The sequence below is a fragment of the Vanessa tameamea genome, chromosome 31, assembly GCF_037043105.1.
Source record: "Vanessa tameamea isolate UH-Manoa-2023 chromosome 31, ilVanTame1 primary haplotype, whole genome shotgun sequence".
Classification (NCBI taxonomy): Eukaryota; Metazoa; Arthropoda; class Insecta; order Lepidoptera; family Nymphalidae; genus Vanessa; species Vanessa tameamea.
In genome coordinates this window covers 4,593,433-4,714,784 of record NC_087339.1, presented here as the reverse complement: position 1 = coordinate 4,714,784, position 121,352 = coordinate 4,593,433, and the positions used below count along the sequence as shown (strand labels likewise).

The following is a 121,352-nucleotide window of genomic DNA, read 5'->3' as shown; positions in this document are numbered from 1 at the left end:
TATTTCTCTACGACATGTTCGAGGAAAAGTGATTCCTATTATTTGTTTATTCTAGAAATATGCAGTCAAATGCATTATTTATTTTGTGACAACCATAAACTTCAAATTAAGTCATTTAAGTAAGTTTAAAGGAATCTGCCCACTACAGTGTAATGACTACACCGTCTATGCGATAACATTATCTATGGTCACATTCCAATTACTGGGGGATTAAAACAAAATAAACAACATTTCACTCAAATCAAATCAAATATATTTATTGTTAATAAATCAAATTACATACATCAAAGTGGCCCTGTACCCCTAAACTAGGAGAACCCGTATCTTGGGGCCAGTGACTTCCCAACCAGTGTTTACATTTATTAGACTTATTATTAAATTTATGCTAAAATATATTAAGAAAGTAAAAAGAAAGAGAACAAAAAGAATACAATACGAAAATAATTCTACAGTAATCTATAATATTCATTATGGTTTCACGAAAAAATGCCTTTTTGAACGTCGTCGAATCTGTTATTGGAACGTTAAATTGAAGTGGTTATATACAGTTACTTGGAATAGTTTTGTTTTAAAAATGAAGATATATTAATCAAGAACAGTCAATAGAGCACAATAGTTTAGCTATTAGCAAATTGCATGACAAACGTAAATCTAAGGTTGTTTATTTCCTTTTCGATTGGAATAGACTATACACACATTCGTAGCGCGGTCATATGAGAAGGTGTAGTAACTTCGCCATGTATGCAGCTAAGGCTTAAGTTTTGTACGATTCCCTATTATTTTAAATATCCAGTAATTTTCGAAGGAAACCGTACGTTCACAACAGCAAATAAAAATTTAATTTTAATAAAGTATATAATATGTTGACACGATATTACTACGTATACACACACTATTCTAACGATAACAGGAAAAAAGCCAAATAAACAACATTTGATTAATCCATGATTTTAAACATGGATTTGCGAAAAAATGGCGTTTCGAACGTTGAAGAAACAGTTATCGAAATGATGGAAGTAAAATTAAAGTGGAAATAAGTGGTTAAGTGTAATAGTGTTGCGCTAAACTCTTCGCATGAAATGCGTAAATCTAAGGTTTCTTTATATTTTTCCTATTTCCATTGGAATATACTTATACATGGTTTATTGTAATTTCGTAGTTCACTCTTCCGATATTACCTTATATATAACCCATAAATAATCATTTACCAATTTCGCCGGCAGTATTTTTCAATAGTAACACTGTTGTTGACAAATTAAAATGACAATTAGTTCGGCACTAAATGTAAACAGAACGGGTTATTTATTTGTTATTTTAAAACATAAATGGAAGAAAGTGATAAAATACTTTTACCACATCATGAGCAGCAGTCGCTGTGCGAAACAAGACTGCCGTACAGGCAGGGAAGGAAATTAACAGCTGTTAAGGTAAACTAATTGAGAAATACTGTTTATAACCTTCGTGATTGTTATTCTTTAATTTAAAAAAAAAAGTGTTTAACTGAATTCAATTTTTATTTCACCCCAAAATATTTATAATCAATATTTCATACAATTCTATTGAAACAAATTCGTATACCAAAGTTATATATTTTAATAACAATATTATTTTAATCTGGTTAGAAAAATATTCTGTTAGCTTAACATGTAATGCAACTGTAATGTCACGATTCAAAACTGCTTTTATGAGAATACTTGAATAAAGAATATTTTGATTTAGTTCATTATGTTAATTTTTTTTCTTCGAAATTAAATGACTATAATATATAAAAAATAAAATTAAAAAGACTGTACGCACATAGTGTATTTGCAGGTGCCTTTTGCGGAAAATTTTATGGACCGACGTAAGAAAAATACATAACGAAATTAATCTTTGTTTGTTGTAAATATTAAATGTGATTTCTATTGTTACAGGTATATTCAATAACCAAAGAATCAAACCATCTGCTCATATTTGGTGTACCATCACTTAATCTACGACAAGAAACAAAAGCACTATTCATAAAATTTGGAAAATTGTTACAATTCAATATATCGACACAACACACTTCCGAACCATTCACTGAAACATATCATGCTCAATACGAGAAGACACAACCTGCAAGAATAGCCAAGAAAATGCTGGATACTAAAAACTTTTATGGTGGTATATTACATGTTTGTTATGCACCAGAATTCGAAACGGTTGAAGAAACTCGACAGAAGCTTATACAACGTCAACGTGATGTCGTTTTTAGGTTGAAGAATCTAGAAAAAGACAAGAATGAACCTCCTAAGCCACAAATGTTAATTTCAAATGTCGTAGTAAATGAACCAAAAAAATTAAACATGGGAAATATTAATACAATAAGCTTAGGGAAAGAAATAAAAGAAGTTAAGAAGAAAAGAAATAAAAAATTTAAGCCGAATCATGAAGAAATTCATACAACAAAGAATAAAACAATCATAGAATGTGTACGTACCAACGATGAATCCGTTAGCAATGTCAGTAACACAGAAAGTATTGAAATTGTAGACTGTACGAATATTGATACAGAAGTAATTACAAATATAAATGAAAGTTTAAATTACAACAAGTTTGGTACAGAAATTATAAGAAAGATTCCAGAAAAACCATTAAATAAAATACAATTTCATATAAACAAAAAGTCATAGAATATCTAGTAACAGCCTATTATGTCACTGTAGGACTAATCCATGAAATTTTTAAAAGACTCGGAGCTTACCACACACATATCTATCTATCAAACAAAGAGGAAGATATCAAATATATTGTCCATGCTAATTTTATATCTAGTTAGACTGTCAAAGCTGAGGAACCATAAAAAAAATACATCCCAACAGCTGCCCACTAAATACACACACACTTGTAAAGTAGTATGACATTTGATGAGTGTCAAGCATTACACACACCAAGGTAATAAAGTTGGCTCGTTCGTTTTAATTATTTTTAGTGAGACACTATTTAGATATGTATGAATAATCTAAAAGATATTTCACATCATCACCGAGCATGAGATAAATTTAATAAATACAACTAAATCAAACGAAAATTCAGTGACTAATAATATAGATAAATTAAAATGAATGTTTGTACTGTGTTCGTAAATCAGTCATACATAAAGATGAGACTTTTAGGTACTTCTGTGTATGCCCAAGACGGTTCCTTGCTCAATAAATCAAGATTTTTCGTCGTACGGTTGTAATTTAATACAAATTTTCTGTGGTTAGTATTAAATAATAAAAATTGCATATTAAAGCGTTTTATTTTTAAATAAAGGTTAACAAAACATAACATAGTTTATAATAAGTATAAAATAAATTGGAATTTTCTAAAAACTAATTCAAATAATATATCAAGTATAATAAAAAAGGCGTTTTCTTTAACTCGTGATAAATTCTCTTAAAATTAAATAAATCAAAAAGTATTAATTTAATTTTTTTTTTAAACCGCCTCGGCCAAAGGGTCAATTGCGTCCTACTAAAACAGTATAACTACAATGTACTATATGATACTAATATTAGTTAACGAACTTTAATTGACACTAATTTATATAATTCTAATTAAAATGTGGTTACCAAAACAATCCTAACCTCATCTATGTATTGATCATAAGGTCTGAAATAGATTTTTTTTTCAATCCTGAAAGTGTCTCTTTCCGTAGGACGAAAAAGTCCCCAAGTACGAGTACCTGTGTATTAAATACTGTAAATATGTCGACTGGTTGCCATGATTTTATCTCAAAGTACACTGCGACAATAATATAATAAATGATTATATTCTACATTTCGATATGTAACACTTTTGTGTTGTGCTATACTGAATAAAATTATTTTTAAATTATATTAGAATGATTGAAATAAATTTCGCGCCATTTTTACGGTGCAGATAATAAATAGAAAATTGAGAATTTCAAGACTAGAATTAAAGTATTTTTTAATTATTCTTCGGGATATTCTTCTTCAGCCTGCACCTCTTGTTCATCGAACTCGTCATCAACACCTACTTCCTGTTAAGAAAATATAAAATTCATTAAAAAACAATATATATACGCAATTTTTTATACATTATTTGGGCTTGGCAGCGACTACAGAAACCTTTTAATTATTATTTTTTCCGTTATTAGTGCATTTGATGTTATATCAAACGGTTTGTTTTTTAATTTGTTACATTTCCGATTGTGATAGCTTTTGACAGAAGGTCAAGTTAAGTTCATGTTACAGCATCGTAAAATATTTGGTCGTTAAAAATAAAGTCTAGTTATTTTTTTCTTTACACATAAATATTAAAAATCACATTTAGGCAATCCTATTACATAACGTTACCAAAACTCCTTTCGATTTTCATACTTCATTTTTTACATTTTAACGTAGATATTATTGTAATTAAATACAAAATCGACTAACCTCATACTGCTGATATTCTGAAACTAGGTCATTCATATTACTTTCGGCTTCCGTGAATTCCATTTCATCCATACCCTCACCCGTGTACCAATGTAGAAATGCCTGTTAAAATTATAATCACCAATTAAGATACATATCCGATATGAAAGATCTTTATAGAAGGGAATATATTGCCAACAAACAGAAACTTCCTGCTGTCTTGGTATGGGCATGTTATGCGGAGGAATGAGGACCATGTTGTGAGAAAGGTTTTGAAAATGGATGTGGATGGATATAGAGGTAGGGGACGACCCAAGAAACGATGGATGGATTGTGTGAAAGACGATATGGTTAGAAAGAATGTTACTAGTGAGATGACGTCCTACAGAGAAGTATGGAAGAAGAAGACATGCTGCGCCGACCCCAAGTAAAATTGGGATAAGGGCAGGAGGATGATGAAACAGAAACTTCAAATATTTTCCTAGATAAGTTTCCACCATTAAGCCCAGGTATTAACGTTATTTTTAATAATAAATTAATTCATGTATTTTTTCAAGAACATTTGCAAATTTGTGATTTATGTAGACAGAAACATAAATCCTTACCTTCCTCCTGAACATCAATGTGAACTGTTCAGATATGCGCTTAAATATCTCCTGTATGGCGGTTGAGTTGCCCACGAAAGTGGCGGCCATCTTGAGTCCCCGAGGGGGAACGTCGCACACAGCTACTTTTACATTATTGGGTATCCACTCTACGAAGTAACTGGTAAAAGAAAATTGTATGATATATAATAATAAACATAACATAATCAGCCTGTAAATTTCCCACTGCTGGGCTAAGGCCTCCTCTCCCGTTGAGGAGAAGGTATGGAGCATATTCCACCACGCTGCTCCAATGCGGGTTGGTGGAATACATATGTGGCAGAATTTCGTTGAAATTAGACACATGCAGGTTTCCTCACGATGTTTTCCTTCACCGCCGAGCACGAGATGAATTATAAACACAAATTAAGCACATGAAAATTCAGTGGTGCCTGCCTGGATTTGAACCCGAAATCATCGGTTAAGATACACGCGTTCTAACCACTGGGCCATCTCGGCTCTTTGTATGATATAATTGTATCATATAAAGGCTATAATACAAACTCTTTGTTTGACTTTATTTTGTTCAAACTTTTCAGTCATTTTTCGGCGGAGAATAGCTAATTGCACTGGAAATGTTATTCAGTCGTAGGCAGGTCTAATGGTTTCGAATATTCCCTAGACACGGCTGTAATAAAGCTGCTCCCAAACGGACATGCTACTAATAATTTTCGAATGGAAAAAATCCCTAAGCTTCTTCCTGGCCTGATAAAACATAACATCGTAGTTAAGTTATGTTTGTCGCATTGTAAAGAAATGGTGTTTCTCAAAAAATTACAAAGTTACGCTTTAGTCGCAAGAGAAATAGAAAATTTTCAACTAGCGTAAAGATGAATCGCTGTCTTCAAAGTCTAAGCCAAACCTGCTGTTTTTATCCTGCACACTGAGCATCTGTTCGTCGACATCCTTCATAGACATGCGTCCTCTGAAGATGGCGGCTACAGTGAGGTACCGGCCGTGACGCGGATCACATGCCGCCATCATGTTCACGGGACTGAACATCTGAAATAATGAATTTTTATTTTATTTCTTCTTTTATTAGTTCTAAGATCCCGCATCTTGACATATTTTCTGATGCCTTGCCCAGATTTAAGAATAAAATCTATCAATAAAAAAATTCGTCTGTAGTCACATTTTATCACTGTACTGTTACTAAGACATAATTGTTTTATTTTTGATTTGTGGATTTTTATTTATGGTTTTATATATTAGTTTTGTATATTAGGTCTTATGATTTCTCTTTAATATATATATATTTTTAATTATTACTTAAATTCAACAGGTAGACAATAAGTTTAATTTTTTTTTTTCTTTTTGTGAATGTTGTGTACATCTGTAATTGACACTCATATCAGGTCCTAATTTTTTTTTCTTGTTTTATCTGTTATTTATAAGTGCTGAATATGTGTGATGTTGATGTACCTTTTAAATAAACAAAAAAAAAAAAAATCTTCCTTAAGGGTAAGGTTTCTGAAGAATATATCATACAAGTACTGTATGTTGAATTACATATGTATAATTTTGTTATTTCTTCTTGGTTCTTACTATAGGACTCTATTCCACAATATAATAGATTTATTCTTCAAATTTCTTAATAGCATTACGTAAATGGTATTAATTTACCTGCTGCGTTAATTCCGCTACAGTTAGAGCTCTGTAACTTTGACTGTTTCGCGCAGTTAGAGGCGCGAATCCTGTAAAAAGTTTTGTTCTATATAAACAGGTAAAGAGAGATATTTATGTTTATTATTACACCTTGCTAGCTAATTGCCACATTGGGCTATTGGCTAACTATTGAAGCTGCAACCGTCCCTATATCGCGGGCTTAAGACCCTGACTGGGCCTATAAAATTCAATATCTTACATAGAAGTCTCTAAATCGGCACAGAGCTCGGGTGTTTTCAATCGTATTCCTAGCTCTCGAAAAGCGCCTTGTTCCTAATTCAACTGATCACTAACAAGTCATGTCCTGTTAGACAGAAGTTAGTCTCCAGGTGAACTGCTTGGCCGACGTCAGGAGGATCTCGTAACACATTCACAACAACCCGCAAAATTCTTAAATAGTAGTGCCAAAACAATTGTTTCATTGATTTATTACAATAAATTGAACGCATGTTTGCTATATTGCAAAAGTTTCAATGAAGTTTAAAAATATATATATCTATGAATATATACTATTGTTGTAAATGCGAAAGTAACTCTGTCTGTTTGTTGCTCTTTCTCAGCCAAACCGCTGAACCAAATTTGATGAAAATTGGTACTAAATAAGCTTCAACTCCAATGATCCAATTTATCACACCTGACGAAAAACTCCTAAACGCGAGCGAAGCCGCGGGCGACAACTAGTTTTCTTATAAATTTGTACGTATACTATTTTGGTTGGGGAGTGAGCATTACAGATACCTCATATGGGCAAGACTGACACCATTTTTTGTGGAAAAACTTACCAGGCATAAAGAAGTGTAAACGCGGGAAGGGCACCATATTGACAGCAAGTTTTCTCAAGTCAGCGTTAAGTTGTCCCGGAAAACGCAGACAAGTCGTCACACCGGACATCGTGAGCTAAAGACGAAATCATTTAAAAAGATTTTCCACCGACTTTAACAACAAGTAAGAAAGGAACTCATTTAGCTAGAGCGACTAATCAATAACTAACCAACTATTTTACCGTCATATAAGCATTATGTAAAAGCCATTGTAACTACAATCACAAGACATAAACATAACATAAAAACATAATCAGCCTGTAAATTTCCCACTGCTGGGCTAAGGCCTCCTCTCCCGTTGAGGAGAAGGTATGGAGCATATTCCACCACGCTGCTCCAATGCGGGTTGGTGGAATACACATGTGGCAGAATTTCGTTGAAATTAGACACATGCAGCTTTCCTCACGATGTTTTCCTTCACCGCCGAGCACGAGATGAATTATAAACACAAATTAAGCACATGAAAATTCAGTGGAGCCTGCCTGGGTTTGAACCCGAAATCATCGATTAAGATGCACGCGTTCTAACCACTGGGCCATCTCGGCTCATAATCACAAGACACAACATCTTAATTTCTATGTTTGTCGTAAATCGGCGTATGCTTTGATTAGTGTATCTTACACGGGCACAATTATTGGAATCAAATGACTATCTTACAGGTTGCCTTCTATTTCATCCCACAAATGACAAAGAGTGGGCAACATTTGCAGTAGTTGAAAATGTTGCAATTGTCAATATCTAATTAAAACTTAATATCGTCGGCAGGTCCGTTATAACGTAACATGTGACAATATTATTGACAATAGACAAGATAGCGAAGTTGCACACTTGGATCTTAACCGAAAATCTATTTTATTTTTTGTATTTATAATTTATCTCATGCTCGGAAACAAAGTAAAAATCGTGAGAAAACCTATATTTGTAAACAATTGTTTTAATTACTAATTGGAACAGCGTTGTTATATAAGGTTCAAACTTTCTCCTCTAGAGAGGAAACCTTTGCTTAGAACTTAGACGTGAGCGGCTGTTACTATAATGACGTCCTCCGTGGTCGAGTAGTGTGTACACCGGTTTTCATGGGTACGCCACTCCGAGGTCTCGGGTTCGATTCCCGGCCGAGTCGATGTAGAAAAAGTTCATTAGTTTTCTATGTTGTCTCGGGTCTGGGTGTATGTGGTGCCGTCGTTACTTCTGATTTTCCATAACACAAGTGCTTTAGCTACTTACATTGGGGTCAGAGTAATGTATGTGATGTTGTCCAATATTTATTTATATTTATTTATAAATACTTACGGATACTAAGTGATTCAAATCTCCATAGGTCGGCGATGAGAGTCGGAGGGTCCTGAAGCAGATGTCGTACAGCGCTTCGTTGTCTATGCAGAAGGTCTCGTCAGTGTTCTCAACCAACTGGTGGACGGACAGCGTAGCATTGTACGGCTCCACCACAGTATCTGATACCTGGTGGAAAGTTTATTTTTTATTTATTTAGTTTCGTATTACGTACACGATACGTAGCTGTGTACGAGTATGTGGAAAACATGCTTATAAGGCTGTTACAAATTAATATTTTTAAACAAAAATATTAGATTTGCCTTAAAATGCGATACATTTTAATAGAGATTTGGGAAAAATTATGTATTTTTATCGAAATCGGCTTTGAAATTTCAATTTTTTATAGTAATTCAGCTTATTTTAATGCTCATTTCATGTTCGCCCACTATACGTTAACCCCAGGTCAATTTATTTGACACACTTTTGGCACACAGACTTCGAACAGTTTCTTATACATCTGAAACCTTGACAAAGAAACCCAATTGAGTTGTATCTGAATTTTTAGATGCATTCCATTACTTTAAGGTATTTATTTGATTTTAATTATTTGTATATTTCTTGGTAATGTTTTCTCTTCTGTTTTTGTGTACAACGTTTTTACTTCGATGTTCCAGCTAACTCATACAACTGCAGGTCCCAAGGTCTGAGATCGAACTTTGGCCCATACAGTTATTGGTGATCTCGCTCTAAAAGTGCGCAGCAGCTACTGTCAAGATGATGTGGCTTCGAAAAGCACTTTAAGTTATATTAGCATACATATTTATGTACACGTATGTAATCATTTGAGTACTTTGAGAAATTCGGTTAGATGGAATTTATTTCTATATAATAATTAAATAAATGTGAATTTTAAGGTACACATGTGGCGCAACAAGAACGGGAATGATAAGGAACGAGTAGTTACTTAAGGCCCATTAATCATAGACGAGTTTTTATGAAACTATTTATTGTGGTTCGAACATGGAATGACAATGGATAAGTGCGTATCAGTGTTGGTGGATGTGAAGGGTGAAACATAATCAGCCTGTAAATTTCCCACTGCTGGGCTAAGGCCTCCTCTCCCGTTGAGGAGAAGGTATGGAGCATATTCCACCACGCTGCTCCAATGCGGGTTGGTGGAATACACATGTGGCAGAATTTCGTTGAAATTAGACACATGCAGGTTTCCTCACGATGTTTTCCTTCACCGCCGAGCACGAGATGAATTATAAACACAAATTAAGCACGTGAAAACTCAGTGGTGCCTGCCTGGGTTTGAACCCGAAATCATCGGTTAAGATGCACGCGTTCTAACCACTGGGCCATCTCGGCTCGGAAGGGTGAAAAGGCTGAGGAAAAGACTAGATAGATAACGTGGACTGTGTGTGGAGATGATACGTATAAATTATGGGTTCATGTGTGCTTGAAGGTCATGGCTGACTGGGACGAGTGGAGGTTTATGTCTATTAAATAACGTTTATCAGATTTTAAGCAATTCGGTATCCCTACTAATATAAATGCGAAAGTAACTCTGCCTGAAATCCTCCGATTGAGATGAAATTTGCTAGAGATAGATTGAGTTCCGGGGAAGGTTTTTTGAATCACAGATATTATCAACAGCTTGGAAGTTTGTATGGGAAATCGATAATTTTATTTTAAGTAAGGACTTCAAAACTCGTTATAGTTTAACTTTACGTGAACTTAAATAGTCTATGTGCATTTTTGACCAATTTCGGTTAATGTACTAGAAAGTTAAATAAATTTCGCGCTGGTAAAGCCATGCGGAGTTCAGCTAGTTCTATATAAATATAAATATTAATATCAATTACAAAATTCTCATTTATTTTTAAGCCAATTTGTAAATCACTTACTTTAGGCGAAGGTGTAACACTGAATGTATTAACAATTCTGTCGGGGTACTCTTCACGTAGCTTACTCAGCAACAGTGTACCTAAACCGGATCCCGTTCCACCCCCAAGCGAATGGGTCAGTTGGAAACCTATTAAAACAGAAAGTTTCAAGCGTAAGTCATCAAGCATCACGTAAGTTAGTCTTACAAAAACTTCTATTGTAGTTTTAATTATATTATGGCATTTTATAATCAATCTTAATTAAAAACAAGACTAAAGAATTGTTTCTTAAGAAGTTACTGAATTAAATTAATTAATGTAGAAATAAATGTCTGTTTAAATAAAACGCCAAAGTGCTATTTTCAAATATTTAACAAAAAAATACTCATTGAGGTTAAAAATATTTTTTTCCTTAGTTGTAGGCTAGGTGGTTTTGTACCAGCCTATCTGGGCAGGTACCACCATCTAAAAACATCTCGGGTGACCCACGAAACTTTGTTTATTATTATAAATATTAAAATCACCTTGTAAACAATCACACGGTTCAGCTTCTTTTCTGACGACATCCATCACAGAGTCTACCAACTCTGCTCCTTCAGTGTAGTGTCCCTTCGCCCAGTTGTTACCTGTATGAAAATATAACGTTAGAAATAGTCTGTACAATATACTATATTCAAAAAAGACTTATGTTGTAGTCTAAATTTAATTGTGATATTGTATAAATAGTCTACATTAAAAGACTGTTTGAAAACACTGTTGTCGAGTATGTACACGATCTATCATTTGGATTGGGAATTAAAATTATTTAACAGACATCGGTACAAAAAATATATATTTCTCATGTGTGTTACAACCGTTACCAAGTGTTTTAGTCTTGCAAAATTATGCCATAAAATAATTAATCATTACAATAAACTCGGTCGCAGGTCTTTGACACAAATTGACAAAAAAACACTTTATCTTGCCCCGGTTCATCTAAGGTCAAGGTAACCTCTTTTTCGAACGGGTGGTAGTATTTAATGTCAAAATAATAAATAAAAAAATAAGCATAGTGCATATATTTTGATTTGATTAGTAATTAGAAACAATAGTGATATAACATTTTAGTTGCCAAAGTTTTTGTCAAATTGGCTTTGTTAGGAATGGTTAGTATTTCTTACAGCACCAATGCCTATGCGATTGGGGAATCACTTACCGGTTTGAAATAAAAAAGAGTCAAAAGTGTATACAGGCTTTCTTTTCTTATAACCCTTAGAGTACTTTAACATAACATGAGATGTACTCATTAATTTATTTAAGATACTACAAAAGAACTCGGCTTACCAGCACCGCTTTGCCCAAACACGTAGTTATCAGGTCTAAACAGCTGCCCATAAGTCGAAGACCTGATGGCATCCATCGTCCCCGGTTCAAGGTCGATGAGCACCGCCCTTGGGACGAACCTCTTGCCTATTTAGTAGTAATAAAATTATATGCAATGAGTCAGAACACGTTCCGAATATTGCACTATTAAGTTACATTTTTTTAATAACACACACCTTGGACTTGGTTTGGAGTTAATGCCATGGATTTTATGGATTTATTGATGATGATTGATACACATGTGCAAAATTTTCTTTCGTCGCATGCATGTTTTCTCACAATGATTTCGTACATCGCAGAGCAAGATGAATTATAAACACGATTTAAGCACATGAAGATTCAATTGTACTAACCCGGGCTTAGAACCCGCAATCAACAGTGGAGATTTACGTATTTTAACTACTGGGCCATCTGAACTTATGCATATCAACAAACTTCATAATAATTAAAGAAAATCAAGTGTTTGTAGTTGTATACAACTTAACAAATCTAAGGTACGGTGATTACAAATAATCTTATATTCAAAGGAATATGTTTTAGATGAATAGACTTCGAGACCGTGTGACCGATCATTATGAAAGTTTGCAAAGTATGTGTTCTTTCTAAGAGAACGTAATTGTAATATTCACTTTCTCGTAAGTCACCACTGGATGGCGCTGTATCACATCAAGTTCTATAACATTCAACTGATCGCCACGACAACGTCTGGCAGGTGTATTTCTATTCTTGCAACTATTTTTATAATAACAGTATTAAGCGCTTTTTATGTTGTAAAGTCGATGTTGTACGAACGCACAACTATAAGGTTGTACGTTTCTTAACAAAACTTTTCATTGAAAAATAATAACTAACTACACCGACGGTATGGTGGCTCTCTATCCTATAAGGCTAGAGTATCTGAAAATAATTGGGTTTCTCTAGGAAAAAAATTCTGTCAGGTAGAGCAATAACGCGTATACGGGGATAAGTTATTTAAATACTTATACCATCAGATGCCTCATTGTAGTAGACTTGTATTCTCTCCAACTGCAAGTCGCTGTCCCCGTGATAGTGACCCGTTGTATCAATACCATGTTCGTCTGATATTATCTCCCAGAACTGTTGAATACAATGGGTTTCACCTATATTTTTATGTTATATCTTTTATTTATTTAACATTTATTTACAGGCATCATAATCATAACATAACATAATCAGCCTGTAAATTTCCCACTGCTGGGCTAAGGCCTCCTCTACCGTTGAGGATAAGGTATGGAGCATATTCCACCACGCTGCTCCAATGCGGGTTGGTGGAATATACATGTGGCAGAATTTCGTTGAAATTAGACACATGCAGGTTTCCTCACGATGTTTTCCTTCACCGCCGAGCACGAGATGAATTATAAACACAAATTAAGCACATGAAAATTCAGTGGAGCCTGCCTGGGTTTGAACCCGAAATCATCGGTTAAGATGCACGCGTTCTAACCACTGGGCCATCTCGGCTCTTGGTCCATAATTAGCTATTAAATTAATTGCCTAGTCTTAATATGTCAATTTGCTTGTGACTATACTGAAAATGGACATAGAGATACAATTTCATTTAAGAAAATAATTACGTTAACCTAACCTGTATAATTTTTAGGAGTGTAAATTTATTTTCTTTTTCTAAATTATTGATTTCATTTAGCCTTTGGTTGAACGACGCTCGCTATTATAAAAGGTTTTGCTCTTAACTAAAATGCCAATTAAACTAGTTAGTTGCGATATTTAAACCCTATCAACTATGACATCCATATTAAAAATAAAAAGGCGTATCGTTGGCACATTTGTTTTCGGTCCGGTCGTTAAATTGTGTCGAGGGCTAGTTATAAATACAAAATATTGACAAATAACTAGATGACTACAACAAAGAACCCAAATGAACCTACGACCGTCGGTCACAAGCGAAGCTACAATGACCACAGCACTAGCTGCAAGTCGAATTGTTTGTCTATCTATCTATACGTCGTATATAGGGTATATACGACGGACCTCAGACAGACATTTCAAGATTATTTTATTCTAATAAATGTATCCTAAATGATGATCTAATATATTAAAGTTTACATTATACTCAAATGTAAAGGTTGAGGTTTATAGTTTCCGAGATATATATACAGACCGACATACATTATCTATAGAGTACTTGTTATTAGGTAACAAAAAATAAAGAAATTATTTATTAATCGTACCGTAAGAATCGTAATCGTTTAAAATACAGCGTCACTAAAATTTTTTTATAAATCTACTAATAATCTAAGGTCCAAAAAAAGGTTCGTCTATTTTTGACTTTTATAATTGCACACTGATAATTAAGCGTAGGTTACGCTTCATTATATATATAATAATTTCCACACAATCATATAAAAACAGATGCTAATACTCTACAAACTACTCTATTACAGTTTTTTTCTAGTACCTATGTACAGAAATTTGAGCTTGCGGTAAAGTTGCGGTTTGTCAGACAATGAATTAACGCATTTCTGCTCGCTCTTGGGTTATCGCCCTATATAACCTTTCCATGATATTAATAATATAAAATTAAATTTAAACATGTATATTATTATTATTAAGTTAAAAGGAAAAAAAGTACTTATTGCCAGACATTAGTTGATTTACAAAAAGAACGTATTTTTTGGTTTTACTACAACTTATTTTATTTATTTATTTGACGTCAGAGATCGAGTACGACGAACAGAAGTATTAAAAATGATTAATAATAGTTAATTATTGTTTTATTAGAACCACTTTATCGCAACACAGTCTTTAATTATAAAAATAACACTTAACGCAATGATTTCCTAAATAAAAGAAAAAAACTTTAAATAATATGTTATTATTGCAAACAAAATATATATATTCTGAATTTAAATACATTACGTCTTTTGTGTTATTTAATTTGACACACTAAAACGAAATTATGTAACGTCGACATAAATTCTACTTGTTTTTATTTATGTATGTAAATAAGTAGGTAAGAGTAGAAAATTTTGTTACAAGTTTTTGTTATAATAATTTAAGTGAGAGTTAATGATTATTGCATCTTCAAGACGAGCAATGGACCGTGATCTCATCAACTAAGATATTTAGAGCATAACAAAATTATAAATAGACTTTATACTTTTCTATTTACGTCTTACTATAAAGTATTTTACAAAAAAAAACATATTTTTCAGTATCACCTTCGAGCCAATCTGGTTGCCGCACTGCCCCGCCTGCAAATGCACTATTTCACGCATTTTTAACAATTTTTACTACTAAGCACTTCGATGTTTTTAAAACGGTAGGGGAAATTTTCAACTATTATAAGCGTGGATTCACACGTGTGTCGATGGGAAATAGTTGCTATTTATTTTTATAATGTTCATTGAAGATTATTCAAAACCGTATTGAAATAAGATATATAATTAGCTCTAAATAATTATATACATATATAATTATTTTTCAAATAAATCTTGTCATTTATTTTATTAAATAAAAATATAATTACCAGCTTATATCATATAAATACTATTAAAAATGTAAAAGGAATTCTTAGTACTGTAAAATATAGTTCTGTAATTTTTTTTATTCACTTACTTAATTTTTTTATTATTAAAAAAATATTAATTTCATTGATTTTGCATCTGTGAGCTTTCGTAATGTCAATTGTCAAACAACAATTTTTCGTGGTCTAATTTGCCGTGAATTTTTATTAAAATAATATAATTATAAATCATATATTTTAAAAATAAGTAACAGTATTGTGTTTTCTTTTATTCTAATGTTATTTTATTATTGTTTATAAGCTTACATTGACGCCATGTTGACTAAAAATCGCTTGAGGCGTAATGGCACTTTAACTATCTTAAAGCATAAATTCTATTGTTGAGTAAGGATTTTTACGGAGTTATGACGTGTATCAGTGTTTAATAAGTTAGCTGGAAACCGCTGTCGGTTAAAAGTGAGTACGGTAAATATTTATTAAACCCGTTAAAACTTTTACGAGAAATATTTTCTGTAATTTTCAATATTTTTGATGTTTAAAGTTAGCCCATGTCATAGGTAACTTCATAGCAATGAAAGGAACACCCAGTTATGTTTCTTACGGATTATTTTCCTCGTATAATGAGTAGATATGACATTTAAAACTCATAAGTTTTGTTTTAAAAAAAAAAATCAAATACTACAATTTTATTCTGCCAAGTGCATTGTTTATCATCAAGAGCTTTTTGTTTACATACATTCAAAGCATTTTGGTGCGATTTTAAAATACAATTGATATTTTTAATATCTTATTTCTGTGTTTAGAGTTTTGTGTACTTACCAAGGATAATTTTATATAAATGTTATCAGTGCAAAATTAATACCTGAATTTCTTAGTCATACATGATGGTATTTCCACTCTAAGCTCAGTTGCAAGTAACATTCATTGTTAACAAATAGCCTACATGACCCCCTCAAAATATATAAAAATATTTATTATTTACCTTTGTTCATGTGGGTGGTGGTAGCTTCACTTAATATAGTTTGTTAAATGACGATTCAAAAGTGCTTGTAAAAGCCTACTTGAACAAAGTATATTTTGATTTTTTGATCAATATTACATTACACTTGCTTATATATAGTCAAAGTTAAAATTGGTAACCCCAAGTAGCTCTACCTGCTAGTTTGGGTGCGTTTGAATTTAACAAAAAGTTATTGTTGTAGCTTATGTTGCTCCTTATTACATCAGCTATCTCCCAGTGAAAGTCAAGTCAAAATCGGTCCAGCCGTTCCAGAGATAAATCGGAACAGACAGACAGACAAAAATTGAAAAAAAAAAAATGTTATTTAGGTATATGTACCGTGTATACATACATATGCATTTAGTAAAATGTGGTTATTTTAATATTACAAATGGACACTCCAATTTTTTTTGGCTTTGTGTAAGTCCATCTGTGAAGGTACCACCCACTTATCAGATATTCTATCGGCTACAGCAGTACTCGGTATTGTTGTGTTCCAGTATGAGCCATTATAACTATGGGGACAAGGGACATAATATCTTAGTTTCCAAGCTTGGTGGCACATTGGTGATGTAAGGAATGGTTCATATTTCTTACAGCGCTGTTGTCTATAGTTGGTGATGATGCCCCAAAAATACATTCAAATGGTTTCTCACTTTATTAATGTAAATTGTTAAAAACGATCTCAGCATAGCCCAATTTAAATATTTGTTTTGTCAGTATGTCAGGTGTGTAAAAAAATATTAATGAAACTTCTGTTGTGTTTTTCCAGATTATACACAATGGAGGAGCCAATGTTCCAACAACCAAAAATGGAAGATGTGTATCCTTCGAAAATAGAGGGACACTTCCTTGATGCGAAGCCCCAGGATCAATACCCCCCAGCTATGCCTGAAGATTATGCAATGCCTAAAGAAGAACTCGCGTACCCACCTCCGAAGGTCGAAGATCAAATCATACCAAGACCCGGCCCTATGCCCAATCGGCCCCCCACGAAATTCATAAGCGTCACCAGCTCAGCATTAACCGAAGAACAGAGAGCCATGTATGAGTCTGTTCTATCGACTTGGAAACCAGTTATGTTTCCAAAACGGACCAAGCGATACATATGCCAGAAGTGCAACAAGGAATTCAAGAACTACCAAAACCTATACCTCCATACGACAAGGGTGCATTCTTCTGAGGAGTCGGCGGTTATTTGTGACATATGTGATAAAACATTTAAGAATAAACACTATTTATACATGCACCGGATGAACAAACACTACTCCGACTCGGAGAAGTGCTATTGCCAGTTCTGTCTCCAGGAGTTCCGGACGAGGCGAGCCCTACACATGCATGTTAAGCGTATACACCCGAACACATTGCCAGAAATAAAATGTCCGGAGTGCGGTAAAGAGTTCACCGTGCCGTACAAGTTGAGATATCACATGGACAATTGCCACAGACCCGACAAAGACAAATACAAGTGTCATATCTGTCAAAAGTTGTACAAAAGTCACCTAAATCTGAACAGACATCTCCATTTCCAGCACTCGCAAGTGGAGAGACATCCGTGCGTGTTTTGCCCGATGACGTTTAAATCTCGACACCATATGAAACGGCACATCCTAAACATACATCCGCCTCTCGAGTCCAAGGTGACCTGTCCCGAATGCTTGAAGGAGTTCAAGAACGATCAGTACTTAAAGGAGCACATGCAAGTTCACACGTCCTTCGAGAAGAAGGTCAAATGTGACTTGTGTGATAAGTTCTTTCATTCAGCGGTACGTTTGAAGAAGCACAAGAAAATCGTGCACCCGAATAAACCGAAGATACGCTGCGAGAAATGCGACAAGGAGTTCGCGCATGCGCACTACCTGCGCCGCCATAACAACTCGGTACACGTTGAAGTCGATGAAAGCAACTACCAGCACGAATGCGATCAGTGCGGAAAGAAATTCAAGATCAAGAGATACCTGAACAACCACTTGCAAAGACACGAGCAGCAGCACCTGAAACGCATATCGCAGATGGTGAAAACGGTTATGGACGACGGGGAAGCCCCACCAAAGACGGCGAAGAAACGGGGAAGGCCCCGAAACGCCAGGAAGGAAATCGAGTTCATAAAATGCGAGCCGGTTTCCAGTTCCGAATCGGAATCCGGCGAAACGGATTCCGAATCAGAATAATTGTTTTCTTTAAACCAATTTACTTAAAATTTAGCTTAGAATACGAGCATTTTAAATAAGATACGTTAAGATATACCATTCTTCAGAGGAACCTCAGTCGGGGTGCTAATTGCAAGGTCAAAGCAATAACTCAGAAATAATTAACCAATTTTTTCAACTAGTTAATGCTAGCTCATTTTGAACGGATAAAAGTTAGGGTATAATATTTTTAAATGGTAATTATCGATGTTTAGCTAAGTATCAGAGAGTTTGAGAAATATTTCCAGGGATAAATAATGAATTTGAGATGGGGTAGGGGTGGAGTTTTCGAAGATCGTTTCGACGTTCACTGAAATGCAAGAAGGTTTTTGAGTTGTTTTCAGAGAGTCGTATTTGTCGTTAAGCTTAAAACTAGTACTAATTTCGCCATTAAATATGTCTTTTAAAGTCTTAAATAACGGTGACGAAATGTCTGGAACTCTTATTGAACCAATTTTTTATAACATTTTATGTAGTAACGGACGTTTAAATATTCTGATGGCATTAAAATTCTGGAACAATACGCGTTATCGAACAGCTTAGTCTTCGTAACAGTAATCATTTTACATGGCTTTACGAATAGACGAAGAACATCACAAACTTTCAGCTCCTGATCCACCCATTTGGGGTGTAAAAAGATATGTACATGTAAAATTCCTAACCTTAAGGGTTGTTTTTTTCAAAAATATCGGGAGCATGACCTTCAGATATGACTTTTTAGGGTATGATGTCCGAAAATCTTTATTTTATAAGTGGAAACATCCTAATTTTATATTCAGTCAACGTGATCGAAGATATAAATATATGTTAACGACAGGAATTATATTTTTCGTTGACATTAAAGCTAAGATGAATTCGAGAGCTGGAATAATCTATTATATCGATTATGGATTTGCAAATATATGGCGTTTTTAACGTCGACGCAGCATTTATCGAAACTTTGGAAATCAAATTAAAGTGGATATAAGTGGTCAAGTGAAATAGTGTTGTATTATAAATAAAGACGTACTAGTTCTAATTTACGTCACGATACAAGCAAATGGCACAGGATACGTCGCTATTGTTAATGGGGAGGTGGCGACCACTGTGGTGGTATCCACCAGGTGGCCCATTTGCCTATCCATCTCAGTATAATAATAAAGCCCTTTTTATTTCCTTAACATACATAGAAAAGCAAAAAAAAGTACATCAGAATGCATACATTTCTTCTGTTAAGGTCCCTAGCGGGTATAGGCCTCCTCTAACAGTTTCCAGGTTTTCCTTACCTGTGCTTTCTTCATCCAGTTTATCCCAGCATTTTTTTTTATTTCATCTACCCATCTTTCTTTGGGGCGTCCTCTGACTCTCATGCCACTAGGACCGGACCAGTTTGTGACCAATTTTGTCCACTTTCCATCAGTCGATCTTGCTAAGTCTCAGTATACCAAAAAGATTAATCAAAAGGCGGTGATCTTCGATTACGATCACTGAGGGAACATCAGTTTAAAAATGATTATATTGTCTGAGACAGTTTCCAATATAATACGAGCAGGCATCGTCGTAGTATTCGTTATTATAGAATACCTTGAAACTTTAACGGATCATTTTTACAATTCGGAATATGATTTTCATATAACAGCCGAAGCAAGTCGCTTGTACATATTTTCAACGGAAATTACCCTTTTTTTTATACAAAATGGCTGTACGAATTTTTAATTGAAACCAATTAATTAAAAAAAAAATTAAGTTCGATAGTTTTCTTTCTAAAAAGCGATGAAATACAATGAAATATTTTTTTAACTTATAAGTGCTTAGGGCTAATGCGTGCAAAGGTTTTAAATATGTTTAATGCTATCAGAAATCTTTTAAATTTAACGTTCCGTCGCTGTGAGGATGCGTGCTTGACGTCTGTCAAAGTGACATAAGAATAAGGAGTTAACGAAACTGTTACAATTCGATGAAATATCGTTCATAGTGAAGGTTTCGATCAGCGCTGCAGAACTGTCGATAGTGGACTATCGATATGCAACACTAGTTTCGATATTATTCGTGAGTAGGGCAAATAAATTATTTCTATATTTGTACCGTAAATTCGATGACTGATCTCTCGGGATCGTATTCTCTCCGCGACCGGATCTCACCCGTGTATTTTTTGTTTTAAATGCATCCGCATAGATCCATTTAAATGTGGTGCATATGATTTTTAAGAAGGAACTATCTCAGTTTTTGAATGGAATATTAAATATGAGTTAACAAGTGATATGTCTTGAATGGCGTGGTCAGTTGGCGCGTTTGTCTTTTATTTTATGTCACGTGATCACTTCAACGGTCAAGATTTATTATGAACGTGATGGCGTGTTATATTAATTTGTAAATAGGTTTTATATGTAATATTAATAATCTATGTACCGTTAGATTATATTATTTGTAAAGTTAATTTGGTATATAACAAAATTAGACGTATGTTTCGTTTATTATTAGCGATAAAATGTGTTTATAAAAGTGTTGTATATTATTAGGGTGGCTATATGTTCTATTTCCGTTAGTTAAGGGGGGGGGGGGTGAATAAGTTCTGAGGTAGTTCCGCGTTGAATGTTTTTAAATCTGTAAATAATTTACTTAAAAATTGTCTATTTGTAAAGATGTATTTCATTTTAAAACAAATCTTTATCGTAAGATAGAATATTATAAATTTTTCCTATTATGCACTAAATATTTACTTTGTTATTACAAATAAATGGTTTAACATAATTTTTTATGTTCTTTTCTGGACGTTCATTTACTTATTTTATTTTAAGAAAAATCTGTATATATTTTATTCGAGTAGACTTTTACAAGCACTTTTGAATCGTCATTTAACAGACTATATTAAGTGAAGCTACCACCGGTTCGGAATGTAGATTCTACCGAGAATAACCGGCAAGACTCAGTAGTTACTCTTTTTCAGCATTTCTTTTATTGTTAATCGAAACCCTATTCTGAGTCATTATAATAGCACAACCGGTAGAACTTGAATGAGAAGGGCCGAAGATCGGACTCAGTGGCGCGCCTTGGGGGAATAGACTATTCGACAAGGCGAAAAAAAAAGAGTCAATTATTGTAATCAGTATATATTATGAGATTAAAAATGGTTATTTATTAACGAAAGTTGAAAATAACAATTAATTTATTCAAAAAGCCATAAATAAAAATGTATTTTTTAAACGTTTGCCACGTGAAACAAAACGCTCCCGATTGGTCGGGTTTAGGATGACGTCATTTGCTGGTTAACCTCGTTTGCCTACCGTATGTGGGTTACACGTGCCACGGATTACAATACAGGCAAGCGACGTCACCGACCCGATCGCAGCGCCATATTGTCAAAGTAGCGTTTTCGCGCGCTATTTAAATATGGAATTTTTAATTTGATATTTTTCAGCGAATATGTACTAGAATAGTAGTCTTCAAAATTTAATTGAGTTTGTTTCCTCGACCGTACCGATCAATCTCTTTCGTGTCTTCTAGATCCTACGCGACATTGGCGTAATAATCTGTGCCCTGTCGGCACAACTAAAAGCCCTTAAACTAAGAATTGAATTGAATTTATATTATCGAAATATTTCGATTAAACGAATTACGTTGCGGATTTACGTTGTCGACTAAAAATAATTATTTTTAATAATAATCGTGCATAGGTTTCGATCTGAACGAAATGATTAATATAAAACTTCGTACCACAGTTGACCATTATTTATTAAAGGTTCGTTCAAATAAAAGAAAACTATTATGAAAGTCGATAATTTATTCGTTATTCGGTAAAACAGTGTTCAAGGCCCCGCTGTGACGGTGAAGTACTCGCACTGGGCGTTCTGTCGGCCCCACTCGAACATGAGGGGCGATTCATTCTTATATATCTCGGACTTCGGTGCTGTTTCCGGCGGAGGTAACTTCGGTTTGATCTGAAAATTCAAGATTTACAATTAAAAATGGATGCTTCTTTTATTTTTGCTGTGGATGAAAACTTGATTTCAATCACATTTTAATTCCAAACTAATAAGTTAATTTTATTTTTTAAATATTGGACAACATCACATACATTACTCTGATCCCAATGTGAGCAGCTAAAGCACTTGTGTTATGGAAGATCAGAAGAAGTACGACGGCACCACAAACACCCAGACCCGAGACAACATAGAAAACTAATGTACTCTTTCTACATCGACTCGGCCGGGAATCGAACCCGGGACCTCGGAGTGGAATAGTGGCTCACAATCGACGGTGAATACTTAAGTCTTAAATAATGAATGATCACAGTAACACGCAGACATTATTAAAGTGGATTCGTTTTATTTAGATTAGTTTCGGTGAACAATAGACTATTTGACAAGGTGAAAAATAAATTGCAAAATATTGTAATCAGTATATATTATGAGATTAAAATGGTTATTTATTAACGAAAGTTGAAAATAATAATTAATTTATATAAAAATGCATTTTCTTTAAACGTTTGTCACGTGACACAAAACGCTCCCGATCGGTCGGGCTTATGATGACGTCACTTGCTGGTTAACCTCGTTTGCTTACTTGCATATGGATTACATATGCCACAGATTACAATACAGGTACGTGACGTCACCGACCCGATCGCAGCGCCATATTGTCAAAGTAGCGTTTTCGCGCGCTATCTAAATATGGAATTTTTAATTTCACATTTTTCAGCAAATATGTACTAGAATTAAAAAAAAAAAAAACACTTTTACCGGGTTCCTTGACCACTACCAAATAGCATGAAATGGATTTTAGGAACCAGTCAAATAGCGTATTGTATTAGCATTGGAGTCAACTCACCCGCGCGCTGCGGTGTATCTTGAGATGCACGAGCTTGATGTGCGTGCGCATGGCCGTGCGCTGCGCGAAGCGGCGCCCGCACACGCCGCACTCGTACGGCTTCTCGCCCGTGTGCGTGCGCACGTGGTTCACTAGCGTCGACTTCGCCTACGATCAGCATAAGAAACGGCTCGTGAACGTCCCACGATCGGAGACCAGTTTCGTAACGAGAACTTAAAGATTTAATACAATATTTATACATGAACTCTCGCCTCGAAGGTCAAACGAGTCCAATTGGATTTGCTAAAGGATATTACAACACCGACGACTCCTCGGCCGACCGCGCGCTGGGTCGAAACGATCGCCCCCGGGCTGCTTCCGATATCGAAAATATCTTTATTGTGATCGTATGAAATCAATGGTTGACATTTAAAAAAGGGTCCGAGGCGTTCGAGCTCATCCCGAAGGCCCTCGGGGCAGACTCACGCGGAACATCTTCCCGCAGGTGTGGCAGACGTGCGCGGGCGGCGCGCGCAGGCCGGCGTGCACGGCGCGCGCGTGCTTGTTGAGCGAAGCGCGCGAGGCCAGCGCGGCGCCGCACGCGCCGCAGCGGTGCTCGCGCACGCCCTCGTGCTGCACGCGCGTGTGCGCCGCCAGCTGCGCCGCCGTCTCGAAGCGCTTGGCGCACGCGCCGCACTCGAACCTGCGCACAGCGCGAGGGTTGGCGGCGGTGACCGGTCCCGTCGCAGTCGGTTCAGCGTTGGCCGAATCGGCACAGTTGGCATATTTGATACGATTCATAACACGATTCAAAAAATAAATAATAACCTCAAATATTACGTTAATTTAAACCTCTTTGTATACCATCGGTATGCATTTCATCCCCCAGGGTAGAATATCCAGAAACGCTTAAATACGTATCCACTCATATTTAATCAAAATTCCAATGATAAAATTTCATGTTTCTAACTTTAAAAAATGACGGACTTCCATACAAACTTTCAACTCCTACTCCACCCCCTAAGGGGTAGAATTTCTAACACATCTTCCTTAGTCGCTGTCTACCCAATAGAACGATCCTACTCACCAAATTAGACCCTGACTTTCATAGTTTACGCTCGGCGATGACGAGCCAGTCAGTCGTTCCGTTATTTACAACAGTCGCTGGTACCACACGCGTGCCTAAAAGATACTCACTTTAAGCTTTTTTTGTCCTTATGCTTAGAACTCCTCTTCAAATGCTGTCGGAGCGTGTGCGCCGACTTAAACCTGAAATCGATCATTATTTAACAGATTAAGAAAACACCGCGCACACCAGTGCGTCGGAACAAGTTCGTATTCGAAACAGAAGAAACCTTATCCTGTCTAATCTTTATGACCGAATCAAATCCATCTATATTAATTTATCTATTGAAATATTTACACCATTTGTTACTAAAGATTTAAAATTAAACACTGCTATAAGTAACTCGCGAAGTTAAACGCGTTGAAAATCAAATCCAAGTTAACTTTACAGTAAAGGCTAATCGTCCAGCGAGAGACGGCAAGAAACTAACACAGTTTCTCATTTAAATAATCAGTTTTACAATAATGTTAGCTTCCTTGTTCATTGTGTAATCAGTATATATTTGGAATACGTTAGACGTGTCAACATTAAATAAAAATAATACATGAAACTTATATCAAAAGATACAGTTCTCACTCAGCAGCTTAAAGCGCTTTAAATTTAGACTATTGAAGAGACAAGCGTCAATTTTATGTTTTGTTTTAATAATATTATAAACGCGAATGTTTGTGCTCGATTACTAACGGAGCCAATTGCACAGAAGACATTTCAGTGCACAATGTGCACTCCCTGTTCCCTCAGCATATTCTATACTTATATTATAAAGAAGTAAATTTTGTCTGTTTATGAAATCAAAATATACTTTATTCAAGTAGGCTTTTACGAGCACTTGAATCCTCTTTTAACAAACTATTTAAAGTAAAGCTATCACCGGTTCGGAATGTAGATTCTACCGAGAGGAACCGGCGAGAAACTCACTAGTTACTCTTTTTCGACATCTAAAAATACAGTCATGTTAGTTAAATACAATTATATATGTATGTCACGTCTCCCGCCTGGAAGTCAACGAGCGTTAACTCCACGCTTTTTTATCATCTGTATGATCTTGTAGCCAAATATTCCAATATGTGAACATTTTGTCGCTGGTAGAAATTGTATTTTTATCTGCCTCGTTAGTCTACTGACCAGACATGAGGCAACAGATTCAGTCCTAGCTTCAAGTCCCAAGCTGCGCCAATAAAATGTTATTGAATATTTCTATAAAAAATCAGTCAGACACTTGAAATTGTTGACCCTCTCGCGTCTGAACTCTGTCGGTCGTATCGGATTTGCGTGCGGGAATAGAGAGTGCACCTGTGCACCTGTGCACTATATTATGTCCTGCGTATTTGGCTGACGAAATATTATTATATCGTAGAATTATTCTTTATTGATAGTAGTTTAGGCGTACGACCCCCACTCGACCTGAGGACATAAAGAACTCACCTCACGTCACATTCGACGCAGTAGAAATCTTTGGCGTCGCTGTGTTTGACCATGTGGTGTCGGATTTGATTCCGCGTTCGGAACTTCTTGCCGCATTCCTCACATTCGTAGTTTTTGATGCCTTGATGTATTCTGGGTAAACATTATTACGAATGAGAAAATTTTAATGTTTGGATGAAATTCGGTATGACAGACAGCCTCTAAACTTTGTTTAACCTTGCTGAAAAACGTAATTAGGCGTTTTCCTCTCATGAAGTGGGAGGGATGTAAGACTCGCCGGAATACCTACTAAACATACAGAGTTACACGATTATCACAATCTCGGAGACGAGATAATTTATATTCTGACATACCACATAGGTTATATACGATAGGATGACAGATACCAATCAATTGATTTATTCACAAAAACAATTATTATAATGTATTTAAACTTAACTTTACCAGTAATTATCTATTTGTTAATAAATGTTATTATTATTATATTACAACTCACAGCTGATGCTCCACGAGCGAGTCCCGGTTCACGAAGCTCTTCCCGCACTCGTCGCACTTGACGCGATTCCCCGAGTGGTGGTTGCGCATGTGACCGCGATGGGTTTTGTCGTTGCTGTTGAGTGTACAATTTTTTTTTTATTTCACAAATGACAAGTCAAAAAAACCAATTTCTTAAATGTGCCCAAAGTTTTGGAAAAAGTGACAGATAATTGTGATGAATAAGTATTTCTTTTGTGAGATATGGCAAGGCATATTACGATTCTGGTATAGAAGTTATTCTAATTTAATTATAAATCAATAGTCTCAGTAATTTAAAAAGACAGCTTTGTATACAACCATCTCCCTTCCGCTAACGTAATTTGCACACACACACACGAGACACTGGAGAATGGCATAAGAGACCTTTATACTGTTCACCGTCACGGCAATAAGTATTATATATCAATACTTGATATCGTGGTATAAACTATGAAGTACTGTTTAAGTTAAAAAAAAAAAACAAACAAATTATTCTATCCGTCAAGCTTAAAAATAAACATCAATATGAGATTCTTACTTGGAAATCTTCCCGCAGATATCACAAGTGAACACAGAAAGTACGCCTTCGTGTTGAGATCTAGAACAACGCACAGGTTTTGAACTTGGCACTGCACTACCGTACTAACTATATGCACTATGTAGATATACATATATAATATAGTGACGCACAAAGAAAGGATTGTAAAATATGATTTTACATACGAAAACGTATTTGAATGTCAAGTTAGACTGGTTCTGAACTGATCACATGATGGTGGACAGATTTGTATGGAAGTTTTGTTTATTTATCAATGTTTTTTTGACATGAGCTTTAAATTTTGGGCCGAGTTGGGTGGAATGTTATCATAGCAACGAATACCGCACCAAAGGATGGACGTGTCGACTCATTCTCACCTGTAGTGGTTGATCATAGCGAGCCTGTCGGCCATGCGGCGGCCGCACGTGACGCACTCGAAGCGCCGCGTGTGCGTCAGCGCGTGCACGGACGACGAGTACGCGCTCGGGAAGTGCATCGTGCACAGCTCGCACTTGTACGGGCCGCGGGCCTGGCCGACAATACCATACACTCCGGTGTAATAGACAACAAAAATAGTGGTTCGTTTACAATAATTAACTTTGAGCTGTTCATTGGTACAGTTCGTAAGTATACTATAAGTCGAACTTACTAGACTGCAAGTCACTCCCTTCGTAGGGAACGGGGCGGAAACGAGGTCCCGGACTTGTGACGTCACGAAAACGGTCGTGACGTCAATTAATCAGTGCTACGGGCAGAAGCGCTCCCCACCCCACCGACTAGGTTCTATGCTGAGGTGCGATCTCATAGGAGACACCCGCAAGACGAACGTCACTCGGAGCCCGAGAGAATTTAAACCTAGAGGCTGATCACCAGCGCACCCACGCAAAAAGAAACACGTATCTTTCGTACTCACCGGACTATGTTTGAACATGTGATTCTTGAGTTTAACCTCGAAATTGAACCCTTTGAAACACAGCTGACACTGGAAGGGGAACTTGAGCGTCGCTTTACTTTCTTCCTGAAATAATAATACATTTTATAATTACTACTACAATGCTATGATCGATTTCGTTAGCCGCCACTCTTAAGAACAGCTGACTCAAAATTGTTTGTCATTATTGAAACTTTTATAATAACGCCATTCGGAAATATGACAATCGCCCCCTGGCTTATAATTAAACGATATTGTCGTCCTTGTCGGTCATTCCCAAGGTCACGATGGCCATTCTCAAGGGAAGGCTATTTATAGTACACTTTCATTGGTCTTCCGTGAGGTTTTAACTCAGACTTATAAGGCTAGGACAATCATTAATCCAATAAAAGACGACATCCGTACTAATATTATAAATGCGAAAGTAACTCTGTCTGTCTGTTGTTCTTTCACGGCCGAATTACTGAATCAAATTTGGCATGAAGCTTGAAGTCCAAGGGAGCAACATAGGTAACTTTTTTATACCTAACACCTGACTACCGATCCCTAAAACGCGAACGACACCGCGGGCAACAACTAGTCAATATATAAATCGAAGACCACGGAAATGATGTCGCAGACATTAAATTAAATATAGATTAATAACCAACAATAACACAAAAACGCCTCTTAGTCTGTGTTCTGCAGCCTGTACTTCGTAGAGTCAGCACAAGAATTTCATGAGCTTATCCACATCTACCTTCTATGATGCACATTCGGAAACAGACGTACCATGGCGGTAGAAGAGGAGGAAAATTTGCTGTGGAAGATCAGAAGAAACGGTTCTTAGCCGATTCCGTGGCTTTAATAGATACGACAATATACCCTATATCGAGAAAGACTTTTTATTCAATACAAGTAACATCTGACATTCTATTTATTTAATTTTCAATTGTCCGAAACATATTGACAAATCCATAACAGGTAGTATATCTCTTTGGTAATACCTAAGATCAGTAAGCGCTCTTGGGAACAGCTTCGTAGTGAAACAACCCTCATTAGATATGCTATACAGCAATACTTAGTATTTTTGTGTTCTGATTCAAATGGTGAGTTAACATTTTATTTCCCAAGCATGATAGTGCAGGGGTGTTGTAAGAAATGGTTAATATTTTCTATCAGTGCCATTGTCTATGGGCGTTGGTGACCACTTACCATCAGGCCCATTTGCCCGTTCCATACCTGTATTATAGAAAAAAAAATAGCCAATCTCACCTCTCGCTGCTTCAACTGCTCTGTCGGATCCAATTTAATAATTCTAATTTTCGTTTCGTCTATTTCTATCGGTTTTCTGAGAACACTTCTCTTTGGTTCTGAAGCCTCTAAATTTACACTGAAATCATAAAAGTATAGTTGAGTAACGGCTTATAAACGTCCCACTGCTGGCACACAGTCTATTAACCCCTATCTTGACAAGAATAGTAACAGACTGAAGGTGTCCTACTGCTTAGGTTTGCTCTCATTTTGTCAGGTTCAAGGAAAACGTCGTAAGGAAACCTGCCCGTGTCTAATTTAAATGAAATTCTGCCACATGTGTATCCGCTGGCGGAATAAATTAAACTATAAACACTGTAACATGACGATTCAAAAGTGGTCTTATGAGCTTACTTGAATAAAGGAGATTTTGATTTGAAGCTCGAAAAGGAGGTTTGGATCTAATACCAGAGTAAAACTGTTACAAGAAATTCGGCAATTGATAGAGAAGCTAGGCGGAAATCAATGAAAGATTTGGACTCATACAATTTTACTGTGTTTACAATATATTGATACGAGAAGCAAAACTCCGTACAACTTTTTAAGAAAATCACGCGGACAGAAGAGCATTAAATTTGGCATAAAACCTAATACACTTATATAATACGCATTGGGCATACATAAAATTATATTTAAAAGAAAAAAACACACAATACCATTCGTTTTACACACACACACACACGCACACACACACACACACACACACAAACACATCTAAATAACTACACAGGAAAACATTCATAGTTTACGTTCATACTGCCAACGACAACACACGTCTGTCGTTTCATTGTAATAATGACAAGGTATCGTTTAGTACGGCCTCTTTTATATTCCAATCTACGCACCTTAAATTCATTTAGCAACAAACGACAGTCGAGTTCGAACTGTTATTTAAAAAAACAAACCCTAGACTTATTAAAGTAGAGAAATATATTAATTATAAACCACTCACTTTGTATCTAAATTATCTTCAACGGCTCTAAGTGACTTCGATTTCATTTTTTTCTTGACTTTCTTCTTCTTTTCTTTTTTCTCTTCTTTAATATCAGTTGCGATTAGATCTTCGAGATTCTTATCCCTATTTGTTCTGTTATTATTGAAATGTAACGTTAGACAGCTACCATTATTTATTCGCCCAAACCGAGCCTAGAAATCGTGACCTAAGGATCTACATATTCCTATGCAGTTTGAATTATTAAATTTAATAATGTTCTTGGAGAGCCGAGATGGCTCAGTGGTTAGAACGCGTGCATCTTAACCGATGATTTCGGGTACCCAGGCAGGCACCACTGAATTTTCACGTGCTTAATTTGTGTTTATAATTCATCTCGTGCTCGGCGGTGAAGGAAAACATCGTGAGGAAACCTGCATGTGTCTAATTTCAACGAAATTCTGCCACATGTGTATTCCACCAACCCGCATTGGAGCAGCGTGGTGGAATATGCTCCATATCTTCTCCTCAACGGGAGAGGAGGCCTTAGCCCAGCAGTGGGAAATTTACAGGCTGATTATGTATGTTATGTTTTAATGTTCTTGGAAAATGGACACGTCACAACTGTCCAGCCATCCCTTACATCATTCGCCACCGATCTTGGTTACCAAAATGTTATGTCCCTTGTGCCTAGTTACACTGGCTTACCGAATGGCAACCTTAAAACCGTCCAATGAAACCTCAACGATACTAAGTATTGCTTGGCGGTAGAATATATACAAAGTACACAAACCTTGGAAAAAGCTCTACGAGCAAATCATACCTTATCACGAGTAACGGTTGGTCGTCATCCCCTTCCGAAAAAATATACTCATCCTTTATAGATATATTGTCGTCTAATATTTCAGCGTCAACCGGTACATTTATATCTATTAAATTTGATAGATAATTCGGTTTGTCGTGCTGAAAGAATTTGAAATGTATTGAACTTGGCCTTTGCACTGTTGTACGCGTATGTATAGAAATAAATTGATTTATATCAAACTAGTTTTGGGGTTCATCGTCTGGTTATACGCATAAAAATGTAGATGATAAAAAAAAAAAACTATTTTTCCTTGAGTTTCAAGCTTACTGCATATAAAAATTTCATCAAATTCGGCTCAGTAGTTTAGTTGTAAATGAGCAACGGACAGACAGAGTTACTTTCTCATTTAAAATACTTTTAATTCATCGATCATACTTAAAACAATATTTGAAGATAGAAAAGTTTTCTTTTATAGACCTTTTTTATAATTTAAACTTGAAGTACTTCAGAGCAAGTGCGTATCTTGTATCGAATACATTTCAATGGCAGGAGGAGTAAGATAATCAAACCTTTAGATTTACATATTCTATGGGATTTGTTTGTAAATCTGCTATATCGTTTACTACAATTATTTCTTGATTAATATATCTTTTTAACTTCACAGGAATACAATTAAATGTATATAGATTTAAGAACAAACAAAAAGGAAAATTCTTGTTTTTTTCTTCAAATCCTCGGCTTTTCTCAACTATAATATGCATTTATTATACATATAAACCAATCTCTTGAATCACTGTTTCTTACGTTGTGTATTTCAAAAGATCCAAGCGTACAGACAGCGGTATGCGATTTTGTTTTGTACTATGCATAAATACAAAATTATTTCACTTAACTATTAATATATACTTAAATTTAACTTCGAAAATTTCAATAACATTCACTGCCATTCGAATCGCATTTCCAAGAATCCACAACGAATATTTTACCTCGACCAATGATGTAATGCCAATTCAAGGACATAGTTGTTCATCTTAACTCGACCTCCCATTGAAATGGACTACAGTCTCAGGTTAAGCACTCGGAGCATGTCAATGTGACAAAGTTACAACGAGCCAGAAATTCAATATAGAATATATATTTACCTCTAGAACCTTGTGGTAGCCATTTTTACTTCTACTCGTATCAAAAACAAGTACGTTTGATTTACTTAAATACGGACTCGCATATTTCGTTAATTCAGGATCTTGAACGTCCACAGGAAACTGAAAAAGAAATTGATGTATTAGGGGCTGTGATTATTAGCAATACACCCCGTATTGTAGAACATATTATAGTGAGCAGGTATGTGCGGAAACACAGGTGCACTCTCTATTCCGTCACTATTACAATCGGACATGCCGTCTAATATGGGGGGGGGGGGGGGCGCAAGGTATGGAGTTTCCGTCTCTCGTGCTGGATACCCTCAAAACTGTAGTGCCCTACACATATCGTTACAGTCAGCCACTGAAAGGTCAAAGACCGTGTCCTTGCGGTCCCGTCTGATCCTGTTCGAATATAAAAAGACGCCGTATGCTTGCCCGGGGCGCTTAGACCGTTAAAGCCGGTCCTGATTATAACTAATATACTCAGCCACAAGTGTATCCACCAACAAGTATTGGACCAGCGTGTTGGAGTAACCTCCCAACCTTGTCACAACTAAACAGAGCCGGATTTAAGGGCAACCGGGGCAACTGCCCTGGGGCCTCCACGTGCGTTAACAAATATCTAGATATAGTGAAATTATAATAATATTACTAATTACTCCACGCCTCAGTTGTTCTAGCGCCTCCACTCCTTTGGTCGGAGATGCGCTTCTTCTGCGAAAGTGTCATGTCGCAGAAGGAAGGCCGACTAGGAGGCCGACCGTCAGGGCGTCACGGTAGCACGCGAAAGCGATCCCGTGGCGCCCGCCGAAAAGACGGAGAGGGTACCGCTGGTTTTTAGTGGGTATTCCGTTGACCGGGGCGCACTCGACGTCCTGTACATCGGCGAGTCCCACATATAGTCCCCACCTCCATCATGTGGGGAGAGCGAAAATCATTATTCCAGCGAGAAAAAAAAAACAAAAAACTGGCCTCCATTCCTTTGCGTCCCCAGGGCCTCCAGACCTTTAAATCCGACTCTACAACTAAGGCAGGCTAGTAAAATATAATTTAATATATAATTCTCACCGGCGCGCATCGACTATGATAATCGTATAACATTGTATGGGCGTTGATAACTTTTTGTTTGAAACGAACGCTTTTGAGCAGTAGAGCGCAGCATTCGTAACAGAGCCATTGCGGTAAACCATCTGACTCTGACACCTGGAATATATATATTATTTATTTTTATGGGGCTTATGCAGTATTTTTATTTTTAATTTATTTATTTATTTATTTAAGCACGCTAACAATATATATATTTAACACACTTACATAATTTCAGTCATGTTCAATTTCAGACAATCATGTTCTTAATATATACATCAATAACTAGCGTACATGACTTTCACAAACAACTCGACACGGAACAATTATACATATATATTAAATTTATTGAATATAAAATTAGAAAAATTAAAACCTAATAGAAAATACCTAAATAGAAGTTTAACAAGCTAAAACTATTTAAATAAAATGATTGAAAAGTTTTCTTTTAAAAGCATTCAAGGTATCACTAAATATGTCAATGCCAGGTATATATTTTTTAATGGTGTTGTAACTTATGCATAACCTTGCGATAGGTGCTTGTTTGCAATTGTATGCAAATGTTCCACTTGATGGTGAGTAGATTATCCGAACGCCGATTAACCGAAACGCCTATTATCCGAATCGGTCCTTAGCTTAATATAAAAAATTAAAACCAAGTGGTTTTGTTGCAACTAGTTGGAACTCACTGGAGTCCAGATTAATATCGGACAACATCACATACATTACTCTGATCCCAATGTAAGTAGCTAAAGCACTTGTGTTATGGAAATCAGAAGTAACGACGGTACCACAAACACCCAGACCCAAGACAACATAGAAAACTAATGAACTTTTTCTACATCGACTCGGCCGGGAATCGAACCCGAGATCTCGGAGTGGCGTACCCATGAAAACCGGTGTACACACTACTCGACCACGGAGGTCGTCAAATATATTTCCAGATATATTTCAACTGTTACGGTTGTAGAGCTATGTTCGTTAAACTTGATAGTGTTTATTGTATGTGTGACAGTTCGGTTTTCCTTTTACCGGTCTATGTCCGATTATCCGAATCGACCGCGGGCCCGATTAATTCGGATAATCGGCATTTTAATGTACTTACAAGATAACATAACCTGACAGACTGTTTCAACATCGCCGAGTGTAAAATATTAAAGTTAGGACCGTGAAATTTGGTGAGCAGGATCGTTTCATTGAGTAGACACCCACTAAGTAAGTGAATTGAAACAGGTTTGGAAAGTTTGTATGATAATCCGTCATATTTAAGTTAGAAACATGAAACTTTAATTTTGGGATACTGATTAAAAATTAGTACATACATATTTAAGCGTTTCTGGATATTCTACCCTTAAGGGTTGAAATAGGATTTTAAATTTCGTATATATATATAGGTTAGTATTGAAGTCCGTCATTTCTAGTTAGAAGATTGGCGGTCCAATAATCTTATGATTATTATAACCAATGCACCAGCAACCTTCGAAATAAGCTATTTGACTGGTTTTTAAAATCCATTTTATATTATTTAGTAGAGGTTAAGGAACCCAGTAAAAGTTATTTTTTTTAATTCTAGTATATATTTGCTGAAAAATATCAAATTAAAAATACCATATTTAAATAACGCGCGAAAACGCTACTTCGACAATACGGCGCTGCAATGGGGTCGGTGACGTCACTTGCCTGTATTGTAATCTGTGGCACATATAATCCACAATCAGTAGGCAAACGAGGTTAACAAGCAAGTGACGTCATCATAAACCCGACCAATCGGGCGCGTTTTGTGTCACGTGACAAACGTTTAAAGAAATGCATTTTTATTTATGGATTTTTGAATAAATTAATTATTATTTTCAACTTTCTTTAACATATAACCATTCTTAAACCCATAATATATACTGATTACAATAATTGACACTTTATTTTTCGCATTGTCAAATAGCCTATTCAGATGTTATGTCTCCTGTGCCTATAAGCATGTGGCCCCTCGCTCTTTAAACAACATACTAAAATACTACAGATTGCAACTATGTGTGCGAATATAAAAATAGTGCATGGTCGACTTGGCGACTATAGTTGGGTTTACAGAAAACTCTACCGCAGTGTTTCTGATTAATATTGTAAACACATATTGAGACAAAGCCATGAGATGATAATAACCTTTTTTAACATAAGCATTCCATTACAATATTTGGTATACAGTTATATAAGTCAAAGTCTTCAATGTCCAACACTCTCCTATATCCTATTCCAATGGAAGTAGGAAAAAAGATGAGCGAACCTAAGATTAACATACATATTTCGTGTGATTCGCTAATAACTCAGCTATATTGTGCACTACTGAGAGTTTACGATTAACATATCTCTATTTATAATACAACACTGTTGCACTTAACTACTTGTATCCACTTTAATTTTATTTCCAAAGTTAATAACAGTTTTGTCGACGTTCAAAATGTAATTTTTTTGCAAATCTAGATAATAGCAAAATGAATCCATTGATATCGTATCAATTTGCTGTCAAATGTTCTTCATTTGTCTTTTCCCCTCTTATAGTTCTAATTGAGTATAAGTATTTTAATTAATATAGTAGAGAATTTTTAAATATATTTGATTTGTTTTTGTATGAATGAGTAATTACTATCTCGCTTCACTCAACGAGTTCATCCCTGTACAAGGTTCACTGGTAGGACATGCTTTAGTATTAAGATTTTTTTAAGAAACGGTGACAATCATTTTATAGATAGAAGGAGGAAAGGTAAACTAATAACACCTAGTTCTGACTTTACTAAGTTATTATAACATTCCTTGCAAACGGATATCGTGTGGTACTCGATTCTATAATAAGATGCCACATTTATTGGCCTATAAAAATTTAAAACTCGTGTCAAAAAAACTTTGATAAATATTACTCAATACAAGGTTATATTAAAGGTAAAAAAGTGTGGACTTTGTATTTATTGACTTCATGGTTGGATATATAAAAAATTATTTGTACTTTACTGAATGAGTTTCTTGCCGGTTCTTCTCGGTAGCATCTACTTTCAACCGGTGGTACCTTTACGTTTGATTCAACACTAACATGACGATTCAAAAGTGCTTTTATGAGCCTACTTAAATAAACAATATTTAGATTTTTACTCAAGCTTTTATAATTGATATGTTGTGTGGAGTGTGAAAGTGGCACCGGTAACCGAGAAGCTATCCGGAAACCGGCTGTCTTGGTATGGGCATGTTATGCGGAGGAATGAGGACCATGTTGTGAGAAAGGTTTTGAAAATGGATGTGGATGGATATAGAGGTAGGGGAAGACCCAAGAAACGATGGATGGATTGTGTGAAAGACGATATGGTTAGAAAGAATGTTACTAGTGAGATGACGTCCGACAGAGAAGTATGGAAGAAGAAGACATGCTGCGCCGACCCCGAGTAGAGTTGGGATAAGGGCAGGAGGATGATGATGTTGTGTGGAGTGTGTGTATGTGTAGAAACAATATTTGGAAGACTTGTATATAGGGTAAAAATTTGTACAGGAATTATTTTGGAACTTAGGAGCTAAGTAATAGGGGGATTGAAAGTTTTCATGGAAATTTGATATTCTTGTTGTTAGAAATTGTTACCACATTTTTAAATATCCATTTCACAAAACAGTAGTACAGGGGATAAGTGTATTGGCAATGCAGGTTATCATAAACTATAATTTAGGGAGATTCTGACGGGCTATGCCATCAAATAAACAATTAGATATTTAATTAAAAATAAAAGTTAGTATGATATGATAATTATTATAATATTTGTTACATTTGCATGAATTACTAATAAACTGATATCATGGTATTCATTTGAGTTCGATGTATCAAGATAAATGTTTTGATTTACTTAAATATCTGTTAAGTTGATAAGTATGTCGTTAAAAATTTGTTTATGTTAAGAAAATATACAATTATCAATATGTCGCGGTTGGAAGACGAAACTACATTAAACCAACCGTACAAATAGTATTATTGAAGTAATAAAATATCGTTACTTACAATAATATCTGCTAAATCGATGAAATACCCACGGTATGATTCAATTTTATTCATTCTTTTGTCTGTTGATAAACAACACCGACATAGGTTTTTCGCCGTCTCAAATTCCAGTTTGAATTCACTGTCGTTCGGCTCCATGTTTTAATATTTATTAAAGTTAAATGCATTAAATATTTATTTAAAATTAATCTTTCAATCATGTAAACAGAAATAATGGCGTCAGTGATTTGACACGATGTTTTGACAGCTGTCTAAGTTTTAGAGACCTGGTTATTTTTTTTTCGTAGGGAAGCAAACGTATTGTCGCATACAGCCATGCCATGCAATATAATAACCATTGTATATTTAGTAATAAAAAAATCTTTTACAACATGCAACACTTAATTGAACCAATTAATCTCAAATTATATTTATTGGCTAATTTTATATTCCATATTTTACAACGTGCCTGTGATATCAACGCATTATTTTTTTTTGTGTTTGGTCTTAAAACGCGATATATAGTTAGAAGCCCTATACTTAATGCGTTGCCTTTTTTACAGGTTATTAAACTAATTTTGCAAACAGTATGCTTTAATTTCTGTGTGAATAATTTTGTTCGAAATTTTCACTTTTTTATTATTGGTGTCTATTTTATTTACGATAGTTTATTAGCTTTATAACATTGAGTACTAATTTCAATAAATGTGATGAGGTCTGCGCTACTGTGCAAAACATGGTTTAATCGCTTTACTTTACTCCTTAAACTTGTCTCGAAATAAAACAAAATGCATTTTGCTTGTATTCAATATATACAGTACATAGATATTATAAAAATAAAAAGTTTTCCGCAGCGCAATTCAAATTAACAGAGTTTATTGACTATGTTCACATGTCAGTACATAAATCGGCGGAGCTGATAGCAGGAATACCGGTGGTTCTGGAATAAAGAAAATTTCAATTAAAAATAATTCCAGATAGGTTCACTTATTATGAATTTACAAATAATAATCTAGTAATACTTATAGTCACTTTCAATGGGCAGATGCAAGCGTTTCGATTCGTATATTGTACGAGGTATATGTTCGCGTATAGCATATTCCAATGGAAATAGGAAAAAAGATAAACAAACCTTAGATTTACGTATTTCATGCGATTTGTTAATAACTCAGCTATATTGTGCACTACTGGGAGTTTACGATTAATATATCTCTATTTATAATACAACACTGTTACACTTAACTACTTATATCCACTTTAATTTTACTTCCAAAATTCCGACAACAGTTTTGTCGCCGTTCATAACTCAATTTTGTCGCAAATCCATAGTGAATATCATAGATTAATGAAACTCTCGTAAGCGCTCTAACCAGTGATGTCGCGTCAATTTGTCAAATGTTTTTTTTTTTAGTTTTTTTCCTCTTTTGGTTGGAACAGAGTATATATACATATAGATTGAAATATTTACCTGCATTTTTTAAGTTATCCATAGAACTACTATGTTGACCATTATTATTCCTAAAAAGATAAGAAAACGGTTAATGTGGTTGCGGGTTAACAATGACAGAATAAATAACAATAACACGAGGTAGATTTTCGTCCAAAACATGCAGATGCCCTTTATCACCGAGCAGGATATGTTAATAAGCAAATTCGGTGGTGCTTATCTGGGTTGAACTCGTATTCATCGGTTAATCTTGGACTTTAGACAACGTGTTTTTTTTTTTTAATATAGGCGGAAGTGTTTATGGGCGAGCCGATGGTGAGTAGTCACCACGAGCCATTGAAATCGGTGCCGTTAAAAAATTGAATTCTTTATCGCTAATGCGTTACTACTATTGGTAACTTAGTCCCTTGTGCCTCTAGTTACACTGGCTCACTCACCTCTCAAACCAGAACAAATACCAAGTATTGCCGCTTGGCGGCCGAATCTATAATGAGTTTCTGTTTCCTACACAGACGGGCAAAGACAAAGTCTTACCACCAACTAAAATTCTTTCGACATTTAAAAAAAAAAAGTACGTGTAATATTAAAATTGTGTATACTCACTTCTGTTCATTCAAAGGAATGTTATTCAAAGATTTCGACAAGCTAGAACTGTTCGCGGCGACGTTTTGTAAATCAGCCAACGAGCATGCCTGTCGCAATCTAGCGACTAATCTATGCTGTAATTGACAATTACAAGGACAGTTGTGGTTCGTATCTTCGATATTAATCATCGGTACTTTCAATTCGTTTTTCATATGAGATTCGTTAATGTCACCTGTTTGATTTTGACAGCATTTCCCGCCATTATCATTAATATTGCTAGTGTGAAAATTTCCTGTCACTTTAGTGGTTGACGTACACGTGTGACAATTTTCTAACGGTTTAGTGTTGCGCGACGTTTGAGGATCTAGATGTCGATTAATATTCGGATCGGATGCGAATTTCTCGTTCGTTTGGATGTTTTTACGATTTCTCTGCATCATTGATAGTTGGTACTGTCCTTTGCGACTCGTCGTGGGTGAAATATTCGGAGATCGGCTCGGAGACGTGTGTGCTGATTTCGTTTGAATACTTTTTATAGCATGCTTTATTTCGTACTCTGTTGCTATCGCTTCGAATACCTGGAAATAATATATTAACTAAAAGATCATGATCATCCAGGATTCATATATTTTCGATACGAATGTGATATTGCCAAATAAAAATTTGAAATATTCTGTTGGAACTTAATGGATGGACCAAGGTTGGTGATGTATTTACTAAAATAATGTATTAGTATATATATATTTGATTTGTTATAAATAATTTGTAGGTACTTTTTATTCCAAATTTAAAATTTGAATTTTATCGTATGGTCCAATCCTTGTACTTCATTGGTCAATGTGTTCAAGTAAATGAATATTCGCACTTCATTGGTCAATGCGCTCGGCTAGCGTTAAGCGAGATGAAGGACAATGAAAAGAAATGATTTGGCCAATGAAATTCACGTGCATTTAACCAATGAGAACACAATTACTCTAGGATATTTTTTCGTGGAATGACTAACTTAAAGATTTGGCAATATAGCTTAGGCTATGTTTGGTTTTATTTATTTATTATATATGAAAATAAAATAACACCTAGCCTAGTCTATTTTGGAGCATATGCAGTTTTTATTGCTGTGGTGTCATTAATACGTACGAAAGTTTGACTCAAAATTATTTTCATTATTTAAATAAAGTAATAATAAGATGTTAAGTCATGTAATAACCTGTTCAGCAATCAAGTTCCTCGCGAAGGGCGAATCTTTTGCGGGCAGCGTCTCTCGACACAACGCACACCTTTCTAATCTGTTCCAACAACCTGTAAGTTAAGGTTACATGACATAATCTTCTTCAAAAATTAAAAGATTGATCTCTTTGCGTCAGATATGTTTTTTTAAATAATGTATGAATCGATACACGGACAATCGAAGTCAATAAACATTGGGCCCTTAGTCATTGGCGCCATAAGAAAATTGACCATTCCTTACTTCGCCAATGCGCCACCAACTTCTAGAACTGAGATGTTAAACCCTTTGTGCTAGAGTTAAATTGTTTCACTCACCCTTGAATCAGACTTACTCAGACTTTGTACAAGCAAAGCCCTACCAACAAGTGAACTTTACATTAAAGTTATAGATCATATTAAACCTAAGGAAGTTGTACTTTAAACATACTCTGCTATGTGAAAACGCCAATAAGATAAATTATAAGGTCAAGATATCAAAACGGCAGCCAACCTTCACAATACAAATGTGATCGTGCACAGTTAAGAGCTTTGGTCGCGGTCGCGGCGCACACGCAGCACGACAGAGCCTTCACGACTCCAGCGAGTGCACGACGAGACTTTTCGCCCCGGGAACCCCCGCCGCAGCTCCACAGCAACTGAAAGTCGAACCATTTTTTGTAACTAATTGTCGAAAATCGAATGTTTTTTAAAAGTAGCGTTTTTTTATTGTTAGCACTAAAGCTTGCCAAAGACCGAAGACGGCAAATCGGACACGACTCGAAACAGTTCAGGACCGCAGAAACGCAGGACTAACGACCTTACGGCCTCTTAGAGGCACGGGGATGGGCACACTTGTACAGGACCTCGGTATTCGCACGGGTTCAATGCAGTCACTACTAGAGAGTGTCTTAAAATGTTTACAGCTTTTTCGTCATTAGACAATACAAACCGCTATGTTCCTGCATTTTAAATCTGTAATAACTTCGAAAATATTCATGTAAAGGGCCATATTGTTTAAAGGGAAGGATAAAAATGGTTATTGTGGGCTATCCCTAAGAGATAGACATATACTATTACGGACTTTTTTAAAGACCGTTTTAAGGTGTACAATACTGTAGTACATTATTTTCATCTATCTAGTAGGGTTCGTCCAGCGTTTGCAATGTAAGCGCAAAAAAATGTGTTTATTTACGACATCACTTTAGAAATCTCTAAAATTATCAGTGTTTCTCTACTATATTGTGCATGTATTATACATATAAACCTTCCTCTTGAATCAATCTATCTATTAAAATCTGTTGTGTAATTTTAAAGATCTAAGCATACACAGGGACAGACAGCGGTAAGCGACGATGACAGGGAATTTTTAAAATACGCGCGCAGGGTGACACGACGCACACAACTAGACAGTGAAGTTGCTCGCTGAACCGCAAATGAATTGTCAAGTCGCTCGAAATAGGCAACTTCACACCCAATCTTATTTCACAATGTTTATTTCATTACAAATTGAAATAGGGAATATTAAAATTTGTGAAAAAGATTAATATTAATAGTGAAAAAGTAGAAAATTATTTTATTTGATTAATTAATTATTCATGTGCAATTAAAAACTATGTTTTTTATTGGTTGGTATTCATTAGAGTACGTCGTGTCCTGCCAAACTAAAAAAAAAAAAACATAACTTCGGTTGACAAGCTGAGAGGAGAATATACTGAACTGTATTGTCTTTGCGAGATATATAACATATTGGTTTACCTCGGGATCATCTTTGGGGTCAACGCCACAGTTCCAGACTAACAGAGAAACGCCATGCCCCTCACCGTCGCCACGTATATGACCAGCTACTTTACCGATCTGCAAAATAATACAAAGTTATATATATATATATTATATATATTCATATATATATATATATATATATACTGGTTGATAGGACTTTTTGCAAACTAGTTTTTAAAATCCATTTCATATTATTTAGTAGAGGTTAAGGAACCCGGTAAAAGTTGTTTTTTTTTTTTAATTCTAGTACATATTTGCTGAAAAATATCAAATTAAAAATTCCATATTTAAATAGCGCGCGAAAACGCTACTTTGACAATATGGCGCTGCAATGGGGTCGGTGACGTCACTTTCCTGTATTGTAGTCTATGGCACATATAATCTACATACAGTAGGCAAACGAGGTTAACCAGCAAGTAACGTCATCATAAGCCCGACCAATCAGGAGCGTTTTGTGTCACGTAACAAACGTTTAAAAAAATATATTTTTATTTATGGATTTTTGAATAAATTAATTATTATTTTCAACTTTTGTTAATAAATAACTATTTTTAATCTCATAATATATACTGATTACAATAATTGACACTTTATTTTTCGCATTGTCAAATAGCCTGTTCTGCAAAGTAACAATTTTTAGTATATCTTAGTTCCTGTTTGGAGGGTTAGTGAACCAGTATATATACAGGCATAAGGCGTATATACATATCATTGCGTTACGAAGTATTTTTTATGTAAAAGTTGTTTGCGTATTGGCGATGCAAAGGAAATTTCTTTCATAAATTTCTTACGGAGCAAATTTCTGGGTTATGGCCACATATAATCAGGTACTCTTAAACACCAAATACCAGGTTTATAAGTTAAGACTTCCATACAAAATATGCCCAATTTTACCTGAGATGAACTTTCGTAAGCGCTAGAACATTACATATCCCATATTCAAAAACTAAATAAAGACGATCTTCGATACGAACATTCATTCCCAATTCAATTCTCTTGGATGATTAGTTTTCTAGAAACGCTTCAACAACCATCTGCTTCTCGTAAAAATAAAGCTTAATAACGATTTATATATTTTTACCTTTATCTTTAACTTTTATCTTTAATTTCCCCCTACCACGTATTTCTAAAAGATAATGGCGAACGGGCCACCTGATAGTAAGTGGTCACCACCGCTCATAGACAATGACGCTATTAAACATTAACCATTCCTTGCATCACCAATGCGCCGACCTCGGGAACTAAGATGTTATGTCCCTTGTGCCTGTAGTTGCACTGGCTCACTCATCCTTCAAACCGGAACACAACAATACAGAGTACCGCTGTTTGGCGGTAGAATATCTGATGAGTGGGTGGTGCCTACCCAGACGGGCTTGCACAAAGTCCTACCACCTAAAATCTTTATCACCCGTCTTTCCCTCATTAACAGAATCCTAAACCATTTCATATTTCTTACATCAGTAAGTACGATTTCATCTCCTATGTATGTATCTACATCCCCTTAGGAGATGAACTTTGAATTATCCTCTTTTAGTGTTCATTTACGTTCCATGAGAAAAATCTGCAAAATTTAACCCTGTTAGACCGACAGGCGGTGCATTGTGTGCCAGTCAGTTATTTTAAAGTTTTACTAAATTGATACGTAGGTTATATTACCGGTAGACCAAGCAAATCCTTGCCATCTGCTTGAAGTAAGCAATCCCCTCTCTTCAAACCAGCGTTATCGGCTCTGGAGTCTGCAGTCACTTCATGGATCTATTGAGAGAAATTGTAATCAGTGTGATGTACGAAAAAGTCCAGAGGTAAGCTAAAACAGACAAACGCAGCTGAATTTTCATGCTCTAATGTATCAAGGTCAACATATATGATGACACGTCAACAAATTAACTTTTAATGAAATAAACAAACACTTTAATTTGATTGGTTGTCTCACGCACACTAAGACATCTCAGTGTGCGTGACGCACACATCGGGATACGGCAAATTTTTAAATTTAAGCTTAAAGCAGCGGTTCCTTTTTCGTTCAGTTCGCATTTTTTTTTTTTTTACTTTATCACTCAAAGTCTAAACAAAAAGCCAAGCTTTATAATAATTGAATATGATATGAAATATATCACTTTCGTAATAAGCAATATTGACGTATCCTTTTGGAGAATTGGTTCGTACTAGACGACCGATACAGCGCGCTCATTGGTCAAAACAAATGGCGCGCTTCCCAATGACGTCACAGATACCGTCCTTTCGAAAATCAATCGCACGAATTACGTCGTTCGCAAGCCGAAGGACTTAGAAAAACCGAGAGTAGGTACTTTAAAAGTGAATTTATTTTAATTCACAAACTTATTTTACAAATATTAATACTAATTTAATTAGACTACTATGTCGTATGGCATCCTACTCTGGGGTAATGCAGCTGACATTAATACTATTTTTGTACTGTAGAAGAGGGCTATTCGTGCAATTTATAACCTGGGCCTAAAAGATTCGTTAAGAGATAAATTTAAAGAAATTAAAATAATGACTGTCGCTTCTCAATTTGTTTTTGATAATGTTATGTATGTACGCAAAACCATAAACGATTTTCCCAGAAATTGTGACGTACATTCTATTAACACTAGGAACAAGAATAACCATGTTACTCCAAGTACCCGATTACACAGGGCTAGTAACTCTGTTTTGGGGCAATGTATACGTTTTTACAACAGGATCCCAGAAAACGTTCAAAATGATTCAATTATAAAATTCAAAAGAATCGTTAAAGAGCGTTTGTGTGCTAAAGGATATTACAACACTAATGACTTTTTAGTTGACTGCACACCTTGGGAATGAAATGATCGCCTCCAGGCTGCTTCAAATAGCTAAAATATAATTATTATTGTACATGCAATATGGAAAAAAAAAAATATCCCAGTGAGTTTCTTTCGCCGGTTCTTCTCAGGTCCGAGGTGTTGAATTCCGAACCGGTGGTAGATTTTTGCCTATCAATAAGCAAGTGTAAACACTTCTATATTGAATAAAGATTTTTGACTTTGACTTTGACTTTACTTCATGTGTTGAGGTTGTAACACAGAATGCCCTCAGAACCAATTATTATCGAATAATATTAATACTTTTCTTAATTCTAAGAGACACAGAAATTATAAAGGAAGATCGGTGTGGTCCGTTGTTGGGCGGCGTGATGTTGCGCAAGAGTTGCTAGTGCCGGGCCGTCGTCGATGGTCTCGGCGAAAGCGATGTCCTAATTGTACCTCCATAGGGTGGTCGCATACATAACACACGTAAAAACAAACCGATTCAACAATGTTGTTATTTAGGTATAATGTTGTTGTGTTTGTACGACATAGGTGTATTTGATTGGTGGACAATGGATTGATTAAACACAAAGATTAGATTTATGTTTGGAATCTTAAAAAGTACTGAAACTTTACTTACCCAAGGATACGGGTCCCACAAAGTCCTTGTGAGCCGGAAACCAAGACCCTCACCTTCATCTTCGGGTAGATTGAGCTACGAAAATAATTTAATAACAATATTTATATATCAATGTTAAAACAAAAGAAAACAATTTTGCCGTTAAAGACATACTATTTAAATATGTACACGAATCTGTATACATTAAAATGAATGTTAGTATTTATGTGAGCCGAGATGGCCCAGCGGTTACAACGCGTGCATCTTAACCGATGATTTCGAGTTCAAACCCAGGCAAGCACCACTGAATTTTCATGTGCTTAATTTGTGTTTATAATTCATCTCGTGCTCGGTGAACGAAAACATCGTTAGGTAATCTGTGTGTCTAATTTCAAAATTAGGCCACATGTATATCCGGAATGGAGTAGCTGGATGGAATAAGTTCCAAAACTTTTCCTCAAATGGAGAGGACGCCTTAGCCCAGCAGTGGGAAACTTACTTTACAACAATTAATGAAAATGAAGTACTTCACATAGAGTTTTCATCCCTTCCATCCCGGGGATGAATTCCGAAATATAACTTACCACGACTAGACGAACTCCGGCTGTATACTCCTGTTCGGGATCTCCGTTCAATATTTGTGATTCCATATCTGAAATATTATAATTTCAATGTAATTAAAATAAGTATACATTTATAATTATATTTATATTTAAATTATTGTAATTTTATATCATACTTGCTAAATATACTACAGAATGTTTATATACAACCTCTTTGTTATTATACAACACTAACCACTATGTCATATTTAATCTGTAATATCTTCGAAAATATTTATTTACGTGCTGTAAAATATAGTATAGATCTATATTAAATGTACAATGTATTTAAGGTATTTAATTGGATAAGGATTAATGCTGTATTGTTGGAAATCGCTTCGAAAATAAGTCATTATTTCTCGTAAAAATAATCGAATTAGAACTGGCTATTGTGGGTTACCCCTACGAGATATACCATCGAGGACTTTTATGTAGCCCTTTTTAAGGTGTACAATACTGTACACAATTATTTTGATCTATTTCGTAGCGTTCAACCAGCGTTTGCAATGTAGGTAAGCGAAAAAATTGTGTTTATTTACGACATCACATTAGAAACTTCTAAAATTATCCACGTTTCTCTAATACATTATGGATATAAAACTTCCTCTTGAATCACTCTATCTATTAAAGGAAAATACATCAAAATCCGTTGCGTAGTTTTAAAGATCTATACATACATAAGGACGGACAGTGTATGTATTGAATAATAATGTTGCAATCGTACAACAAAACTCATTAAAAATAATCTATTTAACAGCTTGTAAATTTCCCACGTCTGAGCTAAGGATTCCTCTCCATTTTGAGATGCAACTTGGCGGATAAAATACTCAATATCTGTAATGTAAACAGATTAATCGACATTGTAGTCTTTTAACTAAAATTTTAACGACCTCAGCACAGCAGCTGACCGAATATGTTATTAAATTATTTACGGGACCTTCATATTTTTTTCCACTATCTAAATCGGTTACTTACAGCGGGAAGTTGTTGAGTGAATAAATTCTAGGCAATATTTCAAATATCAATGTTTAAATTGAATATTTATCAAATAAAAAAATTAGTTTAGACTCTAGGTCGTAACGTACATACTTAGGTAAATCTCGATAATATTCAATTCTATCTATATATAAATAATATATATATTTTTAATCAGTAAAATTAATAATAATGTATTTAGTACAACTTACATACAAATTTTATTATATAACACAAATAAACACAAAAGCTGAGCTTACAACGAAACAAACTCAATCGAACTGCTAAATTCGATAGGAGAGCGACACAATGTAGTGCTGAGACACGGTACATCGATATCGATAAATATTTTTACAGCAAGTCCTTACCAAACGATAGATACTGGGTCACATTAGCGCTGATTTCATTGTGTTGTTCTAATCAAGTCTAAGCTAGTAACCCTAGCCTCCAATAGGATGTTATGTTATTTGTTTTGTTCGATATCATTAATTATATCACATAATTATTACAATATGTAATTAATTAATATAACGGAAACTATTAAATTTACTTTATTATTATTAATAATTTGTAAAACTTTAATTAATATTACTTTATGTGGCATAACATTTCATACTGGCATATAACACTATTTCTTAGTTTAAAAAAGGTTGAGCTGTCACAAAAAAAAAAAACACTTGGATGATTGCGGGGCATTGTAAAAAAATATATAGAGATTTGAGCATTGTTGTAAAACGTGATTTTATTTTGTCAACCTAACTACTGAAATTACACTAGGTTTTATGTAACACCTTTGGCAGAATTTTATTCTGGAAGTGATTAATGATAATTACAAATTATGATAATGAAAAATCTCTTTGTTGCTCGGGTTTGTTGTGATGTTAAGTTTATTATGTGTGTTTTTTTTTTTTATTTTTAATAGTATCTCGAAGTCGCTTCATAGATTCCATAATATCATTCAAAGCTTTTAAATTTTGTTAAAGATCATAAGTAATATATAACATTTTTTTTTAATTTTTCGTAATGTAAAACCTGCGGTCTCGTATTATAAATACAATTTTATCGATACTTTCACTTCACTATTAAAACCAGCCGACCTCAAAGCACGGTCGCGCTGACCTACAACATGTCGTAACGCCCAGCATCATCGGTATGCACCATTCATCTTAACATTCATAAGATCATATGTTTAACCAAATAGAAAATATGATCTGGGTTTTATTTATTCAGCCACAATCATTCATTTGAAACGTATTTTTTTTTTTTTTTAAATTAATTGTCTCATGAAATAAAAAAAAGATTTCTTGCTTTGAATTAAAAAAAGACATCTTAACCGACGATTTCGGGTTCAAACCCAGGCGAGCACCGCTGAATTTTCACGTGCTTAATTTGTGTTTATAATTCATCTCGTGCTCGGCGGTGAAGGAAAACATCGTGAGGAAACTTGCATAATTATCTAAATTGTCTAATTTCAACGAAATTCTGTCACCAACCCGCATTGGAGCAGCGTAGTGCTACATACCTTCTCCTCAAAGGGAGAGGAGGCCTTAGCCCAGCAGTAGGAAATTTACAGGCTGTTAACGTATATAAGTCAGATATGAAAAGGCAAGATATACGATGGTTATTCAAAAAACCTTGTGAATTAAAACAATAACAAAGACAGTTTAAATAAAAATTGACAAAGGTCGCCTAGGGGTGGGGGGGTGTCGTAATGCTTTGTCCTTACGTGACGATTTGTACTAGTTCATTCTACTGTAAGCCGCGTTAAAGAACGTAAATAATCACTTCGTATTTGACTTATGAGTGTTGTCAACCGACAATGGTGATATACCTTTCTGATACGTGTCTGCATTTGACACATGCAGGTTTCTTCACGATGTTTTCCTCCGCCGGTAGCCTAGTTTGAACTCGTAATCATCGGTTATGATACACGCGGTCTAACCACTCTGCCATCTCGACTTCTTTAGGTAACTTAAATTGCTATTGTTGTGTCAATATGAGCCGTGTTATCTTTTATAGACTTTTAAAAGGTGAGAAACGCCAAATTTCGTTAACGTCAATCAATCTGTACCCTGTCGGCACAACTAAAAGCCATTAAACTGAGAATTGAATTGAAATAATTATAAAACTACATTAACTTCAGTATTTATAACTTCAATGAAGTTAGCGCACAAACGGACAGACTCCGAAAGCTGCTTTCCCTTATATATTATTCAAAGATGAAACTGTAACCTATGAAAATATCAAAATTAAAAATCAATCGAAATAGGTACATTTTTGTATCAAATCTAAAGCTAAATTTTCATTATTTGGGAAGCATGTAACAGTCCAATGACAAATAAAAAAATATATTATATATGTTATATTAAAACTCTGCCAAAAAATGCAAAAGGAAATCTTATTATCGTTTTTGTAAAATGTTTTGCATTACTTTTTGATACGTTCATTTCAAAAACAATTTTTGTTTCTAATTTGGTACCTACTAAACTCTAAATGAAACATTTTTAGCTGCGTTCATTTTATGACAATTACAATACTGGCAAGTAGTACGCTTTTCTTATGAAATGAAAAAAAATATACAATATTATTATATATAATAATAAATAAATAATGTATTATATTGCATATAATATTATACTGTGTATTAAAATTAATCGAGCTTATCGCGGGAGCACAGATTACATACTACATATGCGGATAAATAAACTGTCTCCAAAGCGTTTACCAAAATTTATTTTAATGTATATTTTTCATAACAAATTAAATCATATGAATAACCACTACCAAAAATATTTTATCATTTAAATATTTATACTCGAAGTATAATATTTTTTAATTAATTTTATAAAAATATGGGCGTGGTCTTCAAAATTCACTATCGATTTGTGAAGTGTTGGCTTAACTAGAGTAATGAAGACAAAGGCGAGAAATTGTACAGAGACGCTTGTGTATACTATTTACTCTATAAACTTTTGCTCTGTATAAAATTCTGTCAAATTCGTTGAAAACTTTGTTTTTAAATAGTTTTTGAATAAGTTTTTTTAATAAATAAGTAAATTCCTATATGAAAAATGTGTGATTTACTCGTGTGTCGAGTTTGTCTCGCTACGGATGACGTTAAATTGTACAATATATACAAGTATAATCTAATAGAAGCTTATAAAAACATAACTGGAGATCAGGTTAGAATTATTTTGTTTTTATTTACTTTAATTTGTTTTATTTAATCAATGTGTTAGTCATTTGTTTAATATTTATTATTTGATTATTACATTATTTGATTAAGGTATTTTATGTTTGTATTTAAAATAAGACGATTGTTGTAAAATGAATATGTTACTACTAAACTAAATGTTTGCGATAAAATATCCTCGTCTTTTCCTTTCCTTACAATTATGAGCGGATATATATATATAATTATATGGACATAGTATTATTTATTATTTTACATAAATAATGAATTATTTTTTATATAAGTTGCTTAAAAGTCCAATTTTTGTCGCTCTTTTAGTGTTTGTTATTATAATTTAAACATTTAAAAATATCCTTAAGTCTTTAATCATAATCCTAATATCCATAATCATAATTTTTAATAAAGGATGTCTGAGGGTACTCTAAGGCCTACTTGGGTATTTACTGCCCATTTATACCAAATTATTTTGTCTAACAGCAATACTTAGTATTCTTGTGTGCCAATTGTTAGCGTGAGTGTGCCAGGATAACTACAGGCACAAGGGACATAACATCTTAGTTCTCAAGGTAGCATTGTCATTGTCTAAGGGGCGGTAATGACCACATCAATGATAAATTATACTCTATTATTTGTCGAAATAATTATAAATTTTGCTAATATATATTTATGTTGCAGTTATTAAAAGCTGAAGATGGTCTACCAGAGTTCATTTGCAGCTATTGCAGTACACTGTTGCTCAAATATGTGGCATTCAAGGAGAAATGTTGCGACACTCGATCAATTCTTACGTATGCATCTCAAAGACAGGTGAGTTTACTAAGCTGGTAATATTTATAGCCTATTCCAATGGACGTAGGAATAAAGAGAAACAAACCTTGATTTACATATTTCAAGAGTTTTGTTAATAACTCAGCTATATCCTAAACTGTCTGGTTACAAACATTTCTCAATGTTTTGGAATGAAGTTTTTAACATGGCTTACAGTAGTCTCTATTTCTCTTTCAACTGTACGTGGTTTGATATTAAATAAATTAAACTTATTTATTAATTTTTTTTTATGGCATATATTCGTAGACGAGCCAATGGACCACCTGATGGTTAATGGTCATCACCGCCATACAAAGGTTCTGTAATAAATATTAACCATTCCTATCATCGCCAATGCGCTATCAAACATGGGAACTAAGATATTATGTCCCTTGTGCATGTATTTACACAAACAACAATATTAAGTACTGCTGTTTGGCGGTATATCTGACGAGTGGGTGGTACCTACTCAGGCGATCTTGCACAAAGCCCTACCACCAAGTGTCATTCAATAATTCTCAAATGTTTTTAATATTTAATTCTGTATTATTGAATACAGAATATACAGCAAAGACAGCTTTATCAACCAGGTGTCCCATGACGCCTCTGTTTCTTCTAATTTATCATGTCTATCTTGAATTTAATGAACTCATTTCCAGCTAACAACAAATGACATACGCTCTATCAACCAACAGTATAAACTACCTTACACGATATCAACAAACTACCCAACGATAAACATGGAAAACACAGAATACTCTGAACCGGTTATAAAAGAGGAGAGCATCGTCATCGAATCCCCCCTGATAATGGAGTATGAAACAGAAACAAAGAAGAAGAAAGTTAAGAAGAAAAAAGAGAAAATCAATACTGATTTGATAAAATTTGAAGATGAGGTCTTCAATGATGTCAGTTTTGAAGGTCACGACATCGATGTCAATGATGATGCAGAGTTGAAGGACATAGAAGTCAATATATTGACTAAGGAGGAACAGCTCCTGGAGATTGAGGAGAGGAAAACGTCATCGAATTACGTTAATTCGTTCTATAAGTGCGATTTTTGTTATAAAGGTTTTATAATGGCCTCGACTTACAGGAATCACATGACCAAACATGATCCGGTGAGTTTTTTTTTTTTCTTAAATTAATAATAGGTTTTGAATGACCCAGTCTACAGGCACAAGGGACATAACACCGCATGCTGATGTAAGGAATGGTTAATGTATGGGCGGTGATGACTACTTAGCATCTGATGCCTCATTTGCTCGTCCGCCTACCTATAATATAAAAAAGGCCTTAGACATTGAAATTGTAGCAAATATTAATCAGACGCGTCAGAAACCTTGGGAAATAAGATTCTATGTCCTTTGTGCAAAACATCAATATTAGATATTGGTTTAGTCATAGACACAAAATCTATTAATCAATTATAGAACGATTTAATTTAATTAATTATTATCTTATTGAAATTCACTAGTGATATGTACTTCCGCGTGACGGGGGAGGGGGTTTGGGGTACACTGAAAAATCAGTAAACCCCCCGTTCCTTTCGGAGCGTCATAGGATCGCTTGAGTGTGTTACACCATGCAAGCCGTGAACATTCCATATGTGCCTTCAATGTCTTGGGGGATTCCCGGGGTATAGAGAAATCCCCCATCGATGCCAACGGTGGGAAGACGGTGCGCATAGCGATTTAATTTCGGTCTTCGACGGAATAGCGCTGAGGGCTTCTTGAATAAAGTGTATCTTGACTGAAGGAGCGAGGAGACTTTGTCTGCGAGGTGTGCAAGTCCCGCTGGGCGGACGCGCGCTCGCTCCGCGCGCACGTTCTCAACACGCACGAAAAGAAATACGTGTGCAAGCTGTGCGAGTACGTGTCCAGAAACATGTAAGTTTATTATGATGTCCACTTACCGATTTCAGTCTTCCGACCGTATTCCGTCACGGCGAACAATATCCTGGGAGACCAGTCCACGCAGGACCTATAGTGCACGAATGTGTCCGCAAATACAGGGATACTCTATTTCCCTGTTCTCATAATCCGATGGAACGGCAAATCCGATACGATCAGAAAGACTTCAGTGTTCAATGAAATACAGTTACGAAAAAACTCGAAAAGAATCCAGAAATCTCAGGATATCCTTACTTTCCTTTAGTGTATCCAGTTATTAGACCTAAGAGGCCGTCGAGGAGAATAATTACCTTTTGAATAAATGCTATATAATCATAAAAATCGATTTGGTGATGACGGGTAACCGTCTTCACCGCATCTAAAAAACTACGAATATCGTTTTGGTCGAAGCATTCGAAGTACGATAACATTAAAAACATGAAATATTCGCCCTGTCTCTCTTTAACTTAACACTAACCCGTCTGTGAGAAAGAGATGAAGCGAATGTTAAACCGATCTCGATAGGACATCTCTTTCTCGCATATCGTACAATGTTAAGTTAAACAAAGACAGGGCGATATCTGAAATCGGGTGTCCACACGGACATTTAATCAGAATATCCATTACTCAACCGGATATCGCCCACGCCTACTTTGTATGTAAGCTCTTTGTCACTTCGAAGCTCATGACTGACTGAGCCGTTCTCGCAGCGACCGAATGTGTTAAGACATTTTTTTTTTCAGTCACAGGGCAAAGGAACATTTGAAGTGGCACAAAGGTTTTATGTTTGAATGCAAAATCTGTGGAGCTCTATTCGCGTAAGTCCAAAAGTTCTTTATTTTGCACGCGGCTTACAGAGTGAACTGGCAGGTTCACGTAAGAAAGCGCTATGCCCCCCTATGTGACCTATCCCTCTCTTTCTCACAATATTATTTAAAGTCATTTTTGGTTGTTGTTATAATTCACATTGTTGATTTATTTTATTGTGTCTGTTATTAAATGTATAAATACTTTGTTCCAACCGAGAGTCCTACGAAACCTCGCCTTTTTTACAATAGACCGACATCCTTACATCGTCACGGGAACTAAGATGTTATGTCTCTAGTGCCTGTAGTTACTATGTTACACTGGCTCTCTCCATCGAACCGGAACACAATACTAAGGATTGCTGATTGCCAGTAGAAAATATGTTCGTAGTAGATACCTATGGACTTACACAAAACTTAAAAAAAATGTATAAATGGGAGGTATTTATATCATATCAGATTAGGTATTTCATACTTTTCTCTGCCCCTGTGATTAGTCAGTTTTGACCTGCCGTCTTTGGTGGTATGTGGTGGTAGGCCAAAGTTTTTACTACGGACAAAATCGACAGAGTCTTGCCAGTTCTTCTCATAAACGATATACAGTCAGTGAGTCAGAACTGTTCGTAAGATTCGACAACGTCCACAGCAAGTCGACGAGTCATCTAACGCACATTCGTCTCCAGCATCCTTCGAGCCACGCCTGTGAGCTCTGCGGCGAATCGTTCATTGGTGAATTTGGATTGAGAATGCACAAGAAAAAAGTTCACGTAAGCATCATTGTTATATCTATACTAATGAATGAACTCTGTCTGTCTGTACATGACAATTGCAGGAATTTGGTGAAATTTGCTCATACGTAAGCTTGAACTCAAACATTAGGTGGGGGTTGCGAGGTTTATGGCTGGCTGCATCGCGAGTACGCCTCTCTGTGCCCCCTCTCACAGTACCCCGTTGATCCCAGGACCTCGAAGTCTGAAGCTTGATAAGCTACCCATAACTAGAAGACCAATAAAATTAACACAGCTGATGACCAATCCCTTAAACATTAGCGAATCCGCGGATGAGAACTAATTCTATACATTACATAGTTAGGCTTCACGCGGGTACAATGAAGGGTCTATGTACAAATTTTAGATTGAAGAAAATTCTTATATTTTTTCCAGCTAGGGAAGTTTAAATGCTCGGCTGTTCTCTGCTATAACATGCATGTATTATACACGTAAACGTTCCTCTCGAATCGCTCTGTTCATTGATTAAAACCGCATCGAAATGCCTTGCGTAGTTTAAAAGGTCCAAGCGAACAGACGAGAAGCGACTTTGTTTTATACTACGTGACGATACATGAAGCCAAGTCTGTCGTATCGAGTCGATAGTCTGCCTCCCTAAATTAAAACTAACCTATTTATAATATTAGTATAATTTATTAGCAGAACGCCGACAGCTTAACTTCTCAATGCGAGAACTGCAGTACGAAGTTTCATTCCGTTAAGGCGATGAAGAGACACCTGAAGCTGTCCAAGGATGATATTTGTGACTCGAACATCAGGTGAGTGTTAAGATTTTGATCGAAGTTATGATTGTCGGATTTATCACTGTTAGGATACGACCAGTCCTGTTTGGAGAAGGTTGCCAAGCTACTCCAATATGGCTAACATGCGCCAGATTCTCAACTGGCATAAACAGGTTCCTCACGAAAATATCGAGTCTTATGACATACAAAGAGTTCATAGTATACAAGAAAACATAGGAAATGAAATTTTCGTGTACATTTTTGAAGTATATTTAAATATATCTCGGACACTGGTTGCAAAGAATCTGTGCCTAAATTTTAAATCAAAACAAATCAAAATATACTTTATTCAAGTAGGCTTTTACAAGCGCTTTTGAATCGTCATTTAACAAACTATTTAAAGTAAAGCTAGCAACGGTTCGGAATGTAGATTTACCGAGAAGAACCGGCGAGAAACTGAGTAGTTACTCTTTTTCGACATCTAAAAATACAGTCATGTTAGTTAAATACAATTATATATGTGTGTCATGTCTCTATATATTGTTGAATGTCATTAATGAAAACCTTAAAAAATAGTGGTCCCGATTAAGACCCTTGCGGAACGCCTGAAATGACTGGGGATAGGTAGAGTCTAGACAAGAATCCCCTAACACACTAAATTGGCACATTGCTACTCAAATATGATTTAAGTAATCTAAAATTAAACCAGACTATAGTTACATAAACTGATGATTAATGTATATAATTGAATCTATCGAACGCCTTGCTGAAATCCGTATAAATAATATGGAACGATATTTTTAACATAAGCCACAAATATTCCATTCCGTTCATTTGTTACGTAAGTAATGTTTTCGCTCGTTTTTGACGCAATGTCCTTATAAGAAAAATAAGAATAGGCCGACCCCCTTCCCCTGTTTAATTATTATTTTATTACGCAAGAATCTAAAGAAAATAATACACGTTTGGTTTATTTTAATGTTAATGTTTCAAAGAATCAATTTTTTTTTAAATGTTTATTCGTAATTTCAAAGGTTCGACATCCGAGCGAACCTTGACAGTCGAACTTTTTTCTAATAATTTTAACTTTGCGCATTTGTTTTGATCTTACGTAAGAACTATCGAGACTCCTTCCCACCCCCTTGTAAGAAAACATAAGACATGAACGAACCCCTCCCCCCCTAAATCGTCTTACGTAATAAATGAATGGCCCCTATCTAATTAAAAAAAAATGAAATTCTATACAGTTGATTAATTAACAATAATCTACATATCATTCAATGTGTGAAAGGACTTAAAGTTTACTCGAAATAAACTGACTTATGACTTTTTAACTTTTCGAACTATACGTTCAAGGCCGTGTCAGTATTGTGGTGATGGCTTTGAAACGGAAGATGCGTTGAAACAACATTTGAAGGACAACCACGAAGATGAGAGCCTGTATTGTGAAGAGGTAAGTTTGGACTAGACTAAATGTTAAAATGATAAAGAATTTCTATTGAATGTCTGAATGAATGAAAGGCTAAGTTATATAACATGTTTTGGGTTGGAGGTTTTAGGTATAAGTTCTCTTCCTTGATTTTCAGGCTTGCTTTATAGCAAATTATATCAAGTTTGGTTCAGTACAGCCGTGTAAGCGTATCGGACAGGCAGAGTTACTTTCGCTTTTCGTATGCCATCACGGGAAACAGTGTGACGGTCCCTTATGCCGTATCTCTTGTCTTGTGTGAACTCCTCATATGAATAAAATATACGGCGTTTAAATTTTACTTTAACTAAACGAGAATTGGGAGGGATATAGATTCAATAATAATGTTCATATCAGTTCATAAATGACTTTTCTCACAGTAAAACATGAAAAGAGATGCGACGTCCCGTTGGACGAAGTTGCTTTCGCTGTATGTTAAGTATTAAATAGAGAATGAGTTTGAGAATAGGAATGATTAGGAATAAAATGTTATTATTAAAAATCTCGTGTGAAAACAAAAAGATGAGTTTAGATAAAACAGTGTAGAAAATGGTGAGGTACTCTCTATCATCGCGTGGCAGTTTCTGCCAGCTCACTGTACTGTAATACTCCTTCGGAGTCGGCTGAGCAGCTGCCGTGATGAAATGTCCGACTTGAGCCGTGCGGTGTGTGCAGTGCGCGCGCAGCTTCACGAGCGCGCGCTCGCTGTGCACGCACCGCGAGCGCGTGCACCTGGGGGTCAAGCGCGCCGTGCGCCGCCGCGTGCCCAAGCGCGCGCACGACAGCGCCGTCTGCGAGGTCTGCGGCCTCACCTGCATCGTGAGTAGCCTCGCCACTCGGCCCGGACCGGGCCCGGTTGAGCCCTGGACCTCGAAATCTGAAGCTTCACGAGCTTCCCGTAACTAGACGACCGATAGAAGCAATTCATTTTAATGTTCCATGACTTAATGCTTCGATAATATTCTATAGTAGTATTTGTGTGGGAAGTAGTCGAAATTCTCTCTGAGGTCGATTTTATCCTTGACAGTATAACACGATATAAAATGATCATTCGTTTCGTATCCACCAGTCCAAGGCCACGCTGATGTATCACCAGCGAACGCACACGGGCGAGAAGCCGTACCACTGCACGCAGTGTCCGAAGAAGTTCAGCATAATGCAACTGCTACAGGTGAGGGGACTGGGAAAGAGGTGTTGGGTGTCGATTTGAATACAAGATACGTTTGGCCTTTTCGATGTGATAACGTGTTATAAGTCGAGTCACGCATGAATACTGTCTGAGCCGAGTGCGAGCGAGAGCGCGTATCGAGCGATAGAGAGGCACTAGCGGCATCTATCTCTCTTCCTCTAACGGCCGAAGCGTCCGAGTACGTTGACGCGTCAAATTGTCGTCCTCAAACCGACTTCCATCGTAAATGTTACTAATGTCAATTGTCTCGCTCTTTTATATTCTGTCTCGCTCACTCGCAGCTAGCTTAACATTCGATTTAGTCAGCAGTTCGTATTAAACTTAATTAGCGTGTCTTAACAGGTCGTGCAATGAAGTGAAGGTTATAGAAACTTAAATGCCTAACTACTGTTCTCTAGACTTATTTCAACTGCAATTAGTGTTACTTGTTTGGTGGCTTGGTTTTCGTGTAAGAGGGGGGAGATGGGCAGGAAACTGTTAATAGCCTACCTGGCCTTCTCTGTATGACTGACTTTAGTAGTTTAGATGTAAAACATATAAACAAACTGAGTCTCAATTTAGTTTTATAAATAAATAATATCGGACAACATCACATACATTACTCTGATCCCAATATACGTAGCTAAAGCACTCGTGTTATGGAAGATCAGAAGTAACGACGGCAGCACAAACACCTAGACCCGAGACAACATAGAAAACTAATGAACTTTTTCTTCGTCGACTCGGCCGTGAATCGAACCCGGGACCTCGGAGTGGCGTACCCATGAAAACCGGTGTACACACTACTCGACCACGGAGGTCGTCAGAAACAATAAAGTAGAATTATTGGATAAATTTCGTCAACTTCTTTAATATTATGTAATGTGTTATATTGTAACAGATACACATCCGGACACACACAGGTGAGAGGCCGTTCAAGTGTCAGAACTGCCCAAAGGCCTTCAAGCACAAAGCCGCTCTGAACAGACACAACAGGGTGAGTTTTTTACTGTCCCACTGTTTGGCACGAAGCACTTTTCTCTGTTAGACCCGAAACCGCTCGGTGGATTTTGGACACGTATGAATGTACTTGGTGGTCTTTGCGTACCACCAAACAGCAACACTTACAACCAACTATAATAACAGTTTTGTCGGCCAAGGTTGCTGATGGACTTCACACCATGGACATTTGGTGGACCATTCGTCAGTCTGCCTACCTATATAAATTATAAAAAAGTATCCCCGATATATTTTATTTCGAATTTAATTCTGCCAATTGTTAGCCATACGTCTTCGATGTCTAGCTAGCTGGTTTATGGGGTCGCCTGCACACCCTGGTCTTTCATGGTGAACTGTAGATGCAACGGTAATCCCATAAACGCTAAGCGCATTTAAATTCGAAGATTAAAGCAAGTACTTGTCAGTCAAATGGTGTGGGCGTTCCTCAAGGCATCGTATTAGGGCCGATGTTATTTTTAATATGTATAAATGACCTACCAAACGAAACTCATTGTAAATTATTGATTTTTGCATATGACTTTTTTATGATATCGGTTGGCGGACGAGCAAATAGGTCACCTGATGGTAAGTGGTCACTACCGCCCATAGACAATGGCGCTGTAAGAAATATTAACCGTTCCTTACATCACCAATGCGCCACTAATCTCGGGAAACAAGATGTTATGTCCCTTGTGCCTGTAGTTACACTGGCTCACTCACCCTACAAACCGGAACACAATAATACTGAGTACTGCTGTTTGGCGGTAGAATATCTGATGAGTGGGTGGTACCTACCCAGACGGGCTTGCACAAAGCTCTACCACCAAGTAGGGTGGACCACCGACTTAGCTTTAACTATATTAACAAAATCGGAAAGAAGCACTTTTTAAATATTAAATGTAATAACGATCAAATATTAGAGACCACGGGCCTGAACTCCATATTTCTAATATATATATTTATTTCAGGTCCACACGGGCGTGAAGCCCTACAGCTGCCCCCATTGCAATAAGTCCTTCACACAGTCAAATTCAATGAAGTATCATATCAACACCGTACACCTCAAACTACCGGCGCCGTACAGAAACAGGCGAAATAAACTAGACGTAACGACAGACTATAAATAATATTAAAACTATATACTTAATAGAAATATTTGTTTTAATATACCTAATATAATATAAGTATGTATACTCTATTCCAACCATAAGAGGAGAAATGTCAAATGAACAACATTTGACAGCAAATTGAAGCGATACCATTGGTCGAGAGCTCGATTAATCTATGATATTCACTATGGATTTGCGAAAAAATTTTGAATGTCGGAACTGTTATTGGAACTTTGAAAGTAAAATTAAAGCGGATATAAGTAGTTAAGTGTAACAGTGTTGTATTATAAATATAGATATGTTAATCGTAAACTCTCAGTAGTGCACAATATAGCTGAGTTATTAGCGAATCGCATGAAATACATGAATCTAAGGTTTGTTTATATTTTTTCATACTTCCGTTTGAATAGGCTGTACTTAATAATTGTATTTAATTAACATAATGCATTTAATATGTTGGAAAAGAGTAACTACTGCGTTTCCCGCCGGTTTTTCTCGGTAGAATCTATATTCCGAACCTATTGTAGCTTAACTTCTAAATTCTAATATAGTTCCGTAAAATGAAGATTCAGAAGTTCTTATAAGCCTACTTGAATAAGGTATATTCTGATTTTAATTGACTTTCCATTTCACCTAAAAGAAATCTCATAACTTTTTTGTATTAGTTAAATATTTCTACTATTATTTTTTATGTATATTTTATTACAGTATTACATTACATTTAGTAAATTTAAATCAGTTAGTAGTTCTACTTTGGGGGTTCAAATTTCCTTCATACCAAATTTCGTCTAATTCGTTTCAGCGGTTTGACATTTATAATATTTGTACAGATAATGTAATTTAAATATAATAAAATAAACAATAATTGTATACATGTCAATTAGAAAAAAAAAGTTATTTATTGTATCAATCAACTTATAATTTTCTAAAATGAACGCAGATTATGTTGGCAACATGTTCAACAACTTAACGATATTAATTCGTTTCCTATTCCTTGTATTTAATGACTCATGTCACTTTGTGAATTTGATGTTTCGAGTGTGTATTAATATCGATTTTATGTTCGACTAGATAGTCTTATTAACATGCCAAAATATGACATATTTTTATTAGAATTAACTTTTTTTATTCATAAATACTTTATATTTTATTTTTTAAATGATTATTTATAACTTTAAAATCACTCACTTTTAGATAAAAAAAATATATACAATGTTTAAAAATCTTAAATACTTTTTTTTTAAAAACAAATAAGCTATTTATATATTTTAAAAGTGAGTTGAAAAATGAACACTACTGCCATTTTTTTAAATGTCACATTGAAAACAATTAATCGGAACACAATTACGTCACTACCGAAGCGTCCCACAGATACTGTCATGGCGCTTGCTGCATAGAAAAATAAGGTCTCATCAAACATTTTGCGTTTGATAGTCGAAGTAATCAGTTAGTAATCTGTGGCGTTACCTTATTCCCTATGAGTAATATGTTTTATTGTTCGTTCGTTAGTATACATTATATTATCTGTGAATGTGGCGATACATTTCCAACAGAGGAGGCATTAAAAGAACATTTAGAAAAAGAGCATACGCAGAAAGTTGAACTCGAAAGAAATGAATACAAGTGCGACACAGTACGTATCTAATTTTACATATTGATAGTGTTTGTTTTTTTTTCGAATGGGCGGGAAATTTCTTCCAATAATTCTCTTCTATTTATTATTATCGAATTCTATATGAATAACATTAAATAAAAATTATATGCTAAATTATCATTAAAAATGTTGTATAGAAATAATAAACAAGGCTTAATACTGGTTGCCTTCAACTAATAAATGAAATACTAAAGAAGTAAGATGTCTTAGATTTATTGATAATGTTAAATATAAAATTAAATACGATGAGAATTTAAAGGTGGTATAAATGTAAATTTTGTTTATAAGTGTTTTAAATATGACTAAAATAGATATTCCATGTTGTTATCTTATGTCGAGACCATTTCATTTGGATAAACTGAATACTTAATTGATTAAAATAGATTGTCATGTATTAAACTGGTCTAGAACGTATCCATTTTAGTGCTAACAACACAACATATTAAATAATAAAGATATATTAATATCTCGTATACTAGATGTTTGATCCTTATTTTAAGTAATATTTAGCTTTCAATGTATTGACATATAATTATGTGTTGAATCTATATTTACTCACCTGCTGTCTAAATAATGGTTCAAAATGAATTCTATGGCATAGCACTAAAAGGGCCTAAGTATATTTTAGACTTAAACAAAAATCATATCAACATCTTGACATTTCTCTATAGAATCAGAAAAATTGCACTAAAATGTCATAGGTTTACCAACCATATGCAAAAGTACATACTATATGCACCAAACAACATTGTTCATTGTTTCTGATCTGATTACCATAACTATTGGGTCCTATTAGGGCCGGGTGACAGAATTCAAAATAAATATATTCAAGTGGTCATTGCACTTTGGATTTGAAATGAATTAAAAGCTAATTATAAACTGGTTGGCAATGTATGTATGTACTTTGGTTGGCAATTTCAGTACATAAAGAGTATTTCATCAGCCTCCTATCATATAATCTACCACCAAGCAATAATACTTAGTATTGTCACAGTGTAAAAAACCATAACCCCTTGCATCCTAACGCCGTATAGACATTGTCAGCATATTCGATGAGATCAAAGGCATCTTCCTACTGTATTATTATTTATATTGTGGAATCATTATGTTCTGGTGTTAAAGGTCAGTAAGCCAGTGCAAATACAAGTGTATGAGATATAACATCTCAGTTCCCAAGGTTATTGGGGCTATAGTTAGGTAGGAAATGGTTAATATTTCATATGGCGTTAACGTCTGGGGTGACCACTTAGGTGGCCCATTAAACCGTCTCGCTACTGATGTTATAAAAGAAATCTTTTGTCCAAATATATTTTCCACTAATAAAATTGATTACATGGCAATTAATTATTTAAAAAATTATATTTTTAAGTTTTTGCATATTTATGTACTTTGTGGTAGGGCTTTGTGCAAGCCCGTCTGGGTAGGTACCACCCACTCATGATATATTCTACAACCAAATAACAGTACTCTGTATTGTTGTCTTCCGGTTAGAAGGGTGAATGAGCCAGTGTAATCACAGGCACGAGGGAAATAACATCTTAGTTCACAAGGTTGGTGGCGCATTGGTGATGTAAGGAATGGTTAATATTTGTCTATGGGCAGTGGTGACCACTTATCATCAGGGGGCCCATATGCTCGTCTGCCAACCAATGCCATAAAAAAAAAAATGTGAAAATTTCCTATGTTTGATTTTATTATATATTTAGTTTTATATACTGTGTGTGTGATTGTGTTATTATGGATCTATACTTATATTGTAAATGCAAGAGTAAATCTATGTCTGTCTGTGATGAATCAAATTTGATTAAATTTGGTTTGAAGAAAGCTTAAACCTCAAGTAAGGACAGAGGCTACTTTTTTATACGTAAAACCTAAGCAATACTTAAAACTCAAGCAGACACGGACAACTATTTCATTATAATCTATGAATCTCTTTATTTGATCAATTTTTTTATTATAAATTAACTCAATGTTGTGCATATGTCTCCTTTATGAATTTGTTATTTGTTTCCAATATTAATAAATTTAAGAAAAATGAGAGGTGTATGACAGCCGATTGGAATGAAGTTTCTAACATTATATGTTATGTTTTAAATAACAGACGCAATGAAATAGATTAACAATGTTTGTAAGTAATTAAATACAATCAGAAGTAAGGATCAGCTTAGAACGCCAAGTTTCCGACTCTGTAAAGTCAATAAATCATTCTTGGGACAAGGTATCCGTTTCAATAATAAAATTCCGCAGACATTTTTAACTTTGCCGTTTCATAGATTCAAGTCAATTGTGAAAAATACATCGGTAAAGAAGGCATATTATTTGATACAAGATTATATTGATGATAAAAAAGCGTGGAGTTAATGCTTGTTGACTTCCAGGCGGGAGACGTGACATACATATATAATTGTATTTAACTAACATGACTGTATTTTTAGATGTTGAAAAAGAGTAACTACTGAGTTTCTCGCCGGTTCCTCTCGGTAGAATCTACATTCCGAACCGGTCGTAGCTTTACTTTAAATAGTTTGTTAAATGACTATTCAAAAGTGCTTGTAAAAGCCTACTTGAACAAAGTATATTTTGATTTGATTTGATTTGAAATGACAAAATTGTAATTAAAATCCCAAAAAAAAAAAAGGTTAAATGATATTTTATTAATAATCATTATATAAAAGCGTATATAATGAAAAGAGAGAGGGGGGGTCGCATTTTACGTGATGATTTCCAATCCATCCGCATGAAAGAAATTTGCTCCAAAAAGACCTAAAGTAATATAATAATGTTGACAAGCAACAGTTTAATTATTTTGTAGCTCGTAGATCTGTTATGTAATACTAAATTATATGTTATTTACGACCTCCGTGGTCGAGTAGTGTGTACACCGGTTTTCATGGGTACGCCACTCCGAGGTCCCGGGTTCGATTCCCGGCCGAGTCGATGTAGAAAAAGTTCATTAGTTTTCTATGTCGTCTCGGGTCTGGGTGTTTGTGGTACCGTCGTTACTTCTGATGTCCATAACACAAGTGCTTTAGCTACTTACATTGGGATCAGAGTAATGTATGTGATGTTGTCCGATATTTATTTATTATAAATGTTTCAGTGTGATAAGATCTTCGCGTCGGAGAAGGCATGCCTGATACATCAGAGAATACACACGAACCCGAAGATCAAGAAGGAACGTGACGCTGCGGAGAGGAGACGATACTACAGTATAAAAAATATTGTTTGCGAAGTCTGTGGCAAGAGATATGCGGTGAGTTAATCGTATTCATTTAACGCCTTGTTGTATAACTCAAAATGTACATTGGCTTCGTGCAAGCCCGTCTGGGTAGGTACCCCCCACTCATCAGATATTCTACCGCCAAGCAGCAGTAGAAGGTTGAGTGAGCCAGTGTAACTACAGGCACGAGGGACGTGACATCTTAGTTCCCAAGGTTGGTGGCGCGTTGGTGATGTAAGGAATGGTTAATATTTTTTTACAGCGCCATTGTCTATGGGTAGTGGCCACTTACCATCAAGTGGCAAATTTGCTACTGCCTATCGATGTAATTAAAAAAATATATAAAATGTGGGGTTTACGCTAAAATAGTTATTAATCAGATAACTTTAAGAAGTGCAGGAAAATATTTTTGCAAGTATGGATGATTAAAAGTAATTGAAGAAGGAATTAATTTAAACAAACAAAAGATTTACAAAATTCGTTCAATAGGTAAATAGCTCGGCTATACTGTACATTACAAACAGTTCCTGATAAATATATCTTTATTTATAATACAACACTATTGCACTTAAATACTTATAAATATATAATTTAATTTTAATACCACAGTTCCGATTCGTTCGAGACGTTCAGAAGGCCATTTTTTTTTTTTTCACAAATCCGTAACGAATGTCACTGATTGATCAAGCTCTCGACCAATGAGAATGCGTCGATTCGATGTCAAATGTGTCTCATTTGACATTTGATCTCTTAATCTATGACATTCACTATGGATTTGTGAGAAATTGAAATTTTGAACGTCGACGAAACTGTTATTGACTTTGGAAGTAAAATTAAAGTGGATAGAAGTAGTTAAGTGTAACAGTGTTGTATTATAAATAGAGATATGTCAATCGCAAACTTTTGTAGTGCACAACATAGCTGAGTTATTAGCGAATCACACGAAATACGTAAATCTAAGGTTTGTTTATCTTTATTCCTACTTCCATCGGAACATACTATATAGACTAGTTAGACTTCAACTGTATGTTTAAATAAAAGTTGCAATCAGTGATTTTGTTCGTGATTGTAATTAATTAATCTATCCTTAAATTATGTTTGTCGATCTTCAGTCGAACGCAGCGCTTCGGTACCACCAGCGGGTGCACACGGGCGAGAGGCCTTATCAGTGCACGGAGTGTCCGAAGAACTTCACTATGCCTCTGTTTTTGCAAGTGAGTATACGAAAAGAGGAAATACATTGAAAATATAATGCTCTACGCATAGACAAGAACGTTCATGTTAGTCAGTGTTGCACATCGATATTCTATCGATAGTATCGACACTTGACAGTACTATCGATAGTTTTGCAAGAACCATTACTTTTAAACTAAACTATCGATAGTCCAAAATTATCGATACTATTAATAGTATCGCTTACGGAGAGTTATCGATACTATCGATAGTATTCCCGTAATCAATAGTATTAGCTCATGGTGAGCTGTCTATAGTATCGATCAAAACGATACTATAAATATCCTGAATAGTTTTCGAAGACTAAGTCTAGGCATTTAATCAAACTATTAAAGCAGTACAGAATGTCTTAATATACAATTTTCGCAGTTTTTTTTTTGTTTTGTCATCAGACAATACAAACCGCTATGTGCCTGCGTTTTAAATATTTAATTTATATGCTGTTAAGGGCCGTATTGATCTATTAAATGCAAGATACTTAATTTGCTAAATTAAATGCCGGTTCGCTTAAAATGGCTTCGTGAATAAGCCATTATTGCTAATAAAAAGTAAATGATAAAAATGTTTATTGTAAGGAGAATATATAACAAAGCTGATTTGTATAAATTGTTCACAGATACACATGCGTACGCACACCGGGGAGAGGCCGTACGAGTGCCCGCAGTGTCCGAAAGCGTTCAGCAACAAGGCGGCGCTGCTGCGACACGATCGGGTGGGTTTTCATTGAACTGGAAACTCTTTTACGCAGTACACAGTAGAGTGAAATGGTTGAAGTCGTGACGTAACGATAAAGTATTATTCCCTCTCCTTCTCTCTCTCTCTCTTCCTCTCTCTCTTCATATCTCTCTTCCCCTCTCTCTCTTTCTTCCCCTCTCTCTCTCTTTCTTTCCCCCTCTCTCTCTTTCTTCCCCCCTCTCTCTCTTTCTTCCCCCCTCTCTCTTTCTTCCCCTCTCTCTCTCTTTCTTCCTCTCTCTCTCTATCCCTCTCTCTCTCCCTCTCTCTCTCTTCCTTTCTCTCTCTTCCTCTCTCTCTTCCTTTCTCTCTCTCTCTTCCTTTCTCTCTCTCTCTCTCTCTTACGCGGCTCACAGTAGAGTGAAATGGTTGAAGTCGTGACTTAACGATAAAGTATTATTCCCTCTCTTTCTTCCTCTCTGTTTCTCTCTCTTTTTCTCTCTCTTTTTCATACGGATTTATTGTTTTAACAGATATATTGTTATTTTACTTATATAAGTTTTGAATCAGACGTTTGCAATGATAATTCAACTGGGTGAACAGAGAAGGAACATACTGGTTACTGAACAGAATCCCATTTTGACTTTTTACTGATATCGGCTACAGTAGAGTGAAGGGGCATATCTTTCATTTTCTCTTTGTCTACAGTATATCAAAAAGTTTAATAGATTATTTTCTCATTTAATAGTTTATAACGTTAACATTGTTGATTTAATTCATTGTGTCTATTGCTTAATAAATAATACCTAGTAAGAACTACAACCAGATGTCCCACGACACGTCTCGTTTTTGAAGTGATGACTTCTTATCCCATGATGAGGGTGATCCGCTTCGTTACGTAACGCGTTACGGCTTTAATAATAAATTGAAACTTGAATTTGAACTTCAAAATGTATATACATACGTAAAATTCTAATGTACATATTCAAGTTTTGTAACTAAGAATAGAATATATTTTAATCAATAAAATATTTTATTAATAAATAACTATTCCTTAAATTATAGTATTTAAGTATTAAATTAAGTTTTTCTCAAGATTATTTGAAATAATATATAAGGAATCATAAATAATATATACAAGTTGTTTATTGGATTGTGATCTGACTGATTCATAAATGAATGGCTTCCTATTTATTCCAGGTGCACACCGGCATTAAACCCTACGAATGCCCTCAATGTGGGAAATTCTTTACACAATCGAACTCCATGAAGCTCCACGTGAAAACGGTACACCTCAAGATGCCGGCGCCCTACAAGAGCAGGAACAGACGAGCCAAACAGACAAACAGACAAGGTATATTAACAGTAGAGTAAAAGTTAACCCTGTTTAACGATTCACTGTTGGGCGTGGGCTCTCCCTTTTGAGGTTTTGAAGATGTTTTCTTTCATCAAGAGCTGAATTATAGATTTAAATTAAGCCCATTCATTCAATGGTACTGGTTTTGAACTCATTAGTTACGATCAGTCTTGTAGTTTTGTAATGATATAGGTAAACGGACGAGCAAATGAGCCACCTGATGGTAAGTGGTCTCCAGCGCCCATGGACAATGGCGCCGTAAGAAATATTAACCATTCCTTAAATCGCCAATGTGCCAACAACTTTGGAAACTAAGATATTATGTCCCTTGTGCCTGTAGTTACACTGGCTCACTCACTCTTCAAACCGGAACAACAATACTGAGTACTGCTGTTTGGCCGTATAATATAAGGTGGTACCTACCCAGACAAGCTCTACCACCAAGTACAATATACAAATATATGTTAAGTATTAAAATAGTATCGATAAAATAAGGGATTAGTATGTCAAGATTTAAAACGCCATAAATGGCATTGGTACAGTCATATTCAGTCTATACATTCTTATTATATATACTTGTACATAAAATATAGTGCACCAGTTACTCCATATCCTTGCAGAAACACGGTGCATCTATTCCCTTGCTCTTTTAATTCAATGGGATGGCAATCCAACACAAACCCTCGGATTGCTCGGATGCATTCTTAGGGTGTAAACACTTTCAACTTCTCCATGCTGCCTGTATTATTTTGATGACATTCAAATATATATGAAATAATATGTTTGTTTCAGCAATGAACGTAGAAGTACAAATTGAGGAAGGTATATACCAGCCTCAGGTCAAGACGGAGCTCAAAGAATATGAAACTGACGGGGAAATATACCAAGGAGATGTTTATCAAGAGGTAAGTGTTGTTTTGTAACAGCTTGGAAGCGTGTACTGGGGTTGGGCACTTTGAATTTGAACAGGGAAACTCCCTTAAAGTTACTCAACACATTATACTGCCAAAACTAAGTAAAAATAGAGCACTAAATATTGGTGCATGCATGTATGGAAAGATATTAATAATTTTATGAGAAAATGTGATTCTCATAGCATTGGTACAAGGAACAAACACAAACTTGTTACTTCTGTTACTCGACTGCATAGAGTCAGTAACTCTTTTGTGAGGCAGTGTATACGGTTCTACAACGGGATCCCAGAAAGCCTTCAAAATGCCTCCGTTGCCAAATTTAATGAAATTGTTAAAATGCACTTGTGTGCGAAAGGTTAAATTATACACTTATTGAGTTCATAGTTGATAGCATACCTTGGGAATGAAACGATTGCCACCTGGCTATATATTTTGATATTGAATATTTCAGAGTTCATTGTCAGGGTATTTTCTTCCCCGAACTAGTGGTAGTGTTTCATTTGACTATCAATAAGTAAGTGTAATGCTTCTATATTGAATAAAGGAAATTGATTTATATTCAGTATTGTTGAAGGATTAGTGAGTATGAATACTGACAATGTAAGAAATTGTTAATATTTCTCACTTTTCTAATATTTATGGGTGTTGTTGATGAGTTACTATCAGGTGATGTAGGTGTCAGACTGCCTACCGACTGTATAACTGAGAATCTTGATGATAACGGCTTTATTTATGTCCATGTTACAGGTATACCAAGATGGAGACATGTTGTACGAAGAAGTGAAAGTAGAGGGCTCGGAGATAGCAATGTACGCAAATGATGACGAGCCTGAAGTCCTATACGAAGAAGTTTATGAAATAGAGGAAGTTTAGACTTCATTTTAAGAAAACAAACAATAAAACAGAGGCCCCCTGTGTTAAAAGTCTATTTTGTAACTTGTAATGGACATATTTATACCAAAAATGCATGCAATATAAGGGCCCCCTGGGAGATATTTCAGGGGGGCCTCGAAGTGATTCTCAAGAATGTTGCGATTAAGTTTAAATGGAGCTGTTGCTGTTGCCTTAGTAATTATAAAATATACATAAACATGGAACTGTAGTAGAAGAATTGAACGAGTTTGACATTGAGCTGATAGAAGTCGGTCGAGATCTTAAATAAGTTGTGGTTTTGTGGATTCGTTAAAAGTGACGTGAAGTGGGATAGTGGTGTTTTATTATTAAAGATGTGTAAAGTCAAGTTTAGTGCTTAATATAGCAAGACCTCGTGTAATATGTAAATCTAAGGTTTAAACAAACCTTCAAACAAAGATAAACAATTATCTTCACTTCGGCCATTGAAACAAATTTTATTTATTATTTAGACTGAAACACAATATCGTGTTGTCTTAAATTGTTGTTTCTTTTTAGGGTTCCGTATTCAAAGGGTAAAACGGGATTCTGTTACTAAGACTCCGCTGCTGTCCGTCTGTCTGTCGGTCTGTAACCGGGCTGTGTATTATGAACCGTGTTAGTTAGACAGTTGAAATGTTCACAGTTGATTTCTGTTGCAGCGGCAACATACTAAAACACGATAGAATTATTGTTTAAGGGGACTGCCATGCAACAAATATGACTATTTTGCTGTTTTTGTACACCGACTCCTACTTGTTTTTTTTTTAAAGTTTTGGTAGGTGGACTGGATAACGGATCCCCTGATAACCAATGCACTACCAACCTTGGGAACTAAGATATTAAGTATATTGTGTCTGTACTTACACTGGCTCACTCACCCTTCAAACCGGAACAACGGTATCAAGTACTGTTCGGTGGTAGAATATCTGATGAGTGGATGTTACCTACCACCACTGTACTAGCACAGTCTGAAATATGTCGTTTGTATTTCGCTAAAATAGTAAAATACCACAGATTACTAATGAAGTTTCGACTGAATGAGTGAGCGCGCAATATGCTCCGCTATGCTCAGACGTCTATTAGCTCGTAACATACCAGAATTATATATTTATATGTTGAATATTAAAGGAATTAAAATCTTAGTATTTATTTTGGTTAATTAAGTCCGATTAATCATTGCATGGTAATCTGCAACCGTTTTTTAATTTTATATTTATTTTTTAAGACAATAGTAGGATTATAATGACGAATGTGACGCGGATGTTATTTAATTTACAATAAAGCAGTCGTGGAATGAAATTGGGGGCCTTTTATATAGTGTATAGATATGTAAATTGTAAATTAAGAAATATACGTATTTAAAGTTACTTTTGTGTTTTTTTTTATGGCAACAATTTTTTATTTAATAAAATATATGCTTGATAGTTTTATTGTCTTACGTTATCACCAACTCAAATTATACTTTATCTTTATTAAATAAGCTTTTACAAGCTCCTTTTCAAACGTCATTTTAGAAATAAAGGATTTTTATTATAGAAACGGATACTTCGCCCCGAGGAGGATTTATTGTCATTGCGAATATGCAAAACAACACTAAATAATTAAATAGAAATAAAATCTATATGTTATTGTAGATCTGTGTACACTACAGTTAATACAGATATTAATACAGATAATAATCAGTTCAGGAAAACGAGGGAAAAATAAAAACTTCAGAATTATTTTGTATTAAAGTTACATGTTTATTAGCTACTTACAAGATCGGTGTTTTTCTGAAAAACATTCATTTTCAAAAAGGCGTTTTCTACAGCCAATCAAATTTTTACAATTTTTAGACTAGTGTTTAATTTTATCTTTTTTTTCTAAAAAAATTACTCCTAATTACAAAAAAAACAGGTACGTCAGTAATATACCATCGCCACATAACGTTAAAAAAAAAAATCTTTTAGAGAAATTAAAAGGAAAAAAGTTATTTGACAATTGTATATTACTAGATAAATATCGCCGATTACAAAATTTCGAATATAAAATTTAATAAAAAGAAAAAAAAAATTACGATTATTATGGCAGTGACGTTTAATATATACGAACATCAACGTTTTCCCGCGAAAAAAATACGATGACAGATTAAAAAAATAATTGAAGCAAAAAAAAAATTAACACATTAGTGTTAATATAAATTATTAATAATTATTAAATTATTAATAGTGTTCATAATAATAACAATAAATAATATTTTCAATAAATTAATTATACCTCTGGTAATAATTATAGCCGTATATATTTTTTAAGCTTATTTAGCGTTTCATAAATGTGTGCGTCAAGTTGCGATTGACTTTTAAAACGCTTCCACGATCGATCGAGCTGAAATTTTGCACCAACCTGTTGCAGACAATAAAAACGAATATACATAAAATTTGATTTCGTTTAACTACATACATTAAATAAAAGCTTGCTTTAACAAAATAAAGTTATTTATAAAATTTTCATCGATTTGTAATTATTATAAAAAATCGATTACAAAACGCACTCGTAGCATCATTACTAAGATTAAAAAAATAAAATAAGTTGCATCTTAAAATTTATCGATAAATTAGTGATGTGTTTGTATATTGCTTCCGATTCCATGCTAGAATTATTATTGCATTTAATAATAATTTACAATTTGATTATAAAAAAGGATAAAATAAAATTAAGTATATTTTATTCTAAATAGCTTTATCACTAACACATTTTATTGCTTAATATTAAATATTACTATGTAATTATTAATAAATTCATTTATATGGATGTGACATAATTATTATAAATAAATATATGAAAAAGATATTTTTAAGCGATATTCTTACGTAATTAATTTTTAAAGTGACGAGACTTATGAAAGACGTTTTTTTAATGTCACTGAAGCGTTGCTGGCATGTAACTGCACAAAGTACATTGTATTAAAAAAATTAAGTATGATTTTTTTTTTTTACGGAATTTGCAATTTATGAATAGAGCAAAAAACTTTAATCTACATATCGAATGTCGTATTTTTGTCTATGGTGTCTTTTTTTAAATCTTTCATTAGTCCCTAAATTATGTTTTATATACAGCATTAGAAAATATACTACTAACCTACGTATGGTGTTGTGCTTGTCAATTAGGCGATTCATTGATCAGTCGAAGTAATTAAAATATATCCTTAAATTAATTGTTTGTTGTTAATTTTGTTATTGGATTAATATATTTTTCATTTGCTTAAAAGACAAATGACACAGATGCAAAAAAATTACTACTAAGCTGTCAATTTTGAATTTATATGTTTTTTTTTTTAATTTAAACGCGCTAAATCCTTGGCCATTATGCGAACACGAAAAGTTATGAAATTTTTAAATCAGTGTTAGGTATAGAAAAGTGTGTTAATGACTGTGGAATATAAAAAGACTTCTAATTATTATAATATACTGATAACCGGTATCCCTCAGTGTTAGCAAAAAAGCTATGAATAAAGTTGCTAACACTGTTCACAGCTGTGCCTGGACCACACACTCGTGTAAACAAGTGAGTTTGACGTTCGGGCATAATCCGAGCAGGGTTGTGGATTAACGGTTTTAAATTCGGTCTTATTACAAAAGATAATTTCAAAGTTGATCATTTTCTATAACAGATTGAATCGAGTTTGCATTTAAATTTTGTGTAGCGTGTGCTTAGTGAAAAAATGCCGGCTTCTTTTGGTCATTGGTAAAAACCGTATGGAAATTCGGTAGTTTAGAGTTTTGTGAATACAGAGAGACGCGGCGGGGAGGACATTGTTTACTAGTGCGTAGTCATAGAAAAGAAGCATTGCTTCTTTCGATTTTGAGAAGATAGACAGACGTGGTGGGGATGACATTGTTCAATAGTATGTAGTCACGGAAAAGAAGCATTGCTTCTTTCGATTTTGAGAAGACAAACAGACGCGGTGGGAACGATATTGTGTAATAGTGTGTAGTGATGGAAAAGAAGCATTGCTTCTTTCGGTTTTTATAAAGCGACAAACTAAGCTCAGTAACAATATTGGACAAAGCTCAAACAATATATGTTTTAATCAGAAGATTACTCTTTTGTAATAAGATCGCTTGTTAGACCAATTCATTTGTAATCAGGAATTATTGTATATATTTTCGATGATTCGTTTGTTTAAATAATATATTTATTTTGTTCACAACGGTTTCATAATTCGTAAGTACACTGTATCTTTCAGATAAGGGAAAATTATATACCGAGTTATATGATAAATACAGACGATGTTTAAGCTCTTGAAGTCTTAATGGAGTCTGCGCATTACACCGTAATATTCCATGAACGTATCAGATACGAAAACAAATGACACGTACAACAATACCTACTTGAATCTTTCAACAGCGTGTCTCACCCCAGCATAACGATTTTAGTGACTGTAAAAAGTATTTTTTGTATTGGAAAATATTCGCCGACAACTTTTGACGGTCAACAATTGTCGGTGTCGATACGCTCCGTGCATGACACGCTATGTTATTTTTAGTCTGACAGTATCATTGAATAACCGTGGTATTACCATACACGTCTGCTGTTTAGATCTCCAAATACGCTACGGATCAAACTGTACTGGTGATTTGATCTTAATTGAAGTATGAAATATAGCACTAACTCACTTTCTATGTCCCTATAATTAAATTGTCATTTTTAACAATGGACGTCCAAGTAAATATTCGCCTATATTCATCTCAAACAACACGACGGTTTTATAAATATTTTGAAGTTTAATCAAGTAAAAAAATTTCAGGACTTGTTATTTGCTTGCGGTGATCGTCCGTGAATTTTTGCGTGAAACGAAGTTGTGTTCGTACGGCGTTTGTGTTGCTTGAAAACTTCTTGAGATCTCGAAATTACTTGAAACTTCTGAAATTTTGTAATGGACTTTCGTATTTACGGGACAAATTTTGTAATGTTATTATTTCTATATTCATATGAGGTGCATTGATTTTGATGACGTGTAAAACGATTTTACATTTGGCTCATTATGAGCTAGAATACAAGTTTACTGATACAAAAATTATATTTGAATCGATAAAAACATAGTTTGTATGTATACGTGGACTGTTATTGCTGGATAATATATTTAATAGGTAACATATGTTAAAGATAAACCTAAGCATGTGTATAAAATTTTAAGATCAAATTTGTGATTTGTTTTATTTCTAACGTAAATGCCAAGTTTCTTTTTCATTTAAAAAACCTTTTTTTTTTTAAATGTTGATGTTTAAACTAACGCCTAACCGTTTAACGATTATATTACTTAAAAAACGTCCTAAGTCCCATATTGATTTCTATACATTTAATTTACAACTAGACAGACCATTCTCGAATTAATAATATTACTTATTTTTGAAATCGTTTATAAAAATTTGGGACAATCCTTAAAATAAATGATTTTTGACTGACTAAAGCTGAATAAATGACGGGCATTCGTTATAATAATGCTGTGTATGACATTTCATGATCATGAGTATTCCTATGACAAAATTCTGTCATAACCTACCACCGGCCTCTATAAACTATATATTACAAATAATAAAAAAATATATAAACAAAATAATTATCACAATAAACTTTGGTTTTCTCCGTCAATCAATTGGAAAACAGATTGGTATTAAAATTGGAACGTCAAAATTCGAAATGACAGTTGCGGTGAATCCCCAATCATCCGAGCAGGTTCATATAAAAGGCGATGGCGACGGTAAACATTGTCATTCGATGGGTGACCGCTGACGAGAACATCGGCGACAGTTCGTCCGCGTGTACTGAGTGAGATCCGCCCAGTGTATGAAATTGGAAAATATCGCTGACCTGAAATGATAAAATTCTTGTTGTTATATACAAAAACGTTTAAAATAACATAAATAAATAATATTACTGTGTGATTTTAGAATAGATATATATGTGGAAGTTGTGAAATTTCGTCAGGTGATCCTGCAAATGTGTATCCAACTATTCGCATTGGAACAGATTGATGGAAAAAGTTCCAACCGTCATTTCAACAGGAAGGCTTTGACCTGCTTCTTTAAGTTCAACTGAAATCCTCCCTGCACTAGGGCGGAGCAAATAATTATCATTAATTTTTTTACAAGTTAAGTATCCGTGATTTGCTGATGATGGGAACAGATGCATTTCAAGCATAATAAGTTCCAGGGTGTATGCAGTGCTCTGGAAATCTCCCATCTTCAAAGAAGACATTTTGATGGGACATCGGCGAGGCACTTAACAAGGCTCAGATTTTTTGCACACACTGGGTTTATAGGTAGGATATCCAACAAAGATAGGATATCAGCCTCGGTGTCATGAACTTACTTCATTCCAACCATATCTATTCTTCGCTTGGACAATTGCTTCGTACACCGCTCCCGGCTCTAATCCTTTAAGCTCGTGAGTCACCCTGTGCGTCAAGGAGCCCGCTGGTTCAGGAGCGGGTATGACAACGTCGTGCCAGCGACCAGGTTGTTGAAACGATTCGTTTATCTGCGGAGATAAATGTTGGAATACAATTCAGTAATCTTGTTATATGACGTTACTTGAAAAATCATATTCGTGTTTTGGTTTGAAGGGAAGCAAACCGGAGTACTTTTACATAACATCTGAGTTGATTAAAGTCTTAGTTTAATGGATTTTAGTTGTTCTTACAGGGCACAGATTATCTAAGTTCTTATGGAGTTTTTTTATGGTAAGTGGTCACCACTGGTGGTAAGAAATATTAACCATTCCTTACATCACCTATGCGCCACCAACATGGGGAAGTAAGATGTTATATCCCTCGTGCCTGTAGTTACACTGGCTCACCCTTCGGAACACAACAATACAGAGTACTCTTATTTGGCGGTAGAAAATCTGATGAGTGGGTGGTACCTACCCAGAAGGCTTGCTCAAAGCCCTACCACCAAGTAAAATACCACCAAATAGTTGTTAAGATTAATCAAAGAGGGGTAACTATATGCAGTAGTAACGTAACAACGGATACCTATAACTCAACTTACCATGATGGGAAAAAGATTCCGGAAGAAGGGAATTGTACTCAAAGCAGATAGCCAAATAAAGTGTTTACAGTTTATGAAATACTAGATGTTGCCTGTGGCTTAACTTGGATTTTAGCGGTTGGTCGTCAGGTGTTCAGTATAAAGAAGTAGCATTTGTCCATCCTCGGGGTTCAAGCCAAATTCATACCAAATTCGGTTCAGCAATTTGGCCATGAAAGAGCAACAGACAGACAGACAGAGTTACTTTCGCATTTATAATATTTGCATAGATATATGCCATCTAAACTCGACTCTTTATCTTCTGACGACCTCCGTTGTCGAGTAGTGTGTACACCGGTTTTCATGGGTACGCCACTACGAGGTCCCGGGTTCGATTCCCGGCCGAGTCGATGTAGAAAAAGTTCATTAGTTTTCTATGTTGTCTCGGGTCTGGGTGTTTGTGGTGCCGTCGTTACTTCTGATATTCCATAACACAAGTGCTTTAGCTACTTACATCAGAGTAATGTATGTGATGTTGTCCAATATTTATTATTTCTTTAACCCCAAATCTGGATTTTTATGAAATAAAATAATCTTTCTGCTATATCTTAACCAATCAAAGGAGGATCAAAGAAATCATCTGACAATCTAGATATCAACACGAAAGAAAAAACAATCAAACTTAACGATCTCTCGAACCACTAAAGCAAATTGAATACTGCGTTGCGACTAAGAGAATTATATTGTTTTTGAATTGTTTTGGACTTGATCTGCTGTGAAAACGTACATCAATGGTCGCTTCGTTTATCCTTTATTGCCGTACTCTTTGATGTATCTTTTATCTTCCCTTTGAGATTTTAATCTATCTATTTCTATTTGATATTTCATTGTTATAATAATAATAATAAACTGACAAGCTTTTGTCAATTGTATTTGTATTGAATTAGGTCTCGAGATGATCCAAAAATGCTAGTTTTTAAATTTAGAACACCTCCATTTTGTCTAATTTGATTTGTTTTACTTGAAAACGGATATTTACCACGTTTTTTATTTTTATTTGGTGGAGCTCGATATTTCGACATTATCTACGAATGTCTTGTTCACGAGACTGACGTTTGCGGGTAGATGTTGACGGCATTAGAAGTGTCCATATCGGACTACCCCCTTTCTCGTACGTTTGCTGCGTAAGCACGGGTCACCACCACCACTGTCACTTTCACCCCGACTATTTGTTTTATGTGCACTCGACACTCGATCCCGTGTTTTACAAACGAAACTCACCGTATCGATTCGCAATTTTTTTATATTATTGTTCGAGGGTTTGCATAACTTTATCACAGGATTCCATACTTAGGACGGTTGAAACCACCAATATCGAAATATCGAGCTCCACCAAATAAAAATAAAAAACATGGTAAATATTCCGTTTTAAATACTTGTAGTAATAAAAATGACCATGTTAATTTGTTTTGTCCATGATTTGCTGATTACTTTTTTAATTATTTAAAATAATTAGGCAGCCGGTAGATCGATTATCTAATGATAAGTTGCTCATAGACATTAACACCTTCAGAAATATTAACCGTTAAATTTACATCGTCAATGTGCAGTCAAATTGATTTATATACTATAAACTAAGATGTCCCTTGTGCATGTAAACTCTCCTCCAATTGCAAGAGGACAAAAGGTTACTTTTACTCCTTCATCTATTGGAATAGGATATAGTTAAATTGACTGAGGGTTTATGAACCCTTCAAAATACAAATCGGAACGCAACAGTACCGCGAAGTGTTACTTAGCATCAGAATACGTGATGATTGGATGGCATCTACCCAGAAGAACTTTCAGGAAGCCCTAAGCCCTAAGGGATATTGTTGGATACATACCGCGAGCTGTCTGTAGAGTAGTCTCAGTTCGTCAAGTGGTGGGTAGCTGTCAACGGAGAAGGATAACGTATACGACGTTCTGGATCTGGCTAGAGGAGGAGATGTAAAGCGAGCTGCTCCAGGTCTCCCCGATACTTCGACGTGTTGACGAGCTCTGCCAAGGCTGTTGTCGGCTACGCATCTGGAAATTAATATGACGTTCCCTTTATGACATATTGCTTATTAATCTTAAACAGCGTCTATTGTAGAATTGTAGTTTTGTGGTTTCCGGTTCTCGTTAAGTTGTAAGTAAAAAATTCAATGTTTGTACTGAAATTTTGTATGAAAAAGCTGGTTTCTGAATCGCGCTTGCGTTTGGTTCGCTTCAATATATATAGGTTCTCGACAGTTGTATTGAAAGTAGTATTTTTGGAATCCAAGAGCCGAGATTGCCCAGTGGTTAGAACGCGTAGATCTTAACCGATGATTGCTGGTTCAAACCCAGGCAAGCAGTAAGCACCACGGAATTTTCATGTGCTTTATTTGCGTTTATAATTCATCTCGTTCTAGGCCTCGAAGGAAAACATCCTGCATGTGTCCAATTTCAACGAAATGTGGATCCACCAACCCGCATCGGAGCAGCGTTGTGGAATATACTTCTAACCTTCTCAAAGGGAGAGGAGGCCTTTACCTTATTAGTAGGAAATTTATAGGCTGTACATGTACATTTTGGATCACGTTTTTTAACAGATAAAATAATTCATTCATCAACCAACATAGTCGAAAGGTGTCGGAATAATGTGATCATTTCATAAAGAAATTGTGCATTTAACGGTTACAAATTCCATTTATCAAAGCGGCTATGACCAAATTCGAAGTCAACTTTATTCAAGCAGGCTTTAAGAAGCACTTTTGAATATTCATTTAACAAACTATATTAAGTGAAGCTACCACCGGTTCGGAATGCAGATTCTACCGAGAAGAATCGTCAAGAAACTCAATAGTTACTCTTTTACCCACGGGATAAGTACAGTAAAGGAGTAATCACGAGGAACATATATTATAAATATAATATATATATATATATTAGGTTAACTTACGTGAAATTTCCGAAGTCTTCGGGTTGCACGTTGGCAATGAGCAGGGTGTGGTTGTTACCTCGAACTGACATCGTCACGCGTTCCGATGCAGACAGCGGGAACGAGTTCTGGTACCAGAGAACCTGTGGAGGGATATGCGGTACTTAAGTATGTATATATGTAACCTTAAAAGCCTTCATGACCATGTGAACAGAAATCCCACACGACCGGAAACAGTTCAAGCGCACGCAGAAATGAAACTTCCCATCGGAAACGTGACATATATGTATATTTTTTTATGATATAGCTAGGCGGACGAGCAAATGCCACCTGATGGTAAGTGGTCACCACCGCCCATGGACAATGGCGCTGTAAGAAATATTAACAACTCCTTACATCGCCAATGCGCCACCAACCTTGGAAACTAAGATGTCATGTCCCTTGTGCTTGTAGTTACACTGGCTCACTCACCCTTCAAACCGGAACACAAAAACACTGGGTACTGTTGTTTGGCGGTAGAATATATACCACAAGTTAAATAAACAAGATGACGATGGAGACTGATGGCATACGAGAGCCTCAGACGTTTCCCATAAAAAATGCTATATTAAAACAAATATATGAACACAAACCTCAGCTGGTGGGTCGGCTAGGACGGTACAGAGCAGCTCAGCGCGGTATCCTTCCCCAGTGTGAACCCACGATCTTTCCACTGTGATCTCTGGAGGATCTAAAACAAGAGGAATTTACATAATGCATTAATATGAATGAGGACCACGTTGTGAGAAAGGTTTTGAGAATGGATGTGGATGGATATAGAGGTAGGGGACGACCCAAGAAACGATGGATGGATTGTGTGGAAGACGATATGGTTAGAAAGAATGTTACTCGTGAGATGACGTCCGACAGAGAAGTATGGAAGAGGACATGCACCGACCCCGAGTAGAATTGGGATAAGGGCAGGAGGATGATGATGTACTTACATAAATATAAACTAATATGATAAATGAAAAAGTAACTCAGTCTGTCACCTTCACGCTTGAAGTACTGAACTGATTTAGATGAATTTTGGTAATGGTGATAGTTTGAGTCCCGGGAAAACATATAGGGTACGCACTGTACGCACACAATTTTTTTTTTACATTTTACAATTGAATATTTTTGAACGCTTTCTGGGATCATGTAGAAACGTACACATTGCCCAAAAAAAAAGAATTACTAACCCTGTGTAATCGGGTACTTGGAGTAACAAGTTTATTCTTGTTCCTAGTATTAATAGAATGTGCGTCACAATTTCTGGAAAAAACATTTATGTTTTTGCGTACATACATAACATTATCGAGAAGCGTAATTCATTATTTTCATTTGTTTAATATTCATTTTGAAAATCATTTGAATAAACTTACATAGTACTTGCAGCTGGAATTCCGTGACTATTGGCGGTCCGACGCCATTGTCCACGGTGCACGCGTATTTCCCGCTATGCTGACGCTCCAGCCTGGACAACTGAAGCTGGGCACCTTCCCCCAAACGAGTACTGGTCTCGTTCTTGAAAATAAAATTGCTTAACATTAAGTTGTGTTTAAATAATACATTTGCAACAACGACAAATAAACATAAAATCATACACACAACACATTTGATACCTTAAAGTAATTTACATGGCTCTTTACTTTGAGAAATTATATATTTTTGTAGTTAACATTTTGAGCCGGCATCGCTTGGGTAGAATAAATAATTTTAAACAAATTTTTGATTAAAGTTTATCATTTTATACTTGATAAGCTTCTATAGAGTCTACCGTACCCCTGCACGAAATTGTTATTTGGAACGCATCCGTAAACGTCAAACATGGCCGCCCGTTGAACTGTCATGTCACTGAATTTCATGGATTTAATATAGAAATATCTTGATTATGTGAATTTTGCGGATACGTGTTGTCAATTAAAAAAATCATTATTTTTTAACGATCTAAAATAGTGTCGAGATAGATTTCGATCGGGTCTATAGTGTACTTGGACGAAATTATGAATATAGATTCGAGTATGTTCACAAAATCACTTTTGAATATTTATACAGTGTTGAATAAAATGTAAAGCTAACATCGGTTTGACAAGTAGATTCTACCGAGAAGAACAGGCAAGAAACTCAGTAGTTACTGTTACAATAAAGTACAATTAAATTTATTCATATCCTGCCTAGAAATCAACAAATTTTAAGTCCACGCTTTTTTATATTTAATATAATCTTGTATTGAGTAATATGCCTTCTTTATCGAGGCCAAGTTAATAACTGTAGAATCTTATTGACGAAACTAGTACCATATAACACTCACCAACTTATGCCAAATCACTGACGGTACTGGGTTGCCTGATGCTCGGCATTCGAGGACTGCTGCTCCGCCTCGTCTGGCAGCCGCATGTCTCGAGTCGGGTGAGGCTCGAACGCTTGGTGGCACTAGAACTTCCACCGTGTGCACTTGATCACGTGCCACGCGGTCGGATATCTGACACACATAGTCCCCAGCGTCCTGTTGGTGAAATACGTTTAAATATAATTCATAGTCTTATAATCAAAAATGAAAATATATCAAAATAAATCGCTTCGAAAATAAGCCATTATTTCTTGTAGTAAGTAAAGGATAAAAAAATGGTTCTTGTGGGTTATTTCAAGAGATAGACGTATACCATCACGAATTTTTTTGAAGACCTTTTTAAGGTGTACAATACTGTAGTACATTATTTTGATCTATCTCCTAGGGTTCAGCCAGCGTTTGCAATGTAAGCGCAAAAAATGTGTCTATTTACTATATCACTTCAGAAACCTCAAAAATTATCATTGTTACTATACTATATTGTGCATGTATTATATATATAAACCTTTCTCTTGAATCGATCTATCTATTAAAAAAAACCGCATCAAAATCCGTTGCGTAGTTTTAAAGATCTAAGCATACATGGACAGACAGCGGTGAGTGACTTTGTTTTATACTATGCAATGATGATATATCATGGGATCTAAAATTGCGAGTCCTTACATTATTTCTGATGCCTTAATTAAAAAAAATGTCCCGTAGAAAAGGGCTATTATATATGATTTATAACCTGGACCCTAAACCTTCACTAAGCAGTGAATTAAAGGAACTCGAAGTATTGATCGCTGCTTTTCAATACAGACTTGATAGTGTGATGTATGTTTGTAAAAATATATGATTTTTTTGGATATATAAATACACGTTATTAATACCATGAACAGTATAAAATTGTTACAGGGTTAGTAATTCGGTTTTAGGAGTATGTATAAATTTTTACAAATGGATCCTAGATAAATAAATATAAATAAATATATAAATATCGGACAACATCACATACATTACTCTGATCCCAATGTAAGTAGCTAAAGCACTTGTGTTATGGAAGATCAGAAGTAACGACGGTACCACAAACACCCAGACCCAAGACAACATAGAAAACTAATGAACTTTTTCTACATCGACTCGGCCGGGAATCGAACCCGGGACCTCGGAGTGGCGTACCCATGAAAACCGGTGTACACACTACTCGACCACGGAGGTCGTCAAATTATAAAATCAAAAATAGATAAATGCCAAAATTGTTTTTATTTCTTTTTTTTTAAGTGTTCACCACCACCCTTAGACTAAGACGCTGTAAGAAATATTGACCATTCCTTACACCACCAATTGGTAACTAAGATGTCACCCTTCAAACCGGAACACAACAATACTGAGTACTGCCGTTTGGCGGTAGAATATCTGATGAGTGGGTGTTACCAGACAGGCTTGCGCAAAGCCCTCCCACCATGTGATAATTGTTCAAACAAAGCCGTTAAAGAACTTGCGTGTTCTAACGATCATTTTAACAACAAACACTTCATACCCTTGGGAATGAAACGATCGCCTCCAGGCTCTCGTGACAACCAAAAATCCAATTTTAAGGAATTACTAATAATCCTATTAACCCCAATTAGGTCTAAAGCTTGGGCGAGAAGTTGACGACGAAAGCCAAATCAGGATCGAACTTGCGACTTTTTGAATCGCAATGTGAGCATATTTTCAATAATTTCGATGCGGGAAGTATACACAGTTGCACGAACAGCGCGGAACGTCGTCAGCGCGGTTCCTAATGGACGCTGATTCAGATCTCGCTGTATTGCAGTTTTAAAACGATCTCCGTGCTAACCACATTGGATATATTTGTAAAACAATTGCAACCTCCTTTTAGATGTTGAAATATTCTGAAACGCGTGCATCTTAACCGACGATCTCGGGTTGAAACCCAGGCAGGCACCACTGAATTTTCATGTGCTTAATTTGTGTTTATAATTCATCTCGTGCTCGGCGGTGAAGGAAAACACCGTGAGGAAACCGGCATGTGTCTAATTTCAACGAAATTCTGCCACATGTGTATTCCACCAACTCGCATAGGAGCAGTGTGCTGGAATATGTTCCAAACCTTCTCCTCAAAGGGAGAGGAGGCCTTAGCCCAGCAGTGGGAAATTTACAGGCTGCTAATAATGCTAATATAAATAAGATACTCATTTGACTAAACCTTGACTAATATTGTAAATAGGAAAGTAACTGTGATTATTACCTTATATCATTACCATATTTTACCCCCTCGAGGGATGAATTGAAAAGTCTATGTTCCGCTGGACTCGAACTATCCCCACACCAAATTTCAGCTAAATCGGTTCAGCAGTTTAAGCGTGAAGTGGTGACAGACAGAGTTACTTTTGCATTTGTAATATCAGTATAGTTGGACTCTTAAACATTAAACACGTGCCCGGAACTGATTATTTTAATTAATTTTAATAGTTTAAAACCGTTTGATTATTAAATTAATAATATTTAGTGAATTTTGAGATGTTAAATTGGTCTGAAATATTTCACCTTCCATAAATAGGTGTTATATTGAATGAATAGTTCCCCCACCCATTTCTGTTATAAAAGACCGAACGCCCGCCGGTACCGTCAGGCTTGTTCGAGCCGTCGAAGCGATCGGACCTCCTCAGCTTGGAATAAATCAAAGAAGAATACTTCCTGCGTTTGATTTAATATCTTCGAGGATTGAGTCCAAACCCTGACATTCGTGACGTCAGCAAAGCTGAGACAAGCTACTTCGTAATACATAGTAAAAAATAACATTCTTTCTATTGAAAATGTAATCTTAGTTGATTATAAAATATCATCATTCCAGAGATCTTACGATTCAATTAAGTGATACGAATTTATTATTACTGTGATCATTTTCAACATGAAGTCGAAGACCCATTCATTTTTATTCCCGATAAGACTTAATTAATCAATGAATCTTATTCATTTAAATAATACTTTTTTGAAAAAAACGCCTGGATTTAGGCTCGGGTCTGATTGAACACTAATTGTGAAACAGCATTGTAAATCTGTTAATTTGAAAAGAGCAACTATGCGAGTATCTTGCCGTTTCTTCTCGCTGGAGGCTGTATCCGAAACGGTGGTAGTGTTTAAATATGATTCAACGCTTCATTGTGAAGTTCTCTTGAATAATACATTTGATTTGATTTGATTATGAGATTATAAGAATTAGTGCAACTTTGGAAACGACATTACGTCAAGGCGTCAGATTGATTTTAAACTGTTCACTTTTGGCGGGGAGCAGTTAAATATGGTCAATATTCGTAAATCAAAATGTTTTTTATGATATAGGTTGGTGGACGACCTACTGGGCCACCTGTGAGTGGTCACCAACCATAGACAATGGCGCTGTAAGAAATATTAACCATTCCTTGCATCGCCAATACGCCACCGACCTTGAGAACTAAGATGTTATGACTCTTGTTCACGTGCTTATTTGTTTACAGCGACTTTAGCCAAATTATTTATAGACATTTTATTGGCAGTATCAAGATTATTCAGGATAAGTGGGCGTATATTCAAACGATTTTATATATGAACGATCCACAGATTCAGTAAGTTTTTAATTAAACAAATCAATCACAGAGATATATTCGCAATAGTCATCAATATCGATTCGTAATAAATCACTGAATCTATTACAAAAGTATAAAGATAATGTTGGAAATTAACGATTCGTCGCGAACTCGGTGCGCGGGAAATCTTGAATGTAACTGTCGATCCAAGATGGCTGCCGCGCTACGACGCGACGCTTCACTAGAGCGCCGTTAACTCCCATTGACGCTCTTTTCCAACCAGTATGAATAAACAAGATGGCGCACCATGAGCCGTTATATTTATAAAAAAGAAGCGAAACGTCAATTTAGCGCGGCTAATTATCAATAAGTTCACAGTGGTTATAACCACATTGCCATAATTTATTACAGCTCATTTACGTTACATTGCCAGCCGTAAAAATACAAAACGAAAATGGGTGGTAATATATGATAATTGCATTATAAAAAAGGCACTCTCGTTATTTTTTACGATGGCAACATTTACGTGTAATATAGGGGTTAGAGTGGCGAATATTGTATGTGAACGATTTCAAGAAATAAGCGACTTATTTATTTTGATATCCTACAATGTGTGTTGGAATACTTTAACAAACAACGCCGGTTTCACCTTTAAAAATGTTTAAATTATTCACAAGAAGGCTTATACTCTATTCCAAGCGTAACAGGAAAATACCCAAATAAACGACTAACCCAAATAACAGACAGCAAATTGAGGCGATAACATTGGTCGAGAGCTCGATTAATCTATGATATTCGCTATGGATTTGCGAAAAATGCCGTTTTGAACGTCGACGAAACCGTTATCGTAATTTCTGAAGTAAAATTAAAGTGGATTTAAGTAGTTAAGTGCAATTGTGTTGTATTATAAATAAAGATATATTAATCGTAAACTCTCAGTGTGCACAATATAGCTGAGTTATCAGCGAATCGCATGAAATACGTATATTTAAGGTTTATTTCTAAATCTAAGATGTCCACTGCTGGACAAAGGTTTCCCTCAAAAATCTCCACAAAAGCTTCCAAAAATATCATGGCATCCAATCGCGAATACCTGTCTGGAAAGTGACTACCGCCGCGAATGGACATCTGCCATACCGGGGGCTTACAGGTGCGTTGCCGACCTAAAATTTAGCAGATTATAACTTTGGCCGACAAGCCGACTAACCGATTATTCGGTTTTACCGAGACCGACTAATCGGCCAAACCGATCACATTGTAAGGCTTTTTAATTTATACCTTGAACTAGACAGATTTTCGTTTTTGTGTTTAAAAAAATAAAGTGTTACTGTTGATTGAAGTGAAAGAGTTAAGAGGTATCAATTTTAATAACAATTGAATAATTCACGTAAAGTCAAGTGTGTCCAGTGACAAACGAAAATTTATCTAAAATTAATTTAATATAATTCCTCCTATATACATTTTATCAAGAAATATATATAAAAAAAAATAATTAAATTAGTCGGCAATCTTTGTCGAATAGTCGCCGCCTACGAATACCGGATAGTCGGCTTTACTGGTCGGAACATCTTTAATTTATATGTTACCATATAAATATTTTACGTAGGCTGTTATTTTAGCCGAGCAAAGCCGGGGCGTGTTTATATACGTAAAAACTATAGTAATAGTCTTGATAATCTATACGTATAATAAAATCGGACTGTCTGTTTGTAATATTAAAATAACCGCGTTTTACTAAATGCATATGTATGTATACACGGTACATATACCTAAATAACATTTTTTTACAATATTTGTCTGCTGTCTGGAGGAGATTCTAAAATAAAAGTAGTCTAAGAAGTAACTTAGGCTACTTTTATTTTAGAATTATATATAGAATAAAAATAAAATCACGCTACAATATCCAAATAACTTAAATTCAAACAACGCGTACGAAGTCGCGGGCACAGCTAGTAAACAATAACATATTCCTTTAACATGTTCCTTTGGCAAAAAAAAGAGAGATTCTGTCTCTTTCTTCATCGTATCTTCCTTCTCTTTCATGGAACGAAATGAGGAATAATCTTTATCATGTTAAGGAAATACGAGTACTTAATTTAATTTCATCTTCATAAAACGCAATGGCGCGGGATTAACGTCTGATCAAAGACGAAATGTAGATTAAAATATATACATATGTTAAACATATTGTGTATATGTTACTGTAAAAGCTCGAACTAAGGGTAAATCTTAAGATTTTCCAGTAAAACCTAAGATTTATTGACATGAGTTCGCAAATGTAAGTATTTATTATAAAGGGAGGACTTTTTGGGACTTTTAACATTCCAACCTAACCTAACCTGTAAATCCTAAGATTAACCAAGTTAATGATGGTAAAAGTTCGAATCGCAAAGTTTTATGGACATTTACAATTCATAATCGGTAAATCTTAGGTTTTACTGGAAAATCTTAAGATTTACCGTAGTTCGAGCTTTTACAGTAACATATATATTGTTTTATATACGGAATTTAAACATATGTCGGGTGGAAACCACGTAATTAAGAAAAACACTTACTTTAATTATTTTAATGATTGAAAACTGATTGATTATAACATTAATTATATTTAGCGAGTTCTGAGATGTTAAATTTATAAATAGGTTATATTGAGTGATTAGTTCCCCCCCCCATTTTTGTTATAAACGGCCGAGCGCCCGCCGGTTTCGGGAGGCTTGTTCGAGCATCGAAATCCAAGAAGGATATTTCCTGCGTTTAATTTCATACCTACGAGGATGGATAGAAATCCAAATCCTGACATTAGTAACGTCATGTTTTTTTTTAAAACAAGCTATTCCGTCGTATATAACGTATGAATTAGAATATAATTTAAATTCATAGTCAATATAATATACACAGACCAAAAAAAAAAAAAATTTGCGTCAACAATTTACATAAGTAAAGATTCTTATAAAAAAAGTTAAGTAAACACGTGACTCGTCCTTAAAATTGTACTCTATGAAGTTTAACTTAAAATAAACTTGAAACTTACTCATAAAAAATGATTTTGTAATCACCTTGGCGATATTTCTAATGTATGTCAACTTTCGGGGAGAAGACGAGAAGGATTGTCCTTAACACGGGTTACTGATTTAGCCTAGCTAGGATAGCCAGTACCGGATATATATTTAATTTTACTGATATGTTAATACGTGAAACGATATATGAATATATGAAGTATATACAATTTGACACTTAAAGTTTATTTGGAGAAGAATTGCAGAAAGCTAATCATCTTTACATAGTATAAAACAAAGTCGCTTACCGCTGTCTGTCCCTGTGTGTGCTTAGATCTTTAAAACTACGCAACGGATTTTGATGCGGTTTTTTTTAATAGATAGATCGATTCAAGAGGAAGGTTTACATGTATAATACATGCACAAAATAGTAGAGTAACACTAATTTTAGAGGTTTTAAAGTTAAAGTGATTTAAATGAACAATATTTTCGCGTTTTCATTGCAAACGCTGGCTGAACCCTACGAGATATATCAAAATAATGTACTACAGTATTGTACACCTTAAAAAGGTCTTCAAAAAAATCCGCGATGGTATATGTCTATCTTTTTTTTTTTGTAGTGAGACCTTGGTATCGTCCAGTTGAGCCTTATTTTTCCTACGTATCTTTCGAATCAACGCATCTAATATTTTAAGTTCGAATTTCGACCAACGGGCGACCACTACACTGAAATCTTTAAAGTCTTAGATAAACCATATAAATATTCATAAAAAGGTTTTTTGTGGTAAACATATTATTATTATAATTTACTCAAAATTTTAAAAGGCACTATAATGTACAATTAAATATAAAAAAAACAAAAGATACTTTAACAAAGTAATCTTTTAAATAAGCACTTTTGTATCGCGATTTTCCGGATAATCAATCTGTTTGTTCTTTAAATATTTCAATATTAATCCAATCGGAATCGACCATAGACCTATTCCGAAAAAAAAAAAAAATGTTCAGACTGAGCGCAGCGTGTGTCAGTGTCATGATCTTGTATAATAGAAGATTCATCTCACCTGTGGACCAACGTCTGTGATTTGAAGATTATATCCATCCACTAGGCGAAACCGTTCGTCTCTCGTCACCATAAGGCTTGCAGCGGTCAGTACTGCTGGACCTCGCCTCCATAGCAGCACTAGTGACCCTATAACCAAAGAACAAGAGGTACTGATTAATAATTAGTATTCCATAAAAGCTGATATACACACTATTAATACAAGAAATAAGAATTAAACTTGTAACCCCTATTTTCCGTTTGCATACGGTACAGAGAACGTTTTTGGGCAATGCTATACGCATATATAATAAGATACCGGGAAATATGATCAATTTTAATAGTTTATTAAGACTAAATTAATAAATAAGTCTTATTATTCATTAAAAGAGTACTTTTTAGAAAAAAACGTCTGGATTTAGGCTCGGGTTCCATCACAGGACACTAATTATTGTAAAAAAACAGCATTGTCAATCTGTTTGTTTGAAAAGAGCAACTATGCGAGTTTCTTGCCGTTTCTTCTCGCTGGAGGCTGCTTTCCGAAACGGTGGTTTTAATATCGACGATTCAAAAACGCTTCGTTTTGAAGTTCACTTGAATAAAATTGATTTGATTAATAATAAGCAATATGGTACTTAAACAAAAAAATTACTTCAAATTATATAAATAAAACTCAGTCATAAAAAAATTGCTCTGTATTTTTTTTTCAACAGAACGAGTGGTATCTTTTGTTCAAATTTTAATAGAGCAAAACCTGAAGTATACCAAAATATTGTTTTTCCGAATCGGTTCACAAATGGCGGAGTTACGATTTGACAAATGGAATTGATAAGCTTATGTTTTTAAGGTCGTTTAAAATTCATGTCTGGGGAAGGCTGTTGCCAGGTAGTAGTTGGCCATTGCCAATTTTTTTTTTTTTAAATAAATACATAAATACTGGACAACATCACATACATTACTCTGATCCCAATGTACGTAGCTAAAGCACTTGTGTTATGGAAGATCAGAAGTAACGACGGCACCACAAACACCCAGACCCGAGACGACATAGAAAACTAATGAACTTTTTCTACATCGACTAGGTTTAGCTTTACACCAAGAATTAAAATCCAGTTCCCTAATATTGCTATATTCAAATGCATTACTTACCTAAATTCTGTACTTGACAAGGTAATAACAGGGTGTCCCCTACCACCGTTCTGAAAGAATGCCCCCGGGAGAGGAACCGGGGCCCATCATCTGTAAACAAAAAAAAAAAATCACACACACAGTCTTAATACAATTGGAGTGTCTGTTTGTAATATTGAAATAACCGCTTTTTAACTAAATGCATATGTTTACACGGTGCATATACCAAAATAACATTTTTTTTACAATTTTCGCCTGTCTGTTTGTTCCGGCAGATAGCTAATGAAATAAAACTTTTTTTGTTAAATTCAAACGCGCACGAAGTCGCGGGCATTGTTAGTTAGTAAAAATATATATATATAACGGGGCGAGATTACTTTGATCGTTGATTTGGATAATCAATGAATAGTTGGCAATGTCTGATGGCTGATTTACTTTTAAGAGCGGGTCACCCCGAATGGAGTTGTAAGTGTCATGGCCACGCGAGCCGCTATGTTTTGACAGGCGACTCAAATGCGATGGCTGCTTGCAAACCCATTTGCTCTTAATCGGGATGAATCATTGTAATCCTTTGATATTTGTGGTGTACGATTATTGAATCAATTAATACAGTGATTACACGATATTAAATACGTTTTATTTTTGTGAATATCTCCATTTCACGCCCACATAGTCTTCCAAATGTCGGATCGATCCCCGAACCCAACTGTTCGGCATCCTGCTCCTATGATATATATATGTATTTATATCGCCTTATTGCCTCCACTGGTGACAGGAGCCCAGGGGATCGGAATTGCGATTCAACGGGGAAATGCTGCTAGCGTTCTCACCACCATTCCACGCGGTCAAGATTTACACAGTAACTATTTTTGATTCATATTTGTATATGACGGAGTAGCTGGTCCCGGCTTGTTTTTAAAAAGCATGACGTCAGCATTGTTGACGTCACGAATGTCAGGGTTTGGATTTCTATCCATCCTTGAAGGTATGAAATTAAACTCAGGAAATATTCTTCTTGAGGAGGTCAGATCGCTCCGACGGCTCGAACAAGCTTCCGATACAGGCGGGCATTCGGCCTTTTATAACAATGGGGCACTATTCATTCAATATAACACCTATTTATGGACGGTGAAATATTTCAAACTAATTTAACATCTCAAAATTCACTAAATATTATTAATTTAATAATCAAACAGTTTTCAATTATTAAAAATAATTAAAACAATAATTTCCGGGCAAGAGTTTTTCTTAAATACGTGATTTTCCCCCGACATATCTATTTAAGCACTTAATGTAAATTCTTATGTTAATAAACTAGTTAGTAAGTACATCAATTTGTAATAAATATTATTGTATTATTTAGGAATTTCGATTTCATTTCACAGTAAACTGCAAGTCACTCATCTAAATTTGGCGCCAAATTGTGAAACATTATTTAAATGAAATTTTTAATGTCAAATAGTATACATTAGTTCTGTTAGAATTGGAGTTTAGTCGATAACAATTTACCTTAATTTTGTTTACGTTTTTCATTTGTGCTTAAACAGCCTTTGCACCTCTCTAAACGTTCAGTAACTTTTTACCGCTTTCTAAAATTAATTCTTTGTTAAATCGTAACAATTCAGTAAACTGTTAACAAGAATCCTCTTTGATTCTCTGCACATCTACGGCCGGAGCTCTTCGAAATGAGACCATAGCCGATCTTTTACGTGCAGCTACCGTCCCATAGTCACTGAGACAAAAATCGTCTTACTCTATTAATATAAAGAAGATTCCTAGAACGAAGTTCTTTTACGCGGCTTACAGTAGAGCGTACTGGCAGTCGTCGAAAAGAATAAGCGTTATATCCCCTCCAGTCGACTCCCTCTATTTCTCTTTCTCTACGGATTAATGTAACGTTACGTTACGTTATTTAAACTTAATTTTTGTTAAACATCAATGACAATTTTATTTCTTGTCATTGAATCATTCTTAAATATATAAAATTAAAAATATATTAAATATATACACAATAGCGGCAGCAACTTCGTTCCAACTGTATATCTTAAGATATAAAGACTTTTATTGGTTGACATTTGATGGTGAGCGTCCACCACACATAAACAATGTCGCTGGATGAAATTTTAATCATTCCTTACAATACGCCACCAACCTTGAGGACTAAGATGTTATGTCCCTTGTGCCTGTGGTCACACCTTCACGCAAACCGGAACACAACAATACTAAGTTTGGCGGTAGGATATCTGAGGAGTGGGTGGTACCTACTTAGACGGGCTTGCACAAAGCCCTACCACCAAACAAAATATATCAATGAAGTTACAGTATACGCACGCGCTCACAAGATGGCGACGGAGACGTCACAATACGCGTCGAAACCCCTAAAGCGCGCCAATATTTCAGACCAAAACAGTTCCAGATTTGTTTTAACTAACAAATTAGATCGAAGCGAACAATTGATTACACAAATAGATGGAGTCGGGGCGCTACCGGAAGTAGTAAATATCAAGAGAAACGGAAGAGGCGGTCGTTAACTAGCTTCCGGGTGTATATTGCTTTTAGACATGACTTTTTAATTGGCTAATCTCATTTATTTCTGGTCTAGATAAGGCTCGCGGTTTCGCCTGTGTTCAATTCGACTAGGTACTATGTTGATGTGACGTGTAGGGCCATATTTAGAGGTCTGGAGGCCCTGGAGCAAAGGCCCCAGACAGAGTTGTTTTCGCATTGATAATCTCTACATGGTATAAATCAAAATCCCGCCGTCTGTACGTTTAGATCTTTTAAACTACGCAACGGATTTTAATGCGGTTTGCATTAATAAACAGAGGGATTCAAGAGGATTTATATTTTCTTTTATTGTTTTAATTCATAATTATTAATAACAATTTTATCATTTTCATCTATTTATTCTCAAACGTTGTTTTTTTATGACATTGGTTGGCGGACGAGCATATGGGCCACCATGGGCCCATGGGCCATGATGGTAAGTGGTCACCACCGCCCATAGACAAAGGCACTGTAAGAAATATTAACCATTCCTTACATCACCAATGCGCCACCAACCTTGGGAACTAAGATGTTATGTCCCTTGTGCCTGTGATTACACTGGCTCACTCACCCTTCTAACCGGAATACAACAATACAGAGTACTGTTATTTGGCGGTAGAATATCTGACGAGTGGGTACCATCAAATAGGGCCTAAAAAAAGCCTACTTTTAAAATGCCGACACCGCCTCTGCAAACCCTTTGATTGCAAATGTCCATGGGTGGTGGTAGTCACTTTCCATCAGTTGAGTCTCCAGCTCATTCCTCCAAAAAAGATGTAAGAAAAAGGTGTGGTAATATCCGGTTCCAAAGAGTGGTCGTCTGAGGCTAAGGATCCTTTGAAAATTGCACCGTTGTCTTTAAGAAAACTGATGTTATTCAATTCATTTTATATTCAAACTACGATTAAATTTAAACTCGATTGAGTTATCTCGAAGTATTCTCAATAAATAACTTCGAACGACTAAAGTTTTTTCATGGAATCGATCGATTCATACGTCATTGTCAAATGCATTACGGATCTCGCTATGAAAAGGTTCTATTGTGGAACCAATTTTAAAATCTTTGGAACTTTTCAATAGCTATTGTCGAGTGAAAAAGTTTTGCTACGCCGATAGATGTGTGGTTTGGTCAATTTATGTACGTATTAGTTTGTTTACAGGCCACTTAGCGATTTAAAAAGTCTCAGGATCGATCCTGACCCTTGGGCTATTGTTGTAACTACTCCTAACACAAGTGATAAGCTTAAATATGAATATTAGTAATTCCTTAATTCATTTGAGTCATTGCTAATACTCTTAAATTTGTTATATATATATTTAAAAAATCTTGTTAGATATTCGGCCCTGGTGATAATTGCACCTCATTATCTAGATCCTAGAACATTTTAACGTTTAGATTTAAAAATTAATGTACTTCCAGTGTTGATTAAAATCTCCCGCAGTTTCGCCTTCTTGGGCGTTTTCGTGATCGCAATCGAATCGAACCGTCTTCCTACTCTACAAACGCAACGATCCTGTTACGAATCGATTAGAGTTGGCTCGGAATATAATCGGGATCGTATCGTAACCGATATGAATAAATAATTGGTCCTCAGTTACATTTAAGCTGAGATTATTTTGTGAGAAATTGAAGTTGGGTACTAATAGAATCAGGGACTATATTGTTAACGTTGTAATTTAGTGGAATTGTACCCTTCTAATAAGTGACCACAATTTTAACAATCCCTTTAGAGTGATAACAATATTTATTACTATCAGAACCTGCAGATGTACTCGCGCGATATATATAAAACCCCAAAGTTTTATCCCCTCTGTACCCTATAAGGAACCTACCTGACAAATTTCAAGTTTGCAGGTGTTAGTTTCTGAGATATTTCGTGATTAATCAGTGAGATATATTTCGCTTTTATATCTAAACAAGATTATTTTCCATACTTTGTCTACCGAAGTCTATGTTCCATAAAAAAAACATCTTCATGGACACATGGTTTATCCAGGACAAGAAAGATCTGTGTATAATAACATAGTCATCGAACGAAGTATAGATCAGGATCAGAAAGTTGAGTTTGTGAGTTTGACTAAATAATAATGTTGCCGTTAAAAAAAATAACATCCACACATGTATTTCAGTTAGAATATTGTGTTATGTAGAAGTTGTGTTTGTTGTTCAGCGGAAAGATAAATAACAGCAAAATCCAAACCGCTCCTTTCCTCTAACACAAAACAGATATAATGTTACGTATTCGTTTATACAGCTTCCGGCCGACATTCCGTTTTCGTTCGCTAAGATGGCCGCCGGAGACCGCCATTTTATTCCTTTATAAATTGTTTAATCTACTGCGAATACAAAGGCAAGTCTGTGCAGGAATTGCTCGTGATATTAAAATTACAAACAGTTAAATTTATGATTTGTGATACCACCACCAACCGAGAACACCAAAAATTATTGTTTTTTTTTTGTTTCATAAACAGTATAAATTACAGCTCATATTTGAATTTTTCACAAATAATTCCATGAATATTAAATAGGTATTAACTTGCAGTTCTTAAAGAACATAATCCGAACAGAGTATGGCTGGCAGCGGGTGGAAATTGAGAGCTTAAGATGCCAGTGGCATGCTATTGGAGAGGCCTATGGCCGTCTATTAACCACGTGATCGTTATCGATTTGAATAAGTACGAGTGACGCTCGTATTTACAAGACGCCTTAGTGTGCGTGAGATGACTAATGTAAAAATAAATACAGCCCAAAAAAAATAAAAAGATCATATTTGTAAACGTACGCCGATAATTTAACGTTTAGACGCCTTCGTCAATGAAGCATTGCGATTCTGAAAGATTTCACTTAAATGACTTACGGTGTTATTATTAGGCTTAAGCTTGTTTTTTTTTTTAAACAATAAAAGCAATGCCCCTAATTAATTAAGGATTTACTAATATTCCTATAATATATAAAAAAATGAATTGTATACAGTTAATATAAATGCCAATTTACACCTTTTTAAGCTTATCGCTCGTGTTAAGCGGGGCCGACAATAGCCCAAGGTTCATGTGATTTTTTACATCCATTGCGCTACAGACGGTTAAAAGTGTATAATATAAATTTTATAACTGTTCGTATCCTGCGGTGAGTTTCGGATTCCTTTTAACAGAATACAGATCATCTGATCCACGTCACGTAACGTGTTTACGTCAAAGTCAAAAATCTTTATTCAATATAGAAGTGTTTACACTTGCTTATTGACTGTCAAAAATCTACCACCGGTTCGGAATTTAGCACCTCGAACCTGAGAAGAACCGGCGAAAGAAACTCAGCGGGATATATATATATATATATTTTTTATACACTGATAATTTTATTTTAGTTATTTGAAACAGCCTGGACGTGTTGCAGTTAGCTATATTAACGTCTTAATACACATTGCTGGGGGTGATTATATACACAAAATCCAATTATTGAATACGAGTAGACTTGTGGTATCGGCCTTTAGTAATTAAAACTCGTATATTGGAGCTCTAAACGATCTCGATCGTCCAGGAAGCTCGATTAAGCGTTATAATTGAAATTTGAAGTATATCTGGCTGTTTCTTTACTATAGTCTCTCATAGTTTAAAACAAAGTCGCTCACCGCTGTCTGTCCCTGTGTGTGCTTAGATCTTTAGAATTACGCAACGGATTTTGATGCGGTTTTTTTAAATAGATAGATCGATTCAAGAGGAAGGTTTATATGTATAATAAATGCTCAACATAGTAGAGTAACAATGATAATTTTTGAGGTTTCTGAAGTGATGTCGTACATAAATACATTTGCGTTTACATTGCAAACGCTGGCTGAACCCTACGAGATAGATCAAAATAATGTACTACAGTATTGTACACATTAAAAAGGTCTACCAAAAAGTTCGCAATGGTATATGTCTATATCTTAAGGATTCTTTTATTTAACATTTTTTATCTTTTATTCATTTACTTCGCTAATGCCGCGAACCTTGGGAACTAAGAAGTTATGTCCCTTGTGTCTGTAGTTACACTGGCTCACTCACCCTTCAAACCAGAACACAACAATAGCGAGTATTACTGCTTGGTGGCAGAATATCTGATGAGTGGGTTACACAGAGCCCGACCACCGAGTCAAGTTTGTAATCCTCTTCAGATCAAATCTTGCGAATTCAATTAGGATCATATCTTTTGTATCCAATGGACGGGGCCGGATTTAGGAACCGCAATAATCCACAATAGACATGTCGACTAGTTACCTTAAGTTATTTTAATAGAATATATGTTTGGATATTTTGACAGAAATGAAATGTTCAAATTAATTTGTAAAATAATAACTAAAGCCCTCCTCCAGGGCCGCTATTTGAATCCGGCTCTGCCCACGGATTTGAAATTTTACATGTTGGTACAGTTTCGATGACAAAACACTTTTGTGGTGACCATGAATTTTACACCCAGGATTGACTCCAGATGAAACTCCTAAGCCGTCGTATACAAGTTTTTTTTTGTTTTCTACTTACTTCTATTGTTTTGCGCGAATACAGCCACGAGGGCTGTGGCGAGGATCAGCCAGCTCGGCTCCATGTCTCAGCCTCTAGACCTTGCCGTCACACCATGCCTCATCTGTGGAGAACGATTGATAATTAGTTTTCAAATCAAAATATACTTTATTCAAGTAAAAGTTGAGACCACAACTATCTTGAGTATCGCCGAGGTAGAATCTGATGAGTATTATTTACCTACCCAGACGGACGTGTACAAAGTTTTTATGTATATTATTATGTTTAAACGTGTAATATTTTTGTTTATGAAGCGATTTTAATAAATCTGTATGCGTTCACAGCAATGAGGCTCCCAATGACAATGTTAACTGTGTTTTTTAGATTCGGGCTAACCTGAAGTCGGTTTTTTAAAGGTCAAATAAAACTTACAATGTTTGTAAAATCAAAATCAAAATGTTCTTTAATCGAGTAGGCTCATAAAAGCACGTTTGAATCGTCATGTTACTGACGTTGATTTAAATTTACCACCGGTTCGGATAGTAGATTCTACCGAGACGAACCGACAAGGAACTCAGTAGGTACTCTTTTTCGACAGACAGTAAAAATTAACTCCACAATATCATGCGAGTTCGGCTAAAACTTTTTGTCCGTGACGTCGTTCGTATAGAAGTTGAAAATACTTGTTAAGTTTTTGAACATTGTATTTATATGGATAAGGATTAATATGATGTTTATTTATAAAATATAGATTTGACGACCTCCGTGGTCGAGTAGTGTGTACACCGGTTTTCATGGGTACGCTCCGAGGTTTCGGGTTCGATTCCCGGCCGAGTCGATGTAGAAAAAGTTCATTAGTTTTCGATGTTGTCTTGGGTCTGGGTGTTTGTGGTGCCGTCGTTACTTCTGATTTTCCATAACACAAGTGCTTTAGCTATTTATATTGGGATCAGAGTAATGTATGTGATGTTGTACAATATATAAATTAAAAAAAAGTGCATTATTTTAGAGCAAATTGAATTACCATAAAAAAGGTTATAGTCAGCCAACCTTAAAATATGGACGCATGCTGTTGCGGACGTTTTTTTTAGTACATTTAAAGAGGAACAATTCTATCCTACATGTTTTAAAACTTCAAACGTTTACACAGCGCACGCAACGGAAACTCTCAAAAGAAAAAAAAATCCGCAATTATTATAAAATTTTTCATTGAAACTCCGCTCCTGTAAGTCGTAGGTTAATGGTTTATAGCCTAAAGCCTTCTTCAATAAATAGGCTATCTAACACTGAGAGATTTTTTTAATATTATATCTGTAATATTAGAATATATTACATAACAATAATAATTAAAAAATATATTAATATATCTTTAACAATAAAACCGGAACGGATCCTGATCTGGGAGTGAAAACGAACACGAAAGAGATAGCACGTAGCGAGTGACAGACAAAAAGACACGGAGGATACCTTTGTCCAACACTGGGCGCCCAAACTAATCTGACGTTTTTTCAATTGGAGATACAGGGTATTCTATTTTTTTTGAAGTGATAACTTCTCATGGGAGGGTAAACCGCTTCGTTACGTAACGCGTTACGGCGCCAGTCTGTCCGGCTTCCCTTTCTCTTGCGCACACGGCAGCGGTAGGCAGACTTCTCTCTCATTCTAACCCACGGCGCTAGACGTATTTCGGACAGTTTAAGTTGTCACTTCTATCCGGCATACGCACACATATTTGTTTTTCAATTGACCAGATTTTCCTTAACGGAAAAATTGTTTAAAGTCGCTTAACTAACATGTTCCATTTAAGAAGGGCGACTTAGGTATTTGGTCGAACTTTTCCTCGTACGATTTTGAATTTGTTTAATCTTTTGTGTATCACAAACAGCGTTCTATGAGTCCCTCAGAAAATATTCGAAAATTGGAATAAATTGCATTATTAAAATCGAATAGGTTCGAAAAATAATCCCCTGTTGACTATAAAGTTATGTACGGTTGACAAAACAATAAAAAATAAAATTTAATTTATTTTAAAATAGAAATGTTTTTTAACGACATAAACTTCGAATAGCACATTGTATAGAAATATTATAACAATCGGGGTTAATTTGCTGTTTCAAAATCAAAATCAAAATATACTTTATTCAAGTAGGCTTTTACAAGCACTTTTGAATCGTCATTTTACAAACTATTTAAAGTAAAGCTACCACCGGTTCGGAATGTAGATTCTACCGTGAAGAACCGGCAAGAAACTCAGTAGTTACTCTTTTTCAACATCGGTTGAAAAGATATTTATGATAACAATACCTTTTCGAACAAAATAATTTTACAAAACCGTTTATGTATGAGGGTTGTGCCTCGAAACTCGAAGTCTATTAAAATATTAAATAACAACTTTGTGTATAAAAATTTATGTCTGTTATGGAAACTTTATTTTTGGCATCTGTCTGAGGATGTTTGGCAGCGAGTGAGTTGCGAGAACTGACAAAAAAATGGTCACAAAACATTGGCTCCTGAGTAATAAAAAATAATGCATTCATAATCATATACTTAAAATGAAAAAAAATCAAAGGTAATTATTATATTACTTATTATAAAAACCTTATTAAGACCAGTATACATTTTTATCAAAATCAAAATATACTTTATTCAAGTCGTCTTTTACAAGCACTTTTGAATCGTCATTTAACAAACTATTTTAAGTGAAGCTACCGACGTTTCGTAATGTAGATTCTGCGCAGAAGAACCGGCAAGAAACTCAGTAGTTACTCTTTTTCAACATTTAAAATACAAAGTTATGTTAGTTAAATACAATTATATATCCTGGAAGTCAACAAGTATTATCTCCACGATTTTTTATCATCTATATAATGTTGTATTGAATATGCTTTTTTATTAATGTAATTTTTACAAATGATTTGAATTCATGAAACGGTAAAGTTAAAAATATCTGCGGAACTTTACTAAGTACTCACACCAGTGAAGAAGTATGACGTTTGACGTGTCAAGGGCAGCTGTCAAACACACCAAGATAATAAAGTTTTCAATTTTCAATATATCTTGTTTTGTTATAAATATATTTTTATAATATTTAAATCTCAACATAATCAGACAAAGTCGCTTCCCGTATCTTGGCTTAGATCTTTTAAACTGCGCAACGGATTCTGATGCGGTTTTTATTAATAAACAGGGCGATTCAAGAGGAACGTTTACGTGTATGATACGGGTACAAGCATATTATAGTAGAGAAATGCCGAGAGATTTAACTTCCTATCTATCCTATGATTTGATGACCTCCGATGACGATGATGACACCGGTTTTCATGGGTACCCCACTCCGAGGTCCCGGGCTCGATTCCAGGCCGAGTCGATGTAGAAAAAGTTCATTAATTTTCTATGATGTCTCGGGTCTGGGTGTTTGTGGTGCCGTCGTTACATCTGATCTTCCATAACACAAGTGCTTTAGCTACTTACATTGGGGTCAGAGTGATGTATGTGATGTTTAATATCTATTTATGATTATTATTATTTTTATGTATGTTCAATATTAAAGTTATATATATACCCTTATAGTAGTCTTGCTAACCGTACCTCTGGCACCCCTGTGGCTTTACCATTAAGGGGTGAAGGATAAAAAGCGTAAAAATCGATCCCTAAAGTGGAATACATCATTGTTATGAAATAAGGATTCTTATGACTTTTATTAGAACAGAATATTTTATTCTTCATTTTTTCGTTTAACTCTGCCTTAACTAAACAGTACAAAGTTTTTTATTTTTTAATTTAAACTGTTAATTAATTGATCTAGATAATAATTAATGCTATTTTTAAGCTGATTACAATTATAAGCGACTTATTAATCTCTACTTAGTATAAAAATAAGTCGCTTCCCGCTGTCTGTCCCTGTGTATGCTTATATCTTTAAAACTACGCAACGGATTTTGATGCGGTTTTTTTTAATAGATAGATCGATTCAAGAGGTTTATATGTATAATACATGCACAATATAGTAGAGAAAAGATGGTCATTTTTGAGGATTCTAATGTGATTTTGTAAATTAATACATTTTTTGCGCTTATATAGCAAACCCTACGAGATAGATCAAAATAATGTACTACAGTATTGTACACCTTAAAAAGGTCTTCAAAAAAATCCCCGATGGCATATGTCTATATCTTAGGGATAACCCACAATAACAATTTTTATCCTCTACTTTTTTTTCTTTAAGAGAAATAATGACTTATTTACGAAGTGATTTTAAGCAATACAGCATTAATACTCATCCAATTGAGTACCAAAAATACATTGTGCATTTAATATAGATCAATATGGCCCTTTACAGCGTTTAATTTAAATGAATATTTTCGTAGATATTACAGATTTGAAACGCAGGGACATAGCGGTTTGTATTGTCCAATGAAAAAAAAGCTTTCAACGTTGTATATAAAGATATTCTGTAGAATATTTAGTATCAGCATTGCACCCGTGCGAAGCCGGGGCGGGTCGCTAGTTGCAAAATAAGATAAGGCGTGAAGTTGTCTATTTCTACGAATTGACACTTCAGCGAGCAACTTCAACGTGTAGATATGACGTCACACTGCGTGCGCATCATAATATTCAGCTATGATTGTCGTGGACGTTTCCAAAAAGCGCCAAAATAAATACAACTTCAATAACATTGATAATAGTACTGATTTACATGTAAAATTTAACTTCGTGTTACGGGGAATTGATTTTTATTTCTTTCATGCGATGAAATGTCACTAAACGTGACACGAATCAAAAATTTAATCTCAATTCTCGTCCGACTATCGATTTTTCATTCGCTCTCTATGAATTTTCAATTCTTAAACATATACGCGTGTTCATAAACAAAAACATACATACAAATCAATTGAGCCGAAAAAAAAATCAACACAAAAAAAAAAATAGTACCGACCTACCCTAGTTTAAGGGTTAGTGTAATCTATACAACGATTAACCATGGGAATACGTCAAAATCTCAGTTCCCGGATTAAATTAAAACAACCCTTATTACTCGGACTGTTTTTTATAAGCTTTTAAATTCAATTCGTTTGATAGTGTGTGTGTTAAATTTTAATTTAGTATTTAACCAAGTGTTGCCCAGTAATAAAATGAATATATATGAACTAATTTTATGTTATATTTAATTGAAAAGTCTGTAACGATATACAATGTACCTCTGACGTCAAGGCTTTACCTAAGCCTGCTGGAATGTGACCACTAACTTCCATAGACATTGCAACACTGGGTTGGTGGTGTAGTTTCCTTTTTTGAAGGTTCCCAAGACCCCATCGAAACCTATCCACATTCGGCAACATATAACCGCAAACTTCGTATAATCTTAAAAGATAAGATAAATCTTTGCGAAGCCAAGTTTCAAAATAAGCCCAAATATAATCATACAAGATTTTCTGTGTTTTTAAACAGATTTTTTTTTTATTGAATAGGATGTGTTACGGGGGTGGTCCCACTTATAATTTGAAGACAAATTCGGTCTCTACGTAAGGGTGCCGTAAGCGGTTCTATCCCATTTGAACTCCACGTTTCAAAACTCATACATACACCTATACAAATAAATAAAATTGAAGTGTTTGTCTGTGAATTGAAAATAATTGCTTTTTTAAAAGTGATTATAGCTTTGAACATTCTTATAAGGTTTTCGAATGAAGTACAAGTAAACTGGCAGATGTCGTCACGAAAGGCAAATGTTATGTCCAGACGAGTTTTCCCTCCCTCTCCCTCTCACTCTGTCTCTTTCTAATGTGTAAGAATTTAAATAATATTATTTTTAAGCGACTTCAAAAAAGGAGGTCATGATTTTGCCACGTATGTATGTAAAATTGTTAGAATTGTACAATATTTGAGTAATTTTGTAATACACTGTTTGTATGTTTGTACACGAATTTCTCGTATCAATAATCTCGACCACAAAAATATTGTCGGCGGGTGCACTGAATAAGGTACATATCTTAGAAAAAACTGTTTTTGAATTTTGTTTTCCTTTCCGTAAGTCCTAAAAATTATTACAATTTTGAAGTCGGTTTAATTTTTTTTATATATTTTTTTTTGATTTGTTATTGTTTTAATTCATTATATATTAATAATAATATTTAAAGCTTTGTTTACCTGTTTATTTCAACGCTGTAATAACAGGATCTACTTTAGGCGCCAATGTTACATTAAAAAAAAAGTTTTATATAGACTCATAAGCCGGGTCGAACGACTAATATTTAAATAAATTCAACAGTACGAAGCTAAATGTAAACATTAAATAATGATTTTAAAAATTAGTAACGGACACCCCACAACAGTTACTTAAATCCATCCCTTAACCTTCGTTAGCGGACACGTGAATGACACGCGACTCGCGCGCGCAAGTTTATCCGCCATTTTGAATTGACATAGATATATTGATATTTTTTTATCGCGTATACTTGCCTGCGATGTTTAGTAGTATTATTAACCTATTACGAAGAAGCTAAATTCGTAATGCTTTGATATAAACATAACATAACATAATCAGCCTGTAAATTTCCCACTGCTGGGCTAAGGCCTCCTCTCCCGTTGAGGAGAAGGTATGGAGCATATTCCACCACGCTGCTCCAATGCGGGTTGGTGGAATACACATGTGGCAGAATTTCGTTGAAATTAGACACATGCAGGTTTCCTCACGATGTTTTCCTTCACCGCCGAGCACGAGATGAATTATAAACACAAATTAAGCACATGAAAATTCAGTGGTGCCTGCCTGGGTTTGAACCCGAAATCGTCGGTTAAGATGCACGCGTTCTAACCACTGGGCCATCTCGGCTCTTTGCTTTGATAAAGTTAGTTATATTGCTTTTTCGAACCGCTGGTAGTGTTTGATTTGAATAAAGGAATTTGCGTTTGAGTTTTGTTGGATTCTTTGTCGTCTTTATTTTATACTAGCGACTCGACCCGATTTCGCACGGATACAGTTTATTGATAAATCAATTGTATATATTCTTAATTTAGTATTTTTCGTTTATCGATCTTAATATTAGTGAAAACCGCATCAAAATCCGTTGAGTTAAGCAAGAGTAAACGGATATACAGACAGAAATATACTACTTGTCATAAATTTACTAATTAGCTTCAAAGGAGGTTAAAGGGGAGGGGTAACTTTGTATAATAGTCATACGAAGTCGCGTCGGGCGGCTAGTTTAATAACACAATTTAAATACCAACTATTTCTTGAAATGTGTATAATCTTTTGAGAGAAGTGTTCATTAAAATTCCTATATGTAAAAATTATTTAAGTTGTCGTTCTGATATAAAAATCTAAAAAAATATTTGTAAATTAATTTGATTTTAACACGATGTTTAAACGATTAGATGCCAATTTGACTAAAATCGCGATAACCAATCAGAAGCGTTGGCTAATCACAGCGGCTACTTTGTCATAGTTGAAGCCGGCTAGACAACGGCAGGCACTCTGGCTCAGCGTCGCAGAACTATCGACAGTTGACCTCGAAAACTATTCAGAACATCGATACTATCGACAGTATTAATAGTATCGACAGCTCTCCGTGCTCAATACTATTGATTACGGCACTACCATCGAGAGGATCACTAGATCTCGGTAAGTAATACTATCGATAACTTAGGTTAATAATAATGATTTTTGTAATACTGACACGTGAAAATATTATCGATACTATAGCTAACACCTTAACTATCGAGCCTTAACTTAACGCTTTAACAGCTTAACCTTGAGCGTTCGACGAGGACGCAACCAAAAAGTCCAATGATATATTAAAATGTCAATGTTGTTTACACCTTTAAAGACGTATCATTTTGTATGTTACCCAACAGATATTAATTTTAAGTGCTTATTGATATATATATAAATAAATAAATAAATAAAATGAACAAACGCTGTAACGGTGTTTAATTCGACTGACCTAAGATCCCTATACGTCTGCAATATGCAATAAACGTGACAGAGACTAGGAGCGCATCCACAGTATTCCCCCTCTGTTTCCGAACAGTGCGCACGTGCCACGTGTCTAAGGTCATGTCAAAATGTTAGATTAGATCAATGTCGGTAGTACCAGCACTTCCGTCGACTACTTGTGTAGGAATATAACAATTAAAAAAGTAGTTTAATTGTCTATGTCTAAATTTCATTGTCTTCGATTAGGCTTCGGCTGCGTTTTTTTTTAGTTAGTTACGTTTTCTCAGTCAGATGATTCGTTTCGAATCAAATCAAAATATACTTTATTCAAGTAGGCTTTTACAAGCACTTTTGAATCGTCGTTTAACAAACTATTTAAAGTAAAGCTACCACCGGTTCGGAATGTAGATTCTACCGAGAAGAACCGGCAAGAAACTCAGTAGTTACACTTTTTCAACGTCCAAAAATACAGTCATGTTAGTTAAATACAATTATATATGTATGTCACGTCTCCCGACTGGAAGTCAACGAGCGTTAACTCCACGCTTTTGTATCATCAATATAATCTGGTATCGAATAATATGCCTTCTTTACTAATGTATTTTTTACAATAGACTTGAATCTATGAAACGGCTAAGTTACAAATGACTTGAATCTATGAAACGGCTAAGTTACAAATGTCTGCGGAATATTATTATAGAAGCGGATACCTTGCCTTGTTTAGGAACGCATAAATGATAAATTTACATATATATATTTTTATATACAATTATAGTTTAGTAAATGTCACAGACAGATAGCATTACTTACGTATAATATCAGTATATATTTGACAGTACGTCAGGGCTATTTTGGGGTTCTATGCCGGAGGTGTACTGATACTAAATATATAATGAAATTAGTAGCTTAACAGGACAATACTCAACTGCAGTATTACTAGGTGAAACCCCAGCTTCGCTCGGGTGAAATAAATAAAACTAAACGTTTTACATGACTTTTTTATAAACGTTGTGAAATCTAACAATAATCATTCTTTACACAGCTTTCCGAACGCACCAGTTAACGTCAAACATGGCCGCCCGTTGAACTGTCATGTGATTGAATTTCATGGATTTGATATCGAAATATCTCGATCATACGAATCTTGCGGATGTCGTCGACTGAAAATCGTTATATCTTAACGATTTATAATTGTGGATAGGTTTCGATTGGATCTATCGTAGACCTGTACGAAATTATTAATATAGATAATTTTTTTTAGAACATTTTCAATCAGTTTGTACAGTACAGTAAAGTGCTATTTGTAGAGTAATACAGATCAAAGAAGTATTTTTGACTTTGACATTTGACAGAAGTTTTTTTTTTAAATTTATTAGTAGCGAAGGTAAATATTATAAAACCGAAAAATCTACGTAATTACGGTAACACTCTTCATGTTCCATTCCCATAGAACTTTGATGTGCGTTTCACATAAATTAGGGGGAAACTTCGGTTATGGCACCCGAGAGGATGCGTGGGATTATTGAAATATATTGTCATTCACCCCATGGTCTATTTGTTGTTACAATTAATGGTATTTTGAAGTGAAAAAGAATATGTCTGGTCACATTGTCAAATACGTCTGTGACCTCCTTAACGACAACTACAATATTGCAACGAAGTTCTTTAACGCGGCTTACAGTAGAGTGAACTGTCAGAAATCATGACGTAAGGACAGACGTTGCGTCTCAGGCGACCTTGGCTTCTCTCTCTGTTTTTGTATTTTAATAAATATTACTATTTCTTGTTGTTTAATTATTTTCAAACGTTGTAAATTTATTTCATTGTGTCTGCTTTTGATACATAATATACAGTATAAACCAGAGCCTTCTCAAGCTGTGCTCGGGCCCTTGGGCACAAATGAATATGGGGCCTCTTTGCTAGATATTCACTAAAATTAAATGTCTAGCAAAATATTTAACAAAATAACAACGAAACAATTTATTTTTAATTTTAAAAATTCGTCTACCATGTAGAAACAATTAGCTAACAGCCAAGCAGTAAGTTTAATTAAAAAAAAAAAACGCTGCAGTAATTTTCGTAGATTCCTAGGAATCTGGTGGTACAATCTTATGGCACGTCTGTGTAATAGCTTCCGACTTTTAATTCGATCAATGTCTTGTTTAATTCTAACAAATACGGCAATTTTGAAATATACATAGCGGTCAACGTAAGGAATTCTTGGTTTTCCGGTCCCCCTTCAGGATGGGGGCCCTGGGCACGTGCCCCGTGTGCCCTTATGGTGAAGACGGTAATGGTGCAAACAGTGGTATCTCACGACACGTTCTCGTCTGTTATTTGGGACAGCTATCGATGCGGCAACGTGTGAGATTCTTTCTCGTGGTGCGAACGAACATGTCGGTTAAGTTAAATCATTACGCCTCATAAACATTATTATCTCAATAACTTTGGTAACTAAGATGTTACGTCGTGTCCTTTAGTTCATTTGTTTAACTCACCTTTCGTCTGATGAGTTGATCATCATATTCGAAGCGTTAGCACAGTACCAGTAGTATCGATCGATTTGAGAATGATTAAACTTCGATGTATGAATGTTTAGAGAGCTTCCGATACGAAAGGAGAACATTAAAATTTTATTTTTATCTATAACCAATTCATTGAAACTATTCCAGTTACAAAAATAAATCTCTGATGTGATTTGGTGAGGAGTCGAGCTTCCCGCTGAGTCCAAACACGGCAGCATCAGACCTAAAAATCAAAATCTCTTCAATTAGAACAGAGCTGATCTTCAAACCATTGAACATTTTTTGTTAAATAAGATCACTCTCATTCAAGTCAGTATATAAACAAACCTAAATCAATATAGGTTTATTCGTTTAGGAGCTGCGACACCACAGATAGACAAACAAATACATACGTTAACCTTATAATAGCCCTGCGTCGACGCGTAAAAACGGTACGAAATAAAATTTGAAGGAACAGACGGATTCTTTAATAAAAGTATGTTTAACTCCGATAGAATCTTATTTGAGAATCAATTGTTTTCAACAAATCTTAGTAATCATAAAAGTATAGTTATATTTCAACGGTTTCAAATACGACTACGGATACGAAATTATTACGGATTATCCGATCATTTCGGATAGTTAATTACGGATATTTGATAATTAAGGTATTTTAAAAGGTAGACAAATAATTACAAGAAAATAATTTGACTTCGTTTGTTTGTTTATTATTTCATCTCAAAATCCAGGTATCCGCTTCTATAATAAAATTACGCAGACTTTTTTAACTTTTCCGTTTCATAGATTCACATCATTTGTAAAAAATCCATCGGTAAAGAAGGCACATTATTCGATACGAGATTATATTGATGATAAAAAAGCGTGGAGTTAACGCTCGTTGACTTCCAGGCGGGAGACGTGACATACATATATAATTGTGTTTAACTAACATGACTGTATTTTTAGATATCGAAAAAGAGTAACTACTGATTTTCATGCCGGTTCTTCTCGGTAGAATCTACATTCCGAACCGGTGGTAGCTTTATTTTAAATAGTTTGTTAAATGACAATTCAAAAGTGCTTGTAAAAGGCTACTTGAATAAAGTATATTTTGATTTTGAATTTGAATTTGATTTCCCGCGGTCTGTAGTATTTTTATGATATAGGTCGGCGGACAAGTAAACGAGCTACTTGGTGGTAAGTGTACCACCTATAGGCATGTAAGAAATATTAACCATTTCATACAATGCGCCACCAACTTTGGAAACTAAGATTATGCCCCTAATGCCTGTCATACTGGCTCATCCTTCAAACCGGAACACAACAGTACTGAGTGCCGCTGTTTGGCGGTAGACTAACTGATAAGTGGGTGGTACCTACCCAGACGGGTCCTTACAAAATCCTACCACTAAGTAAAACTTTCCACTACGCTTAAATCTTTTAAATTACTCGACCAATTTTTGCATCAATAAACAAATAACATAAAGCCGGAATGGCTAGTCCTTACAAATAAATACTTACAGTTTTGTTTAACCCTAACTCCGTTTAACGATACAGTTAGAATATTAAACTTCAAGTTGACTTTGATTTAGTTTGTGTCAAGAATTAGTTTAACTTAGATAGCGCTACTCGATAAAGCGCCCTTGTTTTAAATAGTTACGTTAATTAAGTATATTTAAAGTTTAGTTAAAGCTCCGACACGACTCGGTTTTAGGTGATACTATTATTAGCGCGAGTTGCGGTCAATAATGTTTACTTTTAAAAATATTGTAAATGCAAAAGTCTCTGTCCGTCTGTTACGCTTTAATGCGTTAACCATTGAAACGATTTTGATTGATTTTTTTACGGAGTAAGTCTAAGCATCGAAATAAATGGTAAAGTGTGAGCTGGACTCGCGTTCTGAGGGTTCTTTCATACGGAAATATTTGCTGGTTCACGGATTTGTTGTGATTTCACCTATTTGACAATGCGAAAAATAAAGTGTCAGTTATTGTAATCAGTATATATTATGGGTTTAATATGGTTATTTAGTAACGAAAGTTGAAAATAACAATTAATTTATTCGAAATCCATTAATTAAAATGCATTTCTTTAAACGTTTGTCACGTGACACAAAACGCTCCTGATCGGTCGGGTTTGTGATGACGTCACTTGCTTGTTAACCTCGTTTGCCTACTGTATTTGGATTATATGTGCCACAGATTACAATACAGGCACGTGACGTCACCGATCCCACTGTTGCAGCGCCATATTGTCAAAGTAGCGTTTTCGCGCGCTATTTAAATATGGAATTTTTAATTTGATATTTTTCTGCAAATATTTATACTAGAATTAAAAAAAAAACAACTCTTACTGGGTTCCTTAACCTCTACTAAATAGTATAAAATTGATTTTAAAAATCAGTCAAATAGCCTAATGTTCTATAAAATATTGCTTCTTGCCAAATTTCAGATATCTAGGTCAATTTAAGTACTCTTTTGGCCATATACAAACGGCCGATTTTTTCATAGCTCCAATGGACCACAGTCCTTAAGGTATTCATTTCAATTATTGAACTTTATACGTCTACGCCGAGATGGCCCAGTGGTTAGAACGCGTGCATCTTAACCGATGATTTCGGGTTCAAACCCAGGCAGGCACCACTGAATTTTCATGTGCTTAATTTGTGCTTATAATTCATCTCGTGCTCGGCGGTGAAGGAAAACATCGTGAGGAAACCTGCATGTGTCTAATTTCAACGAAATTCTGCCACATGTGTATTCCACCAACCCGCATTGGAGCAGCGTGGTGGAATATGCTCCATACCTTCTCCTCAACGGGAGAGGAGGCCTTAGCCCAGCAGTGAGAAATTTACAGGCTGATTATGTTATGTTTTTATGTTATACCTCTACGCGTTCCTGACAAAAAGGATCAAAACGGACAGACAGACGGACAACGAAGAGAACTTACAAGGCTTCCTTTTTTTTCAGAGGTACGGAACCCTAAAAAAGGATGTACTTTTATCAATACTCTCCTCAAAATAAATATATAAGTTTATTGGGAAGTTCTTCGATGTGAATTTACGAAGGGGGTGGAGATGTTTTTGGTAATTCTATTCATAATATCAGTACCGATAGGGGATGAAATGGGGTCCTTGGGGTGCTGCATAGTGAATATTAAACCGTTAAGACTAATGTTTGTTGGTTTGTCGGCACAATAGTCATGTAACCATCTTAACCAATGATCGCCAGTTCAATCCCAAACAAGCACCATTGAATTTAAGTAATACTTAATTATTCATATTAGTTTTCATTATTAGTTTTATTTTAGTTTATTAATTTTTTATTCATGGTTTTGTTTTTTTTTGTTTTGTAACTTGAAATTTTGATTAGTCTTTTATTTCTTTTATTTGTCTTTTATTTGTCTTTTATTTGTTTTTTTTTTTGTGCTTTAATGTATATGTTGCCTTACTGTTCATGCAGTTATCACCTGTAATTGAGGTAACACTTCTTTTATTTTTTTATTTTATGAACTGTGTGCTGTCATGTATCAGTGTGTACTTTGTTGGTGATCAAATAAATAAATAAATAAATAAATTTACATTTCTAATTTATTTCTATAATTCATCTCGTGCTCGGCTGCAAACGAAAGCATTGCTCGGTAACCTGTACGTGTCTAACTTCAACGAAATTCTGCAATCAAGCCCAGTAGTGGTACATTTATGTACCATTGTAACCATGGCAACCAAGATGTTATGTCCCTCGTTTCCGTGGCTGTTACACTGACCTTCAAACCGAAACACATTAATTCGAATAATACAGTTTGCCAGTACATATGTGACGCATGGGAGCCCAGATTTGCAATGCATTCCTAAAACCCCAAAAGCAATTGGGTCGTTAATTTAAATTTATTAGTCGGAAGTGATAAATATGAATCGTATGAAAAGATTTTACACGAAGATATTTTAATTAGGAAATTGTTGACTGTTAAATTGATAGTTCAAGTTATAGGAGCAAAGAGGAAGGGACCTGTAAGCATTCTTGAGCAGTTTCTTATCAAGATTCTTGTCGAGAGATAGTGTTAAGGCACGATGTGTTCATAATTATTTCTAAGGAAGTTATCCCAAATAATGAATGCTCGGCTGGACGCCATGTTACGAGTTCTCCATATATTTGCTCATAAAGTTAGTTTCGTACGACATATATGTTTGTTTAATAAATAACACGTTACGAAATATATAATTGAATGCTATATGTTAAGTTATAAGTAAAGGATTACGTTAGACAAAAGAGAGCTTGGTGTTCGTTGATAAACATAGTATCTTGTTGATTGTATATATATGTATATGTTTGATGAAAAGGAGTGAAAGAAGAATCTTTTCTATTGTTTGAATTGTTGTAATTGTTTATTAATTCAAAGGCGCCATTTTGATTTTCCTCGAATCAAATGTACTTTAAAAGTTGGAAGATTATAAAATCTTCCAATCACAAGACGAATACGGACAATTAAACAACATTTGACAGCGAATTCACGCGATATCATTGGTCGAAATAATAATCAATGATATTCATTATGAATTTTACGAAAAAAATGACGTTTTGATATGTATTTGAAAATTTTGCAAGTAAAATTAAATAAAATACAAGTCTATTTAAGTGGGACTGTGGCGTTTCATAAACAGAGACATATTGATCAAGAACTGTGTGTAAAACATAACTGAGCTGAGAATCTAGAGCTTGACGAATATTTTTCTTTTTTTTTCGCTTTAAGAAATATTAACCATTCCTTAGATCATCAATGCGGCCCAACCTTGGGAACTAAGATGTTATGTCCCTTGTGCCTGTAGTTACACTGGCTTAAATCAAATAATAAACATAATTTCTTATATTATAATTTAGAATATTAGAATTAATTAAGAATTAATTATTTACACTTGAATCAAAAGTTAATTTTGTTAATCGACTCAACCCTCAACTAAAGATTTTATTATCTGAGAAAAACGTAATGTATGTGTGATATTTTACTTGGTGGTAGGGATCTATGCAAGCCCGTCTGGGTAGGTACCACCCACTCATCAGATATTCTGCCGCCAAACAGCAGTACTCAGTATTATTGTGTTCCGTTTTGAAGGATGAGCCAGTGTAACTACAGGCACAAGGGACGTAACATTTTAGTTTCCAAGGTTGGGGGCGCGTTGGTGATTTAAGTAATGGTTAATATTTCTTACATCTTCATTGTCTATGGGTGGCGGTGACCACTTACCATCAGGTGACCTATTTTCTCGTCCGCCTACCGATATCATAAAAAAAAAAGAATCAAAGGTACGGGAATTTAAGTTCTCTGAAGTCAAATATAAACATAATCATTGTATCTGCACTTATATTTAAATGCAAAAACAATTGTCTGCTACGATTTCACGGTTAACGGAATTTAATGACATTTGGTATCAAGTGAGCTTGAACCCCAACGACATAGCCTACTTTTTTAAAACTCATCCTAAACTAAAACACGGTCGTGACCGTGAGCTTGTCAGATTAAGTAAGAAATAAATAAATAATTAGACAATTACAAACAAGGCTAACACTATGTATTGTATGTTTTAATCAATTCTGTAATAACAATAATTTAATTTGAGTTATTTTTGAATTGTATTGATAACATTTATATTAAATAAGAGGGTACTTTGACTTTTCTGTTCAATATTGTGAGTCACGTGATTTGTAGTGAGGCTTTACTTTTGCTTTTCACTTTGATCCTGGACCAGCAAGGTGCTAACATTTCAGGTACGATATAATTTTGTTATATAGTATAATTGTTATTGTTATTACTTGTTAAATTATTGATGAATATATTCATTGTATTTTTTGCAATTATCAAGACACAAAGTTAATATTAAGGTAATTGGTTTTATTGTAAATATTAATAGATACAATGTTACGATACTACAGCTATTAAAATGGTTAAATAAATATTTGTGTTTCATATATAATCTTTTATTGTGTTAAAACGTTTAAATATAATAAAGTGATAGAAATTATTTTAAAATATCCTGACGTAATGTATTAATATTTTTGTACATACCGTATTCTTAAAAAAAAACACTTTTTTTTAAACAAATGTTTCATAAATGTCCACTTTTCACAAACATCAAACACGTCTACCACAATCAAGGGCACCACTACAACTGAATCTATCATAGGGGTTGTCAGAAAGTACGAGGGCGAGTCACCCTAATTAAATATAAAAAATTGATTTGCGCGTGATAAAAAAAACACATTTAAACTGTTCTATTTTGATAACGCAAAGTTAAAGAAATATAAAAACACATTTTTAAGTTTTTTTTTTTTTTTATAATATTTTAATAATCGAAGATAAAAAATTACACGGACGAAGGAGTCTGATACTTGGAACAGTTACATTTTATATGAAGAAGCAAATAATTTTGTATAATATGTCTAAGGAATAAAATCTATACGTATAATAAAATTGGAGTGTCTGTTTGTAATATTAAAATAACCGCGTTTTACTAAATGCATATGTTTGTATACACTGTACATATACCAAAATAACATTTTTTATAATTTTTGTCTGTCTGTCTGTTTATTCCGGCTAATCTCTGGAACGGCTGAACCGATTTCGACGGGACTTTCACTGGCAGATAGCGGATGTAATAAGGAGTAACTTAGGCTACTTTTATTTTAGAATTATATATAGAATAAAAATAAAATCACGCTCCAATATCCAAATAACTTAAATTCAAAAAACGCGCACGAAGTCGCGGGCACAGCTAGTAAATTAATAAAGACATGACACACACTTCCATGCGTTTGACACACACATTCATATATAAACATATACATTCATAGTTTACGTTCGTACTGCAACAACACGTTATGTCTAAGTTGAAAATAAAGTTCGCTGTCTGTACGCTTAGATCTTTAAAACTACCCGACGGATTTTAATGCGATTTTCACTAATGAACAGAGCGATTCAAGAGGAAGATTCACATGTACAATACATGCATATTATAGTAGAGCAAAGACAAGAGTTTTATATAGACACTTATTGGACCCGCGTGAAGTCAAAACGGGAACTATACAAATAAAAAAAAAATAGCTTCTGAAGGGACAATGACCGCGTGGAATGATTTCATTAGATTTTTTTTTTTTTTTTGTTTTATGTCATAGGTGGCAAATGAGCAGGAGGCTCACTTGATGGAAAGTGACTACCATCGCTCATGGACATCTGCAACACCGGGGGGCTTGCAGGTGCGTTGCCGGCCTTTCAGGAAAGAGTACGCTCTTTTCTTGAAGGTTCCCAAGTCGTATCGGTTCGGAAAAACCGTCGGCGAAAGCTGGTTCCACAGAGTGGTTGTGCGAGGCAGAAAATGTCTTAAAAATCGCGCTGTTGTGGATTTCTGATTATGTTTTTTAAGAGTTTTTAAACAAATACAACATGTTTAGTATTGAGATTATTATATTAATTACAAATAACATTTAATTTTTTTTTAGGTTAGATATAAGGCTACATATCCCGAGATTTTTGGCTGAAACTCCAGGTCGGTCCAAAACAAAGAAAAATATTCAGTAACAGCTCGAAGTCTGGAAATTGGAAGTGTGTAAATTCCCGTGTCTAATCATCAATCAATCAAAATATACTTTATTCAAGTAGGCTTTTACAAGCACTTTTGAATCGTCATTTAACAGACTATATTAAGTGAAGCTACCACCGGTTCGGAATGTAGATTCCACCGAGAGGAACGGACAAGGAACTCAATACTTTTTTAAAAAAGCTTAAAGACACTAAACAATAATGAAACGATCATACATACATAACAATAGTCCAGTCATTATATATACGAAAAACACGCGGAGAAATGCAAATGAACTGATTAGGCTTAACATTAGATTAAGGCTGATTTTTGGATATATTGTAGGAAGGACTTGGAAAATCGACGCCATGTTGAATTTTGTTTTTGGATTATTTGCGATAACTCCTCTCTGCGCCGTCATACGAGAATTGTGATTAGATGTTTTTTTGTTGTTTAATTTACGCTCTACAATTTAGGTCATATACATTTTTAACCTACCGTTGATATTTACTGAGATATCGAGGGCGAAACTGAAAAATAAAGTCAACGTACAGTGAAAACGATTTTTGGTATTTTCACCATCAAGATTCTTTATAAATAACAATTATTTTAATTACATAACATAACATAAGGAGCCTGTAAATTTCCCACTGCTGGGCTAAGGCCGCCTCTCCCTCTGAGGAGAAGGTTTGGAGCTTATTCCACCACGCTGCTCCAATGCGTCTTGGTGGAATACAAATGTGGCAGAATTTCGTTGAAATTAGACACATGCAGGTTTCCTAACGACGTTTTCCTTCAACGCCGAGCACGAGATGAATTATAAACACAAATTAACCACATGTAAATTCAGTGGTGCCTGCCTGGGTTTAAACCCGAAATCATCGGTTAAGATGCACGCGTTCTAACCACTGGGCCATCTCGGCTCTATTATTCTATTTATTATTTTAATTACGTGGTCAATATTATATTTTGTCGTCATTGCAAAGCCATTTAAAAAAACCACATTTAATTTATGACGTCATGATAAAAAAAAGCATTTAGCGTCACAAACCGCGCCCTCCAAGTAAACGACCAGAAAAGAATTTGTTTTACACTCCCTAAGGTACGCGGACCCTTGCGGGGTTGTATTGATATTTGATAGGGTGACTATAAAGCCGGCGCTACACAATTGTACAAATATTCGTAATCGTAGAATAATTTTGTTCTGTAATAGAATTTCGTAGATGCAAAATAAATCATACCTAACGTTATTACTGAGAACGTTTGTTTGTTACGTTTTTATTGTTGCCGGCGGTTTTTCCGAACTAATACCACTTGGGAAACTTGTTTTTTTATGATATCGGTAGGCGGACGAGCAAATGGGCCACCTGATTGTAAGTGAGAAATATTAACCATTCCTTACATCACCAATGCTTCACTAACCTTGGGAACTAAGATGTTACGTCCCTTCTGCCTGTAATTACACTGGCTCACCCTTTAAACTGGAACACAACTATACTGAGTACTGCTGTTTGGCGGTAGAATATTTGATGAGTGGGTGGTATCAACCCAGACGGGCTTGAACAACGCCCTACCACCAAGCAAAGAGCATGATCATTTCTTAGAGGCCTGTAAAGCACCTGCAAGACCATTGTTGCAGATGTCCATGGGCGGTGGTAGTCACTTTCCATCAGATACGCCTCCAGCTCCAACAACAGACATTAGCATTACATTACCAGCCTGTAAATTCCCCACTGCTGGGCTAAGGCCTCCTCTCCCTTTGAGGAGAAGATTTGCAGCATATTCCACGTTGCTCCAATGCTGGTTGGTGGAATACACATGTGGCAGAATTTCGTTGAAATTAGACACATGCAGGTTTCCTCACGATGTTTTCCTTCACCGCCGAGCACGAGATGAATTATAAACACAAATTAGGCACGTGAAAATTCAGTGGATAATTCAAACAACAGACACAAAAAAAATAAATTAACGAAGTTTGAGAATTATTAAACGAGAAGAAATAAAACTGTTGTTAAATATCTCGTGTGAATTACATAACAATAAATAAATATAAATCTACTTATATATATATAAAAGCAAAATACCACTCATTGATGAACCATGAAATCTCGGAAACTAGAACAGCTACAAACTTGCAATTTGAGAGGTAGGTTCCTTATAGCGTGTAGACATCCGCTAAGAACGGATTTTACGAAACTCCACCCCTAAGGGGTAAAACGGGTATTCGAAGTTTGTTGACTTGCAGGCAGACATACCATATATTTAACTAACACGACTGTATTTTTAGATTTTGAAAAAGAGTAGCCACTGAGTTTCTAGCCGGTTCTTCTCGGGAAAGAACTTCGTTCCAAAAAAAGAGGATTCTACCGAAAATAATAGGCAAGAAATTCAACTAAAACTATTGCATCAGGAGTATTACGTACCTCTTTTTTAACTTCGCGTCGGTATGTCTTCCGTCGCAACACTCGTTCAATGTCTGCAACAGAGATATTATTGTTCATACTGGAATTTGAGTGACACGCACAACGAATAACTTTGATCAGGTGCTTTGAATGTAATATTTTGTCATGAAAATTTATCAATGATTAATTTTCCGTGCGAAGTCGGGGCAGATCGCCAGTAGTAATATAAATGTTAAAGTATTTTTTTTTTTATGTCAGAGGTGGCAAACGAGCAGGAGGCTCACCTGATGGAAAGTGACTACCACCGCCCATGGACATCTGCAACACCGGGGGGATTGCGGGTGCGTTGCCGGCCTTTCAGGAAGGAGTACGCTCTTTTCTTGAAGGTTCGGTTCAAGTAAGAATCGCGCTGTTGTGGATTTTCGGACATCGAGGTGGTGCGGGTGAAATTTAGAATTTTGACGAGATGTCCGAAGGTGAAATTCAACTGCCGGGATTAATCCGAAAAATTCCTCGGAACATTCCCCGTGATAAATTCTGTAAAAGATGCGGAGCGATCCAACATCTCTAAGCAAAACCAAAGGATCGAGCAGATCGGAAAGGGCTTGATTGACGAGCCGCGTAGTATATATCATGCAATATATACTACTAAATATAGTTTTATCCATTGCTGAAACACGCTGCATCTTCCAGTATATATATTTTTATTGCAACGAAGTTCTTTTACGCATCAGTGACCTGGTAGAAATGGTCGCGTAAGGAATGATCGGTATGCCCCCCTCTTTCTCTCTATTTCTTTAGGTTTTATATTACGTTATTTAAACTATATAGTTGTATAATTGTATTTAACTAACACGACTGTATTTTTATATGTTGAAAAAGAGTAAATACTGAGTTTCTTCTCGGTGGAATTTACATTCCGAACCGGTCGTAGTTTCACATGACATAGTTCGTTAAATGACGATTCAAAAGTGCTTCTAAAAGCCTACTTGAATAAAGTATATTTTGATCTGATATATTCCATGTAATTTAATCATTGTCAAACGCTGTTAATTTATTGAATAGTGTCTGTTGTTCAATACATATAGAGCGAAGGCAACTGCGTTCCAACCGCGTGTCCCATAACAGGGAGACGTTAGAAAAAATACATGTCCTCATTCATAAGTACGGATTTACGAGAGTGTATATTCTGGCGCTGAACAATATATACCAGTACTCATTATGTTCTTGTGGCGTCGGCCATGAGATAAGTTATGTTGATAACGGATCGAGGATCTTTTGTACGTCATTAGCGTAAATTGTGTCAGTATTAAGCTTAATCTTGTTTGTATGCCAGATGAGAACCCGGCTTCGCTCGGGTGAAATAGATAAAACTAAACAATTAAGACTTTTTTATAGACGTTGTGACCATCGTTGTGAAAAATAACAATAATATTTTTATACATAGCTCTCCGAACGCACGCTTAACGTCAAACATGGCCGCCCGTTGAGCTGTCAGTTGAATTTCATGGATTTAATATCGAGATATCTCGATTACACGACAAAAAATAATGAAGACAGTTCTAGGCTCGTGTCTTTTAACTTGCCTCTGATATGCAAGTCACAACTGGATCTATAATACCCACATGAAAGAAAGAATTTAAAAATGCCACGGAGAGAACCATTCTTAACCTGAAACTCAGAGACAAAAAACGACAAAGCGAAATAAGAGAAATGACTACAATTATTGATGCTTTAACCCACTGTAAGAAAATAAAATGGCAGTGGGCTGGTCACATTGCACGGCAGGATAAAGAGAGATGGACTAGAAAAATCACTGCATGGGTTAGCCCTCCCGGAACAAGGGAAAGAGGTCGCCCCTTTGAAAGATTGGAAGACGAACTTGTAAAATTCGTAAACAAAGACTGGATGCGAATAGCTCAAGACTGGAAAAAGTGGAGTGTCATGGAGGAGGGCTAAACTCGTCGAGAGGTCCTTCGCTAAAATTAGATAAAGAAATAAACACAGTTATTATTATTACTAAGGAATTAAAGAGGCTTAAATAAATAAATAAAATGTTGTCGACTAAAAAAAACATTATTTTTCATGATGTATAATTGTGGAATTTAATGTTGAAACACTTAAACCTTGGAGTATTAGTGCGAAAACCTTCATTAAAAAGATAAAACCTCGCCTCATTGCCTCCACAGGACAGAGCTGGTTCATTTTTTCCCCAGAGGATCGGAATACGAATCAACGCGGAAATGCTGCCAGCATTCTTGCCACCATTCCACGCGGTCAAGATTTGTACAGTAACTATTTGTATATATTTAAGGGTTTATTGTTTATAATTTCTTATTGATGTAAACGAACATTCAATTATTACTTTAATTGTTTTTAAATGATGAGATTGATCGGTACGTTAAAAAACGAATATCAAACGCTCACATTAATAACCCTGTCAAATTGACATCTCGTATCCAAGCTCGATCCGGAAATTACACATTCAGTGTTGCAATTATAATAAAACATTATAAATGTCATTTAAATTTAAAAGATGCGCACAAAAGTGTTTAATTAAAAAAGTTTTCCTTATTTAACGATGGTAAAACGTGAATAGTTTCGTTCGTTTTGTTAAAACTCGAG

The 121,352-nt window shown here is 35.2% G+C and overlaps 7 protein-coding genes across 8 annotated transcripts; 3 read left to right on the top strand and 4 right to left on the bottom strand.

Annotated features, from left to right (window-relative positions):
• The first annotated feature begins 1,271 nt into the window (after positions 1–1,271).
• Positions 1,272–2,658, top strand: LOC113393689 (uncharacterized protein). The gene is made up of 2 exons (XM_026630701.2): positions 1,272–1,427; positions 1,914–2,658. The coding sequence occupies exons 1-2, from the start codon at positions 1,326–1,328 to the stop codon at positions 2,652–2,654; spliced, it is 843 nt and encodes a 280-aa protein (XP_026486486.2). The 5' UTR covers positions 1,272–1,325; the 3' UTR covers positions 2,655–2,658.
• A 588-nt stretch (positions 2,659–3,246) lies between these two features.
• On the bottom strand, positions 3,247–15,459 carry LOC113393691 (tubulin beta chain-like). The gene is made up of 12 exons (XM_026630702.2): positions 15,245–15,459; positions 13,028–13,139; positions 12,003–12,128; positions 11,204–11,305; positions 10,701–10,828; positions 8,809–8,976; positions 7,477–7,591; positions 6,653–6,723; positions 5,892–6,031; positions 4,991–5,150; positions 4,407–4,508; positions 3,247–4,009 (listed from the first exon to the last, which is right to left on the bottom strand). The coding sequence occupies exons 1-12, from the start codon at positions 15,299–15,301 to the stop codon at positions 3,941–3,943; spliced, it is 1,350 nt and encodes a 449-aa protein (XP_026486487.1). The 5' UTR covers positions 15,302–15,459; the 3' UTR covers positions 3,247–3,940.
• A 243-nt stretch (positions 15,460–15,702) lies between these two features.
• Positions 15,703–19,270, top strand: LOC113393692 (zinc finger protein 628-like). Its single transcript, XM_026630704.2, has 2 exons — positions 15,703–16,005; positions 17,322–19,270. The coding sequence occupies exon 2, from the start codon at positions 17,332–17,334 to the stop codon at positions 18,718–18,720; it is 1,389 nt and encodes a 462-aa protein (XP_026486489.1). The 5' UTR covers positions 15,703–16,005; positions 17,322–17,331; the 3' UTR covers positions 18,721–19,270.
• Positions 19,271–22,484: 3,214 nt separating this feature from the next.
• On the bottom strand, positions 22,485–37,587 carry LOC113403105 (zinc finger protein 419-like). 2 transcript variants are annotated; one of them, XM_064220154.1, is made up of 15 exons: positions 37,344–37,587; positions 33,299–33,433; positions 32,231–32,350; positions 31,107–31,246; positions 30,305–30,439; positions 29,314–29,431; positions 28,042–28,146; positions 27,506–27,657; positions 27,129–27,188; positions 26,571–26,684; positions 26,075–26,206; positions 24,721–24,792; positions 24,010–24,226; positions 23,545–23,691; positions 22,485–22,655 (listed from the first exon to the last, which is right to left on the bottom strand). In XM_064220154.1, exons 1-15 carry the CDS (start codon positions 37,479–37,481, stop codon positions 22,524–22,526), a joined length of 1,917 nt encoding a protein of 638 aa, XP_064076224.1. In that variant the 5' UTR covers positions 37,482–37,587; the 3' UTR covers positions 22,485–22,523. The 2 variants fall into 2 exon arrangements, with proteins under 2 accessions (XP_064076224.1, XP_064076225.1); XM_064220155.1 differs by having other exon boundaries at positions 30,305–30,430.
• Positions 37,588–38,151: 564 nt separating this feature from the next.
• On the bottom strand, positions 38,152–46,411 carry LOC113393730 (uncharacterized). The gene is made up of 9 exons (XM_064220101.1): positions 46,335–46,411; positions 45,772–45,846; positions 43,996–44,094; positions 42,316–42,414; positions 41,072–41,216; positions 40,562–40,653; positions 39,373–39,932; positions 38,791–38,840; positions 38,152–38,262 (listed from the first exon to the last, which is right to left on the bottom strand). Exons 1-9 carry the CDS (start codon positions 46,398–46,400, stop codon positions 38,198–38,200), a joined length of 1,251 nt encoding a protein of 416 aa, XP_064076171.1. The 5' UTR covers positions 46,401–46,411; the 3' UTR covers positions 38,152–38,197.
• A 3,766-nt stretch (positions 46,412–50,177) lies between these two features.
• Positions 50,178–71,590, top strand: LOC113393728 (zinc finger protein 420-like). Its single transcript, XM_064220060.1, has 19 exons — positions 50,178–50,509; positions 51,196–51,327; positions 51,987–52,448; positions 53,086–53,216; positions 53,963–54,037; positions 54,672–54,792; positions 55,453–55,571; positions 56,892–56,988; positions 57,679–57,822; positions 58,073–58,174; positions 59,073–59,168; positions 60,139–60,291; positions 61,685–61,912; positions 65,034–65,186; positions 66,266–66,367; positions 67,003–67,098; positions 68,259–68,412; positions 69,208–69,320; positions 70,077–71,590. Exons 1-19 carry the CDS (start codon positions 50,399–50,401, stop codon positions 70,200–70,202), a joined length of 2,715 nt encoding a protein of 904 aa, XP_064076130.1. The 5' UTR covers positions 50,178–50,398; the 3' UTR covers positions 70,203–71,590.
• Positions 71,591–75,486: 3,896 nt separating this feature from the next.
• Positions 75,487–118,804, bottom strand: LOC113393731 (igLON family member 5-like). Its single transcript, XM_064220156.1, has 11 exons — positions 118,749–118,804; positions 98,334–98,436; positions 91,290–91,379; positions 90,163–90,290; positions 82,513–82,707; positions 81,584–81,725; positions 80,810–80,907; positions 80,199–80,320; positions 79,120–79,300; positions 76,575–76,742; positions 75,487–76,073 (listed from the first exon to the last, which is right to left on the bottom strand). Exons 2-11 carry the CDS (start codon positions 98,395–98,397, stop codon positions 75,927–75,929), a joined length of 1,335 nt encoding a protein of 444 aa, XP_064076226.1. The 5' UTR covers positions 98,398–98,436; positions 118,749–118,804; the 3' UTR covers positions 75,487–75,926.
• Between the last annotated feature and the right edge of the window lie 2,548 nt (positions 118,805–121,352).

Excerpts from the sequence above, each read along its gene's own strand:
- LOC113393689 (XM_026630701.2), top strand. The coding sequence starts at position 1,326 with ATGGAAGAAAGTGATAAAATACTTTTACCACATCATGAGCAGCAGTCG. Across the intron at positions 1,428-1,913 it reads GGAAATTAACAGCTGTTAAG|GTATATTCAATAACCAAAGA; the intron begins GTAAACTAATTG and ends CTATTGTTACAG.
- LOC113393692 (XM_026630704.2), top strand. The coding sequence starts at position 17,332 with ATGGAGGAGCCAATGTTCCAACAACCAAAAATGGAAGATGTGTATCCT.
- LOC113393691 (XM_026630702.2), bottom strand. The coding sequence starts at position 15,301 with ATGCGTGAAATAGTGCATTTGCAGGCGGGGCAGTGCGGCAACCAGATT. Across the intron at positions 11,306-12,002 it reads GTTTGGGCAAAGCGGTGCTG|GTAACAACTGGGCGAAGGGA; the intron begins GTAAGCCGAGTT and ends ATTTTCATACAG. Across the intron at positions 7,592-8,808 it reads ATTTGAATCACTTAGTATCC|CTCACGATGTCCGGTGTGAC; the intron begins GTAAGTATTTAT and ends TTTCGTCTTTAG.
- LOC113393730 (XM_064220101.1), bottom strand. The coding sequence starts at position 46,400 with ATGGAATCACAAATATTGAACGGAGATCCCGAACAGGAGTATACAGCC. Across the intron at positions 45,847-46,334 it reads CCGGAGTTCGTCTAGTCGTG|CTCAATCTACCCGAAGATGA; the intron begins GTAAGTTATATT and ends TTATTTTCGTAG. Across the intron at positions 41,217-42,315 it reads ACCCCAAAGATGATCCCGAG|TTGCTGTGGAGCTGCGGCGG; the intron begins GTAAACCAATAT and ends TTCGACTTTCAG.
- LOC113403105 (XM_064220154.1), bottom strand. The coding sequence starts at position 37,481 with ATGGAGCCGAACGACAGTGAATTCAAACTGGAATTTGAGACGGCGAAA. Across the intron at positions 33,434-37,343 it reads TCGATTTAGCAGATATTATT|GTGTCAGAGTCAGATGGTTT; the intron begins GTAAGTAACGAT and ends TATATATTCCAG. Across the intron at positions 24,793-26,074 it reads TGCGTCGAATGTGACGTGAG|GTTTAAGTCGGCGCACACGC; the intron begins GTGAGTTCTTTA and ends GATCGATTTCAG.
- LOC113393731 (XM_064220156.1), bottom strand. The coding sequence starts at position 98,397 with ATGGAGCCGAGCTGGCTGATCCTCGCCACAGCCCTCGTGGCTGTATTC. Across the intron at positions 91,380-98,333 it reads ATTCGCGCAAAACAATAGAA|ATGATGGGCCCCGGTTCCTC; the intron begins GTAAGTAGAAAA and ends TTTTGTTTACAG. Across the intron at positions 81,726-82,512 it reads CAGTGATTTGGCATAAGTTG|AACGAGACCAGTACTCGTTT; the intron begins GTGAGTGTTATA and ends TTTATTTTCAAG.
- LOC113393728 (XM_064220060.1), top strand. The coding sequence starts at position 50,399 with ATGTGTGATTTACTCGTGTGTCGAGTTTGTCTCGCTACGGATGACGTT. Across the intron at positions 56,989-57,678 it reads AGAGCCTGTATTGTGAAGAG|TGCGCGCGCAGCTTCACGAG; the intron begins GTAAGTTTGGAC and ends CGGTGTGTGCAG. Across the intron at positions 66,368-67,002 it reads CTATGCCTCTGTTTTTGCAA|ATACACATGCGTACGCACAC; the intron begins GTGAGTATACGA and ends AATTGTTCACAG.